The sequence below is a fragment of the Cyprinodon tularosa genome, unplaced genomic scaffold, assembly GCF_016077235.1.
Source record: "Cyprinodon tularosa strain WSP-4 unplaced genomic scaffold, ASM1607723v1 ctg986, whole genome shotgun sequence".
Taxonomy (NCBI): domain Eukaryota; kingdom Metazoa; phylum Chordata; class Actinopteri; order Cyprinodontiformes; family Cyprinodontidae; genus Cyprinodon; species Cyprinodon tularosa.
The window spans coordinates 60,889-186,889 of record NW_024039769.1 but is presented as its reverse complement, the minus strand read 5'-3'; the positions used below and the strand labels follow the sequence as shown (position 1 = coordinate 186,889).

Below are 126,001 nucleotides of genomic sequence, written 5' to 3'. Positions count from 1 at the left end.
AATCTTATGGCATGTGTAAACACTCTCACTTGAACATATTTCTTAATTTTGAACAAGGCTGTGTTAATGATTTAAAACTACTAATGGGTAAGTATTCAAAGCACAGGAGGCCCCCCGCATTCCACAAGCTGTCTGTGAGAGCTTATCTTGTGTTTTATGACTTTAGGAATTCTAGATGCCAGGACAAGCTTTCCGCCTTTTCTTGTTAAAACAAAGAAGCAAATGACCCCAGATGTTTGCAGTAAATAAGGGGAAGCCCTAGCAGTGTCAGAGATGGCGTTTGGTTGGAGGACCATGGGCCAGCCCTTTTTGAATGGATTAGATACAAGAGGATAAAGCTTTCTAAATAGAAGAAAAAAGATCAGATTTGCCCTTGCAACTCTCCAAAGATGTCTCTGTACTCTTTGCTTTCTTTCCTCCTATGTCAGGTAATGGAATGTATGTCTCTGTTGTTCTGCAGTTTCTGGTGTAGGTTTGTGCATTGTCTTATTTCTAAAGTGTATGCATTGTCTTATATTGGATTAAACTCTGTAATTCTGTGACGTCAACACGCAATGTTGGTTTTATTACCAAACGCAGCTCGCCGAGTGGACCTGGGGAAGGGAAGAATCAGAAGCCAATCTTTTTCCAAAGTTAACTATGTTAGAATATTTTCTTCCTTTACACTAGTTTGAGCATTATTCAGCTAGCCACTTTCCTAGTTAGATAGGAACTACAGTAGCTAGCTAGCTGGAGCATTGATCAGCTAGCTAGTTTGCTAATTAGTTAGGAACTAGCTAGCTAGTTTGAGAATTTTTCAGCTAGCCTTACATTCCCTGTGACTGGTAACATAATAGATAACATCTGGGTTAAATGCTTTAAATAGTGGGAACTGTCACTACGTGTGGATATTTCACTCATCAACCTTCCTGGAAATGTTAATGGGATGGGCGTTTGAAACCTCAGATTCAGAAGTCCTGGATGTGGAAAAGTGGTTTGGATTGTTACCCAGCGGACTTTGGTTATTCAGTCCACATGTTTTTGTCTTCTTGGACTCAAAAAAAACTTAAAAGACCAGAAAGAGATCAGAATTTTCATCTGGAAAAAGTGCAGAGTTTTCTTCCTGACTGATGGTCAGTGTCTGAGGACAAGAGTTCAAAGATCTTGATGTTTCCTTTCACACTGATGGAGTGAAAAAGGTGGATGTATTGGGGCCTTATGTGCAGGAGATCTTGCAGTTTGTTGAGTAAATAAAGGGCTTGAATTAAAAATTTAAAACCTCTTGATTAGCCAGACTTGGTGCTAAAATGTGGCCTTTAGATTTGGAACATCTGCTGTAAAAGATCAAGATCCACAAGCCTGCAGGAAGCTTTCTCTGTAGGATTTCTGGGATCAACCTTTGATGGATGGATGGATGGATGGATTCCTTTAGGTCAGAGGTCTACAACCTTGTAAATCAAAAAAGCCATTTTGCTTATTGTCCAGCTAAATTAACTTGTTTAGAGCCGCAATTATTACATGACCGTTAAATAAAAATACAACTTTTTTTTTTTTTTTTAATATCTGCTGTAAGATACTCTTTTTTTAGTTTTAGGTGTTATAAACAAGGGGGGATTCTTCTTCAAAAGGAACCATGAATTTTCTTCTATAAGATATTATTTGATGTGTTAAAAAGTAAAACAAAATAAAAGTAATAAATAACAAAAATACAATTTCCAAGCTAATTGGCATGACAAATAGACATAAAAACATACTTTTAGCCATTTTTGTCATTCTATTGTGATAATAAGCTTCAATTTTTCCTTCAAAAATCTACTAAAGCTTCTAATACTGGTATTTACTCTATGTTATAAATCATTAGCTGACTTATTTATAATTTTTTAGCCAGGATTAATAGCCATGGTGGAGGGACCAGAGAACTTCTTGCAGCTCAGGAGCCACAGGTTGCAGACCCCTGCTCTAGGTTGTCTGTAAATAGTTGGAAATTAAATATTAGCCACTTAATCATAAACATATTTTTTGTTAGGAAATTAAAACTGGTACATCTATAGATCTAAATCATTCTTTTAACGTACAATCCAGAAAATCTCAAGTCGTGTTAGAATTTGGCTCATTGTTCAATAAACTAGTATCTAAACTGAAAATCAAAGTGATCTTGGTTGGGGGACTCTAAAAACTGCTTTATTTTCCCCCCTGCCTTTAGGCTGGCTCTCTGTGTAGCTGACAGTAAAAATCAAGTAAATATATAAACATTTTACCTTCAGCTGCCGAAACAGGAGGCTCTGAGGAAAAAAAGAGAAGCACAACAAATATATTTCATTAAGGTTGACATTTTATATAACAGGATCTCTGAAACTGGTCAGACATAGAGCGTAGGATGCGAGATGTGAAAATAAATGAACCCATTCAAATGTACCTTGAGTGGATTCAGCTACACTTACAAATAAAAGTCTCATTTAGAGTAAATTCATCTCATCCTAACTCAGCAGCCAAATTGAGCAGTGATTACTGATGACTGGACATGAGATGGCTAATGGGACTGAAATGAATGAGCCGCCATGAAAAGATATCATTTACAGTAATCTGCAGGTGGAGACTGCTTTTAAGTGATTGTTTTCAGTAAAAACAACTGCTAACAGCATATAAATTATTTAAAAGAGAATTACCTTCTACTCCAGGTGGAGCTTCTTCTGATAAATGGAAGAAAACAAACAACAACAAGAAAAACAATTCAAGCTCTGTTATTAGATATGAGAAAATACTCGCTGCAAGACATGCACACTTTGCTCAGATTATATGACCCAAGGGGGTAAGTATAGAACAGAGTGAAAAAGCTTTGTTCACAGACAAAAAAAGAAGCCTTTTTTCACTTTCAGCCTCTATGACCGGGCGAACCAAATATGGATTAGTGGATCAATGGGACTAGGCAAACGGCTCGTAGCAGGAATTTGGTCACTCTGCACACTTTTATACCAGCATCTCTTGGGATGCATAAAGAAAGAAGCTTTGAACATTTATTGTTAGAAAAGGTAAACTAAAAAAAAAGGAGCTGTCTTTAACATGGTGGATATCTGAAGCCTACCAGAGTGAGACTGACTCAAAAGAACAGGCAGATTTAATTGGCAAAGATGTGTCAGAAAGTCTTATTTTCCTCCCCCCCAAAATCAGTTGAAGGATTAGGATTAGGGCTGCAACTAATGATTATTTCGAATAACCTGTAGATACATTTTTGATTAAAGGACTATAAGCTGCGATTTTTCCCCCCATTTTTCGACCTTGCGGCTTATCTATGGACTTTTACAGCTAACGGCCAGTAGGGCAATACCTAAATCTATGGATTTTAACATCCACAATGTTGACGTCACATTTGCTTCAACACACAAGTACAGTAGCCACGTGCAGGGGAATGCGGAGGTCCTCCGGAAGCAGACTTCTACCGCGAGTGGTACGAGACAGAATGACAGCGAGAAAGAAGGACATTCAACATAAAAAACCTGCGGCTTATAGTCCGGTGCGGCTTGTATATGTACAAATCATGCAATTTAGCTTCAGCGGCTTATATTCAGGTGTGGCTACTAGTCCAAAAATTACGGTAATCATTTAACAATCAGAGAGGCAAAGATTCTTTCAAAATTACTTTTTATGAAATCAAATCAAGGGAAACTCAAACTTTTCCACTTAAGGAGTTCTTGATGGAGCATTTTTTTGACACTTTTTTTTTTTATTTTAAATGCAAAATATTAATTTTTTTTTACAATCTTGGTATAATTACTGCTTTAAGTGGGTCACTCTGTCAGCTACAGGGACATTTTATATTCTCTTTACTCCAGCTCACGATTAATCGATTACTAAATTAGTTGACGATTATTTTTGATAATCGATTAATCACAATTAATCCGATTGTTTCAGCCCTACTTAGGATTGTGATGCCAAAAAACTCCATGTTAAGGGTCCAGAGAAATTGTGAGATCAGCTTTAAAGTGCAAATTTCATGAATTCTGCAAGAAAACTAGAAATTGGTCATCAGTTGGTCTGGAACAAAGATTTTAATAATTTCGTTAACCTGCAGAAATAATCTAGTTTTTGGTAATGCAATAAAAAATGTGTGCATCTTAAGGATTTTTATGCATCTAGTTAATTTGCTTAAAAAAACTATCACAACATTTGCTGTTAGTGTAGCAATAAAGGGGCTGAAATGATTTCAGGTGTTGACAGGTGAAGTTATAGCATTCCAGATGAAACACCCTGCCTTCTTCATGTCTCCTCACTGACAGCAGACATGCAACAAAGAGACTGCACACGTGAAGCCATGCACGAGCCTTCCCCTTCCTGCTGCTATGCGAGCTGACATAATCAGGTCAGCCGCGTCTAAGAATGGAAGCTCCAAGTGACGAGTTCCTTTTTTTTTCCTTTAAAAAGAAGCATCAAAATACTCCAGAAGTCGTTACTTGCCTTCCTCCCTGAAAAGAAATTAGGAAAAGCTTTGAAACGATCAGAGAAAGTATGAGGTTTCTTTTATTGTTATAGGAATATGTTTTACTCACACCACCTCCTCCACTACAACTTCTTCAACTTCTTCCTCTACAACTTCTTCTAAAACTTCCTCCACTGCTTCGTCAGACATTTTGGCTTACAGCTGCTTTAATCAAAGAGAAAAAAAAAACAAAGCAAAAAATGAGAACAGGCGGTGGTCTCAAACCATTTATCGTATTTTTCAGACATTTTAAGATTTCTCTGCATCTGATTAGTCACACCAAACTAATTTCTCAGATGCTTTATTGCAGCGATTGTTTACCTGATACCCTCTTTTTAATCAGAGGGAATCTGTTTCAACAAGCCCTTGACAGATGTCTCTTCTCTTCTCCAGCTTTCAAAAGCTTTTATCATTGTGCAAACAACAAAAAAACAAAACAAAAGAAAGGGAAAATATCCTGGCTGCATATGCTGTGAGGTTGGAACACAGACGACTCCACCACAGGTACTCGGGGCTTTCAGCAGCTCTGGGCCTAATCCGCAGTCATTTCCTCTTGGCGCTGATCGAGGCTGCAGGAAGCTGACTGAGGCCTGAGTGGTGCTGAAACTGCAGGGACTGCATGAATCTTTTAAGGGACCACGGATGCTTCTGAAGACATGGGTTTGGTGTTATTGATGCACAGGCCGGTAAATCATTTTTCAGCTACCGGAGACAGCTTTGAAACGGCGGTTTTAGCCAGTTATCGGCTTCCTTAACACCACCGTTTCAATGCTTTTCACCTCACAGCCTTTTGTAAATGTGAAGGGATTTTGTTTTCTTCTCGTTTTAAGATTTTGCTTCACAAAAATCAATGAGCAGGAATTAAATATAGATTTTTCCAGGTTAAATTTTGTTTTGTTTTTTGCAGATGCAGGTAGGTATAATACTCAAGTGTATGAAATGGAAGTTATTCCTATACTTTAGGTTGCTTAAGCTCTGTCAGATTAGATAAAAAGAATCAGTAAAGGTCTCCTTTAACATCTTTTTTACCCACAGGTTCTCAATAAGAATTATGCCAATGATTATGTTTTCACTTTAAGTAATGTTGAAAGGTGAGCCACCACCCTGGTTATATTTGCAGCATTTATTCCCCTGCGTTTAGCTCCTCTTTCCTTGCCAAAGGAAGCAGGGTTATTGAGAATGCTGCATTTAAGCCAATTTGAACATAATGCAATTGAACAAGTTTCAATTTATCAAGTATTTTAACCAGTAGCTGGTCATTTGTAGCTAGGTATATGGACACTATGATGGAAAAACCCCAAAAATATTAGTGCACTTTCATAATGATCAAAGGTTGCAAAGTCTGAGAAAACAAAATGTAGTTTTAAAGATTTCACCTTGTTCCAACTATAACTATTCTACGTTTTATATGCAGTCTATGTTTTTCTTTAGCAGAGGTGCTTTAACTATTGATCCAAGCGCAGCAATGACATCTGAACGCTTGAGCTCAAGGTCAGCAGGAGCAGACTGAATCACAGAGCGATGTCATTGGATTAGATGTCAGAATTTGATTGCACACATTTCATTTACAGCTTTTTTTTTTTCCACAGGCTTATAAATCACAGGATCATAAAACCCAATGTCAGAATGGCTGCAGAGTGAAGGGGAGAGCGAGGGTCTATTTTTAAGAATAATAGGACGGGCTCCAGAACAGGTGTGGAGCAGCTCCTCCAAACAATGGCCACCTCGTCCGTTCGGAACTAAATCGGTGGGCAGGGTCCAACGCTCAGCGGGCTATTTCTGTTGCTGCTGGTTTGACAGCCAGCTGTCAATATGGGGGACGCTTTTACAACAATAGGGCTTAGGTGGAGCTGATCTGGACTTTAAGACACAGATTTGTTTTGAAACGACAAAGTTTCCCTGATTAGATAGGCTTAGTAATGTCTCTCTTTACTGTGTTTTTAAATTGTGGTATTAATTAGGATCCCTTTTGGATAAAACCAGATTAGAACATCTTTAGTAAAAACACAGAAGTGATTTGGAATACAACAGAACATGCATTCAATAAATCTGAGTGTGGAAAAGCAGTGGTTGGAATGTGTGAAATCCCCCTGTGACCGGGGTATCGAATGTGCATTAGCTTTAATGAATGCGGTCAGTTGGTGTTTGGCTGGAACTGTGGAACAGCACACCGACCGACAGTGGCAGGAATGTTGCTGGTGCTGCTTTCAGCATTAAGCAGCATTAAGCCAAAGCCTGCAAAGCATGTCACCAACACAACGGTCTCAGGGGCGAGCTTAGCACCTTCTTCAGCAACATATGAAGCACTCAGAACAAAAGCATGAAGAAAATCCCCTTTTGAGCCGTCTTAGGCCACATCGGATCCAGTTATACGTTTATTCCCAGCTATGTGAAACTGCGAGTAAAATTGAGTTAGTATAAGATTTACACTACTTTCCTTTATCATTAAAACCATACCAACATTGTACAAGTCATCTTTTAGAGGTCATGTTCGGCTTTAATTGTCTCTGAGGTCAAATTGATGAACGCTTACCTCTTACACTGCGCGTCCCCTGAAGAAACAATGGTATTTACAGCAAGTACCGTTTTACGCCTCTACATCCAGGCAAATACTAGTCCAATCATTCCCTCTTCCAAACAAATGGCAAACTTAATACAGCCCCGGGGGTCTCGTGACTGCATGTCTTTGCTATGACTGGTCGGGACGTTTGCTTCTATTGTTGGAGACACAAAGTCAGATGAGAGGTACCTGGACCAAAATACTGCCTTCAAATACTGTTCATGAGGTGGGGGGAGTTATTGCAGAGAATAAGGAAAAATCTGGATTAAAGGTTAGAGCTCAAGTAAACAGGGTTATTGCAAAGTACAGGTGCTGGTCATAAAATTAGAATATCATGAAAAAGTAGATTGATTTCAGTAATTCCATTTAAAAAGTGAAACTTGTATATTATATTCATACATTACATACAAACTCATATATTTCAGATGTTTATTTTGTTTAATTTTGATGATTACAAATGACAACAAATGAAAATCTCAAATTCATCATATCAGAAAATTAGAATATTACTGAAGACCAATAAAAACAAAGGATTTATAGAAATGTTGGCCAACTGAAAAGTATGAACATGAAAAGTATGAGCATGTACAGCACTCAGTATTTAGTTGGGCCTCCTTTGGCCTGTATTACTGCAGCAATGCGGCGTGGCATGGAGTCGATCAGTCTGTGGCACTGCTCAGGTGTTATGATAGCCCAGGTTGCTCTAATAGTGGCTTTTAGCTCTTCTGAATTGTTGGGTCTGGTGTATTGCATCTTCTTCTTCACAATACCCCATAGATTTTCTATGGGGTTAAGGTCAGGAGAGTTTGCTGGCCAATTAAGAACCGGGATACCATGGTCCTTCAACCAGGTACTGGTAGCTTTGGCACTGTGTGCAGGTGCCAAGTCCTGTTGGAAAATGAAATCTGCATCTCCAAAAAGTTGGTCAGCTGCAGGAAGCATGAAGTGCTCTAAAACTTCCTGGTATGTGGCTGCGTTGACCCTGGACCTCAGAAAACACAATGGACCAACACCAGCAGATGACATGGCACCCCAAACCATCACTGACTGTGGAAACTTTACACTGGACTTCAAGCAACGTGGATGAAGTGCCTCTCTTCTTTTCCTCCAGACTCTGGGACCATGATTTCCAAAGGAAATGCAAAATTTACTTTCATCAGAGAACATGACTTTGGACCACTCACCAGCAGTCCAGTCCTGTTTCTCTTTAGCCCAGGCAAGACGCTTCTGACGCTGTCTGTGGTTCAAGAGTGGCTTGACACAAGGAATGCGACAGCAGAAACCCATGTCTTTCATACGTCTGTGTGTGGTGGTTCTTGAAGCACTCACTCCAGCTGCAGTCCACTCTTTGTGAATCTCCCCCACATTTTTGAATGGGTTTTGTTTCACAATCCTCTCCAGGGTGCGGTTATCTCTCTTGCTTGTACACTTTTTTCGACCACATCTTTTCCTTCCCTTCGCCTCTCTATTAATGTGCTTGGACACTGAGCTCTGTGAACAGCCAGCCTCTTTAGCGATGACCTTTTGTGTCTTGCCCTCCTTGTGCAAGGTGTCGATGGTCGTCTTTTGGACAACTGTCAAGTCAGCAGTCTTCCCCATGATTGTGTAGCCTATAGAACTAGACTGAAAGACCATTTAAAGGCTTTTGCAGGTGGTTTGAGTTAATTAGCTGATTAGAGTGTGGCACCAGGGGCCATCAATTTTGAACCTTTTCACAATATTCTAATTTTCTGATATGATGAATTTGAGATTTTCATTTGTTGTCATTTGTAATCATCAAAATTAAACAAAATAAACATCTGAAATATATGAGTTTGTATGTAATGTATGAATATAATATACAAGTTTCACTTTTTAAATGGAATTACTGAAATCAATCTACTTTTTCATGATATTCTAATTTTATGACCAGCACCTGTATATCACTAGTTGGGGAGTGTTGGCCTACTGGTTAGAGTAGTGCGCTTGTTGCCATTACCCTTGTTGCCATTCGATCCCCAGAGCTTCCATTCTGGGTCCCTTAACCCCAAACTGCTCCACGAATGCCGCACAATGGCAGCCCACTGCTCCCCAAGGGGATCGGGCAATATCTCCAATGTGAGATCAATAACGTTCAATTATAATTAGTTCTAAAACCAAGTGAAAGCAGTGAAAATCTAGGACCTGAGATACCAAAAAACAAAATAAACAATATTTTATTTATGAAAAAACTCAAATTACAGAGTGGCTGAAGGCAGACAGTTGATAAAGGAAATTATTTGTCAGCCTTTCACCATCACATTGACTATCAAAGCAGGCTAACTAAAGCTAGAGAAGAAATGCTTCTGGTAACTCAAAATATACTCCAAAAAATACTCCACAATGCACATTAAACTAAATTAAAATTAATTTAGGATATCTTTCATAATAACTGGCTTTAGTTAAACTTATTTAACTTAAGCAGGTTAGCCAACACTAGGCATTTCCGCTGGAATAGATCAAAATACACAAACATCACCCTTTTCCCGCCATTTATATAAAAAGGTAAAAGCAATTAAAGAAACAAAAGGGTTACATAGAAAGTAAAATCATAATCCAACAACTCAATTATATTGTTTTGTGCTTTCTTAATTGTTAACAGCAAAGTTTTCAGTGCATTTTAATGAGCGGAGGGTCTCACAAATATTGCCGTCAAACAAAACTGTATAAATGTCTATATTGTTAATTATGCTCCAACAATCATTATGTTGAGATAAATATAACAATAATATAACAAAACACATTTCTTTCCTGCCACTGAAATAGTCTCCCCAAAGAGCAGTCATTTTACTTTCAAGAAAAATGTTTTGAGAAAATGATTTAAAGGCAATAATGATGTTGATGGACATAAATACATTCTATTCTTTGAGGTTTAATGAAGAGAAAACAATGAATATCTAAGTTAAGAGTTAAGCATCAGTAGATTTTAATTGTAGTCCATGTTTCTTTTTTTAATCTTAAAGTTCAGTTTTCCAGTAGAAATGTATGTATTTTTATACTTTGATCTCCGGAGTTCTCATTTTGTAAAATGAATCTTAGTGTAGTACATAAACTTCAGTGTGTTGTGGCCTTTTTCTTCATCTGGCGAAAAAAAGTAGGGCAAAGGAAAGATGCAACAAAGAAAGGAAATACACAAGGAAGAGAAAACCAAGGAACAAGGAAAGAGGAACAGAAGTTCGAGTTAATGGATAGAAGGAAGGAAGCAAGGATAAAAGACAAGGAGGACACAGGGAAGGAAAAGAAGGAAGGAAATTAAGGAAGGGTAGAAAAGAAATGAACACAAGGAAGGAAAGAACTGAAATAATTAAGGAAGGCTAAATATGAGGAAAACAGGTATATAGGACAAAGTAAAGGGAGCGAGGACAAAAGACAGGAAGGTAGGAGGCAGGATGGAAACAATGAAGGAAAGAAACAGAATGGAAGGTAATCAAGGAAGGGTAGGAAAGACAAAAGAAGGAAAGAAATAAAAGAAGGAAAGAAATGAATACAAAGAAGGAAAGATAACAGAGATAACTAAGGATAAAAATAAAATAATAGGGGAAATGAGGAACATGAGGAAGTAAGGTGGGAAGGACATGAAGAAGGGAGGAAATATGAAAGAAAAATGGAATAAGCATTAATTCTTGAATTACAAACATTTTGCAGTTTTATTTTCTTTTTCCTTACCTGGAAAATGCCGCAAAAAAAAAAACAAAAAAAAAACAACAAAAAACAAAGACTCCTCCAGACAGAGTTAACATCAGGATATTCTAAAAGGTTTATAGATACTTTATAAAGAAAAGCTTGAAGTTAAATGTAGAACAAATACCAGACAATTAAAATCAAAGACACTTGAACTAGAATACCTCAATGTCTTTATTGTTGCATTTAAGTCGAAGGTACAATGTTACAAACATCCATCCATGTTGGGACATTGAGATGCAGAGTAGGATACGATTACAGATGTGTGTGTTGCATAGGCTTGGAGCTACACAAACAAGTGCATGATTAAAAAAAAATGAAAAAAGCATAAAAAACATAAAAAAAGGACACAAAGTTTAAAAAAAAATACAGCACAATAAAAAGACCTTATTAAAAAAAAACATAAAATGTCACATTAATTAACTCTTTAAAAAATATTTTGGTCAAGCTCCCCTGCTCTTTTCAGGAGCCAAAGGAATGTGATTGTCAGACTGTTGAGCAGAAACGTTAACCAATTTAATGCCCTGACAAACCGTTCATGTACTAATCCCAGATACAAGCTACTAAAAAACACAACGGATAAAAAAAACAAAAACATAAAATCAAATAACCTTTGCTGTGATCCATTTCTCAGCTGATGAAAACATCTTTGCAATCGTAAGGCGAGAGGTTTTACATAGTGGTAAATATCCTTAAACTGCTAACTCATTACATGCTTTGGGCAGCCTGTTTTTTTTATTATTCTTTTTTTAATGCCGCTGTCATACTTTGATTTAGTCAGGTGATGTTGACGTATAAAAAATTTGGCAAAAACGCTGGCATACATCAGTTTTGTATGTTATGGGCATGCTGGCATGTTTACATACGGCAAATATGCAAGCATGCTCAACATTTCTATGCTCATACGTAGGACATACGTTATGTGATCGTTGAGAAAGGTTACTTGTAAGTTACTCATAAGTAATGCTAACTTATCCAGCTCATATTATCCCCATCATAGGCTGAGCAAGAAGGTGAGTGTAAATGGATCCTCCCTGCGTTCACACCGACAGCCTCGACCAACAAGCTTCCTAGCAGACATAAAGCTGAATCTGCTGCGGCTGCAAACCTTCTTTCTTTTTATTTATTTTTTGGCCGTAAACAGAAGCAAGGTAATACAGTTACTGCGGAGTTTAGAGAAATCTTCTTATTGTACTTTTTATATAGGCTGAGCGTCTCCTTACCCCCTTCATGCTTGTGTCATATGATGAGCATTACGCTGCCGTGCATCATGCATAAGTTAGGCCAGGGATCTCCAAAGTCGTTCCTCGAGGGCCGCTGTCCTGCAGGTTTTAGAGGTTTCCCTGCTCCAGCACAGCTGCTTTACATTGATAGTTGATTAACAGGCTTTTGCTGAACTGCAATAATCAGAATCAGCTGTGCTAAAGCAGAGAAACCTCTAAAACCTGCAGGACAAGTTAGGCTGTCGTTGGACATAAGTTCTGGACTCGTTATGAATACTCTATGCATTCACCCAAAACTGAAAAAATGCATAGAAAGTTCAGCGTATGCCAGCATTTTAGAAGATTCTGGGATGTCGGCATACCCTGGCTAAATGGTCAAGGTGTGACAGCGACATTACATAGCATGCCCTTAATTAAGGTATTGCTTGAGCTTTTAAGAGATTACTGTAGAAGGCAGAATACAAAACATGACGTGCACTTTTTCTGTACAGGACAGCTTCAAGCAGAGAAGGCACCACGAGCATTCAGAGGAATGTAAGAAGATTTTGTCTGAATATTTTTTTTTTTTTTTACAGTGCTGCTAAGAAAAAGTTTGCATCTTTAGAGATTCATTCTGTTTTAAGATTTAATGTTGCACTTAAATGACACGTGGAGTGTTTTTTGTTTTTTTTGGATACAGCTATTAAGAAGTTTTTGCAAATCTGATGAATTCAGTTGCTGGAAGAGTAACGTCACGTTACAGTGTGGATTTTGACAAGCCCACTCAAAAAAAAAACCATTTGTTTCATGGAGACATTTAGATATGGAGTTGTTGGTGAGCAGTTTTCTACTCGAAAGCAGAACTTTTACCTCCTGAACCAAGTAAAAAAGAAACCAGACCATCATACTACCACCACCATGTTAAACTCTAGGTAGTTTGAATGGATAATAACACTGTTTCTTATCAGTTCTTCCATTTCCTTTGATTGGATTTTATAAAGACTTTGACGGCATGAAGTAGGCGAAAATATGTCAGACATTTTCCTTTTTTTACATTTACATTTAAGGCAGTAAAAGTGCTTCCAGCTTTCTAAAGAAATGCAATGAATCACAGCCTTTAAGTAATAACACCTGTACCTGATATTAAAAGAGACATTTAGATGCGACAATAAAAATTAAAAAAACAGAAGAAATCTGTAAAGATCAACCACTTTTTTCATCAGTACTGTTTAAATTTATCAATAAAAGCTAAAAAAAGAACAGATAGATAAGATAAAACAAATTAAAACTTAAATTAAAATGACAAGGATAATAATAAAAGTCATAATGGCCTTCTAAATATTCAGCACTCCCTTTCACCTTCAAATATAACCCTCTGTTGGTGAGTTTTTGATACTAAATAAAAAAGCGAAACATACCTTCTATGCGCATAGCGATGTTATAGATGATACAAAGATGATCAGAACGTCACATGTGCTAACTTATATTACTCAGACTTTTGCTTTGCTATTGTTAAAACATTAAACAAGTGAAATCAGCTAAAATCTAGAAGTGCTTACATTTCTATCCTGAACAGGTGGCTGCTGAGTATAAAATAGCAAAGTGTGAAGCGGTCTCTTTAAATATAAATAAAAAATAATAATAATAATAAAGGAGAGATGGAATGTAATCTGTAAGAGGTGGAGAGGTGGTTTCACTCGTCTCTTTGGAATGTGGGAACTTTTAAACCGGTCCAGTAGAGTATAAAAAAATACTAACGCTTGATTCAGATATTTTTTTAGGTTCTAAAATGTCCAAATTTCACAGCATTTTTTTCATTATTGTCAAAGCCTAACCCATTGTGCAAAAGTACTAAGATTGGCAAAGAAAAAACAATGGTGGTGTTTCAGTACAGTGCGAGGTCAGGATCTTTGTGGTCCCCTCGTAAGGATCTGTATTTCATTTGGTTTATAGGGAGATAAAAAGGAAAAACTGTTCAAAAGGTAGAATCTTGGATTGTCGCGGTCCCCATTTTTAGTGGCTCCGTCAAGACATTAGTGTCCCATACCTGGAGAGAGACACGATGCAAGTAGATCAGTGGCTGTGTTTACAGTCTTGTAGACAAGTGCGGGTTAGTGGCTCTGATCCTCTGACACGCGGGGGTCAAAATGAGCAAAGAGCACAGAGAAGAGTTCAGGAGGCAAAGCTGTGTGCTGTCAGCACTTACTTAAGCATATCTTAAGCAAAATCTTGAAAAGCATGGCATATATACACAAACAAAATCCAGAGCATCCATCGTTTGTTTTGCACTTATAAATTTAGAGCATTTGTAATTTTGGGAAGATTCTTCCTTTTACCATTGATTTTTCCTGATATGTTTTGAAGATATCTACCCAAGAAATTCAATTATCTAGATGTGCAAATTAGACATAACCCAGAAGTTTACAACTAAGGTAGTTTTACAAACACATGCTTTAGTATTATAATTTTCAAATATTTTTCTTTTCCAGCAATATGTGCTACTTTGTTTTAATTTTGCAAACACAGGCTTGCAAAATACATTTAAGATGGGTTAAAAAGGTTAACATTTGATTAGGAAATTTGGTGCTAACTGGGGTGTTTTGCGGTGCCTGCATCCTTAAGGTCCTGCAGCCAGCTCTGGGTAAGAATTCTGAAATCTGTACAAATCCTCCATCATCCTCTAAGTCAGCCTGAAATGGTGCACTAATCTGCAACATACCAGCCATTAATGTGACAAAACCAGCCTGGCAGGAGCTCCGCTTTTAACACTTATCGGGTCTAGAGCAGCAAAAGTGGAGCTGTGCATGAGTGAAAAAGTTAAAAGGTTTGAGTGGCGTCACGATGGCTGCAGAGTGTGTTTATAGAAGCTGCATGTGCATGTGTGCACTGAACAAGTGGCACGTTACATCGACACGTACAGAATCCATCAAGGTCAAAGTTCCCTCCTGTCTGCTGGGGGGTGAAGGAAGGAGACTGCACTCCGATCTGACTCTAAAATAGCAAGCAATGTTTAGGTGGCATCCTAAAAGGCTGTGGAGTTAACAAAAGGCCAAATGGCATGCTGGAAAAGACCGCAGGGAGGGCTATGGTGTGAGCAGTTTATGCTTTAAGGACACATGGTGCTGGGTAAATCAAAGCTCAGGTGACAATTTAACACATGTAGCAGAAAGGTCAAAGCAAAAAAGCAGGAAAGGGTAGTACTTTAGAAAACATCAATGCACACTTCAACGCCCTTTTGTTAGAGAAAGTAAATTGACAGCTTAGTTAAAAAAACGGGGGTGCCACAAAAATCTGGTGCTCTGACATTTTAGCATGGCTTACAGAGTTGGGTTGTGTTTATTAAATATTATTAGTTCTTTTTCTGTCATAAGATATTATTTTATAACATAATGTGTTCTGTAAATCTGACAGGAGTTATTAAAGGTGAAACAAGGATAACAAAGGTTCAGTTGGAACAGGCAGCTTATAAAGGTGGACATATTTGGGCTGTGCCTGTATGTTCGCCCTAATCACTATATAAGGAACTATATAGTGATTACGCCATTTTAAATGAGTTTCCAAATGTCTAGTGAATGGAAAAGTAGTGGGCTCAAAATTTCCCACAATGCACCTTGAGAAAAAGTGATCATCCATGGTCACTAGACAAGCAGATATATCCCGGAACGCTTTGAGCGGAGAGCTCTCCTCACAAAGCATTATGAGATTTGTTGTCACAACGGCCGCTGTTTTTTTTTGTGCTTATTTTAATATAAATATAATGAATATATTAGAAATGCATAAATGACAGCAAGAATATTAAATAAATAGGCTGGCAATTTCAAACTCCAACGATGTTAAAAGCTTTTATAATTGGCTCCTGTAGTAGCTAAATGTGCTCTAATGCTGGCTTGTCGTTTAATAAAAGCACAATAGCCTGGATTTCCATAACAGTGATGCATCATACATAGTTTTTGCTGGTAGTTGTTTGATATAAAAACTAGTGCTGTCAAAATTATCGCGTTATTAACGCGTTAACGCGAGGCCATTTTAACGGCGATAATTTTTTTAACGTGAGATTAACGCTATGTGGTTTTATGGTACAATTTTTCCAAGTACATCCCGCTGCAGCCTGCGGGAAGGCGGGGCTATTTTCCCCCAGTGTATGCATTTCTCATAGGCTTCCAGAGCGAGCTCCTCAAGGGAAAAAGACGCGCATACACTGGGTGACGCTAGTGCCTTTTCTTTAAGCCCCACCACCAACAAACAAGTTGAGTGTCTGGTAACTAGTAGCAACCTGAAATACGCTGAGAAAACTGATTACTGAGGTGAAATGGAATCTCGTAGCAGCCCTCTTGCCGTCTGTGTACGCAACAGGTCAGTATCGCGTGTGTGTGTGTGTGGGTGGGTGTGTCTGTGTGTGGGTGAGTGGGTGTGTGTGTGTTCTCATTTTTGTTAAGAGGCTGAAAAGTAACTTTCTAGAGAGCATAGACTACCTTCATCTAGTGATGTCGGTCTATTGATTTTGATGTATTGATTGAAAATTGTTCATTATTACCTTGGTTAATTAACATCTAATGTTAACTCTACTGCATTTTATAGCGGTAGGGTAAAATGCTTGTCTTTGTTCAAAAGACTGTATTAACTGTAAAGACTGTCTTTTACATCAGCCTGTTTTCAGGGCCTTTTTTTTGGCTACATATTTGTTATTTTTTGCTACATGCCTCCCCATCTTCTTGCCATATGTTTCTATGGCATAAATCAGTATCTGTGACCTGTTTTCATTTTAAAAAAAGAACATTGGCACAAACCTAGCCTGTATGTATTTTTTTGTATGTCATCGAGAGTATTTAAATGATTTTCAATCAGGAAAAAAATGTGCGATTAAAATGCGATTAATCGCGAGTTAACTCAGGCATTGATGCGATTAATCGCGATTAAAAAATTTAATCGATTGACAGCACTAATAAAAACAAATCCTGAAGATATTTTCAAATGTCTCATGCAAAATTCCTTTGCAGAAATAAGCTAAAACTAATGTCTTGTTATTACTCACCGTTAGCAACTGATTTGGCCTCTCCTCTGCCTGCCATCTGCCAAAAACATCACAAAAATATGGTTACGATGCAGCAAAGATAAGATTATAAATAAATAAAAAATACCAGAACCACTAAGCAAAAAGCATCACATTGTAGTCTAATGAAGTGTTTACCAACCGATACCTGGCTCTGGCAAAGCCCCAACCTCAGTCTAGGACCTACAAACTCCAGAATTACCTATTTTTCTGTTTTCATAATTTTAAATGTTTCAGTACGTCAAAGCAACGATTTAGTGGACAAAACTATCAATAATCCTTCTTAAAAAGTAACTGCTGTTGAAAACTATGAACTCATCCTTTTATGCAGGAGTATGTTCAATTCAGTCAAATTGGAGGCTTTTTTGAACATTAACTTACAGAGAGATGTCAAACCCACACCTTCCAGTTTCTGCCTTAAACTAAAATACTACATAAACTTCATTATATTTAGTAAAGTATTCAAAGTTGACCTTTTTGGTGTACCAGGTACCAATTTCCTGCAGCTTTACTACACAAATCAATGTCCTTCTCTTTTAGGACTTTCTGCCAAGCAGCATTTCATAAATAACAGCATGTCACCAGACCTCGAGGCAACAAAGCAGCTTGATTTTGGTAACATTGAAAAGTTTCTTTGAGTTCTTGGGGTTTTTATCCTAAAAAAAGGAATGGAAGCTTTTGTGTCTTTCCTGTTGGACATCTCACTATGGTAAAATAAGAGCTTAGAATAGAGTTTTTACTATTTCCAGACCAAAAGATGGATCTATCAGGCTATGGTTAGGTGATGAATTAACAAATTATATTTTTATAGTTAATTTATGATTTAAGCTTTTATTTTCTTAAGAAATTAGTTTAATGATCTGAAACATATTGGTGTGCAAAGCAAAGCAACAATCAGGAGAAGTCTAAGTGTGTAAATACTGAAAACCTTATATTTGCTTTGATCAGATTTATTCTGAAACGACATCCCAGCCATATTGGAAAAAACAAAACATTTAAAACTTTCACCAGTTCAAGCGACAAAACATTCAGTGAAGCTGAGCAGAGAGCTGTGATTTGCGGCCATCAGAAGCTGGAGCAGTGATGTGACAAATCCACCCATGAAAAGTGGGAACACCAGTCACCCAGTCAAAACTTGCAATCTGGACCTGACTAAACCTGCTTTGTTACGTTGAGATGATTAGACCGATTCATGTTTGTCTTTTCAATGAGCTTGATTCTCTGGAAAGTCGCTCTTGTTTATTGCTCTAAATGACAATGAAGCCCTCAGTCACACAGGTGCATAATAATTATCTAATCCAGCACTAAACCTCATGGGCGCCTATTTTTATTACTACAATAAACAGTAGTGTCCAAACAAAGCAGAGCAGAATGCAGCTGCGCCCTTAACAGAGAGCAAAACAGCGTGGCAGCAGAGCGTGAGGTCATTCTGGGACAAGTGCGTGGCGGAAACGTAGATTAATTACTCCTTTACCTCTGCAGGCTTATTCCAGATCGAATGCCGAGGTCAACTAGCTGTGAGAGTTCTTTAAAACAAAAACAAACACCAGTGATTGTTACTTCAATTACTGCCGCGGCAGGGTCAAAACAACGTGAGATCCTGGCTCTTCTTTTCTCCCTCCTCGACTTTAGCAAAACATTCTCTTGAGGGGCGACGGCTGAAAAGGCATGAGAAGCTTTCCGAGACCACAAACCACTTCATAGCATATTTAAAACTTCATCTGGATGTTGTAACGCTTAGCTAGGCTTTTTTTTTTTTTTTTTTGCTGCTCATGTTAGAAGTGAAAGAATGAGCAGAGATCAATAAGAGCTACCTTTGTTGGAGTGGCGCCTTTGTTTTCCCATAGACTCCTCTTGTTGGTGACATCAACGGGTTTCAGGTCCTGTCGGAGTCAATCAGAGAACAAAAGGCAGGGAACAGAGCCATTTATCAGTGGTGCTCAGCAACTGTAGATCTGCTTGATTTAGAGGAAGAAAAGTGGGAAAGTGAGGATGAAGGGAGAGTTTAAAGACTTTATTCTGTTCGGGGCAGGTGGAAAACAGCCCCCCTCATTCTTAACCCTAAAATAACTTACTTTAACATGATTTTAATCTATTTCTTGGCTTTTAAACAAACTAAGTTCACACCATATGAAAATGATTGTGTTTTCATGTCTAAACTTTGCCATGTTTGACTGAAGAATGGCTTTTAACTAGTAATGAGAAATATGTTTTAATGAAGGTTCTACGACAGCATAGTGCAATGTTTAAGATCAGATTTAACCAAACTGCTCAAAAATCAAGGTTTTATTTCCTCTGAGCTGCTCAAAGGTGGACATGATAGTTACTTTTTGGTTCTTTTGATACTTTAGATACATTATTTTATTTTTACATAGTGAGATCTGTTCGTCTACTTCATGTTGTCAGTCGGGTACGATTTAAATGCTTTTTTTTAATTAATTATGGCCTTAACCAACCATGAGTGTACATAGACTTATACTCTATTAAAACTTGATCACAGATAATTCATACCTGCACAGAAATGTTGACTTTTTATTGCTTAATACATGAAATAATCGTTTGCAATTGAAATTTTGTTTTTGCTTAGATTTACTCATCGGATATATTTTTTTTTTTTTTAAGATTAGATTAGATTAGATTAGATGAGCTTTATATACCCGTGAATTTCTTCACAGCGGAGAAATTCACTGGTCACATATTGGCATAGTACTTAAAGAAGGTGCAAACAAGGAGGAAAAGGTGCATCAGGAATAAAAAAAAAAATAAAAAAATAAAAAGACATTCTAAAGCTTACTATTATCTGCATAAAGCTTAAATAACTACTGAACTGTAATAAACTTTAAATATAACAAAGTGCGCCATGGTATTGTCATCAATCTCCATCTGCATGAGTTGAAATATATCTGTGGCCACCAGGTGGCGCCAAAGAAATGACAGCTGCACCAGAATCAGCGAGAAGGACCTCGCTGCAGCAAACAGAAAGGGGCGGGGACGGACCTTTCCGTCAGTCCCATACCTTATTTGGAAATGGGACTATTGCATTCCGGAAATGAAGGGGGCGCTATTTTCATAATCACTAGTATAAATGCCTTAAAGACGCGGGGTTAAGAGGAAAGGAAGAAGAAAGAAAGAAGTTTAAAAAGATTTTGCACTGGTGTTCGGCACACGATCCATAATGCAAAACCCACAAAATCAACAAAAGGTAATTTTACCTTCTTAAATTTTTTTTCACATAGTAAATTAATACGCTTTTCTAGATTCAGTTTTTTAAGAAAACCTTCAATTTGTCCTTTTTAAAAGGTCCAGAGAAGAACTACAAAAGGAGAGAAAGCGGAAAAAAGTTAATGAGAGGGCAAAATGTGAGGTAAGCTGTAGCTAAAATTCATCACTTTGTTGTTTTAAGTCATAGAATTTGTATTATGTCCATTCACAGTGTACTTTTGTTCTATGCTTATTTTTTTAAGTCTGAAAGAAAATCAGTATAGAAGAATTAAAAGGGTTGAAGCAGTTTTGATGTTATTTAGATTTGCATTCATCTTTCACTTAGAACATATCTGTATTTTTACAGACTCTGTGTGCTGATGACCACACCTATGCCAAAGGAGCCGAGGCACAAATCAAGGTTCATTTTTAAATTTACACATAACTAGTAATTTTGATTTGTGTATCTTTATGTGCAAATGAGACTAAAACCCTAAATGATTTTTTTTTTTTTTTTTTTTTTTATAAAAATTCATTATTTGGACAACTTTTTTTTTATATCATTAGAGATGAAAGGATAAGATACTGAGAGATATAAAGTATTAATTATTGTTTAATGCTCTTCACCATGCAGGTAGAAAGGATACCGCCAATCTTACAGGTAAGATTCATTCATAATCATATGTATCATCCATTCTTCCTGTATTACAGTCTTGCAATGCACCTGTTTTTTATTTTGTTTGTTTTTTTATTTTTTTATTTTCAGATGCGGAGGAGAGGAGAGTACCCTCGTTACTACTGTGATGGCATACCTGGACTTTGCCCTGAGTGCCAACATTGAATTCAAAGAAAATATAAGTCGCTTTCCACAATCTCACATATTGTTAGTTTTTTTTGTGACATGCCATTTGAAATCGTTTCTGATAAAGAATATTTACCTTTTGACTTGTGCAGTCCTCCTTTTTCATAATGTGTTCTTTCAATATTATTTACATTTTTGAAAGTTCCTTTTGTTGTAGCTCAGTTGATTTACATCATTTAGTTTTCATAGAAATGGTGTTGTTTCCACAAAGTTACATTGTGGCTGTAATTTGTTGGAGAGACAGTAGAACCAATAAAGTAGTTGTAAATATATTGTAACAGCGTTGTTTAACAATTGGAAAATTTTAAATGCAAGCAAAGCTAATAACTTGCAATATACAATGTTTCCTATACATTTTTGAACAATGACTGGAATCAATACAAATTTTCTTTACAAACCTGACATACAGACAAGTTGTTTATGTTTTAACAGTTAGAATCAACTTGTTTTATGTAATAAAAAATAAGTTGCAGAAACATATTGTTCAGATACAAACATAAGATTAAACGAGCAAAGCGAAGGTGTAATCAGGGTGGAGGTGATGGAAGCTCAGGTGAGGAGCAGTTGCACACATCAAGCTGGACTTTATGAAGGGTGAAGGACTTGCGACCGGCGCCGTTAGGCTGGGAGGGAGGCACCTGAGCAGGTGATTGGCTGAGCAGGTGAGATGAAGACAGACTTTATTCAAAAAGGTTTTCATGTAGAAAAAAATATCATTCTCTCTGGTGGTTACCAGTACAGTGTCTACTGCCGGGATCAGAAAGTTGAAGATTATTGTCAAATGAACTTTCTAAAACCTACTTTCTGTGCGAGTCTTTCCAGGTTGAGGCTACATTTAAGGTTTTAATTAATCACTTTGGGTTTTGCTACAATTGGATATTCATGTTTTTGGAGTGCAGTTCATGAATTTATTGCAATTGATAAAATTAATATGGTATTTCTAAATGGAATAGTGGGACACCAGTCAGTTTACTAGTTGAGCTGGAGTCCTTATAGGAGATAATAATTGAGCCAGGTCACCTGCAACCAAGTATATTCTAGTTACCGAATGGCACTTGTTAAAAGTTCAAAAGTCCTTTGGTTTGTTTGTAAATTATATTCACAATGAGAATAATAAGAAAAAATATTTGGCAAATAAACAACAAAAGTGCACCGTGAATGGACGTACTAAGTTGGCCAAAATTGTCGACTAAATGTTTTACAGACCAAACCTCTTTTCCATCTAGTTCTTATTAAATAAGCCAAAGGCTATTATATTTTAGATTTTAACTTATTTATTTTAAGAGTACCGTTCACAACATCAAAATATATTATTTGAACTTCAGCACCAGCATGTATTTGTTTACAGGTGCTGGTCATAAAATTAGAATATCATGAAAAAGTAGATTGATTTCAGTAATTCCATTTAAAAAGTGAAACTTGTATATTATATTCATACATTACATACAAACTCATATATTTCAGATGTTTATTTTGTTTAATTTTGATGATTACAAATGACAACAAATGAAAATCTCAAATTCATCATATCAGAAAATTAGAATATTACTGAAGACCAATAAAAACAAAGGATTTATAGAAATGTTGGCCAACTGAAAAGTATGAACATGAAAAGTATGAGCATGTACAGCACTCAGTATTTAGTTGGGCCTCCTTTGGCCTGTATTACTGCAGCAATGCGGCGTGGCATGGAGTCGATCAGTCTGTGGCACTGCTCAGGTGTTATGATAGCCCAGGTTGCTCTAATAGTGGCTTTTAGCTCTTCTGAATTGTTGGGTCTGGTGTATTGCATCTTCTTCTTCACAATACCCCATAGATTTTCTATGGGGTTAAGGTCAGGAGAGTTTGCTGGCCAATTAAGAACAGGGATACCATGGTCCTTCAACCAGGTACTGGTAGCTTTGGCACTGTGTGCAGGTGCCAAGTCCTGTTGGAAAATGAAATCTGCATCTCCAAAAAGTTGGTCAGCTGCAGGAAGCATGAAGTGCTCTAAAACTTCCTGGTATGTGGCTGCGTTGACCCTGGACCTCAGAAAACACAATGGACCAACACCAGCAGATGACATGGCACCCCAAACCATCACTGACTGTGGAAACTTTACACTGGACTTCAAGCAACGTGGATGAAGTGCCTCTCTTCTTTTCCTCCAGACTCTGGGACCTTGATTTCCAAAGGAAATGCAAAATTTACTTTCATCAGAGAACATGACTTTGGACCACTCACCAGCAGTCCAGTCCTGTTTCTCTTTAGCCCAGGCAAGACGCTTCTGACGCTGTCTGTGGTTCAAGAGTGGCTTGACACAAGGAATGCGACAGCAGAAACCCATGTCTTTCATACGTCTGTGTGTGGTGGTTCTTGAAGCACTCACTCCAGCTGCAGTCCACTCTTTGTGAATCTCCCCCACATTTTTGAATGGGTTTTGTTTCACAATCCTCTCCAGGGTGCGGTTATCTCTCTTGCTTGTACACTTTTTTCGACCACATCTTTTCCTTCCCTTCGCCTCTCTATTAATGTGCTTGGACACTGAGCTCTGTGAACAGCCAGCCTCTTTAGCGATGACCTTTTGTGTCTTGCCCTCCTTGTGCAAGGTGTCGATGGTCGTCTTTTGGACAACTGTCAAGTCAGCAGTCTTCCCCATGATTGTGTAGCCTATAGAACTAGACTGAAAGACCATTTAAAGGCTTTTGCAGGTGGTTTGAGTTAATTAGCTGATTAGAGTGTGGCACCAGGGGCCATCAATTTTGAACCTTTTCACAATATTCTAATTTTCTGATATGATGAATTTGAGATTTTCATTTGTTGTCATTTGTAATCATCAAAATTAAACAAAATAAACATCTGAAATATATGAGTTTGTATGTAATGTATGAATATAATATACAAGTTTCACTTTTTAAATGGAATTACTGAAATCAATCTACTTTTTCATGATATTCTAATTTTATGACCAGCACCTGTATATCTGTTTTCTTAATCAGCGATGGACTGGGGATCTGTCCAGGGTCAGCAGCCTTCATGACCCCACTTGAGGATAATTCATAAAAATTAATGGATGGATAAATGTGCTCTTAATGTAATGTACATTTGTCTCCAAAATATTGATTTTATTTTATTTTTTATGACTTTTGTTAGAGATATATAGGGTGTAAGGATAGATAAATACATCTCCATAATGATTCCTTATTGTTGCTTATTTTAGATTGTTTGTTACTAAGATAATTTTAAATAAAGATTTCAAAATAAAAAAGGGACATACCACGTGACAGACATGCCCCGTGACTTATCACGTTTTGTAGCCTTTTCTTTACTGTTTAATTAGTATTTTTAATGTTGAAAGTGTTCTTGGGTGTTTTGAAAGGCGTTGTCAAATAAAATACGTTATTATTATTATAATTATTATGAAACGGTCGGTACAGAAAATAGTGTCACTAGCGCCCCCGTCAGTTCCGGAATGAAATGGTCCCATTTCCATATAAGGTATGAGACTGACAGTGGTCCGTCCCCGCCCCTTTCTGTTTGCTGCAGCGAAGTGTACTTCGAATCAGCTCCCTGCAGCTTTTTAAACCTGCCCTGCAGTAATGAAGCAGGGCTGAGGTCACAGGCAGAGCTTTGTCTCTATTGATTGCAGCTCTCTTGTGAAACTCAACCAGTTTAAAAGTGAATAGAATTCTGACTGAAATCCTCCATAAACACGTTTTTTTTTTTTTAAAGATGTTAATAATTTCTGTCTTTTTTTCTTGACTTCAAACCCATAACTGAAGCCATGAAACTACAGGAATCCCTCCTTAGTGAATGAGCATTTTTTATTTTTTTGTATCGTAGTCTACAGCAGGCATGGTTGGGATATATTTCTTTTTTTTTTCTACAGCAGGAGGTCTTATGAGTGTTTCCGCTTGTACAGAGGTGTATAAATTTGCTGGTTTATGGACCTCTGAATACGCCTCAGAGCTGTGCTTTATAAGCAGAGTATTTCCTGGCAGCGACCTACCGTTGGCCTTCCTCCTGACGTCTTGCTGCTCTCTGGGGTTTTATTCAGCCAGTCGTTGATGCGGCCCGCCACGCCCGTCTTTATCACAGCTGCTTCCTGTTTGGAACAGGTTTAAGAATCAGCCAAGCTGGAAATCACCAGTCATTCAACAGCTCTCACACTCAGACTTTTTCATATTTTGTCCGACCGATATAAAGTAACACACATGTGGCACACAAATATATGAAGCCCCATCTACTCTGATTACCCTAAATAAAATGCAGCTAGTTGGCTTTTAAGTAAACTATTTAAGTATTAAGTATTTAAAATATGTACTTTATAAGGGGAAAAAAAAACATAGAACTGCAGATTCCAACTCCACCCACTGGATTAGTGTCCATCTCACTCTTTGTGTGGGAGAAAAACTTTAGTTGTGAAAACTAAATATGGGATTTTTAGCAATATGCAACAAATCTGTCACTGCAAAGCTACACTTTTTAAGTTTGTCCCTACAAAACTCTCTGATTTTCAGGCAACGTTTGTAATATGCACAGAAATTCACAGTTTACATGAACTCTGCATGCAAACATTTCACATTTCCTGCATTTTTCTTCTCCCATGGTGTTCAAGAGTGAGAAGCTATGTTGCCTTTTAGGCCTTGGAAGGACAAAGGAAAAGGAGGCACACCTGTCAGAGAGTGAAATGATACTAAAGACGCAGAGCAGTGTGGCACAGCTAGCCAACGGCTGGCCACGTATGAAACAGTTTGATGTAAAGATCTTTTTTAAAATCATTTAAAAAAATGTTTTTTATTTAAATCATTTTTTTTAATCATTGCATTTGTGCTACACTGCAGCACCGTCTTGTTTCTTTGTGTTAATGAGGAAAAATTACATTTCCACTACATTTCAGTGAGATGTAACTGCTACAATCAGACAGAAGAACTAAAGACATAATAGTAATAAAAAAAAAACTCCCTGGAGTTTCTGTAGCTGCAGTATTGTTCTCAGCTTGCAATTTGACATGCTACAGTGTCACACAAAACAGCAAACATCATAACTACAAGTGAGTGAGAATTTTGTTCTCAAAAAAGGAATAAAATCATCTGTTTGGAACTGCAGGGCTAAAGTTCTGTGGTAGTTGCAGATTTCCAGCATGCGGTAACTGCGGTTGTATTAGAAAAAAATAGGGTTGTGTATTGAAATGCACATGTTAAAACGGTTAGAAAAGGTTCCCGGTCCAAGCTAGCTGTTAACAGAAGCAAGGCTGCAAATAGCGCGGCGTGGATGTGATGTGCCCCAGCCCACTCTTCGGGTTTTGGGATAAGCAGAAACTGCAGGTACAGGATTTATTTTTTCACTCTAAGCACTGAAACTGGTCTGGGTTTGTTGTGACAGATATGGAGCCTTAGAACCCCACGCTTCAACATTAGTCTCGAGTGGAGGTCTTCAACAGGGGGTCCGCGACCCCTAGGGGGTTTACGGAGGTATTGCACGGGGGTCATATTTCCACTGATCTTTAAATACACATTAACATGAATTCAACACACTGTAGTAAACAGATAAATGGAGAAGATGTCTTTCAGTCATCAATGCACAGATTCAGTGACACACAGAAGCTCTTTCAAGCTGGGCACCGTTTCATTCACAACACCTGTCCCATCAACCAGGAATCAGAATCAGAAATACTTTAATAATCCCAGGGAGAAATTAGTTTCATTACATGACTCCATCTGTAATAAAGGGATTATAGGACCAGTTTGATATAACACATACAATATATATAATTAGGGGGTCCCCGCTCCATCTCGCCATCAGTTTGGGGGTCCTTAGCCTGGAAAACATTGAAGGCTAGAGGCTACTCTTTTCAAGGCAGCAGCACCACTTACCTTTTTCAACACCGAAAAGAGAAGCATCCAGCCGAATATGAAAAATGCCAGTTTCTCCAGGGCGAACAAACCCACACTAACCAAAATACCCACAGCAAAGGAACGGCTAACTGTAGCAGAATCCTTTGAGCAAAGCACCGCATATGACAGGAAAGGAGCAGTGTCGCTTTGCACATAGCCAAAGACATGGTGCCCCATTTGTACCTATTGCTTTCCTTTATAATTAGGGAAAAAAAATATTGAATCAAAAAAAATCAACAAAAAAAAATATGTGATTTTATTTTTTGGCCATATGGCCCAGCCGTAACTCTTTCCCGTTTCTACTTTATGGTGATCTAGTTTATACAACACCCAGTAGCATAAATGAAGGTTAGAGACAGTGAAAGAGTGAAAAATCTCCAGGTGGATCCTAAAAGTTTTATTAAATTCCTTTTCTTTACCTTAAAAGTGCTTCCGCCACTTCCGGGCGAGCTAAACACGTTGCCTTTCTCCCACATGCTCTTAATGTTTCGCACATCAGTGACCATGGGAAGGTCCAAAACGGTGGAGCGAGGGGATCTGGATTCCTTGTTCTCTCGCTGGGAAGAGAGAACAGCAGTAATTATGGCTCAGACATATCATACCAAAAAATACATTTTTTTTTTTATAATGAGGTGATAGACGGTTTGAAAACCAAAAAAAGAACTGACCTGAGCAGCTGAGGTGTACTGCTCCAGCCTGTTGTCTATCTTGGACACCACAGGAGAATGAGAGGCCTTCACAGTGCTGCAGAAACGAGCAACATTCATATAGTCATATGTTACACCTCCATTTTTAAGCTAATTTTATGGACATAGAAAGATAAAATGAATAAAGTCAGAGGTAATTATTTAAATGATAACTTTATGAAGGAGAAACCAACCTTTTGTTAAAAAAAGCTCTGATCTACGAGCATATCATTTACATGAGAGTCTAAGGCCCATTCACTGCCAGACAGATAAACTAATGCCACAATTTTGGTGAAAAAAAAAAAACAAACAAAAAAGTCCAGATGAAAGCTTCAAAAAGAACATTAAACTGACAGTAAAACATGGCGGCGGTAGAATTGTGGGATGTGGCTGCTGCAGGACAGCCTGTTATACTGTATATATCTTTTGATACCACCATTTAGCCGAAAAAGGAAGTCAGGTCACACATTTGTGACCTTATGCTGAAGGAAACCGATCCAAAGCACAGCAGGAAGGATGAGTAGAAAAAAAGGGATTTTAAATGGCTGCAAACATGATGCATTTATTAAAAGAAAAAAAAAAAGAAAAAAAAAACGGAATTTGGCTGAATTACACCAATTATCAAAGGCAACTAAAATTCGACCCAGCAGTGTTGTGGCACAAGCAAAGGATGGTTTGAGAAGCTTTCTTTCCCTCTTAAATGAAATCATTTGAAATATTTCTTGAATACAGAAAAGCACAAACAATAAGAAATCAAAATGTGCATATATAACAGTCTCTTAATCAGTAAATTAGTAGGATTGACATAAGTTTGGCTTATCAGACCAAAAACAGAGTTGTACCTTTTCTGTGCAGACTTGTTCAGGAATTCTGCTCTTTCTCCAATCTGGAAAGCAAATATTCAAACAAGTTAGATATTGCCTTCATATCTATTTTAGACATCTAAACTCACTTCATTAAGATGATATATTTTCACACTTGTGAAGACGAAGCTCAGCATGTGGACAAATCACTCCACCTACAGGGATTTGATGAAACCTTACTTTTAACCTTTTTGTTCTTTTTTTTTAACAGCCAATATCTAATTTTATCTCGTTTTCTTGAACTGCTCAATAGCTTAGATGATGCTCATCAAAAATGTCCCTCATTGTTCCCTCTGGGTGCAAAAGCGGCTCTCCAAATAAGCATATGCATGCAGAAAAACAAGCCAAACAGAGCAGGCTCTTTCCTTTCCCTGCAGTAAGACTGTGGGAATGTCAGAGGATTGTTTATGATATACACGGCATGAAAACTTTGAGAGGGGGCAGCATTCCTCAGTCACAACGTTCTCTGGATGGACAAAAGACAAATGCTAAGAAAAGGCTTTCTTTCCTCCCTTCGTTTTTTTTTTCCTTTATGAAAACAGACCTTTTGCTTGAGCTGCTACTGAGCGTTCAAGTTCCAAAAATAGACTCCTGGCAGGAAATTCCCCATTCTCAGACGCGTTTTTAAAGAGCTGCATCCATCCGAACGCAGTTGCAGTAATCCTGTTAACCCTAATCGCTTTCCTGCACATCCCTGCAGCCCGTCCTTCATTTGGCCTGCTTTGCGTCTCTGCTTTATCTACAACATAAACCAGGGTTATGCTGGTTGACGTCTGATAATGTGAAGGCGAGCACTTGGAGCTGTAGGTTACACCCCGAGGTTTTTCCAAGTACTGAGGCATTATCATCCATTACTTTAATATAAAAAGGATTCTTAAACTTTGCTTTCAATCTGGTACAAGTCAGAGAAATAAGGGAAATATATATTCTCAATTCCATGCATGTATTTTTAAAATCTGAAATAGGCTTTTGACAGGTCTCACTGAGGCATGAAATTCACTCAGCAAATAAATTGAGCAGATAATTGCTCAATTTCTGGATGGAATACTAAACAAAACAAAAAAAGCGGATATATCCAAACAATTTTTACACGGTACAACAGCAGGATGATGAAACAGATTCAGCTCTTTTTTAATACAGGGCCTCTATTTATAAGAACAGAACGCACAAAGGAGGGAGAAATATTGCATCACAAAGGAAAAAGCTGGATTTTGTCGACCTTTACACATTCCTGTTGTAAATAACAATAAAAACATCATGTTTTGTCTTTAGCCAAGTTTTCCTACAAACCCCAACAGTTTCTTAGCTTAGCTAATAGCTTCTCTTTTTTTAACCATTGGTCCTTATTTAAAAAGATAGATTATAACTAATTAGATGTACTAAATTCCATTTACTAGAGAGCATTTTTTAAAATACTTTACATAAGGTTTCATACTAATCTACTCATTGTGATAAAAAAAAAATGCTTGTTTTTTAATAAAAAAAACACATTCACAGTTTACATTTGAGTAAGAGTTTATATCTGTATTCAAGCTTCGCTAGTTTAATTTTATTTTCCATCTGCTGAATCATTCCAAGGTTACGTGAAAATACAGCAAATAAAATATGGAAATAAATTACACTATTCTAACCTATACACATTATATAATGTAAGTGTTCATTTGATAAGTTTTATAACAAAAGATATATTTAATAGTTTGAAAAGTTTTCATCCAACCTAAAATTGCACGTATGTTTTTAGCTTGATTGTTGAAAATATGTTTTAGAGATGAGCAGCAATCGCTCAGTATCTGAGCATCTTTTTCATCAAATACTTAGACTCTTTTCCAGTTATTTCTATGGTGAGTAAAAATACAATGAAGAAGGGCTACTTTTGACTACAATTTGGGGCTTCCTAATGCCATGTGCTGATATTTATCGGATACGAAAATACCACATCTTCTGAATAAAAAAATAAAAAAAACACTTGTTTAAAATTGAATATTTGCCAAAGTATTATCTAATTTAAAATAGGCCAAATGACAAGTTAAACTTTGTTTTTACTCAACATGTTAAACAGAGTTTAAATATTTCCATCGTTGCAAAGCTTCTGATGTTGCAGAACTACAGGCCTATTTCGAACCTCCCCTTCATCAGTAAGATTATTTATAATCTTTCGTAGTTAAATGACTTCCTAACAATGACCAGCTGCTTCAATGTCTTCCAGTCAGGCTTCCGTGTTAAGCACAGGACAGAGACTGCCTTTATTAAGCTATTTAATGACTTCTGTATAAATGTAGCCATTTGAAGTACCACATTGATGCTATTGGACATAGCATCACTCTATACTATTGATCACTCAATTTTATTAGAGCACCTAGAAAGCCGGGTTGGCCTTTCTGTTATAGCAATCAAGTCCTTTTTTGTGTCAGTTGGTTATTTTATATCAGAGAACACAAAAATCATGTGGCGTCTATCTTAGGGCCCCTACTACTTGTTTTTCTACAAACTCTGTCCAACTCAGATTTTATACCAACAACAACATAAATGATCATAAATATGCAGACGAAAGCCGTAAATTATGTCACCAGGTGACTATAAATTCATTCAAGCTCTGTGTAATGCACAGAAGACACATGGATGTGCCAACAGTTTCTATTGCTGTGCCCAAACAAAACTAAAATAATAGTTTTTAGACAAAGGGAAAGGTTTTTAAAAGTTTGCAAACAGCTTCAATCAGGCTCTAAATCTAGGTGTAGTGTGGACTCCAACCTGAAGATTCAGAGGCTCATAAAGACAGCAACAAAATAAAACTTCTATCACCTTAACATCTCCACGATTAAGACTAATGTCACAGGATTTGGAAACACTAATACATGTTTTAGTAGAATTGATAACAGCCGCAATGTCTTCACATGTCTGCCAATGTAGTTGTTTAGTCAGCTGCAAATGATTCAGAATGCTGCTGCTGAAGTCCTCACCGACATGAAGAAAGTAGAGCACATCACCCCAGTGCTAAAGTCCTATGCAGGCTTTCGGTATCTCAGACAATCGACTTTAAAATACTTCTGTTGGTCTACCAATCACTGAACGTGGACCAACAGAAGCGCATTACAGACTTGTTGTCAGTGTATCAACTGCCCAGACCTCCCAGTTGTTCTCGCTTAATTCTACTCTGCAAACAACCAAACCAGAACCAAATCTAATCTGGAACAAACTCCCAGAATATTTAATTAGTGCAGAAGCCTTAAATGGTTTTAAATCCAGATTAAAAATCGATTTGTGTAGAGTGGCCTTTAACTGTGCTATCTGAACATTTTAATTAGCTTGAAGCCAAACTTTCATTCATTCTCTTCACAGTTTTATCATTTCTAATTGATCTTGCAATTTACTATTTCTTGGGTGTTTTCCTATTCTGTACACCACTTTGGGTTATCTTGCTACTCAAACATATATATAAACTTGCCTTGCTAAGTAATTAAGCTAACCATAGCCGGCTAGTCAAACGGTACTACTTATGTTAGCCAGTTGGCTAGTTAGCTAACCTGCTGGCTAGCTAGCTCAAGATTAAAATAAGTATTTGAAGGGAGTTGCATGTTTTAGATGTATTTTTTGAGAAGACATTCATATCCCTATTTATTGAAGCCTGAGGGACAATATTCTGGTAACCATTTTAAAAACATATCTCTAAATCATTAAAAAATGTTCCCCGTCTCTTGGATTACATTAAAATTCATTTCTGTACCTCTTCAGGGACAACAAGCTGCATCACAATTAATGTCAAATTTCGAAAGAAGAAGAACTAAGTGTGACTAATGGTGTGTTTGAATTTTAAACGGCTGTCATATTTTACTACTTCTCATTTAAAGTTTGAATTTTGATTGAAAAGTTGCTACTAAGCCAACAGATGTGGTGAATACATCCTTAAAAAGGCAAGCACAGAAAGCTATCTGCAAAACTGAAACTTACTAATGATGCCCTACATGAAAGAGCTTCCATGTACATTGACCAAACTTCAGTGGATTTTTAAATTCTTGAAAGCCAGAAACCCAAAAAAAACAACACAAAAGTCAAAAAATAAAATAAAAAAATAAAACACACCACTTCAAAATCCTTTATTGACAATATTTCTATTACATGCAGACACACATGCATGGAAAAAACCAACACGCATGCAAAACCGTACCTACAGTGAACATGATGACAAAGTAAGGCTGTGTCTGTAAGGTGGAGAAGTGATATTAATTTACAATCCCATCTTTAGTCAGCAACACCAAGGACTCTGGTGTGGTCAGAGCTCACCATCAGAGCCACTACTTAGTCGGGGGTCTCTCTAGACCAGCACCATATTACAACTAAATGTCCCTAATTAGATTTTCTCCACTGGCTGAAAATCCCCCTCGATTCTGGCCATGCGGGGGTTGACTTTTGAAAACACTGGAGACATTTATTCACATTTAAGTTAATTAAACCTTCCTCAGCTGTGACAGTTTTATGAAGAAGCAGGGGAGGTGAGACACAGGATGGTGATTCTTTTTTAAGCGAGTAGATGTGTGACAAACAGGATATCTACAGAACTTTTAAAAGTCACTGAGCCTTCCTGTTTTTGTGTCATGTGTAATCTTAGTTTGATAGCTCTTTATAATATGGAGCTAGAGTAGGTGAGAGGTTCCTGTTTTCTTTAATTTGGGTGCTAAGAAAGCTTTGCTGCACTGCCAGATTAAAAAACTTTTAGGTGTACAGGCGCACATCTTGGGCAATGAAGTGCTACTCACTGCTGGTCAACTGGCTGAAAAAAAGCCCAGTACAATTTTATCCCACTTACAAGAAAGACAGGTTCAAGCCCTGGCTCAGGCTGTCAGTGTCGTCGTGTCCCTGCGCAAGAGACTCCACCCGTACCGCCTACTGATGGCGTTGGTAGGGACTGGTGGCGCCAGTGTACGGCAGTCTTACGTTTTTTCAGTGAGCCCCAGGGCAGCTATGGTTACAGTGTAGCTTGCCACCATCAGTGTGTGTGTGTGTGTGTGTAAATGACTGAATGTAGTATGAAGTGCTTCTCTGAATTGAAAACGTCAGAAAACTTAAAGTACAGGCGCATTTACCATTTAAGTACAGATCTAAAATTTAATTTAGAAATGATTTCTTTAGAATTTGCTCAAGTCATTATATGAGAATTATAATAAAACTGTCTCAGTATTAAAGTGATCAGCATGTTGTTTATTTTAGCTGCACTAATAAAAAATTCAAAATGCTGTCCGATCTTTTTTGCTGGTCATAATACTGTAAGAACGGCTCATTACAGAACATGTTTAGTTTCTACCCATTTCATAAATTTATTTATTATTATTTTGCAAATGAATCTGTCAATTATTCTTCGGATAGCAAAAGGTTTCTTAAAGTAGACTTTTTGTGAAATTAAACCAGGTGAAACTAAAACTTTTCCAGACGATTGTCAGATGAGAAGGATTTTTTATCTTACATGGAAAATGTTTACTTTTTTTTTTTTTTACAATTTTGGTCAGTTAAAGGCACATTTTAGAGTCTGTACACCCCGGTTGACCATCAATCGATTACTAAGTTAGTTGACGATTATTTCAATAATTAATTAATCGGATTATTTGTTTCAGCCCTAGTTTACATCCACTGAGAAGTCATCCGTTTCTCCTTCAATGTGGCCACAACAACTTCGTCAAAAAATGTATCAGGTTTTAGCTCTGCTTGGCTACTAAATAAGATGTTTTATTGTTCAGGGTGTAAATAAATATTAGTCCATGCTCATGCTGAATTAACTGAGAAAACCAATGCATTTTTACTCCAGATCAACACACCATGAGAACCTGGTGGGGTCCATTCCTAATAGAAACAGCTGTAGAAGCCACAGAGTTTTAGGTTTAAGGATACATTACATCTTCTTATCTAGTTTGTTTAGATTGGCTTCAGAACCTTATGGTGTTTGCAGGATAGATATTTAGGACTTTTTGGGCTAGATGAGCCGTTGAGGAAAGGAAGAATGGGGAGGAATCAAAATATAAAGAGAATGCTTAATAGGAGCTTGAGAGATTGAGCTTACCTTCAGAGAAGAGCCTCGAGGACTGACACACTTGAATGGTTTCTCCTCGCCGTCCACGGGATCGTCCACCTTCTGTCTCTTCTCAGCGGCCTCAGCCCTTCTCCTCTCAATCTCCTCTTTCATCTTCCTCTTCTCCTCCTAAGGCAGACAAGAGAAGGCAAAACTAATCAGTTTTACACCTTTGAATATTCATTTTGTTGTTGCAAGACATTGCTGAACCCGTAATCTGCTCATTAAACCTTATTTAACGTGCATATTTATACAGATTGGTTCCATTTCTGACTTTTCTGATTGTTTAAATGTTTTAGACATAACCAACATAATCAAAAATGAACAAAAGTGGCTCTAAAGGGAGGAGTTGTTATATTAAAGAAGAGAAGCTGAAAATAAATGTGAAAATAGAGAGAAAAACATCAATTTCTCTAAGAAGGGTTACCAAGTCAATTTTAAGGGGACTCCACAGAACCACAGTGCTAGTCATTACTCACAAATGGAGAAATGATGGAGCTGTGTTGAACCTTCCCATAAGAGGTCGTCCTACCAAAGGTCGTCTATGAGCCAATCAAAGACTCACCCAGAAGGTCACAAAACAACCCAGAAGGACGCATAAAGCCCTGCAGAATAGCTCACCTCGATTAAGGTCAGTCTGCAACAATAAGAGAGTTTAAAGGCCCAATCCACTGCTGACTGAAGAGAACACAAAGACCCAAAAAAACATGGTGATCCCCAAGACTTTTAGGAAAATTTTAGAAAACGAAAACTTTAGGAAGGTGTTAGCCCATTTACATCGCATTTAAAAATAACACTGATTCAGATTGAGAGTTAGTCTGGTGGATAAATTTTTTTTTTTTTATTATTATTACCTCATAAACACTCACCGTTCCCTTTATTAGGTACAACTGTCCAACTGTTCGTTAACATAAATTTCTAATCAGCCAATCACATGACAGCAGCTTAAAGCATTAAGGCATCTAGCTGTGGTCAAGACAAGCGCTGCAGCTCAAACTGAGCATCAGAATGGGAGAGAAGGGGGATTTAAGTGACTTTAATGGTTGGAGTATTTCAGAAACTGCTGATCACGCCCAACCATTTCTAGGGTTTAGAGAAAATGGTCCAAAAAAAGGGAAAACAACCATTGAGCGGCGGTTCTATGGGTACAAATGCCTCGTCGATGCCAGAGGTCAGAGGAGATTGGCCAGACTGGTTGAAAGGCAGCAGTAACTCCAATAATCATCTCTGAACGCACAGCATGCCGAACCTTGAGGCAGATGGGCCACAGTAGTAAAAGGCCACACCGGGTGCCAGTCCTGTCAGCAAAGAACAGAGATTGAGGCTACAACTCAGACAGGTTCACCTAATTGCGCCTTAGAAAATTGGGAAAATGTTGCCTGGTTGAGGTGAGTCTCAATTTCTACTGCTACATTGGAATAGTAGGGTCAAAACAGCATGAAAAACATATTTTTATTTATTTCTAATAGTTTGGGGGATGTGTTATGAGTGTGTTTGTAGGCTATATATGTGCTTTTAGCTGGGATTTATTGTTTCAAATGGCAGCTATTACTATGCACTGACAAATGTCCCCTAGGGGACAATAAAATATATTCTATCCTTCTCATTGAAGCATCCATCCAGACTTGTATCAACAGTTCGGGCTGATGGTGATGTGTAATGGTGTGGGGGATATTTTCTTGGCATACTTGATACAATTAGTACCAGCTGAGTTAACGCCACAGCCTAGCCGAGAATTGTTGCTCACAATGTCCATCTATTTATGAACCCAAAGTACCCATCTCATGTACCCATGACATCATTCATCTTAGACTGGTTTCATGACCATGACAATGGCTAAGTTCACGCTGCAGGCCTTGATGCTCAATTCCGATTTTTTTGCGAAATCCGATTTTTTTTACGTTGCCATTCAAATTTCCAAATATATGCGACTTGTATGTGATCTCCTGTGTGAACTGCAGTCATACAATGCAAGTGTCCCACATGCGCTGTAGAGGACGCAATGACGTCACAGGCCAGCGTGATCTTTTTTTCCGGAAGTAAACATGGATGGTAGTGCCGGCGCGCATCTAGAGGTCTTTTCCAATCATAAAAACACATTCTTTTCAATATAGTTAAACATAAATACTGCTCTCCGAATCATCATCTCTCATGGTTGTTGTTTTTCTTGCCGTTTCTGCGTAGCAACACGCATAATAGTGACCTTTGTCGGGTATTAATGACTTTCAGGTCGGATGAATGCGACCTGGCTGTTCAGACACAGGTCGCATTTGAAAAGATCAGATTCGTATCGGATTCAGGACCATACAACCAAGTGGCCTGGGTCAGATTGGAAAAAATAGGATCTGTGTTGTTCAGACAGCCATGAAAAGATCAGATTCAGGTCGCATATGGCCAAAAAAATCGGATTTGGGTCACTTCAGGCTGCAGTGTGAACGTAGCCAATGAGTTCACTGTATTCAAAAGGCCTCCAAGGTTACCAGATATTAATCCAACAGAGCACCTTTGGAATGTGGTAGGCTTGGAGATTATCATGGATGTGCAGCATCTACATGATGCTTTCACTTAAATATGGACTGAACTCTTTCAGGAATGTTTCCAGTACCTTATTTAATTTATGCCACAAAGGACTAAGGCAGTTCTGGAGGCAAAAAGGGGTAAAACCCGCTGCTAACAAGGGGTAACTAACAACACGGTTGGTGAGTGTATAGATGTATTCTAAACCATTTCACTAAATAAGACTGTTTTGTAAGAATATTTTTCCTAGGTTTTTTTAATTTATTCATTCTGTGTATATCTGTTTAGTCCTGCTCTTTAACTAAAGCTGGTCTGGTATAGTAGGGTCAGGTTGTTTGATGATCTGGGGTTGTTCTGATTTTTTAGGACCTGTATCATTTAACTTTACTGATGAAACCATGATTTTTTCTCTGTCTTCCACCATGAGTTCATGATCCTGAAATAAAAAAATAAAAACTGACTCTGAATGGCACAATCTTTGTTTCGAAATAGTGCTAAAATGTGATTGAGACGCTGCACTGTCGCCTTTAACAGGCCGTTCATGCTCAGCAACCTTCTAATGTGACTGAATAAAAACAATCCTGCAAAGAAAGGGCGGCTAAAACATCTCCAGGGATGTATATGTTGAAACAGGGTCTTGCATAAAAAGAGGATAAGTTTGATTTAGACAGATATAAAAATTATTTTCAATTTACCCAGATTATATTCTGATATGAAAATTTGCTGTGATCAACAGAAAAAACCCAAGAAATCTGGTATATTTCTAGAGAACTGTATATGTATCCTTTGATGCAGGTTACAAAGATGTTAAATCACTCAAAAGATATTCTTATTTACAGTTGTCATTTCTTTTAGACAGCGGCCCATTTGGACAACAACATGAAAAAAAAACAAAAACCCAGCAACAAAAACCAATTAACGTACCAGCCATTTGTTGTGAATTCAGACAATGGCTGGAGCTTGGCAGTGAGTCAACCCTCTCCAGCTTCCTTGTCTTGGTTAATTAGTCTCTCTGTATCTCTGGGCCATCTTTTAATTACTAACCAAAAGGCCTCATTAACATCACACAAGAGAAGGAGAACGGGGGCTGATAGTGGGAGACGGGCCGCCACATTCGGTGCCAAGATCAACAAAGGCGACCAGTCAGGGTGACGGCGAGAGCGCGGGGGCCTCGGGGTGAGCGGATTGAAAGGAAAACCGATGACACCTCCGTTTAGAAGACGACTCAAAGGAAGATACAAACGGAAACATCAGGGTGAGGCTGTTTGGAGGAGGAAAGAGCAACAGATGGAGATTTAACTACTAACAATAGGGTTGATTTAAGAGGAAAGGACCAGAACTTTAGCGTGACGTTTTGTACAAGCCTGTACCGACCTACAAAAAAGGATGAGAAGAAAAAGCAGCGAATGATTGAAGAATTACCTCCTCTCTGGCTTTCCGTTCCGCCTCCTCCTGCTTCCGCTGCCTCTCCTCCTCCTCCAGCACCTTCCTCCTCTCCTCCCGCTTCCTTTTCAGCTCCTCCAGCTCAGCTTCGGCCTCCTGCTGCTTCTGCCTCATCCTCTCGAACTCCTCGCTCTCTGCGTCATCACGCCGGCGCTTCAGCTCCTCCAGCTTGCGCTCTGCCTCCAGGCGGGCGTCGTCATCCAGCTCGTCGCCAGCGGACACCTCGGGGGAACGGACACTGCTGCGGCTGAGGCGGACAACAGAACAAGGAATAAAGTTACCTCCTGACACTTGATCTGGACTTAATATTTAAAACACAGAAACCCAGATTTTCTTTCTGAGAGAATAAAAAAAAGCAGGACTCCTCTGCAGGTAAAGTTAGCTCCAATTGGAGGTTCCAGAAACTACTGACCAATCGGGGCTGAAAGCAAGTGTATGCCACACTTTTTAGACTTCTCTTTGAAGATCTCTTGATAAAACACACCATTTAAAAACGTATTGTGTTGAGCAATCCCATTTATTACCAATAAAATACACAAAACTCCACAGAAGGAGAAACTCCCAATATAATGGGTGGATACAAATGCTACAAATTATAAAATCTTGGAAACTTTTCTTGTGGCTGAGGATCTAAGTTTAAACTTAGCAAAAAGCTCCTAAATATTTCAGGAGACTTGAGGAGACGCAAACGATGACTCAGCATGTTTGTACCTGAGGGTCCTCTCAGGTTTCTTGTGCTGTCTGGGAGCTGCCTCGTCATGCAGCCCTCCGTTATGCTTCCTCTGATCCTCCTCAGAGTCTTCCCTCTCGTCCACCTGTCGCAAAAAAAAAAAAAAACTCCCATCAACCACCAGTTGTAAACCAGCAGGAAAAGGAGGCGGAGAATTCAGAAAAGGGGGCGTGGCCGATTGTGAGCAAAACCCAAATTCAATGTGACTGAAAAGTGCTGAGATGTTGGAGTGGAAGTGGTACAGGAGGAACACGGTGATCACTTTCTGGAGCGTAACAGGGCCTGTAAAAAGTCGCCACGGTTACGGAGTGAACCACGCCACAGAAACAAGGTGCTCGGGTAATTTCAGTGTCCTGCTCCTTTAATCACATTTAATTAGCAAAAGTTTGTTTTAGTTTTCAGGAACTCCTACAGAGGCCTGATTATGAATCTTAAACACATTAAGACACTGAAGTTACCCTTTGAAGCGGTGCAGCAAACCTACACTGAAGTTCTTACCGCATGTATGACACCTCATTATCCTCTGATTGCTGTATCTCAGATACCTCAAAGTCCTCTTCAATGTCATTTAGTAATATACGCTGGCTGTCTGTTTGGATATCTATATAATCATCCTCAGGTACCTCTTCAGCCTCCCCTGATGCTACTGAATCCTCCTCAACCTCTGAGTTTGCCGGCTTGGCCTGATTTGAACTCTCACTGACTACCGAATGGGTTTCTTCTTCAATGAGATCCTAAGAAAAGGGATTACAGCAGTCCTTTGAAGCACAGGTCTGGGATTGGCTCGAGGATTTGCATTTCAAAATAAAAAATATAAGAGACTTTTCCTGCGTACCTTGTGTTGCATTACAGTCTCCTCTGTTGATGCCTGGAGAGAGAAGCATCATATTTGCACCGTTTGTAAGCAAAAACTAAATTAACACCTGGTTTGCTTATTTTAATGCACGTTTTGTCTAAATAAAGACCTTTAATTATTTATTCGTTTTTTTTTTCAATATGCACAAATGATATACAAATAAAACCTTATCAATTAGAACTGCATCTGTGAAATTTTTACATGAGCCTAAAAGCACATTTAGTTTCTACACCCTGCTGGTCCATCATCGAAACATGCTATCAGAGTATGGTGAAGTTTATGGTTTTAATGTTAATGAATTAATGAATTAAACTGACCTGTTCTCTCATGTAAGACAGTCTTGGTTTGGTTTCTACAGCTTCATCCCTCTGCTCCTCCTCTTCCTCTCTCTCAGGAGCAGCTTCCTCTTCCTCCTCTCTAGGTTCCTCTGGTTCTTTTTCCTCCCGCCTCGAGCTGATGCTTTCAGTCTTCTCTTCCTCCTCCACGGTGTCACGGTAACGCCGGCCGCGCGTGTGCCTCTCCTCCTCTGTGCTGTTTTTCTCCAGGCCGACGCCGTCGCCGGCGTCCGCGGCGGTTGGGTCCAGCTGCCTCTGCCTCTCCAGCGCCTCCTTCATGCGCCTCTGCCGTCTCTCCTCTCGCTTGGCCATGCGCTCCTGCAAGGCCTGGTCCTCATCCTCCCCGCCATATCCATAGGAGCTGCTCACAGAGATGGATTCTGTCACGCTACGGGGAGAGAAAGGGGACAATCTGCCTTAGTCTGTGCAACACTGACTCCATTAAGAAAACACTAACAGCTTCTTTGATTTCTTTCCAACCTTCTTTAACACATCCACTTAAACTGTACCAGAAAATCTAACCTTTAGCTGCTGTGTAACTCTTTTGGTCTTACATGGGTTTTAATCATGAGGAAAAGCCGCTGATTATGTGAAACATCGAGCCCGGTCATGTTTGAGCAATCCGTGCTGCTTTTAAAGCAAGTATTAATCGTCTGTTCAAACGGAGATCAGTGATATTATCGGTTATTGATGTCGTATTTCAGTCAAAGTTGGAGGGAAAATGTGTCAGATTTTTTTTAATCTGTGTCCTAAAACCAATGCCAAGCTTATGTGGGGGTCATTCTATTTAAGTAATGTTGTCAAAGTTTCAGTTCACAGTCTTATTATTTGTTAAGGCCACAAATCTGACTTCAAAAGGTATTTCCTCCATTTGACATTTTAAATATTGGTTGAGAGAATCGAGCCTGATTTGCTTTATATCTAGATTGATAGGAAAAACATGAAGTAATGCATTTTAACATGATGCAATCTTTAAATAAACCTAAGCAAATCCTATATGATATAACAGAGATTATAAGGAGACCCAATAGAGCAAGGAACATTAAAATAAGACTTTACGAAGGAGGGTGGGGGGTAGGAGGAGAAGATTGTTATATTTTTTTGCTTTGTTTTCGTTTGATGTTAAAAATCAAAACTCATCTTCCTTGTATGGTGTGTTTTTAAGACTATATATATCAATAAGTTTACTTTATAAAATACAAATTTTCAGTATAACTGTAAATGCTTACTATACACTATAAATATCTTGTAAAAGCTTCTGTTAATAAAACAAATCTTTTTTTTTTTATAAAATGTATAATTTAGCATTTACAAATATTACATAAAGTTATTGATCTGCCTCTTATGGCATCTTATCCAGAGTTGCCAGTAATTATAGACTCAAAAATATAGCAAAATGTTTATACCAGATATGAAACAGATCTTTTTTTTATTTTTCTTTCTGTTCAATAAAAGAGAAAACAGCAACAATGATGATGCAGATAAGGACAGAAGAATACAAAATATCCAGATGGTTTCCCACCGTTTACAATTTCCTTCCAATCCTTCACCCTTTCAGCAAAAGGTCAAAACTTAGCAGCTACAGCGCCAGGCAGATGTAGAAAAATCAAGGGTTTGTGTTTTTGTTGTGCAGCGTAATCTGTTCTGTAGGAAACTGAAATAAAAGCAGGAAAAACGGAAATCTTTTTCCATTTTCTTCACTTTTTATCCAATTACCATCTAGATACATTTTAACCTTAGGGAATCCTGAAAAAAACAAATCGGGTAGAAAAGCAAAAAAAAAAAAAATTAAAATTATTAGATTTGTCTGTGTTTAATCTAGTATCCAAAAACATGATTAATACGTTAACTGCTCTTTCTAAAATGGGTGTTTGCACCAATAGATCTAATGATCAAACTTCAAAGAAAAAAATTATTTAAATTTAGTCTCAAATGGGGCCTGCTCAGGTTAGCATTTAGCTCGACTCATCATTGTCTCTGATTTTCCAAACTAAGATTGAATCTGCTGCAGGTAAACCAACATCTAGTTCAAATATCTACATCTTGAGTATCAATCTTATGCCAACACGTAAACAGAGCATATCCTTCGATCTCACTCAGACCAGCATGACTCAAACTATTCTGACCTTAACGTCTGGCAAACATTACCCTTCACTCCAAACAATCAACAATGGTTTGTGAGAGCTTGTTCCTGGCTCAGCATCCTCAGGCACAATCCCCCTGTTGTTTCACCAGCCCAGGATGTATCTCTGAGCCCAAAGGGAGGAAAAATTCACCACCACAAAGCAACGTTTGTATTTTTGGATGTTAATTCGTAATCACTCCAATGAGATGGGTTTTTACTCCCGCCTCCTTTTACTGTTTTGCTCTTCGAGCATTTTTCAGAAAGGGATGAGATCATGCATTTTGTTTTAGACATGTTCTAGGAAGGAAGTGATTCCGACTTGCTGCCCGTCTCTCTAATGAGGTCACTGACTTCATCTCAGTTGAAGAAGCACATTTTATCAGCTATACTGGTCTGGGTTCAACAAGTTTAAAGCTTAGATAGCCTTTTCTTTTGCTTTAATACAACTGGAAGATGGAAGTGACCAGTTTAGGCGGCTGTGCCGCTGTGAGAGTTTCACCTGTGGCTGTTGGTCAGGACGCTGCTGTCTGGCTGGCTGCTTGGCTCCTCGCTCTCCCTGCTCCTCAGCCTCTCCTGGCGTGCCCTGCGCCTCCTCTCGCGGGCAGCCTCCTCCTCGTCGTCATCGTTCCTGAGCATGCTAAGGGGAGCAGAAAAAGAGGAATGTGAGAGGACAAAATGACTTTTTCTTCCTTGCCCTTTCTTTCTTTACGCAATTTCCAACCCTCCTTCCGATCCTCATTTAAACCTCCAAGTCAAACTTCAAAGAGAAGGACTCTTTAAATTGAACTGTAATCGCCACGGTGACCAGGGCTGATGGATTTGCTTCGCTTTTTTTTTTTTTCCTCCCTTTTGCCCCACTCCTTCCTCTTATCACGTTGACCTGTCAGCTTTGAGACATCTTATACTTCTTATCGAGGCTGCAGTTTTCACGAGCTGATAAAAAAAGTCAGCCTGAGACCTCGCTTGGCTGCGGATAAGAGAGGACCATCAAAGTGTTTCTGGCTTGTCCGAATCTGGTCTAATTTATAACCGATCTTAACAGTTAATAATTCTTTGAGAAAGATATAAAACCAGGAATCAGCTTTTCTAACATGAACAAAATTGAATGAAAAGTAAAATCCACTAAAACGTCTTTACAGTGTGCTGGAGTAAGATGGTCAGTAACTGAAGACATGAATGTCAAAGGCACAAAATTGCAATTATTACTGTAATTTTGCATATATTGTCAACCAGTTGAATTATTTTACATTTAACTTAAATAAAGATCTCAGTGAAAATCTTACATTTCATTGCTACTGAAACTAAAAACTAGTCAGCCCTAATTTCTCTTCCTTCATTAACAACCTCCACACTGACCAGTGTGGCTTAAGTCTTTTAAATACTTTGAAGATCCCAAAAAAGTGTTCTTGGTCTCATGGTGGCAAGAATAGAAAAAAAAAAAAAACTTTTTGCTTTTAAGTGTTCATATTTCATGAGGTCAGCTGCTAAGCAAACAGGAAGTGCCCTCCACTTTAGCCTACATAACTCCACAAATGAAAACATGAAAGCAACATGGTGGCTCTGCAGGCCTTTTAGATTGATGAAGAAATGGTACACAGCACAATATTTACATTACATAGAAAACACATTTTACTGATATCTATATTTTCTCACTGCTAGCCAATTCGCATCAATATCATACAGTTTACTCTAAGAATTTCTGCACCTGAAAAAGGGTGACTTTTCAATCTCAAAAAACGGAATCATCACTTTTCCTTATTTAAAATCTCCACTCAAACCGAATACACAACTGTTTTGACACGCTTATGTACGCTGCTTTCAAGGATTGAACAAAAAAATCACAGTTTCCTACTAGCAAAGAGAAGAGAAGTCAGAGAGAAAAAAGGCACGCATGCATATATATCAACAAAGAAGAATGGTTTAATATCGATATGATCTACTGATATTGCCGTTATGGCCAACAACTAATCAGGTTTTTTATATTTCCTTACCTATTCTCCCTGAAAAACTAACCACAGTGCTGACATTTTCTCTGTGCTTCAGTTCAACACATAATCCAGCGCTGCATCATTATTTTACTCTTGCATCACTTAAACAAACATTGCATGACTAAAACAAACATGACCTCGTAAAACAAAAAACAGTGACTATATGGAGACCAGCTGTTATCATTGCTCTGGTTGTCGTTATTGGACTCACACAGGTGTGTCTAAAAATGATTAACATCGGCCGATACAAATGTTGATGCCCATATCTAATGGGATACCCATCTTCTAAAAGAAGAGAATTCAAATCATCAGTGGACACAAAAACACTTTAGTTACCTTAACTTATAGGAATTAAAATGTCAACAACTCTTTGTCTAAAATGCGGCTTCTGCTTAATAAAAATTTGTCCCTTTTTTTGTTCCTGACGGAATACGCTACCTGACTGACGGAATACGCTACCTGACTGACGGAATACGCTATCCGACAAAATACGCTACCTGACAGAATACGCTACCTGACTGACGGAATATGCTATCTGACAAAATACGCTACCTGACGGAATACGCTACCTGACGGAATACGCTACCTGACTGACAGAATACGCTACCTGACGGAATACGCTACCTGACGGAATACGCTACCTGACTGAATACGCTACCTGACGGAATACGCTACCTGACTGAATACGCTACCTGACTGAATACGCTACCTGACTGAATACGCTACCTGACAGAATACGCTACCTGACTGACAGAATACGCTACCTGATGGAATACGCTACCTGACTGACAGAATACGCTACCTGACTGACAGAATACGCTACCTGACTGACAGAATACGCTACCTGACTGACAGAATACGCTACCTGACTGACAGAATACGCTACCTGACGGAATACGCTACCTGACGGAATACGCTATTCTACAAAATACGCTACCTGACGGAATACGCCAGCTGACGGAATACGCCAGCCGACGGAATACGCCAGCTGACGGATTATGCTACTTCTATAAAGTAATATTTTATCGACTAAAAAATAAAGATCAACTAAAACCCATAATAGCGGCAAAACTTTATGGCTGAAGCTATCTGTTCTCATTTGCTGGTCAAAAACTAAACTTTCCAAGCACACAGCAGGTGCATTGAAAGGTCAAGGCAGGTTATGAGTAAACATCTGGTTTTTGGATTAGTTTTCACAACTCTCTTGCTCTACTTACAATAATGCCCAGATATTAGCAAAGATCTACTGTTGAAAAATACAGAACAAGCAATACTTTGGTTACATCTTACTGCAAAAATGATCTAGAAATAAGTCAAATGTCTTAAATTAAGTGTATTTGGCCTTAATTTGAGCAGGTAAATAAGATTTGCCAACTGAACTTGTATTTTTACTCTTAAAATAAGATAATTAGATAGTAGCACTTAAGATAAGACAATGCAATTGTTTTTTCTTATTTTAAATGTAACTTGTGTCTTAAATGTCTTGTTTTGTTGACAAAGTGACTTAGCTCCTCAATTTAAAAGCTAATGCACCTATTTAAAAAAAATGACTTGTTGAGATTTAGATTTTATGCAATGTTAATGCGATCAGCCACCAAGATGTCATGAACTGAAATAAGAATAAAATCCTAAAAATAATCAAACCCTCCCTTTAAAAAGAAAAAAGTAGATATGATGGAAAGCAACATTTTCCGTTCTCTATCAGAGACCAAGTTGTAGTAGTGTGCCTGGATGACACTGTACTGTAAATAAAGCAGCTGAAATATATTGCAAAGCAATTATATTTGTGCTATTTTATTTCCTACCCCTTCAAACTTTAAAATTCCTGCCTGAAACCGGGTTATTCGAGCCACCTGACGTTTATGAACCGAGCACCACGCTTCATCGGCGTTGCCCCGGCTGACCCTTACACTCCCACAGCTAACCGCATGCCCCCGCTACCTCAGATCACAGCGCAGCTTTTTGAGGTCAGCCAGCGAAGCATGCCTCTGCATGTTAATTGCAACATGTGTGGTGAGCAGAGCCAAAGCTCCTCTGGTTTTATGTGAAGTTTTACAGCTTGTGAACAACTTTTCCCTTCATTCCTTGCTTTTCAGCTGCTACTCCTCAACGAGCTCTGTCTCTAATTTTGCTCTCATATGAACAATGTTGTCATAACAATAACAAAAAATCTGCTGACGCCCATGGAAGGCCTATGGTGACATTAGTGATGTCAGGCAATGCTTTACATATGTGATTCCTTAAATCAGAGATCCATAAGGGAGGACATCTCTGTTCATTATTATGAATTAATAATAATTGTAGTAATTAAATCTTCACTATTCAAGGGTCCTGCCATCTGGACTTTGACCGGACCACATAAAGTAGATTGTTGATTTTCTCAAACAGGATTTTCTCAAATATGTTACAGTGAATTAGAGTCGAAGATTGTTGCTCTGTCTTTGAATACACTATCAAGATGTCCTCTGGTTTATTCAGATACAACTTTGCAAGCATAAGTTGTGCTGCAGCTTCTGGACATTTCTTACTTATAGCTTTGTTTTTCCCCACAGCTCCATGAAAGTCATGGAAACTTTCATTAGCATGACAGAAATGTTGCATAAGAAGAATGAAGATGATATCTTTTACTTTCAATCATTTTATCTTGCAGAAAAAGCCTAAAAAATTAACTAGGATGTGCAGTATACTTAGGTTTTGGCAACCTTTTTTTCATCCTCAGCTATATTACCCTGTAACAGAAAAGCTCATTAACCTTCATTTACTTTGCCATGGTAACATGATGTTTTTTGAGACGAAAAAGTAGTGAAACAACTGCTCCATCTCCCACAGGACCGATCCGCCCCAGAAACGGCACCGAATGTCATGAGAAAGAGGGAAAGACACGGGGCTAAAAATGGAACAAAAAGGGTCCTTGGTGGCTGCGATGGCGGCGACAAACTCAGGGTTAAAGATTCCCCCGTAGGAGAGAAGGAAAAAAAAACTCCTAAAAGCTGAATTAGCATTCCTGTCAATCACAGCCTTGGCGCATGCACTAAGCAAAGCCCTGATTTAATATACCCCCCCATCTTCCTTACCTGGGCCCCAAACTCTATCAGCATACTGACAGAAATATGAGGTGGGAGCAAAGGACAAGGGAGAGCTAGTGAAATGGGGAGCAGGGATAAAAAGGAGAAGCGGGAAATGAAAAACGGGAAGGAAAGGGTGGGCACAATAATGGAAAAAGGAGTAATCTGCAGATTTTATCACGGCCAACTTTTCCTGTACAAAATGATGTGCAGCCATGGTTATTATAAGCTTCAGCTAAGAGTGTTCGCTGGTGTACAGCATCCAACAGATGTCTGTTTCTAGGCTGACCAAACAAAAAATGGGAAGAAAACAGGAAAGATTGCAAGTAACATATATCTTTACAGTAAAAGCCAAAAATATTCATACGGCTTGAACTTAAAAAAAAAAAAAAAACTTTTATGAAGTTACCACTAGGACTGAAAGAATGAATCAAATTAATCCTTATTAATTGATAACAAACATAATAACTAATGTATAGAGCCTTTAACAACCTACTTAGAGCTGTTATTATAGCAAAATAATATAGTAAAAATAGAATTTCAGATAAAAAAAGTGGAAAAAGTGTTAGTTTCTTATAATTATCAAATTATTAATTGGAAAAATAATTAACGGATAAATCGCTTAGTAAAATAATCGTTACAAAAACATGTTTTGAGAGGCAGGATTATCATCATCAGCAACCTTTTATAGGAAAATTACAGTTTTTTCAAATAAAATCTTAAATGTGTGGCATGCATTTTATGTCCTTTGCTTTGGATTGCTTTGCGGCATCAGATTAAATATCATCCAGATAACATTTTTATTTTTACACATGTATAATTGGGTTAATGTTCCTTCCATTTCAGTTACACAGCACTTTGTGTTGCTCTATCACACACAATTTAAACTCTGTGACAATTTCTTAAACGTTGGGAGAAAAAAAACAAAAATAGATCAACAGACAGCTGAAATTATGTAGCATAGTTCTATATGAGCTTTCAGAAACTACTGTCTGCAGACAAAGCGTCACTATTAGAGAGCTTATTAGGGAGAAAAATGTCCAAATATTATTATTACAACAAAACATCCCAGAAATGTCAGTGAAATTTATTTGGGAAATGCTCATGGGAAAAGGCTTCTTAAACCCTCTATGGCAACAGCGGGACAGAGAGAAGAGAGGGAGGAAAGCGAGGAGAGAAAGGCTGCAGCGACCAGGAGGGAGGGCAGAGGAATTAAAGGATGGTAGCAGGAGGGAGAGATGGAGGGCGGGGGATTGGACTGGGCTGTCAGAAATGCTGACCCATTCCCACGCTGGCTTCCCTGGATTATTTCCTTTCCTACTCTGGGCTCATAGGACCAGAGTCCCCCCCCCACCCTGCGTTCCTCTGGGCCTGCTCCAAGGATACACAATGTTAGCTGATATACAGTCCCACCCAAATTGATTTCTATGCACAGATAAATGAGATCATATAAAATTACAATAAATACGACTACCTGAAACATGGCCGTTTGTCAGGACTCTCTGGGGGGGTTCAAACTTCACATAAAAAATTTGAATTAAGAAGCCAAATCTCTGCCTATGAAATGTTTTCATCTGTCTGTATCCATCCCCATTCCTGTCAGAACCAGAAGAAGAAGCTGGACCGGGTCATGTTTAGAATGGTCTGTTCAGCCAGGGTGGGGACTGTTTGACATGGCTCATTCACAGGGGATGGGTGTTGCTTCCTCAGCCCTTCCTGGTCTCTCAAGGGGAGTGACAGGAGAGGCGTAAAGAATAAAGAGGAAAGGGTAGGAATAGGTCAACAGAAAGAAAGAAAATGAAAGAAAATGCAGAAATAGTTGAGCGTTTTCTAATTTCAAAGCTAAATCCAATGAGACTCTTCAATAACATATCGTTCTTGAATGCTACTCCATATTGCTGGAAAATGCAATGGTTATTTTTCGAGTAAGTTTTGACATCTTCCATTGTTTTATGCACCGTTTTTATGCAGAATTACAATGAAATCCCTTGAATTTAAGCGATCCAACAGGTGAATCATAACAGATGCATTCTGTTAACACAAAGGATTTGTCAAAGTGGAGCCAAAAATGCATAGATCACGTCATCTAGCGACTTTTAGGACAACCAGTGGTGACTTTCCTTGCCCAAGACTTTGCAACAGCACATCCCAAACCAATCGATTGTTGTACAACCTTTAGATTCTCAATCCCTCTATAATGTTTGCCGGATGGTTATGCACCACAATGTATGCAAACTAAAGCTTTGCACTGTTGAATCATAGGGCATTTGTGAAAATGGTAAAACCTTTTATCTTTTTACCTCTGAACTTCTTTCGACCCAACTAGCTTTGGTTAGCTGGTAGTAGGGTTGCCGACCGTCCCTTGAAAAAAGGAATCATTACGCATTTAGAAATAGAAGTACCTGTCCCGTATTTAGTGGAAAAGGAACGCATTTGTCTCGTATTACTGCAAGAGTAAAAAAATAGTCAGTAAAAAGCTAATGGAAAATGAAGAACAAAGGCACCTTAGATACAAAACTTACGGTAAACTTGTTCCCGGGCCTTGTCCTGTGTTGTGACCAATGAGCTGACGACATATATGTAACGATCCAGAATACCCTCATCCCATTGGTTGAGTTAAGTCTTGCTCACGTAGATACAGAGTAAAATGGGGGACGAACAGAGTATTTTAAATTTATTTTAATGCTGACGCTGCTTTACTCAGCTTTACTCTGCAGCACTCAATGACAAACAACTCCTCACTGCTGTAAGAGCTTTGAGGAAATACAAGTGGAAAAAATAGGCTATCGCCTAGGGTTGTCACAATAATAAACTTTTCAACTTGATACCGATTACTAAGTAAAATATTCGATACTAAATACCTTTTTCGATACCACAAGGATAAAAACAAAGACTCTAAAATTCAACAGAAATATTTTCATTAATAAAAAAATACAATAAAAAAATAAAAAACAATAAGAACAATATTTTGAGGTTGTATGCTGTGCAAAAAACTTAAAATTTTTTATTAAGTGTTCCTTCCTTGGCTATGATATGCAGACATAACAATGACACTAGCCAAACCAGTTAACAAAAATAATTCACAGCAGCTACACCTGTTACAAAAAAAGTCTGAAAGTGAAAAGTGCACAGAATTATTCAATCACACAGTGTTCAGTAGAGGTGAGTATTGGCATGAGTGTTGCGATTCGATACACTTCGCGATACTTGGGTCACGATACGATATTATCACGATATTGCAGTATCACTATATATTGCCATATTTTCCCCAGCTATCAAAGTCAAATGAGGAGATAAAACAGCAAGTGCTGTATATTTTCATCAGAAAATATTGATTAGGTATTATTATCCATGTTGTTTGGTGTTTTCTTCCACTGTGACTGCCTCAAATACAGATTTGGTGCTGCACGCACAGTTAAAGGGCTCCACAGCGCTTTCTGCCAGAGTGGTGGTGCAGAGGTAGCCCATTTTCCCATCAATGTTTTATGTAACCATTTTTTTTATTTTGAAAATCGATACTAAGAAGTTATATTATATTGGGCAGCCGAATATCACGATATATCGCCAAAACGTTGTATCCGGATACAACGTTACAGTATTGATACTTTTTTGAGTATCGATACTTTTGACAACCCTACTATCGCCACATAATGCGGCATTGAGCTATTTTTCTTTTTTTTTCTGTTTTACAACTGTGGCCTTTAGTCATTGATTGCATTTAAGGCACAAATATGTTTACAAGTTTGCTGTTGCACCAAAAATGTGCACTATTTATTTATTGTTTTATATTAATTTTTACATTTGAACTTAAGCAGGACAGGCTTACGCTTAAGATACTTATTTTATTCAGCAAAGTTTGTTATTTTGTATTAAAAGGAATTGCTGGATAATCATTTGTTTTCCATATGTTCTTGTCACTCACAAATATGCATCTAATTCAATGCAGATTGAGTCAAATAGTAATAAAAAAAATCATTTCACACACAAAGGGGGGCTAAAAAAAACTACCACGCCAGGAGGGTAACGGCAATCGGGTCAGCTGGCTCCCACATGAGGTGTCCCTTTTTTTTCCCAGGGAGTTGGCAACCCTAGCTGGGAATGCTTGGAAATATTAAGCTAAACTCTTTTCAAAATAGCTGCCTTTAAAACAAGTTTGAAGTATAAATGCAGCACCTTCAATAGTTTTCAGTGTACAAAGGGGACCGCTTATGTTTACTAACTGCTCAAGTTGAAATTCTACCAGACTATAGTTTATTAACTTCATCTGGCAACTTTTTATTGAATTATGAATACTTCAACACAAAGTTAAGATGGGTTTGGCCAAAACAGCATGGTTTCGGAATAGACAGAGAAAATTCCATGTCTATGAGCCCTTTGGAGACATTCCTGTCTGAGTGTGTTCCACTGAAGGAAAACATACTGATGAGCAGCAATGATTGGGGGAATTGAGTGTGAGAAAGCTTTGAGGAAGAATATGCAAACGTGTGTGGCTTCATTCAATCGACCTAAAAGTAAATCAAAGCCCTCCGTTCACCTCTGTTAGAGCAACAATTTCCATACGACTAACAGAGGCTGATGTAAAACAGAACAGGGAATGCTTGGCTGCCTGTCTTCCATGGGATGCAGACAAAACATACATTTAGAATAAAAACCTTGAATGGCTCTAGTCAAGCTTTCATCAACTCTGATGTGAAACACACAGAGAAAATCTACTCCACGCAGACACTCGCCCCACACAGAGCACAACATAGTAGAGAGCAGCATGCAAACACCCAGTGACCACACTACTACTCACGCTAGATGAAAAAGCACTCTCCCACACAGACAATAGCAGTGTCCAAGCATGTAGTAAATGGAGACCTGGCCAGTAAACACATATAATCGGCAGGAATTTGGCATTCCTGCAGGCACCATTACATGGCCCCACATTCTCTCTGTACTTCTCATACATCCCCAGTTATGGTTGAAATCAAGCAGGACAACAAGATAGCGTGTGGTTCAGACTAAACTAAGAGAGGCCCAAAGCGTAAAAAGTACCCCCATTACAGATTTTTTATTTTATGTCATAATAACCTGAGTAAATACAAAATAGTTTTATTTTACCTAATTATTTATTTCATCTAGGTTAAAATGCTATAAAAACCAACATGGCCCTATTTACCATATATAGACCTCTACTCCAAACCAACTGCAATCCCTGGCTTAAAGGTATGAAAGAAGATTTTTTCAGAAATTAAATGTCCAGATTCATATTAAATGACTTAATTAATGGATGGCATTCTTGAATTTATGGTTCCGCAAACAATAAAAAATTTAATTCCACTTTGCCTACTGTCAAAAGTGGATTGGCGACAAACGTTTTGCGTACGTTCCTCCAGTACGTAGGCTCCAAGCATAACTCCTACACTGTTTGGCTAGTTGTCCGCCATTATGCCGAAGCACCAAGAAGTATTTCCACTCTAGTTTGCTGCTGCAGCTTTTCTTTCTTTGCCTATTTGTATAAACTGGAGCATCATGGCCAAAAAGAATCCTGACAAACCTAACCGGAAATGCAAGCCTTTTTACAATGTAGTCGAAGAGAGGAGAGAAAGTAGGAGAGAAGTGTAATTTAGGAGATTCTTTTCCGAGATGGCCTACCCTGAAGGAGCAAATGCATCTGAAAATGGATGCTTTGGTCATAAAACGTCTGCTGGACAGGTAAATTACGTTTAATTCTGTAGTAAGTGCTGTATTAATTAATTTAAATAATGAAACCTCTACAGTCAAAACGTGTAAAGTGATACGTTGTCAACAAAGGATATGCATTCCCTGTTGGTAGCCTAGGGGCATCCTGGCACTTTGCTGCCTCTCTGGGTGAAATACAAAATCGCCGACGGAGGAGTTTCCAGCCTGGAGAACTTTTGCAAAGGAAGGGGCACTAATGCATGCAGACGATTCAAAAATACACAAACAGCCATCGGACGCATCTTCCACCACAGAACCCTCCTTCTTGCCTTTAATACATCTAATCATGACTGGTAATAAATCTAAATGACCTCTGGAAAATTTCAGCCCACTCAATCTTGCTGAAAGGTTTTTTTATATAGTCTGAATGGTGGCTATTTCAACATCAATGGCCTGTTTAAGGCTTTGTCACAGCATCCCAATTTGATTTAAGATCTCCCTTTGACCAGGCTATTCAAACCTTAATTTGTTGTTCTGTTTGCTAATGTGGAAACCCTACTGTCGAATGGAAACAATGTAGGATTGGATCCACTCCTTCAGGATTTTCCGCACAAATTGTGCATCATTATAGGAAGCTATTCAAATGAAGCCGCAGCAAAGCACACCCAGAGCATCACACTACCACCACCATGTTTGTGGTTGCTTGAGAGTGTGCAATTCCCCTAATGTAAAGGTCCACTTGACAATAACTTTTTGTTGTTAGTACATAGAAAACTTTACTGAAGATGTGAAACAGATCTTTGTGTTCCTGTTTTGTGTTTTTTTTGTCTTCAGCAATTATTTCCCTGTAAATCTGATGTGCTTGAACAGAAGAAAAGAATGTGCAAATCCATAAATAATGTATAAGATTTGAAGAAACTCGGCGTTGAATTGAAGCAATGTCTGATCATGAGACTGTTAAGGAAAAAGCTAAACTGCTTTTTAAAAAATATATGAGATGGAAGATGAATGGTGAACATCAATAGATATTCTTAGTCACTGCAGATTTGTGTATACATATTTTAGCAATGGTGTTCGTGTTGTAAACTATGAGTAATAATATGAATGACAATGTGTGTAGAAACGTGCAAATATGCACAAACTACTGTATGTTCTCAATGATTATACTTTTGGAGTTATATGGACTTATAAGTTAAATACGAGCCAGTTGATGTTAAGGACAATAGGAAGGTGAAGGGTTATGATTACATAAGTTTAACAAATATATTTTTATATGTCATTAATTTTACATGTTTGCATGTGTTAAATTTGAATTGTTTTACTTGATTGTCTGAAGAAAATGTTCCATTGTTGGTAGTAAATGGTGATCCTGCTTTAGATGTCTTTCTGAGTCTTCAGTAAAAACCTGGATAAGTCCTTGATAAATTTATGGTTGATTTAAGCACTAGCTACTCCAATCATCACATTTTTGACTCCTGCGGTGCTTGATTTGTGCTCCAGAGCCTTGTGAATTGACAATAACCACCAAACTTTTTAGATGTCAATAGCAGTTTCTCACCTGCTTTTGAAGTTTTGCAGATTAAGGCCCAAACTGTGCCTTTTTTATATATAATAGCCTACTTTATGTGATCAGACAGGTACTATCTAATGTATCGATTCCTCATATCTGACTGTTATTAGATTTGGGAGTAACTAGGTATAAAATTCAGGCCAAATTTAGAGGACCTTTTCATTTCCGATTTGTATTTTCTAGTAATCTTTGTTATCTCTATAGTAAAAAAAAATCAGTCTGATTTGAAAAAAAATAAAGTTCAACAGTAGAACCCAGTAAGACACACTAAAAGACTAAAAAATGTAGATTGTTTTACTTTATTGTCAGTAACGCACTCACAGTAGATCCGTGTTGCCTGGTAGCTGAAGGTTTTTTGGCCACTCTGACCAAATATGAATGAACTCCAAAAACCCTTCAACAGTTTCTCTCAGTCGACCCTCTTCAGCTCCTCTGTCGCCTCCTTTAGTCTGCTTTTTCTGTCCAACTCGATCCTCTCTGCGTTACATAAACACTTGAAAAATGTATAAATAATTCTAGCAGTGGGTTGTGGGAAGGGGGTGGGGGGGGTTTGCCGTGAAACCATTAAGCTTCACTTAAAACAGCTATTAAGAGTGCATCTGAGGAAATGAGGCATGAAAGTCTAAGAGGTTGAAATTAAAAGAGGCCCTCAAGACATTACTTTTGCATAACAGTTTAACAAAATGGCTGAAGAGAATCTAGAATCAAGAGATCTATAATTGAAGAAGGGCTGCTGTCCTATACTGAATTCTTGCCATCTTTTTTTGGTTAACCCCTTTAGTGAGGGAGGGTAAATGTGGATCTGACTCAGAGTATTGAGTTTCTAAAAAAGTCTAACATCCACTTACTACTTTGATTCTTCATATCTTACCCCACTTACCCAACTAAGCTTGGGTTAAAATGTTAAACATACAATTTCCTGAAATATGTACAATCTTACAAGTGCACTAGCAATTAGCATTTGACCCCGACAGCAAAAACTAAAGTAAAAACTCAACTCAATCCGCAGCTGCCATAATGGTGTAGTGCTGAATTACAGTCATCCATCTATGCTAATTTAAGCAACACTAATCTACCTTCCCACGATTTTTAGGCACTAGTAGCTCTTTCTCCCAATTGACAGACAGGATATGAGCAGAGAACTTAAGGCCAATTTATACTTCTGACGCATAGCCTCTGCAACCGTCAAATCTGCGTTATCAAACCCCCCACACAGAGGCTCTGCAACCGTTGTCGTGCAAAATCCCGACTGCACGTCGGACAGTCGCAAACCCGCGCAGACCTCAAGCGGAAGTGCACAGACAAAAAGCAGCTATGATTGGTCCTTGGTATGCCTTTCCGGCTCTCTGTGTGTTCGTCCTTCTCGATTCGGTGCCGGGGCGCACCATTTTTAGAAAACCGAGCAGTAATAACAATGGATAACCACGACAAAAGGTTGATCGAGGAGTTTCTGAAGTAAAACCACTTGTACGATGCCTCAGTCTTGTTGCTTTGTAAAATAAACACTGCCGTCGGCGCCGCCGAAGAAGTTCTCATGACCACCTGCCGAAGTTCTCACGAGTTCTCAAATAGGCTCCCCCTAGCGCTTTGGTGGGAAACTGCTGTTCGTCCCTAGAAATTCCAGACCGATGTTGCAGACGCTTACCAGCAAAACGCGGTTGCAGAAGTATAATCTGCCCATTAGTAGGTATATACGGCCCGGTTTGCCATTTCACTCGACACCGACAAATGTCACGTTTTTTGATAATTCCTCTGCTCACCTATGTTTAATCATGATTGTGACTAGTTGAAATACTTGCTCAATTTCTAGTAAACCACTGCTCATAAAACAAAAAATAAACAAAACCCCCCAAAACATCTCTCATGGCATTGCATATTCATCCATGTCCTCTATGTTGGGTTGGTAGCCACCATCTGAGCAAAAATTGGTTGTAAAGACATTGAAAAGACATTTACACCCAAACAATGTCTACATTTGGTTGAAAAGTGAAAGGTGAAAAGCCATAATTGTTAGATTCTTGAAAAACTTATTGCACTAAAGTGCACTAAACGGCTTGATTTTGAACAACTATATGTTGGTTATATCAAGAGTGTGATGGACCGACCAGATGTAGCCTAAAAAAAAAAAACAATGTCTGGTGTTTGGAGGGCAGGAAGTTAGTTATACAAGTGCCTTCAAGTTTACATCAATAAGGATTAAAGAGAAAGATTATAGAGGAAATTGTTAGATATGAAAAAAAAGGTTCATATGACCAAAAACAAAAAAAAGTATTAGCTAGCACTAGCATGAAAAGACTTTATAGCATTTGGCCTCAGACGAGAAGAAACGCTGTTTTATTTTTTATTCTTAAACTGAAGTGCACTTTAAAGGTCCTACCCAGTTTGTTTTATCATGAATTGGTCGACCACACTCAAAACCAGGTGCATACGGTTTATTTAGATCTTAAATAAAAAAAAACAAAAAAAAAAACAAGAAACTAAAAGTGACTGGATGAAAAGTCAGGATGCCGCCAATTCTGTGACAGGCCAACCTATAGGAGTCAAGTCAAAGTGATGACTTTATCTTTATTTTAAAAGTCTTAAGCCCCCTGAAAATGAGAAAGTCATTGTTGTTCGATGCTGTGGCGTACGTATTGTTTACATTCAGACTAGGGAGTACCAATATGGAGGCTGGTGACTTCACAGCACCGTGTACTACGGTATTATCGTCAATGTTGCTATCAGCAATCCAGTGAATAAATAGAGATCAGTGGTTGGCGCTAGCAAAGGTTAGCTCAGCATGTGCTGTGAAGCTAAACGTCTGTGCTAAGAGCCAGTCCAGTTTTTAGGAATCTGAACAACATTCGTTTCTAGCTCAAAATCGAAAATGTCTACAGTGATGATACGTGAAGACACAAAAAGGAGCATTTTTTTTTAAATCAAATGTTTCAATTAGAATCTCAAAACAGCTTATTTTAGAAACAGCTTGTAATTTTATTTATTTTTTTCAGATATCGTCTAATGCGTCAAGTTATATTGTATCCGTATAGTTGATAAAATATCATTCAAAACTCCAGACACTGTATAATCTCTAAAGTTTATCAACACAATTTCCCATCATTTAGGTTTGGACACAACAGAAATGTAAGAAGAGGGACTCTTCTTTATTAAGATGCTAGATTAGTGAATAAACTTTACTTAAATTCAAAAGAAAACCAAAAAAAAATACCATTATCTGTATATCTGGTGCAATGTAGAATTAATTTGAAGATCTTGCCTCAAATATTTTGCAGATTTTCCATAGCAGATAAACTAAAATGTTGAATTACATGACTGAGATCCCTCTTTACACTCTTTATAAACACTGACAATATATTCTTAATGTCATGAAAGGAATGATAACCGAAAAACATCAAAGCATTGTAACAAATTTAACCCAGAGTCAATTTGTTTTCCATGAGGAGTGTGGGCTCTAATATAAGGTTTCTAAGCAGAAAGTGACCTTGGCCAGTTTTCTGCATCCAAATCAGACTTTTAATTCTAAAGCCATGGATGAAGAAACCCTTAGAAAAATAAAAACTGAGTCTAAACACTTTCTTGTCACACTGTATAAAGACCTCACAATAAAACCGCCTTTTAACTACCTTTTTGATTAGTCCACTTGGCGTGTTGCTGCTGAATCAATTTGCAGAAGCCAACTTGAGTTTAATCAGTTTCTTCCACTAAATAAAAAGAGGGTTCAAAAGGCCACAGTATTTGGAAGAGAAAATTGGAAACAGAGAGGCAGGGCATGATTGAACATTAAAGGTCATCACAGAGCGCATCGGATTTCTTATCAAACCTTTCTTCTTCCTGCCTGCTTTGGGGAAAGCCAATATCTGCTGAGTGATGTTTTTAAATGACCCAGCTCCTGGCTAACTCCCTCCCCTAACTTGGCGTGAGCATCAGAGGTAGTGTGCAAAGAATTAACAACCGGGGGAGTCATCACACAACACTAACTGCTCTGCAGAGCTTCCACAGCCACGACAAAATAAAGAAAAAGAAACCCTAAATGAAAGCAGACTCACCGAGATCAGACACAGGTGTTCGTAGACGAAGTGATTAAATACAAAATTATAAAAAGCATAAAACGGGTCTCACCGTTCCGCCTCCAAGCGCATCTCCTCCCGCTTTTGCCTCCTCAGCTCCCGGCGCCGCTCAAAGTCCAAATCCTCCATGATGGTGCCCTGAAGAGACATCAAACACAGATAGGTTCATTTTTCTGGGGAGGAAGGGAAAGCAATCATGTATAATAGTGATCTATTGCCACCCTTAGTAAATATATGTAAAAAAGCTCTAATACAGTCTTGGGTGTTCTGCATCAACACAGCTGATTCCAATGGATGCATAAGTTCCTCAGTAGGCCAGATGCTGCAGGAGCCTGATAATTACTCATTTATTATTTAAGAAATGCTGGAGAGACTCTCTTTAGAAGTGATATTGGACACCACTTCCTTATCATGAAAACTGATGATCATGATCTCATATGGAGGATTTATTACAAAAACAAAAAAAAAACAACCTTTTACTTTTTAGGTTTCTTTTACCACATGTTTTGGATCTTTATCCTGTAAAAAGGCCAAATGACAATGAGTCCAACAGATGCTTGATTATAATGTCTTTGCATATCAAAATAGTTTGAGGCTAGGCACTCAGATGAGGCTCCCAAACAAAAGGACGGCCCACAGCATCACAGATCTCCGGTTTCTTATTACAATAGAAATCATGTACTTTGAGTACAAATCATTATTTCATGCCAAATCCCATTAGAGTGTTTGACAGTAGTTAAATCCTAAATAGGTGAGCAAAACTTAACTTTTGAGCTTGTGATGGTAGGAAAGAGGTCTTTTTACCATTCAAAGAACCAGTTACAATGAAAATTATTTTGTTTTGCTGCAGTGCGATATTAAAATTAGGAAATTTTGACCTCCTTATGGTGCATGTGTGGGAAGATAACACTTCATGTTCATTTATCCCTTTTTATTGTTCCAGTTATCTTCAATGTTGCTTTTTTTTTGTCTTCAATTTTAAGAGTAGCTAAGTGAAAAAACAGCCATATGATTCTTAAAATAAATGCAAACTACAAACATCCCACATTTAAAGAATTATGGAAAAAAACACCACTACTTACATCCTAAATCAATAATTTCTATAAATGCCCCCACCCCCCTGAATACCTGTTATTAAACTATAGGCTGATTTTTTTTTTCCCCCTGCAAAATTTAAGGGAGATTAAGCTTCTGCAATAAAAGATGAAAGCGTTTTAAGCCTTTTTACACATAATAACCAGTGTTGCTTCCCCTTCACACAGACATCAGTCAAACGGCAGCTCATATAGAGCCTGCTTCTGATGTTTAAAAACTACGCTGGACTTAAACAGCATGACGCGCAACTTTAATTGCCACCTTTCTCGATGGGGTTATAATTTTGCACACACAGCTCCGATTAGTCATCAACAAGCTGAGGATTTAAAGCTTAAAAAAAACTGTTGGAAAGCCTCCAAACTAGCTTTAAAAAAAATAAAAAAAGAGAGGTAGGCTGAAGCTAAGGCAGGATGTTAATATCATCAGCTTGGAGTAAATCTAAGGAGAAAAAAACAACTTGGTACACGACTGGCTGTGAGGCCGGAGACCACCCAGGAGCTGCTGAGGCTTCCTTCATAAATCTATGATTCGTGCAAAAAAGAAGAAAAAAAAGACTCTACTGCACACCGATTGAAACGAAGCATGTAATGTAAGCTGTGGATTCACGCATATTCCAATAAAGTAAAGCTATAAAGTGCAAACACAGCTAAGAAGAAGATTTTTTTAAAACATTTCAATGATAAAAAGAACAGCGCCATACCTTTAATTAGCCTCCAAAGTATTTTTTTTCCTCCGTTAAACCATATCGGTTACTCTTAATTGGTTTGTCCGAGCAAAGCCTCAGAGTAACAACAGCAGTGGTCTCCCAAAGCTGGCCTCATTCGACAGAAAATGCTTGCATCTCTCTCCCTTCCCTGCTAGTTGTCCCTCCCTCCTCCTTTCCCCCTTTCTGCCTTTCTGTCCCCCATCTCTGCTTCAAAACTTTTCCTGTGTTGTTTAGAGACGTGTCAGAGCTTGGCTAAACTTTGTTTTCCCTCGTAGCTTCCTGTATGCAATAAGTTATGCATCCCCCCCTCCCCTCCAATAGACATTGCCACCCAGGTATATATTATGCAAACAAGAATGTGGGAGAGGCATTTGTGCTTGCACATACATGCATATTAATGAGTAGAAACAGACGTGTTTGTAAAAACACCTGCAAACTCTCACCCTGCTCACTGCATCTTCAACCTCTCTCATATGAGCCCTTACAGTAAACAAAACACAGGCCTCTGTGTGCAATTATACTCCAAAAGTGATCAGGTTCTTAAGAGACACTCGAAGGAAGAAATCTATGTTAAGCTTTACATTTATTGTCATTTGTGCAAACGAGGGCGTTGGGAAACGGCCATTCACACAACTGCAATTAAGACAATAACCAAAACCTGGTGAGACCTCCAAACATTGTTCTTATCACACGCTTTCCCACAAGCAGCAGCAATGAGGGGGTGTAACTTATTAGCAATGCAAGCACGCAAAGCATCCATAGCCTATTGTTACACATAATGCTTGATTTATACAGCTAAAAGGCATGCATTTTTGTTCAATGCACACAATTTCACAAAATGACTTAATGGCATGTCATCTGTCAACCCTTGGATGGAAATTAAAGATCACAGTTTGGATTACAGTTTGCGTTTCTAATGAGCAATAAACACGAGGAAAGCAATAAAGCTTTTTAAAATGCATTCTGTTTTTATTGTTAGGCTATATCCATGTCTTATGCTCAGTTATTAAAGCCAGTGATTGTGGGTTTGCGGTTATTTTCTTCCTCATCTAAAAGTGCTCCTGCTTTAGCACTTCAGTGTTTAGCCGTCTCTCTTTTCTAAACAATTGATAAAAACATGGTTGCTATTAACTTTGTGCAATCATTCCTGTTTTATCTTCACAAGAGGGTACACAAGGCCAAGTGCTTCTGTGACTCTTATCGTTTTCATTAACTTTGTTGTTTTTGTCCAAAGAAAGTAAAGCAACTTTGTGCTTTAATATTTAGCGGTGTCTTTGCTGGACAAGTCAAAGACATAGCTCCCATCAACTTCTCATATATAAGTTTTGTTTTCTTTTTGTTTAGAAGGTACACCTGGTCCATTCTACATAAATTCCACTCTCTTCCTTTTATTTCCAAAGAAGATACTTCTGCTCATTTGATACAGTTTTTAACTGAGTCTCTATCCAAGAAGATGAATCTTTTAGTGCCATCAGCTGTGTGTGATGTTTGATATTCTACACAATAGAAGGTAATCTTTTTGTATTTAGGTGTGTCCCGTTCATCTAAAAAAATAATTAATAAAGCCTATGATGGCAAATTGTATCATCTTTGTATTTATTTTTACAATACCCATCCCTAAACTTGATGCATCAGTGTTTAGCTGTGTCTCTTTTCTAAACAACAGTTGATATAAACATGGTTTTTATTAACTTTATGCAATCATTCCTGTTTTATCTTCACAAGAGGGTACACAAGGCCAAGTGTTTCTGTGAATCTTATCATTTTCATTAACTTTGTTGCTTTTGTCCAAAGAAAGTAAAGCAACTTTGTGCTTTAATGTTTAGCGGTGTCTTTGCTGGACAAATCAAAGACATTGCTCTCATAAACTTCTTATATATAGTTTTTTTTTTTTTTGTATGGAAGGTACACCTAATCCTTTCTACATAAATTCCACTCTCTTCCTTTTATTTCCAAAAAAGATACTTCTGCTCATTTGAAACAGTTTTTAACTGAGTCTCTATCCAGGAAGATGAATCTTTTAGTACCATCAGCTGTTGTGACGTTTCATTTTCTACATAATAGAAGCTAATGCTATTGTGTTTAGCTGTGTCCCTTTCATCTTACAAAAATGATTAATAAAACCTTTGATGGCAAATTGTGTCTTTTTTTAAATGATATCCATCCCTAACTTAATGCTTCAATGTTTAGCTGTGTCTCTTTAACAGAGGAATTAATGATAAACTGCTTTCTTGCATTCACCTTTCCAAAGCCGTTGATGGAAAGAATGTTGCCAGTCATCATTTGAGCTCTTTCTCTATAGACATGACTCTTCTCTGCCCTCTTAAACCCGCAATTAGTACAAAAACTGGCTGCTAGTACAGAGCCTGCTTCAGCTAGAGGTTTTATACCGATAACAGGGAGATGTTTTCTCCACTTTCACCAGAGGTGGTTAATCCAGGCGCAGAGAATTAAAAGCTTGTAAATGCATTGGTTTCCACCTTGCATTTCCAGCTCCACAACACAGGCTGGAGGCTAATCCTCTGGTTAAGTAAAGAGCACCAAATTTCACCATGCTTTTACAAGACTGCACAAAAATCTCAGCTTGATGTGATCAATTGGGTTTTATTTCATTAGCAACAAAACTTGACTGCCTCTCATGTTTAAAACTGAATTTCACTCCGTGATATGATTAAATCTGACCATGCAATTAGATTTTTACTAATATGCAGCTTTCTAAACCTTCTTGTCTTTTAAAGTCTTATATTGTTAAATCTGCACTTAAACAGTGTTATAAAATAATAGAGTTAAAATGTAATTAAAATGCAAAGCAAATGACTATTCCTTTCTCCAAGCTTAATCACCTGAGCCCTCAGAGAAAGGGCCTTTAGTGCAACCTAGAGGTGTAACTGTGGTGTGCACAGAAGGGACCACCCACACATTGCAAAAGCTAACAAAGCCAGGAGAGAGGAGAAATGTTCCATAAAGTTCAGCAAGCCAGGGTAAACATTTTGTCACATTTTTAACCTGCCTGAGCCTGTCAGCTGCAAAACATCTCCCTTCACTGTGTCCATTTATTCCTGTTTATCTCCATCTATCCACTCCCACCACTCTTTCTTAGCCTTTCCTCATCTGGGCCAATGCCTTCCATACTGGGAATAATGACACATTCACCAGTCAAATTACTACCTGTCGAGACTGCCAGACCCTGGCACACAGCTCTCTGTCTAAGTGCCAGTCTCTTGAAAGCCCTTTAAACCCAGGCTGATATGATCCTCACAGCCGCTGGGATTACGTACCGTATAATAACTCCACCCACTGACAAAACCCCTGGAGTTGAAACAATAGAACCCCGTTGACCGAACGAGGCACCAAACAAAAGGATATATTTATTTTCGGGTTCTGCTGAAATGCTTCCAGCATTGCAAACCTTTCTATCACAGGAGAGGAATTGCTATTGGCTCACAATCTTTGCACAAACAAATTAATCTTCAGGGTAGAGTCATGAAGCTATGTGAGGAATGTTATTTCAACTTTGATTATAAAAGATAGACTTAAGAGACTCCATATTTCTTATTTCATATGCCAGTTAGAGTTCCTCTTCTTTGTGCATAAAAGCTTTGGTTAATCAAAATGGGGTTAAATTGAGACAAAGCAGATGAGCAAAAAAAAAAAAAAAAAACAGTACTCCTATTTATGGGATTCCAAGCTATGTGATCAGTAGATAAAAAGAACAGTAACATATTTTATGACTGTATCAACAATTTAGCTCTTTGTGACATTATCTAATAGCATATATATATTAGGGGTGGAACGGTTCACAAAATCCACGGTTCGGTTCAGTTCACGGTTAGGTGGTCACGGTTTTTGTTAGCCTGACATGTTAGCAGAGATGGGGACTCGAGTTTGTGACTCGTACTCGAGTCGCACTTAAGTCGCATATTTAATGACTTCAGACTCGACTTAGACTTGCATTTAAAGGACTTCAGACTCGACTGAGACTCGTGATTTCCGACTTGTGAACAATATTTTATTCCAGAGTAAAAACACTTATTCAAGTGTTTTTTTGTTTTACTAACTTGACTGATCGCCGCTCGCCTTACCCGCACACAGAAGGGGTAAAAAAAAAAACTAAAAAAAAACTCAAAGACCCAAACCGTGAAGCACTCAAGTTCAAGTGTTTTATTTATACAAAAAGCCACAGCAAAAGTGGCATAATAAATCCTTTTCTTCTCCTGATAAAACCTAAAATTCAAGAGTTTTCCTTAAAAATCAGAGGCTGGAAGTTGGGCTCCGCTTGTTCTGCTGCTTCTGGTGCGAGTGATCGGCCTGCAGCACCCACTGGCTGATCCACAGACTCTGGGGCGCTTCAGCACTGTTCCACTCCCTGGCGTGCCACACCCCTTTCCAGACAGATCCAGCTAAAAAGAGAAGCAAGGAGAACGCCAGCATCCACGCGCCAAAACCCCGTCGGAAGATATATTCCTGTTTATGCTTTAAGTGAGGGGGAGCGCTACTTACAGGCGAGGTTCCTCCTCTGCCCTAATACTTCTTACTGGGCGATCTATGCGCCCTCCTGGTGCACGGATCCCAGCTGCATCTCCCCTGGCAGCGCGTCCGTCTCTGTCACCTGCAGATTCCGTTCTCTTTCTCCTTTCCTTCAGACTCCTTTTATGTCGGCTTTAATCAGCCCTTGCTCACACCTGAGCGCAGCAATTACGCAGCGCAATTGATGCACTCCGCCTCCTCAGACAACCACTTCAGTCCAGTGCGCATGGATTGTCACAAGGGAAAAACAAACCAAAACAACCCAACATGCAGGAAAAATTCAAAAGTCTAAAATAAAGGAAAACAATCATATAAAAAAGAAATATCAAAACATGCAAAGCTCAAGAAGAAAATACAAAGAAAAACAAATCATATCTTCCTCTCCAAACATGCAAAGCAAAAAACTAACATTTAAATGAAAGAAAACCATAAACCATATTTTTCTCTGTGCAACACACTGACGTCCCTGACGCAACAGTACGTGGAAGGCAGGATTGTGATTGTTTTTTTTTCCACAGTCCTCATTTTCAATAAAAGAGCAGACATTTACTGCTAAAACTAGAAAAAGTTGAAACCACAAATGTCAGGTAAATACTGTAAGAAAATGCAAAATTTATCTGGAAAAAAATTTTGCGTGTGCTTTTTTAAATTGTATTTTTCATTTAGCAGTTCCAGATAATGATAATTCCATAGATATACTAGCGACCTTTAAGCTATACCGTCTCAGTGACGGAGATGAAAACACAAGGAGAAACAAGCAAGCACGGAAATTATTGCACTTTTTTAAATGAATCAAGTGATTAGAATTTTTTGTGCGATTAATTGATTATTGCGACAGGCCTTCTCAAGACTTGAGACTTGACTTGGACTTGAGCTCTCAAGACTTGAGACTTGACTTGGACTTGCAAAAAATGACTTGTGAACATGTCTGCATGTTAGCATAAACAAAACGTGTTGCACAATGCTTGCACACTGTTTTTATCCACAACTTTCTTTCTGCCGTCATCGTAGGTCACTCTGAATGCAAAGCGGTCCCATATGGCAGACCTATAAAGTGCTGCTGGCATGTCTTCCAACTCCTGTTGTTTCCCACTCGCCATACCCACACAAAACTTCACAACAACTGATTTTTTTCTGCTACATCCGGCTACACTGCTTCTCTTCTTCTTCTTCTTCTTGTTTACTACTAGTGGTTGGCTTTGGTTGCAGTACCGCCACCTTCTGCTCTGGAGTGTAATCGCTTTGCCTATGAGAAAAAGGAGCAGCGCATGAACCGAACCCAACACAATAATCGAACCAAGACAGTCGAACCGAACGGTTCGGACGGTTTTCATAAACTGTTCCACCCCTAATATATATCTATGTATATTTAAATATATATCTCAATGTATAGCATTTGTATCTCTGCTTCTGTCTCCTTGAACCCCAGTAGCCTCGGCAGATGGCCGCTCACTCTGAGCCTGGTTCTGCTGGAGGTTTCTTCCTGTTAAAAGGGAGTTTTTCCTCTCCGCTGTCGCTACAAGCATGCTTAGCATAAGGGGTTGCATTCGAGTCAATGGGTTGATGCAACCAATTGGTTTTCCTTCGATAGAAAACTTTGAATCATTTGACTGTATGATCTGGTGAACTGTAAAGTGCCTTGAGATGATGTGTTGTGAATTGGCTATATTAAAATAAAGTGAATTAAATGAATTTATTGACCTTCTACCCTCAGACCTTGATCTGACGTTGGAGGGGATTGGATCTTTAACAAGTTCAAGCCTTGTTTGTATGTAGCCGGAAATGCACAAATAAGAACAACAGACTTCACATTAGCTGATGTTGACAATGCGATGGTCAAATGACACAAATAATTATGTAAAAAGCAATTTTTGGTGCTAGAAAGTCACATTTTTCAAACAGTTTAAAGTCTGCAATTTTACAGTGGGGAAGATAGTTTATAAAGCTTTTCCTTGCAAATTAACCACAAAAAATTTGACTGCAATAATTACAAAAATTGCAAAAACACAAGAACAACAGCAGCTTAGATTACACATGCCTGCTTTATCATGGTGAATGTTAAAGACTATTAAAAAAACATAAAAAAAAAATAAACATGGTATTGCACTTCAGTGTTTGGAGAAAGCATAACATGACAAAGAGGGAGGCTAATAAATGAAGATGGAAGACTAGGTTAAACCTTTGCCAACAAATGTGGGACTACAAGCCAAGCTTAGAAATATGTGGTACACAGATAAAGTTAAAAAAAACTTCAATTAGGTATTTTCTGGTCTAAAATATTTTAATGTCTAATCTTGCCTAATGTTTTAAGTTTAAATACTTTTAGAAACTTGGCAAATGTTAATTCTTTTTTGTTTGTTTTTGCATAATAGATATGCATTTAGATACACTGTATTTTAAGCCTTTAAAGTAAATTAATATTTAACTCTGCAAATTGCAGAGGAATAAAATGTCCAATTGTTTGTATGAATACAGATTTCAAGTTAGATGGTGATATTTTCCTTATTGATCCTTTGAGGTTAAATGTTAATAAAAGTTTAAGGCTCTCTAAGTGAAAAGAAAAGCTAATGGATTATACTCCTAATTATCAATCAATCCTCATACTGATCCAATCTGAACTGAAACAAAGCAGCTCAGCCGCTTTCTAATTGTTGCATCAACCACCCTAACCGTGCTGAGAAAAGAATCCTGCAGAGGAGCAGACATTGTTCCGAGTTCTGTTGTGACCCCCCCTGGATGAGCAGTTCTTGGAAGTGTTAGTAGGCTGGCAATTTCTGCGATTGTTTACCAGTGACTCATGTTGTCTGGATCTATTGATCATGACTCTCTCTGAAGCTGTGGATTCCGAAACCCCTAAACAGGCTTAGTAACCATTTGATCAGACATTCCAATTACGATGCATTTCTTTTTACTTTTGAAAGGCAAGTTCTATTTCAACAAGTCATTTAGGTCTGAAGTGATTTCTTTAAGGTTTGGTTTGAAAAAGGAAAACTCTTTCATTGACAGACTGCTGCACCCTAAATGCACCAGGGAGCGTTATCACAGATCCTTCCTCCCTGCAGCTGCAGAAGACTTTATAGCCACCACTGTTCCCAACAACCTCAATAAGTTGTTACATTCATGCTAATTTTTTGCACGATTTCTTTCTTAGTCACTTTAATAACAGGCTGATGGCATTTTTTGCCCATATATGGTGTTGCTGCCATTTTCACACAGCCATTACTGTAAAAAATGTCCACAGCTGTTGTTTATTTTTTATTCTCTAGATACAGAGTAGTTATATTGCAAAAACACAGTAAAGTACAATATTTTATTTGTTTATTTTTCCTATCTGTCATTTTTTTTTTTACCCTTTTCTAAGGTCCACATTGTGTGACCATTGCTGCTATAACCTTTTGCTGCTGTAACACCACCATTTTCCCATTGTGGGACGGTAAAGGGGATTTTCTATTGTGTTCGCATTAAAAAAAAAGTATTTTTCATCTACAAAGCTCTTTATCTGATATATTATCTGTTTGATGGAATAACTGTGCAACAAAACAAGAAAAACAAAACCCGAAAGAGTGCAAATACCATTTCATTCCTCTACCTTGTAAAAAGTACTGGACATTTTCAAAATTTTCACGATTTTAACATTGTTAAATGCAAACATAAACCACACTCTGAGGTTATTTTTCAGTGCAGAAAAACAAAGGTGCATAAATTGCTTAAGATAAAGCTAAAAACCTTCTCAGAAGGAAAGGATGACAAGAAAGAGGCACAGAAAGAAGAGCAGATGGCTACTCTAGTTCAGTTTGAGCTGAAAGTATATTTCAGCAAAGTAAGAATGATCATTTTATGGTTATTTTATCACACAGTTAAAGCCTCTGCAGTAATATAAGCAGGGGGCAGCATAATGAGGGGAAGACGCTCCAAGCTGCTAGGTAGTGCACTCTAACAGCTGTTTAGGCTGAGGCTCCAGGGACAGTTTGAGTTGGATAAACCTAACGTTTCTTGCAGAGGTAAGGAGTCTCCTGAGAGAACCTCTTAAAAGAAGTTCAATCTGTATGTGAGGGGTGTTTGGGAATTAAAATGTGAACAGTAGGGTTTTTTTTTTTCCCCAAGCTAAAAAAAAGCTTTAAATGGCACATTTCTCAACAGCAAAAAGACCAGAATGAAGGAATGGTTAGTTCAATCTATATGTGATTTTCTGACAGGGTGTACATCTAGATGTGGCATTCACTTCGTTTGCTCTTGTAAAGCTTTGGTTCTGCTTTAGGGTATCTTCTCAGACATGCAGGCTGAAGCAACATCCAAGGATGTGCCATGACTGCAAATCAGATTTATTACATTAAGCTGGAAGATTCTAGTTTTTTTGGCCGTTCCCTTCTATTTTTTTTTTTTATTTTTTTTTTATCATCAGGAGAATCTCCTATTATACTTTAAATATTTCAGGGCCAGAGCAGTGAACCAACCAGAGCAAATTATTAGCTAATGGTATATAGAGCTATTACTTATTAACTAAAGTAAACAACCATATCACCAGGAGCTTTCCCATCAATATAACTACCAGAAGGAAAAACCAAGAGATCCTCATTCATTTTACAGGATCCCCAAATGTTTCCCAGGAGAAAAGGATCCAACTTGTGATGTGAAAAACTGTAGTTTAAGAAAAAATTTGTGGTGAATAAATGATGCAAACTATTAGGATTCAATAGGGATGGAATGCACTATTATCTTAATAGTTGACCAAACCCATGGTCATTTTTTTCCAGTTTTTCAACTAATAATGAGTATATTCAATGATCTCCATTAGCATAATCTGTCATTTAATCAAAATATAAAAAATTATACTTGTTCCTTTTCAAAATGATTTAGACTGTCAGTCTAAACACCTCATTTTTTAGTAAAGAGAGCATTTTATTAATTTTCTAATATTCTCCAATGCTTCAGTTAGACTTTGAGGTTAAATAAATTTACTCATTTGTCATGCAGCTTAGCATTTATCTCAGACATTAATCTCTGTAACAATGCATTAAAGACGAAGAATATCCAGTTTTATCATCCGTACAAGAAAGGTGTTAATATTTTAACCCTATAATGCCAAATGTATCATATTTGATACATACGGTTTCTGAAATGTTTTGCGTCTGACACCTTTTGCATAATTTAATGGTAAAAACTTCGCTCAAAATCTGATTGTACACAATCAGATATACCTAATAACAGAGGGCAGAAGACTACACAAAAAATAATCTTGACTTATCGCATAGTAATAAATTATTAATATCAAAAATTTATTTCAGTTTTTTTCTTTTTACATATTTTGTTAAAAGGCCAAATAAGGACTTCAAACCAAAAAAAAGTAATTTTCTGTTTTGTTTTATTCTTGGATCGGGCTTTAAAGGGTTAATAGTTTTTTATCCTATAATTCAATGTTTTACATTTAATTACATATGATTCATTTATTTAAATTATTTCAACTTTCCAATCTTCATGAAATCTCTTAAATAAATTCAATCTCTCATTAAAGCTGAAATTATTAGTATTCAAGCAACATTTACCGTATTTCTTATAAACAGTAATACTGTATTAATGCTGACTTATTTTGTACTGTATTACTGTTGCTCAGGGTTTAATTCTAACTTTCCCACACACATTTCTTTAACTGTTCTTCCTGCTTTGACCACAGCGCCTCAGCTAAACCAACAGCTGCACACTCTGCATAGCTAAAATATGAAGTGAGGCGGGGACGGCTGGCTATGAATTAACTTGAGTGCTCAGTTTAATTTTACAGGGTTTAAGCTTTCATTGGAGCCAAACTTCTTTCTTGATTTGTCATAGCAAATGTCAACCGCAAACTTTTGCTCTCCACGTTCGGATCCTCAGCTGCAGCCATATTTTGTACGCAACATACGGTGGTGGTGGTGGTGGTGGTGGGGGGGTTTGGCCAACTACATCAGCGCTCAGCTTGGCCTCATTACCATCTGCTTTCCGCATACATTCACCCTCTTCCAAAACAAATTTCAGAAGCTTCAGCTCAAATGGGGAAAATTTCCACCAGGCGTGAGCCTACGACATTTACTGGCAAACCTGACGGAGTAATGCCAACGCAAAGTGAAACGCAACCGTGGATGCCTTAGGCGTATTGTCATTACTGACTTAGGATCTAGTGATTAAACGCAATCCTCCGTTAAATCTGTCTTCAGTCTTTGTGCTGACTTGGGCTGTTAAAAAGAAGATCAACTAGCGAGAGGAGACTTCACATCAGCATGATGAAAAGACCTGAAGGTTAAAGATGTCAAGTTTCCATTTGGTAAAGAAAATGGAGACTCCGACATTCCCAGACAATGGTTCACATTCCTTAGCACCTCTCCGTGCCATGTGAATCATATGTGCTGAGACAGGCGGACTGAGGTTTATCTTCTCACACACGCAGCCAAGAAAGTCTCAATGGAATACCGCAGAGGCATTATATGCTGGACAAAACTAGTTAGGGTTGATTTCATCACTGAATCAGAACCTCAAAAGATAAACTGCACTATGATCACAATGATGACGTAGAAGAATTGGAAAAAAATAGCTGATCTGATTCTGAAATGTTGGATTTGTTTTTACTGATCTGCTCTAAGCCAGATTACGTTTCATGTCTTATCAGGTTCTGTTGTACAGATTCCTCATCCATGGCCTAAGAAATTAAGACAAACTATGGCTTAAATTACACAAAGTGAGGTCCAACATGCTGGATTTATCCTTAAAAGGACAGTGCAACTTAGCTGTTCCCATTTCTAAGCCATTTTACTTTCCCAAAGTGACAGTTTTGAAAAAAACTAATATCAGGAGGAACGTTTTGTCCAATTATCTGTCATGTTAAGGAATTCTCCTTGAAAGGAAATTTGTAGTTGGATACCTTACTCAAACACTGGCTCGACTAAGAACAGATTTTTTCAAAGTGTAGCACTTTAAGAATATATTGCAATACAGGAGATAATCCAACAAAACTCTACAGGCTTTTGAATATTTTTCCTTTCCTGAGATTTTTTTAAATTTTATCACACAAGCATTACTTGGATCTCATAATATGGATCAATGCAAAGTCCAATACGTAATAATCAAAAACGAAGATGGAAAAAAGATCGGTTTTAAACATTTTTATCTGACAAAATCTTCATAGCGTGTTATATAGTCTAGTTCAGCCTTCAGAAGTCTAAAAACGAATAATACAAATTACCTTTTAACAATCTGTTCCTGTGAGGAACATGGTGGACTGGCGATTGGATGCTACAAACACCTAAAGCTAAGGATAGAAAGTTACCTTCAGTTTGACAATGGCCATAAATGTGCATAATGGAATACAATGCAAGAACTTCTATTGATACAGAATCAAACTTGTAATTGTAATAATCATATTTATGCAACACTGAAATCATAAAGTCTGCTAATAATAAAAGCTACCAGTTAAGCATTTTAGACACTGTCCATTTTTGCCTGTACTGCTAATCTTGAATTTTATAGTTCTTGAATCTTTTATAGTTCTGCAAACACAACTTCTGTTTAAAAATAAAAAATATCAAGTAGCATACCTCAGCTATTTTTAAATTTTTAATTTTAAATTGTACTTACATTTATTGATGTCTTAGGGAATAAAAGCTAGAAAAGGAGAATTGTAAAGTCGGTTGACATGGATTTAAAATATCTTTACATTTAATAATTTTTTTTTTTTCAACAAAATCCGATTACACCATTTCTTCTCTATTGTTTCACTAAAAAACAAATTGAAATAAATGTAAAAACTTGCTATTTCAATGACTAATTCTAAAAGTCAACTTGAATTTAAAGCACAACTGAATCCAAGCTGTGAAACATATTTCGAAAACAAGTACCGTATTTTCTGGACTATAAGCTGCTACTTTTTTCTCCTGCTTTAAACCATTTGGCTTATTAGAAGGTGCAGCTTTTTTGTGGATTTTTCCAACCCGCCAGAGGGGGAAGTCAAAGACTGAAATAAAAGAATAAGGGGCTAATTTTCATGTATCGCAAAAACATGTTAGCAGTAGGCATGACAGAGAAAAAAATGTCCCGAACTCACATTTATATTATAATTTTTTTTTCAGTTATTATGAAAATTATACAGCACTAGTGGCTCATTTTAATGGACAGTAGGCTGACAAGAAAGGGAGTATGAGAGAGGTGGGGAGACATGCGGGAATGGACCACAGGCCGGATTCGAACCCGGGTCTTACGCATCGAGGACTAATGCTACGTTCAGACCAACAGCAGCAGAGGCAGCAGGAGCAGCTAGTTTACATGCAAAGGCAATGGTTTACATCAAAGTGCAGCAAAACATCTTGCAGCACATTTTTGAGCAGCAGGAGCAGCGCGTCTGAGCAGCTGAAGCAGCGCGTCGTGAGCGTTTGAGCATCTGATGCGCACAACGCACTACAAACGCAGCTTAGACTTAGACTTCTTTATTTGTCATTTTGTATGCACAGGGTGCATACAGAACGAAATTGCGTTACATACAGCTTATGAACGTTGCATTGATATTTCAAATGGCACAAGTTATAGAAAAATACAAAAAGTGCAGCAGTGGTCAAAGTGTGAACAGTGCAGAGGATAAGACACAGTGTGCAAGTTGCAGTGGTTCAGTGCAAAATGGCATTTGTGCAAAAAATGCGTTATTGAAAAATACAATGAGATGAACAATTTAAAGGGCTAAAAGTTAAAAGTTCAGCAGCATTTGATGCCTGATAATGTGCAATAGGTGCAGAGTTCGGATTGTGGATCAAAGGTTCAACAGTCTGATGGCAGTGGGGAAGAAGCTGTTGCACAACCTGGTGGATCTGCAGCGGATGCTGCGGAACCTCTTTCCAGAGGGCAGCAGGGAGAACAGTCCATGGTGGGGGTGTGAGGGGTCTTTGATGATATTACGGGCTCGGGACACGCAGCGCTGTGATGAAATGTCCTTAATGGAGGGAAGAGGAGCCCCAATGATTCCTTCTGCTGTCCTCACCACCCTCCTCACATTCTTCCAGTCAGAGGCTCTGCAGCCTCCACACCACAGAGAGAGACAGCTGGTCAGAATGCTCTCTATGGTGCTTCTGTAGAAGGTTGTGAGGATGGGCGGGGGCAGGCGGGCTCTCCTCATCCTCCGCAGAAAGTACAAGCGCTTCTGTGCCCTCTTCACTAGAGATGAAGTGTTTACAGTCCAGGTGAGGTTGTCCGTGATGTGCACCCCCAGGAACTTTGTGCTGCTGACCACCTCCACAGCTGAGCTGTTGATGAGCAGTGGAGCATGGTGGGGGCGGTTTTTCCTGAAGTCGACGATGATCTCCTTCGTCTTCTCCACGTTCAGGATCAGACTGTTTTCACTGCACCAGTCCTGCTGCTGGAGTTTGAAAAATTTAACTTATGCTGCTCGACGCTCCTCTGAAACAGTTTGTCAACGCCTAAATTAACTTCCAATGCCGAAATCTGCCGGAAAAGCAGTTCGCTTTTATTATCCTGATGCCTGCAGTTTGGATTACGTGAAAACCACTTTCTAGCCGCCACGGCAAACTGCGAAGAGGCGACTGGACCATAGGCTGCTGTTGAATGAGAATCTACCGATGGTATGTGGGGGTCTGAGTGGCTGCGACAGCGAAATACTATTTGAAGGCAGGATCGTAATCTTGATGTGGACTTTCTCACTGAAAAACATATTAAAACGACTTTATTCCCACTGATTGTAGCATATATAGCTGCCATTAATACAGGCAAAGAAAGGATAGGGTAGCTCCGCCCAACACGCACCAGACCCACTTTCCACCGTGCAGCTGAAGCAGCTTTGCTGCACATCAGAACTAAACTACAAGCATCAAAATGAAGCAGCATGCGCATTTTTGCTGCTCTTGCTGCTTTTGGTGTGAACGTAGTATAAGGCCTCCATACATGGGTCGTGTGTGCTAACCCCTGCGTCACCAAAGAGCAAACAAGGGCTTCCTTTTGTTTTGTAAAGTTGCCACCAAACCAATATGATAAATTGGTATTTGTCAGCTGCTGATCTGTTTTCCGAATTAAGCAGCTGTCCGAGAGCAAACAATGTAGCTGCTGGTTGAAAAAGAGGGTAATGAAACGTTGCCTCACTTTTAAATAGTGGCTTTTGCATTAAGAGTTGGATTTTTTCAGCCCTAACCATAAATAATGCTGCAAAGAGGCCTGTGGTGTTAGGCTCTCTGGGTTTTTGCTGTTTTTCTGGTGCAAGTGAGCTTCTTGTCACAGAGGATCTTTGCTGATGGATGGTTCGACCCGTGTTGCTGCACACCTGAGAAGATTTCTCAATCAAGATGACTAGCATGTATATAAGGAGGCGAGGGATCATCGCTCTTCGCCGGATGATTACCCCTGATGGTATTCCAGCCAAAGATCTAAGCCAGGAAAGTCCTTGTATGAATCAGTCTTCATGTGAATCTCTTTTAATGTGGACTGTTATTCCAGACAACACATGGACTTCAATCTAGGTCTGGACGATAATTCAATAATATAAAGCGATTAATAGACGTGTGGCGCAATAGAAAAAGAGAGGGTTAATAAAAGTTCGATATAGAAACACAGGCCGTTTCTCAATATGTGTACTTGTGAAACGTCATCACTGTCAGCCCTAATACTGTTCCAATTCACAAGAACAAGAAGACCAAGAACGGACGAAGTCCCCGGATGTTGTTCTCGTCCCTCCCTATTTACCCAGCATGCATCAGAGCAGACTTGTCCGTTCTTAAGATCGACAGCTGTCCCAGCATGCACTGCGGCAGCAACAGCTTTCAATGGAGTGCTCGCAGAGCTCAGAATATTAAGTTAAATTTTCTCTTTTCTGTTGCTGTTGTTAAATAAAAGTAGGTTTTAAGAGCATTTGAGGAAAGAAAATTATACTTTTTTTGTCCATTTACCAATTTAATGCGTAATTGTAAAAAAATAATTTTGAAGTTGAAATGACCACGGCGATCAGCAGACCTCCGAGGGTAACGGCAGCCAGGTCTAGTCCTTGCCCGTCCGCAGCGGCCCTCTCTCGTCATAGCCGTGTGTGAAGGACCACTGGCTATGATGTCGATTCTTTTGTTTTATTTGACTGTGTTCATTATTATTCACCCAATAAATGAAAAAAGTAAGAATTTATCATCATCTAAAGACTATTAATAACAAAAGGTGAAATGCAGCTCCAGACGAGTAAGCCTCTGTTCCAACTGACCCAGATTTATGCTGCATGCTCCAGGTTCTCCCCCAGTCTATACTTTCCTGTGTTCTTTTCAAGAACATACTTGGTGAGAACACAAGTCCGTTCTCACATTCTTGTGAAGTGAGAACAGTTTTCTATAATAGCTATTAAAATGCCACAGTTTTCCTCCCTTTTCATTGTAACCTATCATATAAGTTGAAGCTCCAGTCATCATTTCCTCCCAACCAATCACAATCAAGGACCCAGGCACGCCGTCGCAAACCACCCTTTGTACCCACAACACAGAGCATGTGAAGATGTCGTAGCAAGGAGAGGCGGTGGAAATTGCCCCAAAGAAGGTTTTTTTTTTTTTTTTACTCCCCAGTTTGGCAATTGGCAAGTCAGACAGAAACCAAAACACAGTGATTTGTAAAGTTTGAAGGGAACCGATAAAAACAAAGTCTGGTAACACAACCACTTGTTTTATCATTACGCTGCCCACACCCAATGGAGAATGAGCTGTTTCTGCCTCGGCTCGGTTCCACGTCATCGGAGGAATCTTCAGGAACTTATGTCAAAACAAAGCAGGCAAAGCAAGCTAAGCTTCTTTATGATAAATACGACAAAGCGTCCAAACGGACATCACTGATGCAGTAACATGCTTCAACGCAATGGATATGCTGCCGTTGTAAAACCTGCCTTCAACCAGCACTCCCTAATTTGTACAATGAATGCCGGGATTTAGTGCAAAATGAGCTGCAATCTGTGTCTTTCTATGCCATAAAATTGGTCCTCAAGTCACATATCCGAGTCTTACCTCAACCTCTCAATTCACTACATACTGTGGACAGAGAATGGAACCTGAGAAGTATTTAATAACATAACTCAGATCTCTTAAGTTGAGTTTAAGTTGAATTTTTCTTTAAAAAAATAATCCAGCTATGGTTTAAAAAGTTGGTTAAATAAAGATTTAATAGGAATTCTTTGTTTGTGTGTTCTTTATTAAAAGTATATCATTTGTCAATATCATAAAATGGCCAGAGATGCACTTAAATTGTGGTTTTAACTCTTTTAGGTAATTATCGATCAATATGCATTATTTTTTGTATCGATATGTTTTTTTCTATATCCTCCAGCCCCACTTTAGTCCATCTCTGATCTTCTTGGAGAAGGTTTTAAAGGTGTGCAGCAGGTCTTCATCACCTGCCTGTCTGCCCTCCAGCATGACGCCTCTTGAAAATACCAACAATCTTGGATCTGACTCACATTCTGCTGGACCTCTGGGTCACAATCTGAAAATCCTGCTGAATAAAACCCCTACAGACCCATGCTATCTGCCTTTCATCTCTCACATTAGCAAATCTATCAGTCATCAATTGTCATCAACTCCTTCCTGATCAGTCTGCCTTCTCCCCCCAGAAAAACCCAAAAGAACCACCAACTTCCCGCCGTTTTGCTTCCAGATTACTTTTGCTTTTTGTCAATAATTGTTAGAACTCATTGGTTATCCATGTTATTCCACATGTGGGTCAAAAGAAAGAAAAAAAAAAAAAACTACAACCCAATATATTACATTTTCTGTGGAAGAGCAACTAAACAACATAACCTCCTTTTTGTGTTTCACTTAAAAACATTGTGCATTTTACAGTGTGCTTTCAGATGCTACACCCACAATCAGGCTAAATTGAAGTGAGAGCATTCCAAAAAGTACAGATCCCACACAAAATAGGGATGTTTGTACAGCATCAAAAGGCTACTGCTCCATATGACCAAATATGGAAGGAAAAAATGCTGCCTTTTCCCGTAACCAAACTGGGAAAAAAGGGAAGAAAAAAAAAAAAAAAAAGAGGAGGGAAGGTTTTCTTGCAAGCTGCATGCACAGCAAGATAGAGCTCTCACACTCACTACATAGTGGCCACAGCCTTGGCTTTCTCTCAAACACAACGAGATGGATGGTGTTGTTGTACCCACCGTGACACCTCTATGTTCGGGCACGGTTGCGCACATGAACGCCGACACCTGCATGACTCTGAGACGTAAAAAAAGAGGCACGCCGATCTTTTCACTGTGCTGACAGTTCATATTTTTTAAACGCACACTTTCTCTCTCACATATGAGCTCTCCACCCGAGTCCCTGCAGCGCCTCACATTCCTCTTAGTGAAAAAGCGGCCGTCTGCAACGCCACAGCCCTCTTCTTAAGTTAGCGATAGCTTGTTTATCTGAATCCCCCTCCCCAATCCCTGGCCTCGCAATGCAACATCCTCTTGCAACTGGCTCTCGCTGAGAAATAAATGTCTATGTGGGTTTATCATTTTACTAGAAACTTATCGAATTATCTTGGATTTTCTCGTCTTTTTCCCCCCTTGTTCTTTAAACCACAGCACCAGAGGAGAATAGAAATGCCCTGAGAACAGAGCATAGCAACAGAAATGATAAATACCACAAAACTTTGGAATTAAACTTGAAGAAAAACTTTTCTTTTTTGAAAGAAGCAATTGAAGCTAGGGCTCATACAGCACCACAGGGTTTCTATAAATGCCTAATGTGAAAAACTAAGGCCTTATCACAGGCAGATTCTAAATGAGAAAAGGCAATGTAACCCAGAGAGGTTTACATTTGAACCCTGGGGGGAGGGAAGGAGATCAAGTAAGGAGACATGGAAGGAAAGAAAGGAGAGAAGGAAGGAATGATAGAAAAAAAAAACATATAGAGAAAGAGCACAAAAGAAAAGAAGAAGACAATAAAAATCAAGGTAATCTGAACGTCTCCCAACAAACAAAAGCTAAATCAGTTGTTTGCGGAGAAGTCATCTGAGGACAATAGAAAAAGGAATGACACAAGAATGGAGGACAAATGGATGAAAGGGAGAGAAAGAAGGGTGGAAACAGACAAAAGGAGGAATGAGAAAACAAAGAGAATGGGGAAAAAAAGGAGGGAGGGGAAAGGTAGGATAAAGGATGAAAGAAATGACACATGGATGGGAATAAAGACAAATAAAAGGAAAGGCAGAGAGAAGGGGAGGAAGCCCGGAAGGAAGGAAGGTAATATGGCTAGAAAGGAGGTAGAGCAAAGAAGGAAGGATACAAGGGTTGGGAGATCGGTAAAGGAAGGAAGAACTGGGGGAGTGACATAGGTCAAAAGAAAGAAAGGAAGCAGGTAGGATATTGAAAGTAAAGAAGGAAAGGGTAAAAAAAAAGCAAGTGTTTATACAAGGAAGGATATAAGAAGAGAACAGAGTTGGGATATAAGGAAGCAAGGCAAAGGAGGAATGTAGGATACAAGGGTGGAGAATGGAAGGAAGCAGGCAAACTAAAGGGGAGAAGCAAAAGCACCAGGAAGAGCGGGAGGAAAGGAAAGGATGAGAGAACATTATGATTTCAAATAGGAAAATAATGGCAGCAAATTTCTTTTCCAAACTGTGTAGAAAAATTCTCTACAGCAAGTATTATTCATTGGTTCTATAGCAAATAAAATAAAAGAAATAACGCACTATTATTTTAAGGTGGTACGTGTTTGAGTTTCCTTTTCAAAACAGAAATGCCTTACGCCACTTGTTGCGTCCCTGCTGTCAAATACTTCTTTGAGTCAATTTCCTGAAGAACGGAAGCCTCTGCTCGCTCCTCCAGGACAGCCCTCGTTGACACCTGCCTTCCGTCAGAGTAAATGAGCCCCGGCCAGAAGTCTGCGTCTGCACAACAGGACATCAATCTGCTACGAGCGAGCTGACCGGGGAGACCAGTGGAGCCAGAGTGCTGATATATGGCGAGTTTCTCTGAAAGCACTGCTACTGCTGACACTGTGGCCAGAGAACAGATTATCCAGCTGATGGCAATAAAGCAACACTGCATGTAAGAGGGTGAAATCAGGCTTTTACTTGTTGACCACCACTAAAAGAACCCCAGAGGAGGATCTACAGCAGCCCACCTTCTCTGGTTTATTGGCAATAACATGACAGGCTGGAATCATTAAGTGGAACATAAAAATGTATTTCTCATAAAGCTTGAGAGGTTCCTTATGTGTTTCCCTGCAGGAGAAAGTGGAAACAAAATGGATCTGCTGAGCAACTGTGACACGCTTCCTATAAACGCCACGCTTTGGACGCGAGGCGGCTCCCTCCGTCAGCCTGGAGAGAAATCACACACCGGTGAGAGCGAGAGAGAAAAGAGAAAATCGGAAGAAAAAAAAAAGGATTGTAAGCAGTGGAGTGATTTATGAGGCTGACTCAAACCCACACGAACGCAGAATGTCTTCCTATCATACCTTACATGGAAACATACATGAGGCCGCATTGCGTGATGCAATGCCCCCACGCTGCGAGGGTCTGGTGAAAACATGACAGCTGAGTGAAGACTGACACCATATTGCCTTTTTTGTGCATGGATGGCAGCCCCCTTTAAAAAGCAAACTCCATCAAATAGAGGATTTACTTATATAAAAATCACTCTAAAGTGCCATAGATCTTCAACTGCCCTGCCTTGCTTTAGCACATGAGTAAATCACAAGGCGAGATGCCATTTCTTTTTTTTTTTTTGGAGCCTACTCTGCAGGCCTTTTCAAGGGTATTACATGACAAGGTATTTTTCAAAATAAGGGCCTGCATTCCTGGAGAGAGATAGGAGGAGATTAAAGTGTGGGAGGGAGGACAGTGGGGTGGTGGACCATCAAGATGACCTGACCGAGAAGGCTTATTACTCACACTGTATGAGGAGAGAAGGAGAAATCCCCTAACGCTGTACATAGCTTAGTCTTCCTGGAAAAATACAAGTTTTTTTTTTCTTTTTATTTCAATCAATAACCCATTGTACTTAGAAACATGTCAGCGATACGAGGGGGATTCATGAACAACTTGAGTAAAGGGATTCAAGTCCAAGCTGCCACGTGGTGGATGTGTTTGAGTGTTGGGCGACATCCAATTTCAATTCCCTTCCTCACATTACACCTCAGCATACGGGATTACTATCCGTCTACAATTTTGCCATGCATTTTAAACACATTTTAGTGATTTCTAATCTCATTTTATTAGATTTTCTTTTAGAACATGTGCAAAACTACATTTTCCAGCTGAAGATGAGATTCTGAAATGTGCCTTGAAAACACTCCAAGGACAAGAGGATATTTCTCAATTCAAAACAGAAGACTGGGTTGTCATCTATACTTTAATAACAGGCTCTACGCAACAACCAGTTTGCTCGGCTTCTGCTTGCTTTTCCTTAGTGTAACCAACCACCCCCGGAATACTGAAGGAAAATGAGTATTGCTCAATTTGCGCCAAAAAACGGGGTTACCATCTTTATGTGGAAAACAGGCTCTGCTTCTATAGTGTGTCCCACTGCTTTCATTTAATTGACATCAGAAGAGCTTTGGTCTATTAACCAGGCAGCTCTGCTTCTGCTTGTTTTTCTTTGATGCAAACATGGCAGCTTTTTTTTCATAGCAGTCTGCCAACACTTTATTTCCCGGTGAAACCTGCGTAACTTTTCTCTTCCACAGCTTACAGTGTAATGGTTGCAGCACTACTGCAGAGTGATGATTGGATGTAATCATACTAGCAGAAGATGTCGCTCCTACTCCAAATCAAAAACTGCGCTAATTAAGTTTGCACAAAGTCAATGGATTAAAACGGAGACATGAAAGCGTGGAGACGAGGAAACAACTATGCTATTTTTTCAAAGAGGAAGACAACGAGAAGACATTTGACTTTTTTTGTATGTTTTTTTTATAAACTAAAATCAGCACCACTGTCCAGGAAAGCAGGCCTGATAAATCCCTGTTTATTGAAAAACACAATGCCACAAACTACAAATGTCAAATTCTTTTCTTAATCAAGTCCAAGTGAGTCAGATGGCAAGCGGTACTAAACTATCATGCGTCTCGTCTCGTTTATGGAAGTCCTTTCTCTCCACTGTGTCTCTGTGCTTGAAAAGGATTGGAAAACTTCACAAATATGGAGAATCAATGCATATCTCCGATTTCCATATACAGAAACTTTTAAGTAATATCTAAATGTGCTTGATTACTGAAGACTTGGATTAGAATATATGTTTACCAAATACTATTAACTGCATTACATTAATGCGAGATTTAAAATTCCTCTTCTGGTCAATATATTTCCTGCTGTATATATTTGGCTTTTAGCTTGATTAAAGTCACTGAATTATGTAGTGCTTTAACAGCAATAAAATGCTTTGTGTCTTATAGCTGCTTGATGCTGTTGCATGATTTCATTCTAAGCTGATGCATAGAAACATTTTATTTAATTAAAAAGCCGATATTAACACGATTATTTTTATGATGTCTCATCTGCATCAGATCTAAGGTCTGCTACAGTCTGCCCAATGTAACGACCACTCAAACGGTCAGTTTACCAATTTTAATTTTCAGTTTCATCAATGTTGGCCCCTACAATAACAAAATTTTACAAGTCATCAAATAGCACTCCAGAATAAGCGGAAGCACATTCCCTGAGCAGCATCGAGCTCACCCTTTCCTTGCGAAAGAAGAAAAATATAAAAGTCTACGATTTCCGTACCACTGATCCTCTCAGGACCCCACCGGGCTGAAATTCACTCGCTGCACAAGATCTCCTTTCCGTGCATGGCAGTGCTGACTGTTATTAGAGCAGCAGGCGGCCAGCTTGGACGCGTACAGGTCTTCTGCCCCTGCTAAACCTCACTGGAGGTGAAGCATCTAAGCCGGGGGTCTCAAAGCCTGAAAAAGCTTTGCACAGGTGTATGAATGCTTTAAGCTATTGAAGACAGATTTCACACATAGCTGCCTACTGTTGTGTGACCGCAGCATGAAACCTCTGGAGTGACTTTATTCTTTTTCTTTTTCATTTTTTCCATAGCACTTGTACTTTCTCAGCCATTGTGCTCAGTCTTACATGCAAGCACAGGGTCTTGCAAAAGTACCTCTTAAACATTTTCACATTGTATCACCTCAAAAACAGCACATCTGAGTGCATCTTCTTGTGGTTATATGATATAGATTGACATAAAACTCATGTTATTTTGGTTTTCTTTTTGCAAATATGAACTAAATTTAGAAATAATTGAATTCTAATGTTGGTATAGGCAGCATCATGCTGTGGGAAACCTTTCCGTCTTTCCCCTAATTTTGAAACGGATTTTGATTTTGGATCAGTACATTTAGTGAATGAATTGATTACACTAATATGCCATAATATAAAATACTTAACTTAATTTTGGCAGTATTATTATGGTTTTCATTGTAATGCAGGTAGTCCCAACATGAGAATGCGCCCCCTAGGTGGAACACAGTGTAATTACAGGGGGGGGGAAATAGTATATAGAGAGGTAATAAAAGATATCATGGCATTATTATGGTAAAAAAAACCCTCAAAAACTGATTTTTTTGTAATTTAAAGGACGATTTTTTCTTCCCTGCATTGATGAAAACCGGATAATCCCACAGTATGATGCTGCCTCTAACGTGTTTCACCACACTGATTCCATATACATGTTAAATAGCACTGGTTTTCGCTCTAGTTTTGTTAAATTAGCTTGCTAAATAACATTTCTTTGCACTGGATCAGATTACATCATACGTCATTTGCATGCACTGCAAAAAACAGAAATCTCAATAAGTAATTTTTTCTTAAAATAAGTGTGTTTTTCCTTGAATTGAGGAGTTAAGTAAGACACTTTGCCAATGGAACAAGACAATTTCCTTTTAAAATAAGAAAAAACAATTTTATCGTCTTATTTTAAGTAAATATTATCTAACTATCTTATTTTAAGAGTAAAAATACTCATTACATTGGCAGATCATCTTATTTACCTGCTCAAATTAAGGGTAAATATACTTCATTTAAGAATTTTTTACTTATTTCTGGATTGTTTTTGCAGTATTCATCATTAGATTCCTAAATGCAATCATTTCTTTGTAAATGCAGGGACTGAGGTACTGAGAAGACACATGCTCTAATAAAATGTATCATGCATGCTGCCTAGAACCATCAGGTGAAGTGGTTCTGGAGTTTGCATGACTAATTCTTATGCGCTAGTCTGACCATAAGCAATGCATTATGCATGTCATCTTAACACCTGCAAAACACCATCTCAGGACTTTTATTGCTTTTCTTTTTTTTTTTAAGAGAGGAGAGTTACCCCACTTCGGCCTCATTCTTCTGTCTCTCAGCGGTTATGTGATTTTGGGATCCATTGCCAAAAATTCCAGGAAACCCTAGAGCTTCATGAGACATAACAAAGCTCCCTCTCTTCCTCTGAATGAGTCCCTTACAGTGTGTCTGCCTCAGCAGGCCTGAAAGCTGTTCGGCTTACTCATCGAAATCGACTCGCATCACCCCAATGTGACGCCTGCGCTAATTCACAACCACAGACTATTTAGACGTCGGAAGACGCAATCATCTTTCAATACTATTAAGCCTGATCTGGCATTTACTGCTAAATTAGGAAGAAAATTCAGCTTCGGAGGTTAATATATGCAAGGCTCATAAGTCTCCTTAATTCCTAAATTTATTAGAATAACACACATCTCCGACAGGCATGAAATTGTAAATAATTGAGCGCTGCTTTTAGAGAGGATTCACTGGTCGCTCAGATGAGGTCGCTGTAAGCTTTTAATGGCAAAACTGGAAATTAGATTTGGATCAGCAAGGCAGCAGCCCTATTCTGGAGGACATCCAAAACCACATCCACCCCCCCAACACTAATCTGTCCATGGGGGGGCGACCCATGTTTTCTAGTGACGAAATTTCTCCATTCCACTTTCAAACACACAGATAAACGCAAATACAGACGTCCCCTCCTTAGCCCGCCACCCAGCTCGTGTTTATGTTCACTGCATGAGTGACTGGTATTTCATTTCGTCCCCGTCCAAAGCCGCTTTGCACAGTTTGCCTTGGCCAAGGTATCATTACTGGTCATTAAGTCTAACCTGAACTAATAGGGGCTTATTTTCCAGAGGTGGTCTCCCAGGTGGGTGTCACAGGAGCGAACGGCACTGCAGGCACATGGAGTCTAATAAAAAATCTAGCCTGACTCAATCCGTACATGGGATGCAGATTAGCTGGCAACAAGAACCCATTGTTCCACGCTTTGTTTCTCATTAAGGCGGACATAATGAGGGCAAACAGACTGGGTGCCATGTTCATTTTCTTAGATAAACCCTGCAGTACCTTCTTTATCAGATCTGACAGGCAAACACACACACAAAAAGTCCTCCACAAAAATTTAAAAATTACAGATTCTATTTTATTTTGACTCTAAAATGGGTTTAAAATATAAATCTGATAAAACTGTGTCATGCATCTGTATTTAAACTCCTTTATTCAATTACCCCTAAATAAATGAGTGGTGATACCAATTGTTTTTAAAGTATTATACTGAGTAACTGGATATTTCCTGTGTGTAATTTAATCTGAGTATGTCGGCAGCTGTTCTATGCAGACTAAGTAAAGACAGCAGACACACCAGGGATATATGTGGAGAAGATTAAAGTTCAATCAGGTTGTTAAACAATATCTCACAGAACACTGTTCAATCCATCATCTGAAAATGGAGTCTTCCAGGACTGTAAACCTACCAAGACGAGGTTGTCTGCATAAACTGAGCGGCTGAGAAAGAAAGCATTAATCAGAGAAGCAGCGAAGAGGCCCATGGTAACTCTGGAGAGGCTCTACATGGAGTATCTGTTGTTAACAACTCAAATCTGTCCTTTATAGAAGAGTGGTAAGATGAAGCAAATGTTGAGTAAAAAGTCAAATTGGATATTTTCCAAAAGAGAGAGTCATAGTCGACTGAACTATCTGATCTGCGATACGCTGAGAACACAATGTGAAAGGCAAAAAAAAAAATAAAAAATACAATCACAATCACAATAACAAAAAAAGTAACTTTTTCTTAAAATAAGTGCATTTGTTCTTAAATTGAGGAGGTGAGTCAGACACTTTGCCAATAAAACAAGACCATTAACATTTAAAATGAGAAAAAAAAAATGCATTGTCTTATTTTAAGAGCATAATATCTAATTAAATACTAATTCCATTTGCAGATCATCTTATATACTAGGGGTGGAATGGTTCACAAAATCCACCGTTCGGTTCGGTTCACGGTTTCATGTTCACGGTTTTCGGTTCGGTATATGTTGATTGTTAGCCTGACATGTTGGTCATGTTGCTGTTAGCATATACAAAACGTGTTGCACAATGCTTGGACACTGTTGCACTTTTATCCACAACTTTCTTTCCACCGGCATCGTAGGTCACTCTAAATGCAAGGTGGTCCCATACAGCAGACCTATAAAGTGCTGCTGGCGCGTCTTCCAACTCCTGTTCTTTCCCACTCGCCATACCCACACAAAACTCCACAACAACTGATTTTTTCCTGCTACACCCAGCTATGCTGTTTCGCTTCTTCTTCTTGTTTACTACTGGTGGTTGGCTTTGGTCGCAGTAGTGCCACCTTCTGCTCTGGAGTGTAAACGCTTTGCCAATGAGAAAAAAGAGCGAACCGAACCAAGACAGTCGAACCGAATGGTTCGGACGGTTTTCATAAACCCTTCCATCCCTATTATATACCTACAAAAATTAAGGGTAAATACGCTTAATTTAAGAAATATTGACTTATTTCCAGATTGTTTTTGCAGTGTATAGTGAAACATGGTGGTGGTAGTATCATGCTGTGTGCATAATGCACATCAGCAGGGTAAGAGAAGCTTATAGGAGGGTGGATGGAGATAAATATGGGGGAAAAACACTGATATAGGTGGCAAAAGACTGGAGGCTGAGGGAGGGAGGCTCTGCAATGATCAATGTTTTTCCAGGAGTTATAATGAACTTGTTAAACTTCCTTCCATAAATCTAATTGAATATGGTTGAAGTGTTCAAAGATATCAACTAATAAATGTGATGGAGGTATTCTGCAGAGGCGTAGAGAACATGCCTGCAGCAAAAGCAAAAAATGATCAGAAAATGGTTAACAAATTTTATCAGACCAAGAAACAACCCACTGAATCCTAAAAAAAATTGCCAAAATGATAAGAAATGACAGAAAATCTGATAAATATCTTTTTGCTTTCCAATGCCAGCATTTGAACGTCTTCGTATATTTGGGCCTCGCTCTGCTCCGTTGTGACAGGTGTCATCATTAATCATGAAGAAAGAAGTCATTAGTTTGAATGCAGGGGTAATTAATCTGCGCTTACACTCCATTAGATGACATGCCCAATTTGTGCACAGAGCTGTGTACTGTGTAAATAAGCCGAGATGATGGCACCCTCAGCCTATTATCCCTTAGCGTGTATGTTAGGAAGCTAGAGTACCTCGAAACAAGCCTGCATTGCATCGATATGTTAGATTTATCGGATCAGAGGATAATTATACACACATGTATGTCTGATTTAGCAGAGCGGCTGGACTTTAGCAGTTAAACCAAACCATAACCCTCCAACAAGGTTAAAGCTGCAGCAGGGGCATGTAGTATGAATTAGCCCTTAGTTTAATAAGTACCATTTGGCTGTCACCTCGGCGGCTGTAGAGCTGCTCTATTACAGCAAAGCCCCTCTGGTATTGAGCCGGGGTTATTCAATAAAAACCTGACTGAGTGTTTCTCCCAATCACCGCTGGCAGAGCTCTGATGAGGTAAAGAGGCCTCCAATGCCAGCAGCTGTCCCCGTAGTGCGCCGTCTGATTAAAATGGTTTTCTGAGGCCATATTTTTGCTCTCCTTGTAACCTTGCCAGAAACCGAGCTAAAGTACAGAAGGAAAAAAAAAAAAAAAGCCGACAAATTACTCAACACATACCGAAATTAATCCGCAAAACCAGATCTGATCTATAAAATGCCTCGGGGTAGGTAGAAGGATAGATTTCTACTTTTTTTAACAGAAACTTGTGCACTGCCACTCCATGTAAATTGGTAGTAAGTGACAAGCTCCAAATGGCTTTGCATTAGCTATTCTGCACGTGCATTCCTCAGCCTTAATCATTTTCATACTCACATTTATTCTTACAAACCCCTCCTCCTCCCCTCTTGACCAGGCAGCATGGGGAAACGGAAAGAAGGGGGCAACAATGGAGGAGTGCACAAGTGCCGGCTCCCCAGTTCTCTCCTGTAATACATTCCTGAGCAATCCTTCGAGCCTCATATGTAAATGCTTCAGTATGCTTCTGATTAGGAGGCACAAAGAGTACACTCTATAAATGCACTGTTAAACAATTACAGCAGTTCCCAACTGCAGCTCCGACACAGATCCAGACGGGGATGCGCGGCCCGACGCCCGAACCAGGGAGAGGAAAGCTCAACATTGGTGCATAAAAAAATGTTTGCCGGACCTTGATGCTAAATGATTGAGCCTTACACTACTAAAGAAGTTAGCATTAAGATGTAAAAAAAGCACCAAATGAATAACGGAAAATAGCTTGAGGAGGAATGTTGGACCATTCTTTTCAGGAATGTTTTAAACTCAGTTTAGTCGGGGGGTCGCTTTATAACTTTCTCTTTTCCGATACAAAACCGATATTACAGCTTTGAGTATTGACCAATGATACGAAGGATATTGCTTATCTTATTGTGTGGAAAGATAAAGGTTTGATCACTTGATATTTCTCAAACAAAATAGTCAACAACATAAGCCAAATAAACTTTAAATAAAAGAGTATAGCTTTCTAATACCTGAGATTTTAGAGGCAGGCTGATATATTCCGATTTTTATTTTTTGGACGGATTTCTGATACAAATAATGGATCGGGACGGCACTACACTTTAGAGTACTTTATTCAAGCACATCCAGCCTGTTTGAGACATCTCAGGCAGATTTAAGCTCAGACTTTGAATAGGCCACTGCAACATTTCCCCTTTGTTATTTTTAGATATTCAGAGGCTTGTTTGTGTGCTTTGGATAATTGTCCTGTTGCATAACCTTAGTAAACTTAAGTTTTTAGACAATTGAAGACTTGGGATGTCCTGATACAACATTTCAAATTCTGATCTTTGAGAACTGACTGATATAAAAAAAAATGACCCAATACAATATAAGAGAGAATCCTAAATACTTATTTTGTAGTGTAGAATGTTAAAAAAGGTTTGATCGAGTGATATTACTTAAACAGAGAACAATAATAGGTACGAGAACAACTGGTCCATTTATTTAACCAAGGGGGTTACATAAGCTTTAGGCTAGGCATCCCCAAAGTCGGTCCTCGAGGGCCGCTATCCTGCAGGTTTTAGAGGTTTCCCTGCTTTAGCACAGCCGATTACGATGATTGCAGTTGAGCAAAGGCCTCTAAAATCTGCAGGACAGCGGCCCTCGAGGAACGACTTTAGGGATGCCTGCTTTTGACAAAAGTATTGTGTTTTTCTTTAAGCGTGTCTTTAATATTAAAGACATTCAGTGTTCCTGCCTAAAGTCGATTTTATGGTTCCATCAATTTAGCTAAGTTTTACAGGTTCTTGCAAAGCAAATCAGCCCCTTGACCAGCACACTACCACCACCATCTTTAACGTAATTTTCGGACTATTAGCCGCACCTGAATATAAGCCGCAGGTTTTTTTATGTTTAACGCAAACTGTCTTGTGCTCGCAATGTCCGTCTTTCTCGCTGTCGTTCTGTCTCTACCGTACTTGCGTGTTGAAGCAAATGTGACGTCAACATGGTGGATGCTAAAATTAGGAGTGCACGATATTGGGATTTTGGCCGATATCCGATATGCCAATATATTAAAACTTATGTAGCCAATAACCGATATCGATACCGATGTTAAAGCTGGACAAAAATAAGTAGTCATTGAAAATAGCAGTTTTGTTATCCATTTCTGACACTTTGAAAAATAATATACTCAAATATATTTTCATATGCTGATATAAAATTGATTTTTAAAAACACGGTATCGACCTATTTTACTTTCAAAATCTCGTAAAATTTCATCGTTCTGTTACAACCTCTCATGATATTTTGCAAATTCTTGTGAGATTTTGTTAGTAAAATAGATCAATACCGCGTCAATATATCAACATATAAAAATATGGCAAAATTTCGTGAATTTTCGGAGGATTTCGTAGCATAACGATGACATATAGCAATATTTCATTAGTAAAAGAGATTGATATGGTGTTTTTAAATGGCAATATATCAGCATATGAAGATATTGTGATATTTTAATGTATCAATTTTTTTCCCTCATCTTTAGAAGTTTTTAAGTCTGTAAAAAAGAAGTTTTTGAGGAAGAAGAAGAAGTAGTATATATTTTTTTTTTTTTTTTTTTTTAGAATTTAGAAACTCAAGCTGATCAAATATCGGGTTAAATATCGGTGGGGTGGCCGATGTCAGATATTCAGTTTTAAGGCCGATACAGATAGGGGGCTGATTATATCATGCATCCCTAGCTAAAATCCATAGATTTAGGTATTACCCTAGTGGCCGTTAGCTGTCAAAGTACATAGATAAGCCGCATTGTTATATAAGCCGCAAGGTCGAAAAATGGGGAAAAAGTCACGGTTTATAGTCCAAAAAATACGGTAAGTGTTGGTATCATAAGCATTTCCTAGAATGATACAGTAGTTTTATACCACATGCAACATCACTAATAACTGAAAGGTTCATACATATCCAATGGTTCTTACAAATCCTTTGCTATGTTGGATGGGTAAAAAAAAAAAAAAAATGTATCACTTTGTTGCAATTTATCTATTCACAATTCTTTATCCATTTAGAAAATCTTACTATAAGTAAGCAAGCTAATAATGGTATACTTGGCCAATGATCCACAGCAGAAGGAGCAATCTCTTCAGGGCTGGATGTTTAAAACCACTGTTGAAAACTCCTCAGAAAGGAAAGTAGGTATTGGCTGTCGCAAGCAGTCTCTAAAAAACTGTTACTGGCTGACTGGCATATTTAGTCATATGATCAGGGTCGTAGAAAATATCTACGTTTGTGTTTACAACAACCATCAAATAGAGCTTAAATGTGTTGTTGAAAGACTGAAGAGTTGAAATATCACTGTTGAAATATCTCTTGAACGATATACTAAATGTCACTATATTCAAATTGTTTGGTAACGGAGCTGAACTAAGCAACAATTACTGATGACTTGAATAGAAATATAAAACGACACGCCGTCTTTCTAATTTAAAACTGGATCATGTAAAAAAGATTCAGCCAAGCAAACTTCTGACAAATTTTATACGAGCAGGGTTTGTTGATGTTGTTTGAGACCATGTTACAACACCACATTTTAATCCGAAGCCCAAAATAAACAGTTCCCTTCAACAGAAAGCATGCTCATCTAAAGATCCAATCATGGAGGGAGTAGAAGAATAATGCGAATACCCATTTAAGGACAGACTGACTGTTTTATTTGGATGAGGTAAGTCCTGACTTTCATCATTACTACATACTAGTCCAATTTCACTCCTGCCAGTTCTCACTCCCAGGATGGCAGCAATCCAACATGACCTCTCTAAGCTGTCCCCAGCAATCACCATGCACACTTCAACGCATTAGTAAAAGCCACAAGCATAAATTCTGCAGGCCTATAGCTGACCTGTAAACCAGGCTGTCTGTACCCATTCATTGAACGGTAAAGCCTCCAAACTCTGTAAACACATGACCTCATCTAGTCATGTGTTCACACTCAATGGTACTTTTCACACACTCCTCGACGGTTTACATTACCATATAACCTCCATTACCCTAAAAAATGTGAGTTTTAAAAAGGAATTTGACAGTCTCTTGATTAGCCACGATTGTTTGGTTTCAGTAATGATTGGGGAATAAGCCGGAAAAACTGAAAGTGGAGGAAGAAATTAATCAGAAAACAGAAAGACAAAGATTAAGCCAGCATAGCTGCTGGGTGGGAAACGTGCAAGGTGGTTCCTCTGCCACGGGGACATGCAGTGCACATCTGAGGTCCCAGCGGGACGCCGGCGAATGAAAACACAAGGCCAATCAGCTAACAGAGAGATTTCCTGTGCTTGTTTTCTAAGATGAGAAGAAGCCTAAAGGCTAAATGTCCCCCTCTCAGCAAGGTTGCACATTTCTCAGGGTAACCCGCTTTGGGAAATGCAGTGGAGAAACATGCATCTTTGTGGGATGACATCAGAAGTGCTGCTTAGGAGCACTGACCTCACTCGCTTGCAATCAATCATCCACTTGAAATCTGGACTACGTGAATCCGAGCAGGTTTTTTTTTTACCTTTTAAGATAGAAACCAAGGCTGCCTCATGAATTAAATCATCTCCCAATAAAAATACAGCTACAGTAATAGAAGTGTCTATTTCTTTTTCCAGAGCTATGAAACCTCTGGCAGGGCTGGCATCTGGCAAATAGCAGATGGTGGACGGATATGAGAATTACCAACAATAGCGTGCCATGCTGCCAGTTAGGCAATCTGGCCCTGAGTGATCACACTTTAAAGTCAGAAAACCATAGGAGTGAGAGGCTGATCTAACAAACCCTCTCCATCAGAGTGTGACTAAAGCCCAGAGGAATTCAAACAATGGTTTTCTGGCCCACATGACTGATTTAGACAGTCGGATCAAAGTTGAAGAGTTTGACAGAGAAAGATAAAAAAAAAAGGGAAATGTAGGAGAGGGGATAATTATTAAGGCCTTCATGCTGTATGGTGTATTGAGTGGTGGCTTGAGGAAAATAACTTGGAGTGTGGGTTGATTAAATAAGGCTAGGTTTGGTGGTGAATGTATAAAATACCAGGAGACCACAGCAATTATTCCCTGTACTTTAAGAGAAGAGTCTGAGAAAAAAGCCGACTCATTCCAAGTGGACTGTAAGGGTGGAAAAAGTTATACCAAGGTTTCTAAAAGCTTGGGTTTTACATTAAATTAAATGTTCTGTTTTACTCTACAGAGACGTGAGCACAAGATCTGAGTTTTTATGAGGTGCATAAAGTTGGCATGGGCCAGTGACTGGGTTTAAACTTTACAAAACTAGTTCAAACAGCTGAAATGCTAATGCTCATCATTTATTATTGATACAACAGGTGAATATTAGGGTGCAATAAGAATTTAAGACACCACTGTTTGAATCTGCTGACATTTTCCAACAAACTTTTACAATAATTGAAAGGTTTTTTTAATGAGATGCCAGAGAGTTTGGGAGTCATTGGAGAGATCTCTGGCTGAATCGGGCATAAAGTAAGACTGCATCACCTCCGATCCCTCCTGTTGCTCTCTACTACCAAGTGTGCTGATTAGAAGAAAGTCACGACACTTTACTCTCTTCTAACAGGAGAGATTTGGATATTCTGAAACACCTCCAATCGTGATTTGAAGACTACAACAGCAACCAGTCACTCCTGCTGCAGAAAGACTAGAAAGCTATGAGTGTACAACAGCCTAAGCCTAATTAATTAGCCAGTTAACATTAGCTTGTCTTTTTAACAAGAGAAGGAGCAAAACAAGGAATTGCAATTTTAGAAAACCAAACTATTTGTCAAACTGTAATAAAACGTATAAAGTAGTCAAGTGTTTTGTGAATGCTTTAAGCCAGAGGGGTTGACGTTTCAGATGTAGTTGTCCACATGTTGTACAGATCTATGATAAAGCTGGCAAAGGACGTCTTCACTAGCCTGATAAACCAGGCTTAATGTGAGATTAAATGTGTAATTTAGTCTGGCCCCGATGAATGAGATATCAGAAGATTGTTAATGAGAACAACTCGTTTTTTAAACCGTGTCTGTGCCTATTGGCAAATGCTCTGACCAATGAGCGCAACTGACTTTGACATAGTAAGCGCGACAGAAAGCTGGTGGAGGAGTGTAAACGTCCTTCTTAAAAATGAATGACTGTAGAGCCTCTTCCTGCTCACGATTCAACGAAAACCCCAAGTCTAATCCTTCCAAAACTGGTTCCAAAGCTGAGTCAAACAATAACTGTTCAATAGTTGTTGCCATCTTCCTTGTTGTGCTTTCTTCAGTGCCACGCAGCTTTGTCGTCACGCCCTCAAAACCCCGCCCTCTTTGCATCAAAAAATTCAAAAGGCATCTCTGTGTTGTGATTGGCCAGCTAGTTTTAGGGCCTGGGGCATTGATCAAGGCTAGTCCACTCAGAGACAAAAATGATTTTGGCTGCTGGTGGGCGGGGCTAGTTTACCCCTTTGGGCTGGCAAAAATTTGGTCAGTAAGTCCTAGAATGCAACAAATACTTGTAAATTGAGAAGCTTCTTAAAGAAAAGGACAAGCTACATACAAGTTAAAGTTCATATGCATTGTAAGTAGGTCTGAAACAATGTGATTAATCGCAATTAATCGATGATTGAAATAATCGTCAAGTAATTTAGTAATCTATTAATCCTGAACTGGAGTGTGCAGACTCTAAAACATGCCATTAGCTGATAGAGCAACCCACTTAGAGCAGTAATAATACCAAAAGTGTGAAAAAAAATGCAAACATTTTGCAATTAAGATCAAAATCTTTTTTGTCTGTTAATACGCTCTATCCAGAAGTCTTCAAGTAGAAAAGATTCAGTTTCACCTGGTTTAATTTCGCAAAAAGTCTTCTTTAAGGAACCTTTGGCTTTCCGATTATGAATCGATTCATCGAAAAACTAATCTACAGATTAATCGATTTGCAAAATAATCGTTAGTTTCAGTCTTATTGTTAACTGTTAACTACTGGATATACTGGATTTGGAAACAATCTTGTATGAAATACATGACCAGACATCTACAACTTTGATAGCCTGAATGCAAGATACCAATTTCTTTTGCAGTCAGGCCGTTCTTTGCCATTCAGACTTTGCCTACAGTGCCAATAAACACTGTAATACCAATATGTTTAAAATATATTGTGAAACTCTATTGCCAGAGACGTTCGAGTTGGTATCTGCTGCTTTGATTCTGAAAGTACGACAACAGAGATATTTCATGTTTTTGGAAGAATATAGACAGTAGTTTTGCCAATTTTAAAATTTGAAAAGACAGATTATTTCTTTTTATTCCTGGTCCACCAATATGAATAACTGATATTTGGCAGTTTTGAATGCGATTGCCAACATCAACATTTTTTTTTGCTTTAAAGTGTGACCCTGGTGTTTGTACTAAAGAGCATGAGACTGTAATAAAAGGTTAACATATTTTGCCTACCAGTCTTGAACTTACCCTTGTACACAAGTTGAGATTTACAATTCACCCCAACATCTGCAGATACATCCAAGCACACCATATTACATAATTTAGGATTGTGGTTCTGGACTCAGCGCGTTCAAATTACATGGCTTCAAATTCCAAAGGAGCTGGCCTCAAGTCTACCGCCAAGGTCCCACGAGCCTGAGATGCATGTCAGTCACAATTCTTCCAACAAAGCCAAAACCGTCTCATTTTCTGTCTGTCCTCCAAGAAACAGAACCCTAAAACCTAAACCGACTTGTTCCCGAAAAGAGCACAGCTCATGGATATTAAGGACACCACTGATAAAATAGTACAGCACTTATTTTTGTGGCATTTCTCTGCAGGGGCGATGTTGTCCAATCTCACTTTTGAACAGTATCATTATGATAAACAAATACTCGTGAAATTACACCACAGCAAGGGAAACATGTTTCACATCATTTTCACTTTTCTGTTTCAAGGGGGAAAAAAACAGCTTTGGCACCTGCTGTGTAGAAACAATGAGTGTTTGGACTGACCTGTCAGTAGGCAATGGATGGAATACCATGAACCACATTTGGAAAGCTGTAGTACTGGATCTAATTTACATACACCATCAATTTTAAAGAAAAGAACTGGATGATCCAAAAATTTGTGTTGGGATGATTCCCTCTGCCAGCTTTCCGATCTTTTTAACTTCACATTGCTGGCTGCTTTAGGTCAGCAGTGGGGAAAAAAAGAAGTGCCTTTTAAGACAGCTCTGAATTCTTGCTTTAGAACTTGATATAGTATTGGATTTAAATAATCTAGCATTAAACCGTAACAAACCAACCGCATACATTCCATGCATGTAAAACAGGCTTCAAGCCTTTTTTAACTGTTGATTGTAATGAGAATGAGCCAAAATAGCCCAGACTTTGACATTTAATTTCAATCAGAGAAATAAGTAGGATGGAAAACGCAGATAGGGAGAAAAATGAAAGCTCCGTACAGTAACTGCAAGGCTTCACCGCACTGTGCAGTCCAGAGCCAGACTCCGGAAATGCATGGCAATGTTCCCTACATCCTGCCCGCCCAGCCCTAACCCTGGCCCAGGCTCTCGCCCCCTCACTGCCAAACCTCTGTTATCACTCCGTGCAATTACCTCCAGATTCCACTGCACCAAGATCATATTGAGCCAATTATACAACCAGTTCTGAGTACGAAGTAGTGCACGTGTTTGACTGCAAACCTTGCCATTTAACATGAGCCCGGATATAGAAATAGCCCTGAATGATTGCATGCATGCAAAAAAGGAATACTACTGTAAAAAATGTAGGAGTGCTCATTTCACAAGACAAAACTTCTTATTTAATGACACATTATCTGGAAATCCAAATATCAGTTTCTCTAAAATTACATGTTTCCATGGAGAAAGTATAAGCAGTTGGGCAAGACAGGGGAGAAGAAAAATAGGGAGGTGATAGTAAAACAAATGCAATGGTGTGCAAAAAAAAAAAAATGATAGCCAGTTTAAGAGTTCAGCCTGTTTTGTTTATTCAAACAAACAGAAAAAAGCAGAGCAAAGTTTGCAATGATCCCAAACCCTTTTATGTTGTAGGTTAGGAACAATGACTTAATGCATATTTGAGAAGCTTCACCTTCTACAGAAAATGTCTAAAGGCTACAAATAGGTTGGCTAATCCTATGCTGTTGACAAAAAAGGAGTTTGGCATTTTAAAAATGGCACTTTTAAGCTGACTTGGTTTCTATATGTTCCATCTAGGACCATAACAAAGAAATTCAAATTTTAGCTTGGTCAGCCCACTGATCAACCTAAACCCTTTCTATCACATCTATGTCCTGTTTACATGTCAATGATCATGCATAAAACAAGCAGGAAAAAGATCCAGGTTATGCATAATATCCAGTAGAATTATGAGAACGTGTCATTTCCTCACCACACCACTAGTTGGTGATATGCTTATGAAACTCAACATGCATAAACTATGATTGTGCCCGAATGTCCGCCCTAACCAATATACAGTGGTTACGCCATTTTAGATGAGTGTCTGAATGTCTAGTGCAGAGGTCACAGATTAGCTGACCACTGTCCGGACCTACCTGCTGGCTAATCCGGACCCAACCTGATTTAAAACATTTATAAATTACCGCATGCTGTCTAACGACAGTGTCTAAATGTCACTTCCGCTACTTCTCCTATTACCCCAAAGTACCCCGCAAAGCCTACAGCCTCCGCTGTTTCTCCCATATTGCCGCAATCCGACTTATCCTCGGAGCTCGAGGAGAGCATGCGCAATATTATCATTAAATTCGTTGGAGCAAAACATGCAGAAATGAACGTTTAATTTAATGTGACATATTAAAAAAATCCCCATCAGCATCCAGCATATGTACAGTTTCTGATGGAGAGAAGAATATAAGAATTATGCTCTAATTTGTAGTTACCAATCTGTTGTTACTATATTTTAATTTGACAAACCGGATCTTCGCACCGTTCTTTTCCCTGTCTGATGCGATTGCGATCGCGGATTTTGACCTGGCCGCACCGGAGCAGAGCTGCACATTTTGAGTATGTTTGGCTCAACCTGCTGCTGTGAAGCAGGATTCTCCACCATGAAAATAATCAAAAATAAATATGGATCCAGGCTCAAAATGAGCGCCTTGATATGTGGTTGAGAATGGCTTTGTCGCCAATCAAATGCAGGTTTAAAGCCTTGCAAGGCAGAATAAAGCCCACTGCTCTCATTAAGCCAGAAAAAAAAAACAAAAACAAAAAAAAAAAACGGTCAGTTCAGGTGTTTTTTTTTTTTAATTTTATATAAAAATTCAATGTATAACATGAATGCATAAAAATGCATCCCAGAAACTTGGGACTCTCCTGCTGGTGCATCTTTGTATAAAAGCCTGAGAAATTATTTAAAATGAACCATAGCAAATTGCTCATGTTCCTAATGCTAAATTCACATAAACGCACAAACACACAAGTCAAATTCCTACCCGAACAAGAAAACAACAATAAAAAAGGAGAGGGTATGAAAAAGGGGTCTTGAATGTACCTTCTTTTCCTCCTAAGAATTATTAAACATCAATTTAAAGACACTTTCAGACGGATTGTAAGACCATATATAAAATACCAGGTTATAAATATTTTTAGCCTAGGAAAACATATAAAAAGGCCCAAATTTGTGCATATCTACAGTTGCTATCACTATACACAACTTGGCTTCAATGAGTCTAAAAAACTGGCTTTAATGATCTATTCCTGTCACAGATTGTACGGGCTATAAAACGTTGACCCCGTCTACTGAATGACTGGATTCCAGACATGAAACCAATCGTCTGTCACCAAGTCGGAGCTGCACCATATAAGGAGCAGAGGGCATTCTCAGCATGTTTTCCAAAACCCTACTCAACTAATAGTACTCTGCAGACAAAAAGGCCTTCAGAAACAATCAGCAGATGTACTCTTAGTGACTTCATAACCCAAATGTTTCATCTTTCGAGATACAAGAGCATCTTAAACTGAGCTCAAGGTCTGGGAAGACAAATTTCTTGTAAAGTAGATCAACTCAAAATAAAATGACATTATCATCAAATCTTATACTATTGCCTAGTATGGTGATGCATTCCATTAAGATGATTGTTTTCAAGTCACAACCTTGTTTCCTGTAGAAAAAGTTGCAACATTTTCTACTTCCGCCTTAAAAAAAGCAAACAGACTTAGAATTGGGAATGGAAACTAACACCGCATAAAAATAGAGAAGTTATTAACCTTAGGTACTGACACTGATGACAAACAACTATTTAAAGAGACAAGCAGAAAAGATGATAATGAGTGGTGAATATGGAGGGCAATAGGTATAGCTTAGACTGGGTGATTGTCATTATCACTTTTTGTTTAGCAACACCCATCAAGGCATGTGGGTCATTGGGGTCAAATTCATGCTCTCAGTTAGTGGAGCAACTCTTAAAACATAAATACTTTATCACAATAAACCTTAAAATAAAAGTCGCTCATCCAGCCTATCATCACTATTTATCTTTATTTTTGTCTTTTCTGTAAGGAAGGGAGCTCTTTGCCACAGGATGTTACATACTAACCCTCCCTCAGTTGGTATCGTCAAGGGGAACGTTAGGGTTGTGATGCTCCAATAAACAGAGGCGCGCTTCCTATCAAATTGCAGTCATTATTGCAGTAGCAGTGTGTGAGGATAACGTGATGAAAGTCAGAACGGATATTTTCAAATGGCGGAAAGAGAAAATGGTCAAGAAGGTGCAGCTTTACACCCACAATTTCCAGCAATGATATTCAAATTAGATTCTTTCCTGGTAACATGCAGCTTTCTCAGTAATTGATTCCTACCAACAGGAGGCTGATTAGACTAATTTTGATTTCAGATTCCTAGTTACAGTTGGAACAGACTAGTCAAAACTGGAAAAAAAATAGCCATTCTAAATGGAATCGCTGTCCAATATATAGATTATGAAATCCAATGATAAAACTGTATTGCTAGGAGAAGAATTTAATTGACCAAGAAGTGAATTATTCGTCTTCCTCTTGTGACGTCATCAGCAAAAAATAAACAAAAATCTACTTCTCTGCTTCCTCGTTTGCATATAAGGGTATTTTATGAAATCCTTTAGAGGAATCCACATATGCAGGAGGATGCTCATCTAACAGCGTTTAGACCCAGGGGTGGAGCTAGATGGGGGGCCAGGGGTGGCCATGGCCACCTTTAGCCAATCATTGTGGCCACTCATACCATTTCTTTCCCTCTAATACAGATGGTGAAAGCAGTAATACTCTCAAGTGAAATATTCAAAACATTTTAATTTTTCATATATTAACAATGACTTTACAACAAAAACACTGTGGTAGATTATTCACACCAATATACTACCATTAAAGACGATAAGTACAGATACATGCTCTTTTCAGAACTAGATTTTGTGTTAAATGGGGTAAAGATAAAATTATGTGCCTTTGCAAGTCATCTAGGAGTCTGCAATTAAAACATTGATAAATGACTTTTAATAAAAACTTATTAAACAATCAATTTATGTAGATATTAGTACTTGTAAGTATCAATTTTATGCAGAGTTATTATTTATAAAAGTATGGAAAAGATGTTCACCCCCGAACACAAACCTGAAAGAATTTTATCCACTATACGATTTACCTAGAAAGCGTGGATGTTAAATTATATGTGTCTTATTAGTGAACAAAGGCTGTAGGGAAGTGCAGTTTGTCTTTATTTAGATAAATATGGATGTTGTGCTTGTTCATTTTCCTGTTTGTAGTGTAGATTAGGGTTGCCACCAGTCCCTAGAAATACGGAATCATCCCGTATTTGGAAGTTAAATTACGCATCCATCATTTGACTGGTAAGCGACGCTATTTGTTCCGTATTTTCACGAATAACTAATAAAAAAAACTGTAATTTCAGTGGCACTAGCGCACAGAACAACTAATGTTGTGAGTTCCAACCATGTCTGCGCGTTGTTTCTTTCTCCCTCCCTCCATTAAATCTGATTTTTTTTGCCCCTATGTGACCTGGATCTGATCTTTTTAAGTCAGTCTGCACTACACAGATTTTTTTTCCAATCCGACCCAGGCCGCTTGGCTATGTGGTCCTGAATCCGATACAAATCTGATCTTTTTAAATGCGACCTGTGTCTAAACAGCCGGGTCGCATTCCTCTGACCTGAATGTCATTAATTCCCGACAGTGGTCACTCTTTTGCGTCTTGCTACACAGAAGCGGCAAGAAAAACAACAACAATGGCGGACGACGATGCGGTGAGTAGTATCTCTGTTTAACCATCTTGAAAAGATTTAGTTTTTAGGGTTTGGAAAGATCACTAGATGTTCTCCGGCACTACCATCCATGTTTACTTCAGTAAACGCTGGCTTGTGGCGTCATCGCGTCCTCTACTGCGCATGCGGGACACTTAGGTTGTATGAATGCACTGCAAACAGGAGATCACGTATAAGTCGCATATATTTGGAAATGTGAACAGCAACGCAAAAAAAATCGGACTTCAAAAAAAAAAATCGGAATGGAGCATCAAGGCCTGCAGTGTGAACGTAGCCCTAAAGGGCGGATTATACTTCAATCCACACAATATACACAATCGCACACATCAAATGTTGCTTGCGTCTGTTCGCGAACCAGTTTTGCTGGTATGCTTCTGCAACGTCGGTCTGGAACGCACAGCAGTTTCCCGCCAAAGCGCTAGGGGGAGCCTATTCCAGAACTCACTAAGACTTCGGCGGATGGTAACGAGAAGTTCTTCAGAGGCGCCGGAGGGAGTGTTTATTTTCCAAAACAACATGTCTGAGGCATCGTACAAGTGGTTGTACTTCCGAACCTCCTCAATCAACCTTCCGTCATGGTTATCTGTTGTTGTTGTTACCCCTCGGTTTTTAAAAATGCCGCGCCTCAGCACAAAATCGAGAAGGACAGCCACACAGACAGCTGGAAAGGCATAAAAAGAACCAATCACAGCTGCTTTTTGTCTGCGCACTTCCGCCTGAGGTCTGCGCGGGTTTCCGACCATCCGACGTGTAGTCAGGTTTTTTTTTAAGTGCGCGGCGACAGTTGCAGAGCCTCTGCGCAAGGGGCGTGGTCGCGCACAGAGACAGATTTGACGGTTGCAGAGGGTATGCGAAAAATGCATAAATTGGCCTTGAGAAACACTAAATTTTCAGGGGGAGGACCCCCAGACAGACCCCCATGACAATGAAGTTTCTCTAAGACCCCCACGTCCCTTATTTCCATTTCTGGATGGTGGAAACCCTATTGTAGATTATGTACCCTGAGGTTCTGGCACCTATCAACTTTTGGTCCCCCCCCTTACTGTACCTTGGTTATTTCCTGGCCACCCTTATAGAAATTTTCTGGCTACGCCTCTGTTTAAACAACAGAGATGATGGGAGGATTTCCTGGCAGGAATGCGGCTTTAGCTGAAACTTCATGTCGGCCACTGGTTGAAGTGGGTTGGTGGGAGACAGCAGCCCCCTCCCTGCCCTCCACATCCCTTGGTTTGCCTTCATACTTTGCTCGATAACAATCAGAAAGAGCTGAGCGCGCATTAAAGGGGCGGACAGACGCCTTCCTTTGTGCGCTTCATCGTTCAGACGCCAAAAAGTATCAAACTTTGCTCCCACATGACTTTTCTTTGAGGCATAAAAGAAAATAGAGAAAAAAATGTTCTAGAAAGAAACGGGAGAAGTCAGACTTTGTTTTGCTGATAAAAAAAAAAGAAAACTCGCATCCTTGTTTTTTTTTTTAGTACAACTGAACGCGACGCGTCGCGCCTCAAAGTAAAGTTTTCGAGCTTACCTGTGAATCCTAACGGGACAAAAGTAGACCTCTGGAGTTTAGCTGAAAGAAGAGGAAGGGGATCCAGTCTGCAGTTGATCCTCCTCTACACTCAATGTTAAAACCACACTGAATACCCCGTCCAAGCCCCTCCCTTTAAGAAGACATAATCGCCATCTACTTTTTTTGTGCGTCTGGGCCGAGCTGTTCAGTCTGTTTTTTTTAAAGGAGGAAAAAAGCTGCTGAAATGCTTGTAAAGTCTGCCTGCCTTCAAAGGAAAACATTTAATATATTTATATACATGATCTGAAAACTTAACAAGAACTCCTCAAATCTATATGAGCTATACAGAAAATATGTCTTTGTCTTTCAAAAAAAAAAAAAAAAAGCCAAGGAGATGATGGGCCTATTGTTAAAAAAAAAAAAAAAAAAAGGCCAACGGCATAAGAAAGCAAAGTATTTGCCTAACCTATGGAAGAGGATTAGGGCCACTGAAAAAAAATAAAAAATAGTTAACTGATTTTTAAATATTATTTCAGTTTAATATGAGAAAAAATCATCAAGCATCAAGCCGTAACCATGTCTGTTTTAGACACTAAACTAGCTATCTTGTTTTAATTGCCTTCTGCTCTTCCATTAATGAAATAGCATCACTGGGGACCCATCAGGCACATAAAAAGTCGCCTAATTCCGTCATTTTCCACCAATGTGTTACTGGCCCTCCCAATCAAGTCACATCTTTGAGATTAAAGTCAGAATTCTGAGGGGGAAAAAATGTAAAAGTCTGAGAAAAAAGTCAGAGTTCTGACTTTTTACTCATATTAAACTGAAATATTTAAAAATCAGTTAACTTTTTTTTTTTTTTTTGTGGCCCTGATCCGTACTAACCTACAGAAGGAGTTTTAAGAGGGTGCTTGAAATCTCAGAGCAAAGTACGGTAGTCCTATCTAACTCAGAAGAGAGAACTTGAATTCTTATTCAGAAATATCAGGAGGACAACCTTATTGTTGGAACCTAGAGTTGAATATCTAATATCACTGTGGATTATAAAACTAAAGAAGTTACACGGATGAACTGAGCTTACATTTTATATTTCTGTAAACTATTAGAACACAGAACTGTATCATTTTTCAGTTTGACACTATTTTCTGTTTGCAATCGGTCACGATTGGGAGCATTTCTATTCACTGAATGATAGACTTAATAGAGAATTTTTTGATTTTTTTTCAAGAATATGAATTCAAAGGTAAAAATTAGTTTTTTTAGTATTTGACAAAGTTTTTCCCGATATCCTTCCATGTTTCTTGCAGTCGTTTAATAAAATCCGCCCACGTCTTTTCACTTGGTTGTCCACGTCCAAGTTTATCTTTAATTTGGGGAAATGCTTTGGATCATTGTCCGTTCAGAAGATCTTTGTCCATCTGTTAAGGTTAAATTTGTACCACATGAATTATTCCTACAGCAAAATACACATACAGCATGAGGCTGCCTTCTCTTTAATTCAGAATTTTAATGTTGTTCTAAGGTTTTAAAGCCTCCACTTTTGGAAGATATAGTTCTTTTTTTTATTCCCCATTGCCTTTTGGCTCATGCCAGAACGGGACCCCTCTCTACTCAATTTACTTATACAGGATGTTTTTTTAAACAGACTTTACAGATAAAGTCAGTTTAATATAAAAACAGAGATTTCCAGTTCTTATGATTTAAATTGATTGTAAAGATTTCTATAGAATTAAAACCCAGCAGAACAAGAGGGGTCTGGCTGCAGACCTGAACTGTCAGGACCCAGAGCTGCACTGTCAGGACCCAGAGCTGCAGAGCTGCACTGAGAGATCTCCTGCGCTGTTTATTCGAAGACTTTCAAAATAAAATCAAAGTTGATTCGAAGCCTTTCTAAAGTAAAAGCTAGTGTTGATAAATTCCCCATGAAGCTAACTTCCTTTCACAAACAAGTGTTGCTATGCTGCAAACTTCTACTCCCTATTAAACTCCTATCTGGAATAATAGATATGTGCTACATACAAATAAATCTCTGTAGTTGGATCACTGGGTGGAGAAGGGAATTTGGTCTATAAGGCATTTTCTAAACAACAATGGAGGTTGGCTGTCCTATGAGGATTTTTGCTTGCTGCATAATTTAAAATGCTCAGTTTAACACTGTCAAAATCTAATCCGGCAGCAAACATTTCATACACGATATTCCCTAAGGCTTTGGATAAAATTTCCGGAATAAACCTCCAGTTCTGGTGGTGCAGGAGACCCCATTTTGCAGGTCTGCAAGGAAGGGTTCTGACAGTGCAGGTCTGCAGACAGACTGTCTTGAGCAGATCGCACTTACTAAGTCATTTACGTGGATTATTCACTCCCCCTGGATAAGCATGTAGCGATAGCGAGGAGGATGACTCCCCTTTGAAAAGAAGAAACCTAAAATGGAACCATTTTGTCATTCTTCATGGCTTTATATGATATTCATCAGTAAACAGTCGGACTAATGCTTTAAAAAACATCGACAAATCCATTGAAAAATGTTCTTGCTTCCTACTGTGTTGTAATCCCCGTAATCCTAACCTGAAACAGAAAAAACCTTTATCCATTGGTCATAAATAATCCGTCTTCAGCAAAACAAGGCTTGTTTAAGGTTTCTAGGATTCTTTATCTAAGAGGTGCAAATAAATGCAAACTATCCTCCTTTAGAAATGTTGCTGAGGTTGCAGGAAGTTATGAGGTGACTAACACAATAGCTGCAATGTTCTACTTTTTTATTAATGATGCATAAGCGTACAGACACTGCCCTGCTTTGTCTCGATCTTTAAAACAATGACACTCAGAACAAAAGGGGATCTTAAGAGCATTAGCCCACTGATGCAGAAATGAGCACCATATGCGCTCCTGATCTCTCACTGGAAATCTGTTTCGTTTTAAGCAAAGCAGAACTGGTGCACATTTACTGTTATGGAAGTATACACGATGTGCAAGAGCAGAGAGAGGAAACAAGGAAAAGCGGGTTAACAGGTTGTTCAGCTCATCCCAAAATATGTTCATCTCCCCCAGTCCTCAGAATAATGATGAATTTGACGATAAAACTGTCACTCTTCATCTGCTGTGTTTATTTTCAGCTTTCATTGCACGTCTTGGCCTCGGAAAGCTTCATTGACTGAATGCAGAAATGGTTTGGCTTCCAGACGCGAAGAAGCAGCTCAGGGGAAAGTTTACAGTCAGCACAATGCCCCCATTTGCTATATTTACATGGCTAGCTAAGGTGTTTACCTTAACAACATGCTTCGGTTTACTTTTAGCCTCCTTAGGGCTCTGACCTTACTAGATAGTAAGCAGAGGAAGAAAACTAGTTTTGCAGAAACTGAACAGAGCCTATAGCCCTGTTAAAACCAGCAGAAGTGGTCCATATAGACCAGGGGTGGCAAACTGGTTCCAGAAAGAGCCGCGTGGCTGCAGGTTTTCTTTCCAACCAAGCAATGGCACACCAGACTCCATTCATCTCATCAAGTGAGTCCAATCTGAACATGATGACTTGATGAGATGAATGGAGTCTGGTGTGCCATTGCTTGGTTGGAAAGAAAACCTGCAGCCACGCGGCTCTTTCTGGAACCAGTTTGCCACCCCTGATATAGACATTAAGTGAGGGCTGGGGATGCACTATGGCCTCTGGCTGTTTTGCTTTCTGCGAGACGTTTCTAGCTTCTATCAAGGTTTTTCAGATCCTTACAGCCTGAGGCCAGAAAAAAAAAAAAACATCCATACTGTCATATTTATCAGTTTTATATTTCTCCAAATTGTTACATCATAGGAAAGCCATCAGAAATGATTATAAGGGTTTTGATATTACACTGATATTCAACAAAGCTGTGATGTTTTCCAGTTTCATCATGTTATTTCAAATCAGATGAAAGAATGCCGCCATGTTGCGTGAATCTGACATTAGTTGTTGTCGTAAATGTGCAGCCAGCATCAACCCGATAAGGCCTATTAATGTCATATGGAAATGGATTAACGGCTGCCGCAGCCTGACTCTGGTGCATTTATGATGGATGAGGGGTATCTCAGATTTTCAGCAGGGGGACGTGCATACCAAATACCTGTGGCAACCTGTGTAAAGACACAAAGCTTGGATCCTCTAAGTCGTTATCTCTTTCCTTCTCATGTCTCTTAAAGGCAATAGTAAAGGATGTTTTCTGGTAAGAGAAGAAAATAGGAATAATTACCTTTTATGTTTGCTTTCATGTAAAACGTACAGTGTGAATTCTTATACTTAATGGCTCAAAGCATTCTGCTGTTATGGTATTGATTTACAGTTCCCTCCATGGTTACTTGACACCCCTGGTAAAGTTGTATGAAATTAAATTAATTCAGCATTTTGTTGCAGGAGCAATATTTAGGTTAAATAAAGGCATAAACTTCCTTTTCTGTATTTCTCTTATGAAAACTTTTCTAATCTTGTCAGCATTGCACAGATAAAACAATAGGGCATGCTTTATAATAGAATTGCAGGCTTTCTTTGTTCACATTTCTTAATGTATAACTGTAGAGGAATCTCATCTGTATGACAGAAAGGTAAAATGTGCATCCCATCCATTGGTTTTAATCCTAAAGAAAGTTATTTAAAGTAAAAGATTTGGAACCGAGGATTCAACCTTGTGGAACTACATGACTTATTCAGATCCACAAGGGATATGCCTGAAAAGGTCATCTTGGTCTTGAGTTTTTTCATTAGTTTAAAAAGCTTAAATATTGTGGGTGAAATATTTTCCCCTAACAAGAAAAACAAACTGAAATTTCAGAAGAAAAATAGAGAAATCAAATAGTTTTAAACAAATGAGATTATTAATCTGCTACCGGTATTTAAACATTGTTTAATACATGTATTTCCATTGCAAATATGCACAATCTCAGAAAAATATGTTTTGATCCATCTAGTTACCATTTCTCTTCATGAAAAGCTCTTAAATCCCGGCTTATTAGAATAACTTGGACCTGCTCTTCATGTCAAAACACAAAAATCAGCCACACTTTGGAGCAAAGCTCCAACCTGGACCTGCTTAAAATCTACTAACAGTATTCTATGAATATTTATAATATTCACTGCATTAAAGCTTGAGACAAATAAAGGCAAAATTACTGTTTCTAGGTATAAAATACTGGCAACTTGTAGTAGAATAATGGAGAAACATTTAATACCTTCCTGTGGCTCACCAGGCTCAGGTTCTGACTGACAAGTCCAAACTGCGGGTAACCAGGACCCTGGTGAATCAGTCACATAAGCTTTGGATCGAACAAATCAAACACAGTTGATATATTTTCAGCTAACTGCTCAAACTAGTCAAGAATATATCTAATCTTGTCAAAAGTCTGGCTTTCAGCATTTGTGTGAAGAACTGTGGCTTAAAGGTAAAAATCTCTTTGACGTCAGGTTTTCATGACATCAAAGCAACTCTGAACTCCGTTCCTATGAAGAGAAACGTTTGTACATTCTTTCATCATTACTCTGAAATATAGCATTCGCTCTTTCTTTAAAGATGCATCAGTAGAAATTATTTATTGCTTCAGGCTTGCATATTACAACCAACATCCTTTGTCAGATGAGCGAGCTTTCCAAATACACAGGGTTTACAAAAGGAAAGGGTTGTAAAAAAGAAAGGTACTATCCAAAATAGCTGACATCAACTGCAAATTTACTTTTATCTCTTGGAAACCCGAAAGCTAGTGATAAAACATGATGTAATGCAGGCAATGAACTGTTAAAAACACAATGTGGGAGCTCAGAAAGCAAGCATTGGGACACAGGAAAAGAGAGATGTGTAAGAGATGGGCTTTCACTGGGAAATAATTGGTACCTCCCATTACAGATGTTCAGCCCAACCGTTCCCATGACACCCATCGCTGCCGCGTCAACAACCATAAAGAGGTGCATATATCAGCGCCTGGACGGAGCTGAGACATTTATGACTAAATGATCTTTGTCACGGCTTACTTCCTGTTTGTTTGAGATGCAGGAGACGGCGGTGGCGGCGGACAATAGCGATCTGAAATGATTTCCACATGAGAGTCAAAGTCAGGGCAAATGTAACAGTGAGTGCAATGTTTGCACCAACTGACAGCAAGGCCATCTGTTCGGTATAAAAACAGAAATGAGACGGTGTGTTTATGTGTGTATATCCTGGGAATAGTGTAAACTGCACATTGACATAGTTTGGCTATATAATACCCCTTCCACTCACTGTGTGACATTAAATCAGACTAAATTTTTCTTATTTTGATCAGTGACAATTAACTATATTTTTCTATTTCCTACACACCACACATGACACACTTTCACACTTTATGGGCAGATGTTTGCACATTTCCTTAACATTTTCACACATCTGCGTTTCAAGCTATTTGCCTTTTAGCAAAGCCCAGATCATAATGGTGGTTAATTACCATATTTGAGTTAAATACAGACACGCCTGAGGGTGTATTTAACTGGAAATAATGCAGAATGTGTAGAAGCTTGCCGTCTACTTTAAACTTTATTCAGTCTTTTTAATCTAGTGTACCAAAATGTGACGTCATGGCTTCCCTTCTGTGTCCTGTAGCCCTCATTTAAGCACTGGTGAATAATGAATGAGTGAATGGAGGGTGATACTTGGACAGCCCCTGGTGGAGATGATCATAAAGTGAATATCTAAAATGAGGCTTAGATCTTTTTGGAGTTCTAGTGAGACCACCTTGACCTGTAACGGCCCTGGCAGCTGAAATTCAATTAAAATGAAGCAGACTCCAGGGTAGAGGGAGGTGATTAAGAAACCATGTTTGCACTGTTATGCAAAGCTAAAAAAAAAAAAAAAAAAAAAAAAACACAGGCAAAGAGTTTTAGTTCTACATTTTATGCTTCTAAAACCCCTGCATCCATAGCTTGTTTTAAAATACATTTAATTTCAGTGAAAAACCAATTAAGCTTTCTATACATACAATTTTTCATAAAGGGCAATTCCAAGTTGGCCTGTTAACAATTCATTTGGGGTTTATCTAAAAGGGGCATTTTGAATTGAAGCTTAAATCAACCAGCAAATAATTGGTTATAGAAAACTAAGCTTTCCCTCAGGCACTTAAAACAAGAAAGACTATAGAAAATGCCATTTAGGTGATGTAGATGTGACTTGATCTACATATAAAAAGGAATTTTAGTTACTTTTCACTATTAATCCAAAGATTCCCATTTCCTAAATATCATGCATCCCAGATGTCAGTGCTCTTTATCCAACTCTACTGGAAAGGTAAGAGAACATCTTACTTTACTGGGTTTAATATGTAAAAGTCAGCAATTGAATATTAGAGATCCATCCAATTCACGGCAGCATCTAAGGTTACAGAAATAATTAAAGCATTTTTAAAATTAATGGGACTGTGACAAAAAAAAAGAAAGAAAAGAAAATTAGGCAGCTACAGATTATAAATCCTAGGGAGATTTTGAAAACAGGAGCGTTTGAAAAAACAAAACTGGTGACTCTGATAAAAAAAAGAAAAAAATAACACAAAACCATTAAAAAAAAACACCATTAAAAAAAAGGCACAATAGTCCCACTTTTAAAACTACACTATAATATTTCAACGTTCATAAAATATTTTCAGAACCTTTGTGATTAAACGTCCACTTATAACTAGTTGAATGACATCTCCGTCATAGCCCAATTGGGTCTCTATCGCTTTCATCGGCACTAAACTACTTTGGCTTTGCTACATTTTGTCATCAATCCAGTCCTGGAAGGCTGGGTCCTTCAGATGATGTGAAAATAAGGAGGCCAGAAGAGTTTGCCTATAGATCCTAACAGGTCGAACCTTCTCCAGCTGACACCACCCCTCACTCAATGTAAGCTCTGTTGCCTAGCAACCATGGCAATTGTTGCAAAAAGCAGGCAAAGAATGGATGCCAAAGTTCTCCCTACTTTTCTGTGCAAATTTAACTTCTAAGGAGTCGTCACAGATATCAGATTTGTAGTTCACACACTGCAAAGATATTGGAAACCGATTTGTAAAGGGACAGATAAAACCTTTCGATAAACCAAACATTACCCGCCACATATCTGACTCACTAACCAATTAAATTAACTATTTTCATGAATTCAAGACAAAACTATTTACATACTTGCATTATATTAAACTGCACTTATATTCACCACCATTTCCGTTTTACCTCTGAGCAGTTGGCTTCCTTGGACTTGCAATGAATCATGGGATACCCAAGGCTACGAAGCATACAGCGGACCTGTCCTTCCAACCAGACGGAAAGAAGGCCGGATTTGTCGGCCACATAACGAGGATCCTTTGAATCCTTACAGGCCCCGCCCTATGACGTAATCTGCTGACGAAACGTAGTTCTGCAAATTGCAAAGGGTTGATATTGAGAGATTGCGGCACCTTCCTGCTCGGATCTATGCGTGTGTTTACTGTGAAATTACCAAACATTAATCTGTTTCAAGTCTCTAAACTGGTGAGGACCTCAGGGGAATCGAGGGAAGCGATGCAGGAATACAATACAAAACCAAAGTGAAACATTTCTTATCTTTAACATCGTCATATGACATTGTTGTGTCACAGTTAGATTCATTACCTCATCGCTATTCATGTTTCACACAGCCACTGGAAACAGAAATAAAGTTCACTCCAACTGCAGGGAACTGGGTGACCAGGTCTTTACCACTCTGCTCCTCATGTGATACGTTGTATTCAATTTCCACTGGGAAGAGCCAAAAAATGAAAGATCTTGAGTACTACTTTAAGCATGTTGGAGGAGCTGTGGTGCTGTGGGCTTTTTTAATTATCCATACAACAATGGAGAACTTTTTAAGAGGGAATGGTATCATTAACTCATTGCACCAATAAGAAGTTTACCATTTAAATAGAAATCTGGTGGAGAAATAGTTAAAATAGGTCAACATTGAGTCCATTAATTGGCTACAGTTTTATAATATTAGACATCTTACATGTCTTTACAAAGGGTGGAAATTATTGTGAATGATTTTCTATATATCCTGCAATATCAGCTCAATCTCTACCCTTCTTACCTTTTATTCATTTTGTCTTTTATTGTACCTTCTGGCGTGACAAAGCCAAATTCTGTATTGCAGAATGCCACTTGACACGGCGGACAGGTTTTCACACGATCCCTGTCGAGTTCAGGCAGAAGAGGAGAGATCATCATTTTACTTTGGTGTGGCTGCTGATGTAAATAGATATATTGTAATCTTAGGAGGATTAGGAAGGGAATATTGCATTTGATCTTCAAAGAGCTGCTGGTTTTCTTGGTATCTTGGGTAAAGAAAAGTGTGGTTAAGGCCCCCAAGAAAAAGAGAAAATGACACAGAGTTAAGCTTCGATTCATTTCCATTACAAAGACAAGTACCTCGTTCTCATTCTCGTCCATCTTCACCTCCATATCATAGCACTCTTCATCCGACGTGTCAGTCACTCTGTAAATCCTTACAGATCTCTCCAGACAACTCAGGCTCCTTTAAACCGATACAGGGCAGAAATAAAAAGGAAGAAAGAAATTTCTTCATCAAATGACATGTAGAAGCCCCGGTTTTCAAATTTCACCCTGTCTTAAAGCAGACAGGTTGCAAGGCATTTTTTAGCAGATTTTTAGAAAGCATTGCATAAAGCAGCAAGAGGTGTCTATGTGACATTTTAGGAGAAATCTCAGCTAACACTAATGTTACAGGCAATACAAGACCTTCCTGAGGTCTGTCAGAGGTTTAGATGGAAGTAAAACCCATTTTCATCAAGAGGAAAGGAGCAGTATTTCACATGTCCTCTTCATAGGTAGGAATGTTTACCGTTTTTTCACCAGCTTAACATCCTGTAGTGGTCATATTTACTGAATAAATTAGAACCCCAACATGAACAAGGGTAAATGGGCTCTATGCACAGCTCCACTACTTCCTGAATTTAAAGCAGCTCCTTTGTTTCCTGTCTTTCATGATTGGATGCACTGATTAATCCAGGTGTGTATGACCTAAGTAACTGGCCAGACACACCTGGATTAATCAGTTCGTCCAGTAATGAAAGACAGGAAACAAAGGAGCTGCTTTAAATTCAGGAAGTAGTGGAGCTGTGCATAGAGCCCATTCTAAGTAAACTTTGAATTTATTATGAATTCTCTCTGCTTTCATATTATAATAATTCTTCCATTATTTTTTTTTTGGTCTAACTTATATCATTTAAACTACCAAACACGTTTTAAATCAGTCAAAGAATAAAACTGTTTTCAGTTTTAGAGTTTTTTTATTTTTACAAGGATGAGAAAAAAGCAGCTTGGCTCTAAGGTACTTGGAAAGCACTTTATCAAATCTAAGGATCCCAAAGTTCTTCACACTACAGTCATTCACACACTGATGGTGGTAAGCAGCAGCTCGCCTGGGATGTGCCGCCATACAATCTGCACCACCAGGCCCTCTGACCTCCATCAGTAGGTCAGAGGGCCTGGTAACAGCACAGATGAAGGGTTGTTCAAGGACCCATCTACAGAGCAAAACCCAGCAGTTACAGAACCCCTTATAAAGCATCCATTTTACTTACATTTTTCAAATTAATATTTGCCAAGCACCTGCTTGATCACTTACTTATATCAGTTTAGCATAAAAACCCACTTCTAAGCCTTTGGGACTCTAGAAAACCACTGAGGATTCTTAACCTCAAACAGAAAACAATGAACAATCAAACTATTCAGAAGATTTACCAAAAATAACTAAGAGAACATAAGCAGCTCATCCAGTAGGTTAGAGAAGAACCCAAAGCATGATCTTAATCATAAAATATGATCCAAGTTATTACTGGCCTCAATGTTTATTATAGATATGTAAGAAAGACACTAGATAAAAATTGGATCCAAGTAACAGAACCAAGACTAAACGATAAAGAGTCTTATACTTACTAAAAATCATATGGAAGATTCCAACTACCAGGGTTTTCCATGGGGAGATTTTTGCAGCCCCTGACAGCAATGAGAGAATGATAGAAACCAGACTTAGTTTAACGCTAAGCAGGTTATAAACAATATATATTTTTGTCACATCAAGTTTGAAAAAAAAACAACAGAAAAACAAAAATTGGGGCACCTAAGTAGGCTGTTTCTGACGTTTGGCCCAAGTGACAAGATACCACTAGGCCTACCTGAGAATTTTGCGACAATCTGGTGACTGACTAGACAATAATTGGAATGTTTTTGGATCATATGCTGTTAAAGCTAAACCCCAAATATCCTCAGACTCCTGGCAGTTTTAGATTTTAGGTACATATTTATCCTGACTGGAAGTAACATTAATGTGGTGTACCCCAGTCAGTCTCAACTTGAATATCATCAAGACCCAGTGAGAGGGCCTTAAGATTAGGGTCAATAAGGCCTTCAAATCTCAAAGACTTTTCTCATCACCAATGATCATCGAAGATGGCTCTTCCTTGATGATTGAACGTTAATTTCAGAAGAATTCATGTCTCTCTCTTATGGATGGACATAAGAAATACACAAAACTCTTGTTTTGTTTGTATAATTGTGTATTGTGTATTATGAATTGTGTAAAGCACTTTGGTCCTGTTAGGTGTTAAAAGAGTTTCAGCTTGACCTGCGGAGGCCCAATATTTAATTGAGAGGCAAGACAAAACAGAAGTTTTGGTGGCTTAGTTGAACTCGAGCTTGTGCACACCAACACCTTACTCTAAAAAGAACAGCATGTTATACCCAGCCCAATTAATGTGACATAAAAGGATCCATGAAAAGGGATTATTAAGAAAAAGAAGCAAAATTAATATACATAAAAACCTACACCAAAACAAACTATACACCCAAAATAATATGTATCAACATATAAATCAATATAATTAAACAAATCTAAAGTCAATCACAAAAACCCCATGAAATTTAACACAACTCATCCAAAACTACCCTCCTGATGATTTTGGTTTGCTCCAAGTGCATCTGAAGAGCACATGGAGCACTTCTACCTTTCTCTGCCATGCATTGCTAAGGAGCCAAACCAGGAAAAGGAAGGTACTTTAACCTAACATAAACATACTGTAAACTAAGGAAAAATAATTGACCTTCATGTTTACACAGGATGGCCAGTCCTGCTTCACAAGAATGCATGTGAAAATGTCTAAACAAAACTACAATAAAGAACTGAAACTATTTGTTAAAACTTAATACTACATAACACAAAATCAATAATCATATTTCATGGGTTGATGGGACTCCTGGTCCCATTTATTAATGGTGTTTTTAAAGAATTTCCATCACAACCAGGAGACCTTCCATCTGCTATGAAGAACTATCTTTTAGTTCAGAAAAGCCTAAATTAGAAACTTTTGGGCAAAATCTAAAATAATCTATAATATTAAAATAATCTAAATTATTATTATTGAACAAAACATTTTATTAAATAGTGACTGTACCAATATCAATGCTGTGATGAGGTTTGTAAAAGCTGAAAATAGCAATTGGAAGAGCTTCATCTTTGTGCTCCTCTGTATCCCTATGTTTATCCATATGGGTAAAGAAAATCTAAAATGAATTTTCTGGCAGGACCTAATCCTAGTCAGGCTCAATCTGATGCAGCCCGATTTATCATACAGTGCTTCCAATATATATCTTTATGCCAAATCCTTTTTTTATTATTTAAAGCTACTCAGAGAAGGTTAAGCAGGTTCAAACTTACACAGTATAACTAAACAAGAGTAACACCTGCTAGGTTCAGACCACCAGCAAGACAAACATCTCTTTGCTTCGAGAGCAGCTGATCCATTATTTATTGGTCTCTTCCCTTTCCTCTGCTCAACCAAGTTTCATAAAGTTTAGTCAGGGAACACTTGCACAGCCTTATGTGGTGCTGAGAAAACAGCAGTGAAATTAATCACCAACTCAGAAAATAAAGTAATACAGTGGTGACCTACACTTAAGAACCCGCAAGGTGAAAACTGCCTTTTGTGCTTAATCGTGCTGAATATACATGACTTATTGCTCTTCTTTATACATCCATTGCTATAACAAAAACTATTTGTCCATTTTGCACATCTTTTCTGTTTCTGCCGTTAGTGAAAGTGTCTTGCAAAAAACACATTTTATTATGAAAAATAACCAGAGTAAATCAAAGTATAGTTTGAAAATGAGGATTTATTTCACTGATGGAGGAAAAGCTCCCAGACATGCCTTGGAGTTCTACAGCAAAAACAACAGCTGAGCAACAAGCTGCCAAGAACTGGGTTCACAATTCAAATGCCTTTAGATGTGAAAAGAGTAACTTTTCAGAATGTAAGCATTTTTCGTCAAATCTGACAGTATTATTTATAAATCGATTGTGAGCCTTTACTGCTACATTTACGTTTGCTTACTTTCAGCTCTCATGAGGATCTGTGTGCCAACTGCAACTCTCTTCCTTATGTGTGTCATACCAACTTAAAGTGTATTATCATCACCTAAAAGGGCTGGGGTGAGAAACACTTCGTCTTACTTTGTTTACATTTGAGGTGACCAAAAAAAAATTAAGTGCTTCTGTAAACTGTAAATTATAGTTTCTAAAAATCACAATTTTATTCAAAATCCAATTAACTGTCCAGCCTTAATGATGCATAACAGTTTTTGGTTGATATTTTTATTAACGGCAGAAGTGTTAACTTGCTTGGTTACCTGAAATGATGGGTCACACTGAGGTGCAAGCAATAGTAAACGTCACACAGTAAGCATTTTAGACAAAAGCTGTACAAAGTAGGAGATCAATGGTCGGTAACCTGAATCCTGATATCAGAATATTGATCTTTGTTGCTTTTTTTTCTCCAAGCTAAAACAAAATGACTCCCCAACCGCTGTGGTCTGCTGCAGGGTTTGTTTGCAGAAAGAAAAATCAAATCCAACTTTTACCTTTTACCCAAGGTAAAAGTTGTCAGATAGATAGTTAATAAATAAAAAAGCAAAACACACACAGGCAAAAAGAAAAATGGAATTTAGTTATCGAGGGCTTAAACAAGAAGACTATATATATCTAAAATAAAAGCACATTTGTTTGGCCAATAGAAATAGCCTAATTCATCAGATTAGGATGTAGAGAGTGCAATTTGGCATGTCATATATATAGGGGGACTCGTGATCCGTTTATAGCCTTTATATCATATTATAACCTATTTTTATGACAAAGAGTTTTCTCAACCAGTTTAACCACAGCTTGCAAAAACATCTTTTAATTTGGAAACAATCTGCAAATCATTTTGTTAAAACCGAGGGATTGTTTATTCTTGGTACTCTGAATAATTTGTTCGTATGGTTACTGGGCAAACCTTCAGAATGTATTTTATCTCTCTTCTTAACTGTATTTAACATCAAGTAAAGCCTAAGCGGCAACAATAACCCATGCGTCTATTCTGCAGAGCTACATGGATACTGTGGGCCATAGGTGTTCAGATGGGACTCAGCACTTTGCCTCCATTATACTAAAGGGCATTTTTGTCACAATGCAAGTGTCTAAAGTGTGGATCACACTCTAAAAGCATGTAGGAAAGTAGCAGCCCAGGATGTTTGAATAATGCACTTATAGACAAGACTTCTGTCAAGCAAACCAAACCCATGTGTGGAGTTGATATGAGGATTTTCTTTCCATCAAAACCCTGAGTAGAAGGCTTCTTGTCAAGTCTAGAGCTGAATCAGCTTCTATTGAATACTATGCACAGTGTCAAACACATGCTGAAAGAATCTTGAAAATGTTTTTTTTTTTTTTTATCTCTTAGGCTTTAGGCATTTATTTATTTACTTGCAATGTTACAAAAGCAGTAGAACTGGTCAAAATCATCAGTACAAGGAGAAGAAACATTTATGCCAGTTAATATAACAACCAATTGACTCTTAACTCACTACTCTATCAGCCAGATAACCAATTTACTTAAAGAGATTAACCTCTGAACTAATCAAACAAATTTTTCTGCCAGCTTTTATTGTCTTTACATTGTCACAAGTACAGAGCAATGAAATTTATGCATTTAACCCATCCACTTGGGGAGCAGTGGGCCGCCATTGTGCGGCACCAAGGGAGCAGTGTGGGGTTAAGGTACTTTTGCTCAAGGACCCAGAGTGGCTGTCTGTGGGAGTGGGGCTCGAACTCATAACCTCAGGACTGCAACCTCTATGCCCTAACCGCCATTCCCCTAAATTCACACTACCCAATCTATAGACTGTTCAACTTAACAGCCCACTAGCGGACTAGGAGTCTAATCTTCAAATAGCAGAATAGAAGTTATCATTTTGGAGTGGGAAGTTATAATTCTTTAAGCAAATAATCAAAAGGATAAATATTATGTAAGGTACACTTAACAGAATGGTCTCAATATAATACAAACAAAGGTGAAAAACAAAAATAAAAAGCAGTTCAGATTTAAATATCATCACAGATATCAGACATCTATAATAAAACCTGGAAGAGCTGACCATCAGTTCCTCCCTCTAAATCCCCTGTGACAGTGAAAAATACTTCTTAGACAGCTAATCTACGACCAGCTTCTCTCAACACCTGCATGGCTCATGTGCAAAACGGCCCATAATAATTCCATATAGAAAAAACAAACAATGCTTCATTCATAGCATTGAGGGAGGGATTCCCCCCCCCTCACAAATTTGAACCCAAATTTGTCTGTATTTTAACACAAATCGTTGGAAGACCAGACCATAAATAAGTAAACACCCTGACAATCAACATACTTTCATAGAAACTGGCTAAAATATTAAACATGGGAAGCCAGCACCCTAAAAAAAAACAAAAAACAAAAAAAAACAACCATACCTACTTGCCAAGCAAAAAGCTGGTCAACTGAGCAACAAACCAATCAAACTCATTCATTAACTTACTACCCAACCAGTTAAATGACCTTCCAGCTGACCACCTAACCTAAGAACGGTAACAAACCAAAAGAGAAGCCATCCTACAAACCAACCAAATGAGCAGTCAAAAACAACTTAACCAACCAATGAAACAACTAACTAAGCAAGAAAGCAGATACCCTGTCGAGCTAATAACACTTCAAAATCAGGTGCACAGAACTGGATTAACTACTAGAGAACGCCTAATACAGACCTAATAAGGAATTAATGGACATTTACCTGGGTCTTACTGGGTAACACCAAGCCCAGCCTTAATATGGGACTACTACTTGGTTACTTGGGAAACAGATTATCTATTCAGGAAATAACATGCAGTTTCCAAGAAAAAAAACGGTAACTAATCTGGAGCTAATTGGTATCTGCCATGGAAACCAAAGAGGAACTAATGATGAACTAAAGAGTAGTTAACCAGTCCTTTTTAGGGGACTAGTGGTTAGTTACAGTTAAATCAGATTAGAAATAGCAATGTTGGTTTGAATAAATGCAAACCTGTGAAGTTACAGCTTAGGAAAAAATATTTTACAAACGTACCACATTATTGCCTTGCTATTATGTTATGGATGTTGTTGAATCAAGGACTATATCCAATTACTAAGGAACTAATCAATACCCAGTCAGTACCTGATCATTAACTAATATTTTTGGTACCCTTAAGTAAAGTAAGTAATAGTTACTGCTTAGTTACTCTGTGTTTCCCAAATAAGCAGTATTCCCATTATAAAACTGGGTGTTCCCCAGTAAGTACTGGTTAAGTATCCATTAGTTCCTGTTTAGTTTCCCAAGCGCTCTCTAGTAGTTAATCAATTTTTACCTTATTGTACTGTATTACTGTCATGTTAAACTACCATAATTAAACACAGCAATTAAAACAAAAATCTTAAGAAACCTACATTAAAATATTTAAGAATTTATGCAAAAAAACAAGATTTTTATATATTTCATTTATATGTGCAAAGGTTTATTTTCCAATTATCAACCTTGTTTAAAATGTTACTTTAGCGTCAGAAACATGGACATATTTTATATTTTCTCAATGGAATCAATAAAATCTGTACACTGCAGTAAAAAATGTGTGCTATTATTTTATATAAAAATATCACTGACAAAATATGCTGGTAAAGATATGCTGTTTGATGATACAGTTAGACCATGAAAACATTTATGCTCTTAAAATAAGCATAAATCTATGGGTCAAAAATTGTTTGTGTTTAATGCTTACAATAAGGGAAACATCAAGAACATTACATGAATAATTAAGACAAAAAAAACAAAGTTTTTGTAGAATGAGTGATTGTAACACAAGGTAGTGTGCTGGAGGGAAAACCGCACCCCTTGTGGTGATATCTCAGCAGAGGATCACCAACACAATGAGATAAGGAAGTGGCTGGCTTACGATCGCAGCTGTTCCAACGCACCATATGGCACAGATTACACCATCAGTAGATTTAATTATATGCAATTAAATTACTTGCTGTAAGTTATTGGTGTTGTGATGCCAAATCACATCTGTATAAGATAATTTAACAAGGTAATTAACAAACAAATATGTTAATCGTATTGTAATGTCTAACACAGTTATCCAACCTCTTTAGTCATCTTTTTAAATGCAATGCTCTATTGCTTGCTCTATTTAAAGAATTCAAACGCTCAGGTGATTAAAACCGCAGGACTACTTTCATAACCAACATGCTGACCCCGGCCAGCCGGTCATATCTCATCCCTCGATTTCTCTCCCAAAAACGCTATTACCAGCACCTCTCCCGGGACTGGTTTGACAAGATCCTTACCGAGCTCAGGATAAAAACACCTGACCCTTTCTTCCTCATCACACGCAGAGATGAGGGGACCCGAGTGTGGAACAAAAGTTCATCCTGCGGGTTAATAGGGTCCGTGGATGAAATGTGCATGATAGAAACAAAAAAAAAAAAAAATGAAGGTGAAGACATTTTCTAGAAAACAACCACCTCTCTTCGATTTCCTCTCCGTCTTGCCTTCTTGTGTGGCCAATTGCCCTTCAGATGTTTTGAAGGAGAGTTGGGGAAGATAAGATTTCATGCGGTAATTGAGGCTTAGGGAGCATAATGGTGCCTCTGTCATGGTGTCTGCTGTACCAAAGACTTGCACAAGGCTGCCGAGTTAAGAGGCCATCTACTTTAGTGTTAGCAGCGTGACATTTCACACTGGGGCTGAACTTCTGACCTTCATGATTACACATTGTTCTGCTAGTTCCACTGACCTTATTAGCTCCTCTGAGTTTAAAAACACATGCATGCATACACCAATAGGTCTTTAATATTTTCTCACAATGTTAGGATTTGGCCTTCTTACAACGCAGTCTACAGTTGACCACAGAAAAGACGGCAGCAAAAACTATTTCTTTCCCTTTGTAATACAGAAATGTGCACACTTAGACATTTTATATTGCAAATGAATAAAGAACAAGAGGAGGAGGAGGATGACAGGAAGGGGTGATGAAGCCAATGCACCATTTTACAAGTAGGCGATCTGACACCAATAAAACGCGGTGTTATTGGGAGAATTACGAGCTCCGATAATGTGGGAGGATATGAGCCACCAGGCCACCCTGAGAGACCCGGAGTTATGCAATGCCAGCAAAGTGAAATTCAAACGCAAATTCAAAAAGCAATCAGGCGAGTGCAGAGACTTGACCCATTTGTAGGCGTCGTTGCTCATGCTTGAAATTAAGAGACTAATGGCTAAATGATAACTCAGTATTATCAGACAAATTATCCAGTTGGTTAGTACTAAACCATTAGTATACCAAAGCTAAGGTGTCACAGAATAATTGTATCATCTTTAGAAATACCTGACAACTTATTTCAGTCCTGGAAGCGAATTGAACATATGTTGAACATGTTGGAGAGATAACTATGAGGTACTACAGAAACAGCTTTGATGCTAAAAAATGGGCAATCATATAATTCTTACAAGGAACAACTGAAACTTTAAATGAATGAGGATCATAGGCGACAGACGAATCCAAATCAAACGTTACAACATAGAAGATGATGGGAAAAACCTGAAGAATTGAGCATAGAGGTAGTTAAAGACAGAGCATATTCCCTGGGAGGAGTAATTAGTGGAAAAAAGAACAGGTGAGTCTATTTGAATAAATAGGCTGCAGCTGTAAGGGAGCATGAGATGAGACACTAAGGTGGACCAGCAAGAAATTACACAATGAATGATAAAGAGAAACATGGTGGAAAAAAATGATAAGTTAAATGATTAACACAGGAGTGCCACAAAATACAAAATAAACCCAAAATGACAAAGAACTGAAAACTGGTGACTAAAAGGAAAAAGTCCTCCAGATTGTGACATAATGTGTCACTTAATTCTCAGATTACATTTAAATATTTAGCAATTTGACATTAAAACTTGATCTTATGTTGAACACAGCACTCATGTTATTGTTCATGAAGTTATATACAGACATTATAACTTATCATGTTTTACTGTTCATTTTGACCTATAAGGCGATGTAGCCTTTTAACAAAACCCACAGGCAGGAGCTCTTTTCTACTTTTCTTACATGCTCAGGATGAGGGATTGCTGCAATGTCAATGACGATGAAATCTTCTGAGCTCTCATAGAAAACTTCAGTTTAGATAATAAATTGAACTGATTAGTTGTTTGATATGTATTACAAATTTTGGATCTATACAATTGACTTGCAAAGCCTTAAGATCTTTGCTGTAAATTTGTGCTATATGAATATTTCATTTATTTATTGACTTGCTCCAGCAGCCTTAATTCCAAAAGCCACTAGACAGTAAACAGGAGAAGATGGAAAAGGGAATGAAATGCACAACATTAATTATGTTTGGGATTTGAACCTACTTTGAAGACTGTGGCCTCAGCCATTACCCTGGACTTGGAGGAGAATGCGTCTGTTCTTGGTGTTGGATTTTATGAAATTAATTTCCCCCAGAAATTCGACCTATAATCCAGTGCAATTTTTCCTTCTTTATTATGTAATATTGGTTATGAATATGTAATATTGGTTATGAAGATAATGACACGTGGTGAAAAAAGATTAGAAAGCACAAATAAGTATGGGTGAAGTATGGGAAGATGGCAAAACCCGAAACATTTTTCTAAATTCCTTTTGCGTAGCTCTTAGATCCATGGCATATAATTTACAACATGGTTTGTTGGGGTCCTTAAATATTATACTGCATATATCTCTTTAAATACCTTTGGAGAAGTTATTAAATGAAGGAGTTGCTTTATGTAACATTTCTTACAACCTGTGCAGCTTCGATCTTTGCAAGCTGCTCTGACTTGGACCATATCCAGGTCTCCCAGAGACTCTCAACATGAAGGAGCAGATCCAGGAAGCACAGAGAGAATGGGTCAATATTTTTTGGCAATAATCAGCCCAGCAGACATAACCTATATGAAACCCACCTCCCATTTACCCACCATCAAAGAAAACAGAGCCTGCTGATAGTGTTTTTGGTCAGGTGGCATACCCATAAAAGCCTCATAATTGTTTAATGGGGCCTTTTATGAGGCGACACTGTGAGTCAGCTCAGGCCCGAAGGCTCTGAATTCCAGACGATAACACTTTGGGTTTGGTAATATGGGGTTAATCACAGGTGGATATTAGCTCACCGCAGGACCAAACCCAGCTGCGCTGACGTGTGTCGCTACCTCGAGGGAAGAGGCGCATCCAAAGCTTTGTGTCTGTGTGTCTGAGCCAAGGCCGACCTTGTTGTACTGAACAGAGACATCAGAGAGGACGGAGGCATGCTGTTTCTCCCCCATGTACACAACACACTACAGACCATGAGCTTTAAAGTACTGCTTTTATGTAAGCGAGCTTGTTGAGGAACACACCGGAGAATATTGTGCATGCACTCATGCACCAAAGCTTTGCTGAGGCATGAATCTATAGACCTACAGTATATTTTCTTCCAAGATCAAAAATAACCATCCTACAGCTGTCTGGGCGCGATGATGCAGAGTAACCCGATACTGTCCCATAGCACTGCTCTTCATGACCTGAATTGTTCCCTGCAGAACGTCCTCTAACTTGTGTCAATAAACACCCTATATAAAGCAAAACTTTTAATACACCTAAGGTACATAACGTTCATACAAACCCTTGAAAACATGAGGAGTATGCAAGGCTGTACAAGGAATAAAGCCATATGTGCACAGGTGGCAAGTTAGATGACTTTAAGCATCACATCTGATTATACTGCAAGTGCAGAAAGGTACATTTACTGGCATCAATCATTTCACAACTCAAATTGAAAAGTTTTAATAAATATGCATGGGAAAAGGCATGCTATTTTGCATCTGTTCTTATACCTTCGATAAAAATGATAAGAAGATGCAACTTTCTTTACTGTTGGTGTTTGCTGAAGTAAGTTTCTGTTAAATCACCATAAAATACTCCTCAATAGTTACTATTAAATATGATTTCTTTAACTTTTATTATTCCTAAGGCTCATTTTGCACTTATGGATGCTAGCAGAGGTGGATAATCCAGGTCCAGAAAGTGAAAAACTCTACCTTGTTTTCCTGGATCCTGTTCACTTAAGGTGATTAGATCCTCAGGTGATTAGTATGTGTTGTTTAGCTGAAAATTCAAATGGTATTCTAGTTCTGAAAGGCAAATGGTGATCTCTGCAGAGGCTTTTTATTTCCTGAAACTGGATTATCCACCAATGGATGCTAACAACAAATCATTATGTGTCGATCTTTACGTTTTTTTGAGGCAGTTCAGGGTTTGACGACTGAACACAGTGCTTTAGATCTGTATCTTGCTAAAAGATCTAAGTACTCCTGTGCTTCAAATGAAGAAAAAATATGGTTCCAGGAATTATGGAAAGAAGCAAAAAAGGCCAAGACCATCACACTACCACCACCATGTGTGACTGCTGCAGAATCTATTTAAGGGATTTCTTGATTCTATGTCTTTAGGTAATCAGGAACACCTGTGGCAGGAGAAATTAAGTTATGTATATATATATATATATATATATATATATATATATATATATATATATATATATATACATATATATATATATACAATTAATTAGGTTATAAATAATAAATAAAAAGGACAATGTTTTTTCTTATTTTAAATGTAAATGATCTTGTTCCATTGGTAAAGTGTCTTGCTTACCTCCTAAATTCAAGAAAAAATGACTTATTTAGATTTTTTTGTGGTGTTACACTACAAGCAAATTCTGAAAATCAGTATGAATGTCTTAAAATCAGTGTATTTAGCCTTAATTTGAGTAGTAACATAGATGATCTGCCAATAGAACAAGCATTTTTACCCTAAAAATAAGATCATTAGATATCTTGCACTTGAAATAAGAGACTGTAGCTTATTTTTTTTTTATTTTAAATGTAAATTTTCTTTTTCCATTGGCAAACTGTTTCACTTACCTGCTCAATTCAAGAAAAATGCACTTATTTTAAGAAAAATTTTTTTTTTTTACCAGACTTTTTTGAAGTGGACTTGCCATAATGGCCCCAGCCCTTCTACAACCCTGAACATGGATAGAGTTAATCATTGAATGCATTTGGGTGAAGAGGGAGTATGCAGCCTCAGTGAATTCCTTCAACGTATGCATAATGATTTCACACAGTTATTACCCCGTTTAAAATGACCTAAAATAGCTTGGAGTTCTTTGTCAAAAAAAGACTAATGCTATTGCCGTTTTTTATACAGTCACCTAGCAGTAATGTTTAATGGCTTTTCTTAGGATTTGTCCCCGACTGGATTTATTTGTAACAAATATGCTCAATTTTAGTGACTAGAATATTTCCCTTGACTCCCTTTTAGAAGACCACATATTTTTCTTGTTTATATACTGAGTTGCTTTGTGATTAAAGCATTGCGTCACCATACCAGCACCACAGTGCTGAAATTAATTTATAATTGCAAAATAAATCAGATATTTTGTCACTTGTTTGGTTGTACTTAACAATTTCTATTATTGATGGCGCCAGAAGTAGCAATTTATGTGCATCTTTTTTCTGTGCCTCAAAGCAAGAAATAAAAAAGGTAAGAAAATCCAAATTAATAAAAAATGTACATAAAAACAAGAACTTAAAAAGTACAGGGTATAAATCATGAGATGAACGCTTAGATTTACCTAGGAGTCCCAAGTGGGCTGGTGATAGATGAATGTTTAACACAGAAACAGATGAGATGTTAAAGTCTGTTTTTTTCTCTTGTCTTCACACAAACAAATCTTCTACTTTACACCAGCGCTCTGTTAGAGTTGCTATATATCAGAGTTAAGGTGTTAAGGCACCTAATCAGA

At 38.3% G+C, this 126,001-nt stretch overlaps 1 protein-coding gene and 1 long non-coding RNA gene across 5 annotated transcripts; one reads left to right on the top strand and one right to left on the bottom strand.

Moving 5' to 3' along the window:
• Positions 1–13,686: 13,686 nt before the first annotated feature.
• cald1a (caldesmon 1a) lies at positions 13,687–102,945 on the bottom strand. 4 transcript variants are annotated; one of them, XR_005279888.1, is made up of 16 exons: positions 102,800–102,945; positions 58,923–59,008; positions 43,016–43,153; positions 40,374–40,779; positions 40,036–40,068; positions 39,182–39,285; positions 38,450–38,717; positions 34,502–34,639; positions 28,432–28,475; positions 27,572–27,647; positions 27,323–27,460; positions 25,016–25,111; positions 18,779–18,847; positions 18,439–18,490; positions 16,947–16,983; positions 13,687–13,961 (listed from the first exon to the last, which is right to left on the bottom strand). XR_005279888.1 is itself a non-coding variant. In XM_038275977.1 (15 exons), the coding sequence occupies exons 2-15, from the start codon at positions 58,997–58,999 to the stop codon at positions 13,948–13,950; spliced, it is 1,638 nt and encodes a 545-aa protein (XP_038131905.1). In that variant the 5' UTR covers positions 59,000–59,008; positions 102,800–102,945; the 3' UTR covers positions 13,687–13,947. The 4 variants fall into 4 exon arrangements, 3 of the variants coding, with proteins under 3 accessions (XP_038131905.1, XP_038131906.1, XP_038131907.1); XM_038275977.1 differs by lacking the exon at positions 18,439–18,490; XM_038275978.1 differs by lacking the exons at positions 18,439–18,490; positions 102,800–102,945 and adding an exon at positions 60,666–60,813.
• LOC119777176 lies at positions 19,924–20,573 on the top strand. The gene is made up of 3 exons (XR_005279889.1): positions 19,924–20,166; positions 20,265–20,328; positions 20,533–20,573. It is a non-coding gene; the product is annotated as an uncharacterized LOC119777176 (long non-coding RNA).
• Positions 102,946–126,001: the final 23,056 nt, after the last annotated feature.

Coding starts and splice junctions, on each gene's coding strand:
- cald1a (XM_038275977.1), bottom strand. CDS start 58,999: ATGGAGGATTTGGACTTTGAGCGGCGCCGGGAGCTGAGGAGGCAAAAG. Junction 43,154..58,922: donor ATGCGCTTGGAGGCGGAACG/GTGAGACCCGTT, acceptor TGCTCCCCTTAG/CATGCTCAGGAACGATGACG. Junction 27,648..28,431: donor AACAAGTCTGCACAGAAAAG/GTACAACTCTGT, acceptor TCGTTTCTGCAG/CACTGTGAAGGCCTCTCATT.